The sequence below is a fragment of the Corylus avellana genome, chromosome 4 (assembly GCF_965113065.1).
Source record: "Corylus avellana chromosome 4, dhCorAvel1.hap1.2, whole genome shotgun sequence".
Lineage (NCBI taxonomy): Eukaryota > Viridiplantae > Streptophyta > Magnoliopsida > Fagales > Betulaceae > Corylus > Corylus avellana.
In genome coordinates this window covers 25,246,846-25,369,736 of record NC_142493.1, presented here as the reverse complement: position 1 = coordinate 25,369,736, position 122,891 = coordinate 25,246,846, and the positions used below count along the sequence as shown (strand labels likewise).

Here is a 122,891-nt window from a genome sequence, read left to right as displayed (position 1 = left end):
AGGAAGGCAATTCATGCTTGTTTCATTTAGTTCGTGCTTAAATACTTTGATACATAAGAGGGCATCAATGTGATTGGATTTTATTGGTCCGGTACCGGCATGGAGGACCGAGTTCGTGGAGCCGGAGGCGATATGGTTGGTTGGGCTCAGATACAAATTTTCGATAAATTCACTCAGTTTCTTTTCTCTTGGCTTCGTGGGTCTCTCTCTCAATATTCGGCCATAACTTCCTCGCATCCAGAAATGAGAAATTTAACAGAAACCCATTGAAATTATTAATAAACCCAGAATCAACACCTAAAATCAATAACGCCAACTGCTAGTAACCCACTAAAATCACAATCCAGAGAGTCCATAGGGGATACCTAACAGAGGTTATGGAAATCAAACGGATTTGGGTTGTGGGTCAGCCACCTCATCGCCAACGTATTGAATTTGATTTTTTTTCTCGAAAGGGTATTTTAGTAACTTAACATTTCCAAAACGACGTAGTATTGAATTTTTCATCCTATTGGATGGTACTGACTAACGGAGTAGTCAAATTGCAACTGGTTGGTAGTTTGAGAGGCTATTTTATCACTTTTTGAATATTAGGAGGCTAAAATGAAAATGACCAGTAGTTTAAGGAGCTAAATTATATTTTTCCCTATTATTTTTCTTCTTTTTGTTTTGAGTGATGTAGTGAGGAATTTATGTAAGTTTAAATGTGGGGGGACTCATTTGCATATGATGTCTCTCCTTATTTAGCCTTTCCAACTTACCACCTTTTATCTTAGTCATCTAACCATCACTATCCTAATTCAACCCACTTCATCTTTCAATGCAACCTTACACCTTTCCATGAGACATTATTATCATTTCTTATCCAAATTCGTTGCTTTTCCTTGGTCTTATAAAAAGTCACACATATCTTGTTAATTAAGTGTGAGAATACTCTAGAACCCTTTCTTAACACTTATCCCTAGGCATGTTTCCAAGCCTCTCAGTCCATCATATCTCACCAAAACCTTTTCCTATCTTGTGCAAGTGTGGTCCATCCCAAGTTTTTCAATTGTTACAATATTTCATAAATAAGAAGTATATTTTTCCCGTATAGTTTTGATCTTTCTTCTACTTTAGGTTGTAAGTCCTTGGGCTAGTGTAACTTTGTTGCACTACTTGAAAATCGGCTGTTCCTAAATTTTGGACACCGTATTTTTTTCACAACTCTCCCATAAACGTATTGAGGTAGTTCCATAAAAGCATAAGCCTTTACATTTTACACCCAAATATTTTTCTAATTTAAATAAGTTTCTTATGGAAATCAAACGTCCCTTAAGTCAATTGATGATAATATTCTACAATGTGAAATGCATTATCATATGATATGGGTATCAGCATATATAAGTAAGGCACCAAAACAACCAAAATAGTTAAAAAAAAAAAAACTTAAAATAAACCAAAACAATCAACCAGGGGGTCTTAAGTTAATTGATTGCATTACTACAATATATCAATTTGCTATTCAATTACTATAGTAGTTTTAATTCCTAAGAAACAATAAAAACAAAAAAAATTTAGAAAAAGAAAATTCAAACAACCAAGAAACACTAAAAAACTGAGAAAAAAATAATACACAAATTAAAGAAATGAAGTTTCAGTACTATTGTGCGAGATTCAAGGTTACAAAGTTATTGTCTGCATATTTTGGCCCCTTCGATACTAGCTAGTTATGCCATTGCCTACCACGTGATCAATATAAGTGCAGGAAGAACCATCGAGCCATCGACTATACATTTGTTGAACAATTGGACACAAACCATATGTCATGGGTAGATTACACCTTTATATATTGCACTTTTATTTAACGTAGTAGGGTCTAGTAACCATCGAATATGTCAATATAACAAAATAAAAGTCAAATATATAGCATTGTGGTCATGGGTACACTACAAAAAAAGGAGATTTTTTTACATGTTTACATTAACCAACTTTTGCCACATCACTAATTAGTGACGTGGCAAAAAGTGCCACGTCAATAAAGTTTTTATTGATGTGTTGAATTTGCCACGTCACAAATTAGTGACGTGGCAAATTCCACACGTCAATAAATAGCAACGTGTCAAACATTGTCACGTTGCTAAATTTAAATTCAATAAAAAAAATATATTTAAATTATGTCCATTAGTGACATGGTGAAGTATGCCACGTCACTCTTTATTGACGTGCCATTTTGACATGTCAATAATTTGTTGACGTGTTAAAATGATACTTCAACAAAAGGTGACGTGTAAAAATGACACATCAAAAATTTTTGACGTGCCATTTTGACATGTCACCTTTTATTGACGTGTCATTGTGACACATCAATATAGGGTTGACGTGTAACAATAACACGTCAAAAAAGGTGACGTGTCATTTTAACACGTCAAAAATTATTGACGTGTCAAAATGAAACATCAACCCGTTATTGACGTGCCATTATTTTACACGTCAATAATGGAATTTCAATTATAATTAATTAATTAATCATATTAATTATAATATATGTGTTTAAAAAAAATTAAGTAACAAAATTTAATTGGTGTATATATATATATAATTGTTGGTATATATGCAGGGACAGAGCCAGAAAATTTTATAGGAGGGGGTCAGCCAAAATTTTTTTTCAATTCATTAGAATTTTTTTATTAAAAAAAAATTATTTTGATTGTTTTTTATGAAATAAGGACTATCGTAAGGACCAAAAAAAGTGAGCATTTGAAAGTAAGCGCCCCCCCCCCCCCCCCCCCCCCCCAAAAAAAAAAGAAAACTTAATGGGTATGACCCAAAAGAATAGGGCCAAAAGTTTTTATTGAATATGGCCAAAAAATCTAAAAATATGGTCAATTTTTTTTTTTTGAGGGGGCACAAATAACTAAACTTAAAACTTTACTTTTTTTTTACTTAAATATTTTTTTTCCTTTTTTTTTTTTTTTGGGGGGGTGGGGCATAGCCTACCCCAGTCCCCCCTCCCTCCGTCTCTGTACATATGGTGCATTTTAGAAATCGTTCTAGTAATATTAATATAACCATAATAATTTTAAAAAATAAATTACATAATACATTTTTTTTATACGATCCGTAAACCCCACATAAACCCAATACGAAATTAACGAATTAGAGCATTTCCATTGGAAGAGCCAAATGCTACTTTTATCTAAAATGACTCTTCAAATATTTAAAAAAACCCTACATTGGATTAGTCAAAAGAAAATGTAAAATAGATATTTGATTAGAGCATTCTCAATGGAATAGCCAAATGTTACTTTTATCTAAAATAGCTCTTCAAATGTTTAAAAAACCCCTACATTGGATTAGCCAAAAGAAAATGTAAAATAGATATTTGATTGGAAGAGCTAAAAAAAAGGCTAAATGTAGCAACACTTTTTAAGGGAGCCATTTTATTTTTTATTGTTTCTCTCACATGTTTTCTCTTTTTCCCAAATTTTTTCCTACTTTTTCTCTGCATGTTCTCTTTTTTCCAAAACTTTTCCCATTTTTTCTCTCACATGTTCTCTTTTTCCCAAACTTTTCTCACTTTTAATAATATTTAAATGATATAGATAAAAATATAGTTAATCGAATGTGGATGCATTAAAAAATTCATTAGCTAAACTAGATAAAAGTGAGTTTTAATGAGCTATTTTGCATAAAAATTTGACTTATTTATTGAGAATGCTTTTAGGATTGATCTAGGAGTTTTACTCGTTTAATTAAATAAGGTATACATAACATATATATGTCTATTCATAAAAACAGCCGCCTTTGTCATTTTTCAACAAAAAACGTTGAAATTTTCATAAAAAATCTTGAAAAAAGCAGATACATGCGTTTCATCAGATAACTTTAAATGAGATATTAATTAATTAGAGCTTAGCGTACGTATATGCTTATCAAAAACGCACTTTGATGGCCTTTTCTTCTCCCCATCTTTTCCCAATCTGATTATTGCAGGACGGGTACTTCCACTAAGTGTTAGCGTAAAATAAGGAAGCTTAATCTCTATCTGATTCTGTCGATCGAATGCGACTGCCAACAGCCAATGCTGCTTTATTTTCCATTATGTCTGGTAACGTCTAGGGCAGGCTTGTGTATCTGTTCAACCAGATCATGCTACGTGTCTACTCTATCTTATTTTGAGACATGATCAATGCCAGAATATTATACCTCGATCGCTTCTAGAGTACTTTGTCGTATTGCCAGGCTAGCTGCAGCTTTTGTCGTATTGCCAATTTTTTCAATTTTAGTTGCTCTAATTTTCAGAAATTATTGTGATTGATTCTCAGAACCCATATTGAAGAGTACTTCCAGCGTTACGTACGACATGCCGTGTCCAAAGTAGCATTAGATCTATCTTCTTCTAACATGAAAGAGGTCGATGAATTTGGGTTTTGGACATCTCGGGACATATGTTGAATCCCAAAACTGATACAATTTTTACAAAAAAACACCTCCAAATTTTAAAAATAATACTAATTAATTACGTTACGTTCTCGAATTATCATTCTACAGTACTCACATGCATGTACTTACTAGTTTTTCATTTGAATATCCAAATTATCCCTACATTTTAGAAGGTAAGGTGATACTTGACCCCTTCAAATTACTTACTTAATTAGTTATAAGTTATATCCTCGGTTAGATTATATATGGCTTTAAAATAATTGCCAACCAATGACACGTTTATGCATATGCTATATTTTGACTTCAAATACCCAAACCCCTAAAAACTGTAAAAGACAAAAGATATAAAAATATATATAATAAAGAAAAATTATTAAAACTAAAAAGATTGGAAGGGGGAGGGGGAGGATGGCTGAATCATGCCGCCTGCAGGCTTCGATGGTCATATCAGCCACCACCTTCTCAACATTCCTCTTTTCTTTTATAATTTATTTATATTGTTTTCTTTATCTTTTGCAATGAAGTGCTAGTTTGAGAACATATATGCATCAAGTGTCACTTTTTAAAATGTAGGGATAACTAATTGGGTCCCCAAGGGATATCTCAATAAGCTGAGGACCACGTCTTATGAAGATGATGTCACTAGTTCGAATCCCCCCTCTCCCCTCTTGTGTGGATATGTCAAAAAAAAAAGAGATAATTAATTGGAAGTTGAATAGGAGAGAAAAGATTACAGATGAGATCCACAAACCTACCACTTCCAAACAATTAATTATTGGAAGAGGATGTGTGGCACTTATAAATCCAATTCTACTCTTTTTTTTGTTAGATTTTATGTTGGTGGTAGATCATGTGTCAAAAATATAAGTCTAGGTTTAGAGTTGGGGTTCAAAACAAAGTTAAAATTTTTTTTTGAAATGGAAATCTGAGGATTTCATTGATTAAAGATCACGAGCATAAAGCTCTTACAGCACAAAACATAAAGCTTTGCAAAAATCATAGCTACATGCTATAAGGTTACAAAGTCATTGATACAAACAAAAATTCTTACAATCAGGTGCTATCTATGACTTCAATCTTCCGCTAACTCATATACAAATACAGTTAAATAGCAGCTCCGAGCATACTAGATTTAAGGCATGGGTAGCCAAATTTTCTAACAATATTTATTTAAACTGGCCGTGAGAGACAACTCCTCACACCTAATTATTCAAGCCGTGAGAAATAACCCCTCACACCTAATTATTCATTATCACTCATAAGGGTAGATCTATAGATAAGAAACTTCTTATTCAAAATAAAAAATACAAACAACTAACAAGCAACCGTAGCGGCCGGGGAGAAGATGAACGACACAACACAATGGAAGGTGGACAGACGCATAGCAGAGAGGCCGAAGTTGCTAATCTGGTCAGAGAATACCTACAAAAATAGAGAGGGAAAAAAAAAAGGGGGAGGGGGAGGGGGAGGGGGATGGTAGGAGCAGGAAGTAGAAGGAGAAGGAGAGAAGAGGGAGCAGATCTACTCCCTCATCCTCTCAAAACTGTTTTATAAAACAAAGTTAAAATTGAAGAACAAAATACTCTGATTATAAATCCGTTTGATAGTCGTTAATTAGAATGTGTCCTTTAATAATTGAGATCCAAGCTAAGAGCTTCGCTCGCGGTCTCCATTACAAGATGTTTGAATAGAGGTCTTCTAGTGTCAACTTTTTATTTTATTTTATTTTTTTAATATTTATTTATTAAGAAACTAAAAATAAAGAAATGAGAGAAATATTAACGTCGATCAAGTCATAATTATAATTAACCCCTAGATATATATGAGAAAGTACGCTTGCTTTTGCTCACAAAAATTCTGGATCATATCACGGACTATAATCATTGATGATCAAGCTGATGGACAGAGTTCAAATTAAATGCACCAAATTAAGCAAACTTCTACCTTATTAACTTGTCTTCCTTTGGCACAGGCATAAGACCAAGATGTACTATTTGTGTTTGATAACCTTCGGGTTGAGGATGGAGTAAATTGGTGTGGGGCCTTAATTCTCAAGACTGGATTTTTAGTTTTTAGTTTCTTATTTATTTTTATTTTTATTTTTTTTTTAGTTTTTGTCTTTGAGCTACCTATAACCTAGATCTAGTATGCACGAATCAGATATGTTCCTTAAATGTAATTATATATGGGTTAGCGGAAGCTTGAAGTCATTTTTATGATTTTGTAATCTTCATAGCTTTTGGCTATGATTTTTCAAAGATGTATGCTTAATGATGAAAGAGCTTTATGCTCGTGAAATTTCATCAATGAAAGTTTCATATTTTTTTAAAAAAGAAAAATATATTAGAATTTTTGAAGAAGATGTGTAGGTGCAGCTATGATGAAGCTCTGAATTAATGAGGCACGTGTATCAATTCATACTGGTAGTTGGAATTGTATACACGGGGCATGCATTAATCATCGCAATGAATTAATGTGGGCAGAAAAGGAGAATCCAATAATGATGATTTTGATAAGAGTAAGTATAGTGGGGCAATTAACTAATTAATTAATTAATTAGATCCTTCTGTTTGTATCATATCATACGACGACACATGAGGACTGAGGTCCCTCTTTTTCCCAAGTTTTGAACCAAATTCATTGTCACGTACGTATGTCGACTCACATGTTGGCTTCTTTGGTGTTTCAAATTAACACGCAACTAGTTTTACGACGGCACTTCTCCATTTCCCACTTAGGATAGCGACCTTAATTGACGACGACATATAGCTATAGCTACTTTTCAAAATTTCAAAATATATTAGGCAACAGACTATATCAGTTTTAATTTAAACACTTCTAAAAATTAAATGCCTAGTAATTATTAATTAATAAGAATAACAACAACAAAATCCTAATGTTTTAAAAAGTGGTCACAGGCCTACAGTAAGGCAAAAGAAAAAGAATTTGGGACATTGCTAGATTATCGTACGTAATTGACAGTCCAAGGAAATAAACAACATTGTAACAGCAAAGTGGCAATTTCCTTTGTCGGTGGTCCAATAACTGATCTTCACATCTCTGTGAACTCGGGAGCCAAACTTTGATGTGATGACCCAATTGTAGCTTTCATTTGACCCAACATTCTTGATTATTTATTTTTTATACTGGTTTGAGTTAAATTCAATTTGGCCCATTGAATGATAGCAATGAGTGTGGTAGGGATTTTGTTCAGATCGATCTGTATGTTATCAGTGACAGTGAGCCGGATGGGGGTGGATACTGCCCATGCCTCCAAACTTTATTTTTATTTTTTTAATTATATATAATAAAATATAATTTTTTAACGTTTTTAATTTTTTTAAAAAATTATTTTTTTAAAAATTAATAATATGGACACGTGTCAATTTGTGATTGGTGCTAACGTGGCGTTTCATCAAATTTTGGACGAAATTTAGATGAAAATACTATCTCTATCTTTATGCAAACCAGAAGTATCTCCTGATTCTTGTGATAAAAAGTAAATATAGGGGGCAAAAAATAAAAAAAGTTAAACCACATGAGTAAATAAAGTATTTAGCCCTATTTTAAATTCTTTAATTAGGCTTTATTCTATCTTCTTGTATGGTTTATTTTCTTCTTTTATTTAGTCTAGATTTACTTGTTGATCTTCACTCCCAACCACTTTATAAATAAAAATCAGTGTAAGACTGTTCATGATATACTTCAACACTAAATGTAGCTCTAACCCTTCTTGAGTTCTTTCTCTGCTTTCGCTATCTTTCTCTCTCATATCTACGAAACCTAAAAAACCCAAGCTAAACTATATAATATTATTCAACGTGATCGATCACTGAGTTTTTCTTGTTTGTTTCGATTGATTTGTTTTCACCAATCGGATCTTAGATTTTTCATACATCCTAACAGAACTCTAGTCTACACTTTCTTTTGTTTTTGTTGGTTCCCCCGTCGGTGCTGCTACTCTACACAAACCATACTAAGGATCTTACCCAAACCAAATGGAAAAAGTAAAGACAACTAGGGAGTAATATTTAAAAGAATATATAGAGGATTTTATCCAATTATAAGCAGGCAAAGAGGTGGCAAAACTTTTTTTTCTCAAATTACCTGCCCCAGTCGCAACTTAAGCCAATAGTCCAACTTGTCGACTCTGTGGGATCCAAAGGCAATATTATAATTCTCATTGTGATTCTTGTGACTCGACAACCTACAGACACGATTAAAATATATACGCCATGTACGTGGCGAGAGAAGATACGCTCCGACCCATTATAAAAGGCCATCGAATTGCACCAGTTTTGCTTCATCCTAAACCCAAGAGCCCAAAATGTCTCCCAAATACTTGCTACTATTGTTGCTTGGGGTGGTGCTTCTCACCACTCACTCTCTTGCTGATCACCACAAACCTCCCCACAAACCACCACACCACCCTCCTACAGCGGAGGAGCTCTCCCAGGAAGAAACGGCATCAACCTTGGATGGCAAAGGCCACAAGGGACACAAGCCGCCACACCACCCTCCTGCACTCGACGAGTCTCTTGATGAGAAAAAGCCAGACCCGGAACACAAGCCACCGCATGGGCATTTCCCACGACACCCTCCAGCAGAGGAAGCTAAAGACTCGCACAAACCACCCCACCATGGTGGCCACAAGCCACCGCACAAACCTCCTACGGCCAACTGAGTGCTTAGGCTAAGTATGTATGTGTAATAATATAATAAGAGCTGCTATCGATCATAGATGATGTATCAGTTGTTGTTGCTGCTGCACTTGTACGTCTTGTAGCTTATGAGAGCATGGCATGCACTTAATTTGCTCCAGTTGTGTAGAACTTTCACTGTCACCGCTCTATTTTAATATGATATCTATGCTTATATTATGATTTGGCTTTCTTCTCCGCTGGTAGTAAAAGTTTATATATACTATGGAAACAGTATTTTAGGGCAAATATTCATAATGGTGTTGATTGATGACTGGCACCGAGAATAACATCGATCATCACTATAATATTTTACAAGAAGAACAAATTATATCAATTATATGAGATAAAATAGTTTATTAATTTGACCTTTAACAGAAAAATCATGACTCCAGTAAGATATAATTGTTAAAAGAGCAGAAAAAAGAAAAAGATAAAAAATGAGATATAAGATATGTACAATAGAAGAGTAATATTATACACACTCATATTTCCATACTTTTTTAGGGGATTTTTAAAATCAACATTGAATTTTAATCCAATAAATAAAGATTTAAGTTATTTTAAAAGGCACAATATAATGAGTATTTGTGTAGCATTACGCACAATATAATAGTACATATGAAATCAGCCGATCAACATACATGTTGTTGTCAACAACTGTCCACTCTAGAGTTATATGTTTCTCACTAAAGTAAGGACATATCTTTTAGCTTTCATAATTCTACAGGCCAAGAATCTTTTGAATGTCTCTTATATCACGCTTACAAAATTTTACCATGGGCCACTACAATCATCAGCACCACTAACAATATTGCCGCATCTTCCTTCCATCTTGAGGATTTTTTTATTGCTACATAAATACTATTATTTTGTTGATCTTTCATTTGATTCTCTTAACTTTTTCTTCTATAATTGTACTGCATATTTGACTCATGTCTATTAAAAATAAAAAGGCCGTTGGTTGCTCTGTATCATATAATATTGAACTCATGGACATAAATACCCTCCCTGCCAACGCTGTGTCTGGAAGACGGAATGTTAGTTGTAGACCATAAAGCACATGTACAATTAAAGGACCAATGATTTTAAAACACATGGGTAACACTGAAACAAGGGACTTCAGGCAGATAAAAAGGATATTCTGGGCGCTTGATTATTTATGCCATTGGATATTTGCATAAGTTCAAAAGGATATTCTGGGCCCTTCATTTAGACCATCAAACCCTATATATATATATATAGCACAATTCATTACTTTGGACGACGCTTTGCTCTTCCTATATATATAGGGAAGCATGTCATGATCGATGCATGCATATATGTCTCAAGTGATGAGAACTTGGGCTGGTATGGCTTAATTATCCTATGAAATCATTCATCTTACAACCACGTTTGCCTTCTCTCTTGAATCTGGAACATCAATTTTTTTAACTGGAGATGTTCAGTACTTTTGTGTACAGGATGTAAGCAGCATCCTTTCTTTCATGGACTCTGACATTCTTAACATTACTAGAAAATTCCAGTGAAAAGAAAAGTTTAGTCCAATGAAAAAGTCAGTTGAGCTAATCAACTTCTTCTTTTTCAATGTTTGTATTTTTTTTTTTCTATTTAATGCGGGAGATGGGGATTCGATGGTTGCCATTAATGTAAAACTCTGCCTGCTGGTTGCAAGTTTGCAACTATTGTTATAATTTAAGATAGTTTGCTAAGTCGTAGTTCAATCGACTGAGACCACACCTAATGAATTAGAGGTTGCTAGTTCGAATCCCCCTCTTCCCTTTTGTGCGGACATGTTAAAAAAAAAAAAATAGTTTGCTAAACCATTTCTAGTTAGTGGCAAATGTTGGTTGGGTATTCTTCTAAAAGACAAATTATTGGGGTGTCGGTTGAGTACTGTGGCCAACTACCGATGGTATTCTTTAGGCTTGGTTTGGCCAAACCTAATAGTCTTTAGGGGTAATCCAGCATCTCATTTGGAGTTTGGTGGTAGTTTGGTCACTATTTTTGGTGTTTCGGGGTGGTTTGACACTCCTCTCTCATCTTTTATTTTCTTTTTTCATGATTTCGTATTTTTAAATGATGTGATGGTGCTTGTGAGTAATGCGTAACATATTGAGAAAGTGTAAAAAAGAAGAAGTAGTAATATACTTAAGTGAACCTAAATTTATTAGCTTAACTTTTTGAGATAGAGTGATACTCAAATGTATATATATATATATTAATGTACTCTTAATTATGAACTCTATATACATTTATCTCTCTAACAATGCTGACTCAATCACATGTATACGTACGTGTCAAAATTTGAACAAGTGATTTGATAACTGTGCATACCTTAATAAGTAAATTAATATATTTTAAATTTAATAAAATATCAAGCCAGTACAGTATCTTTTCTTGGTATTTATTTTGAGAATGAGTTACGATAAAACACGAGGATCTCTTCTTTAATCTAACCACGGAAAAAAACAAATTGACAGATAATGCGACAGAGTCACAGAAACCATCGGAAAATGGTACATGTCGGTGCTTTTAGAATGAAGTGGCATTCTTTAACAACTACATGATCGGTGTGACTCTGTCCTCAACAGTTCACACTCATTTTTGAATGAGCAAGCTAGACGCTACGTTATCTTCCATATTTAATATGGCACCTTAAAGATCGATTGATACCTGCGACCCCACAGATTTTAACAAAAGTTTCAGGTTACAGACCACTGAGGCCAGCCGCCGACGGTGCTGGCCAGCACTAGTCAATTAAAATAGTAAAGGTTTCACTTTGTTTGCATCTTTCTTTTAATTAAGTAACCGGCCTATGTGGGAGATGGAGATCAAACACCATGTGGGAGAATATTCCACTTAGTTTATCGAAAGTAGCTGATCACTGTACATTTATCATGCCGACATATATTAGATTGAACGGCGCATAATGTCGGATCCATACTTCAAATATTGCATGTGGATTTAGCCAAGTTTATCCAAACTAGCTGACATATGACATGACGACATATAGATATAGAGATTGGGTTGAACATCGTCGCACAACGTCGGATCAGTACTACAAATTTGGTGTGTTTTGCTTAATTATACTTTCTAGTCCTACTGAGACGACTTGAGTGGACTGCGTACGTACATGTTACATGACCAATATGTGGAAAGATATGCACAGGAGGCCTAATTAGGATATAATAATAATTCAAGGGAAGATTTAATACTGAACAATTGATACTAGGAAAAGCCTGCTAGGTGCATGCATTGTCAAACTTTTGAACTCAATAGGGACCAAAATGGACCCCTCCTACACATACAAAATACTGAAGAAGAACACTTAATTGACTTTGAAGTGTGCCTACATCCTTTTACAATAAAAGCAAAATGCGTAATGACATATGACATGACGTAGTCTATTGTCTCTCATGCCTTATAGAAGGCCAAGAATTCTTGTTGATTTCAAACCATCGAGAGACCAAAACATGAGTAGCAAATACTTTCTAGTGTTGCTCCTTGGGGTGGTCATCTACGTTCACGTATGTTGTGTAATCGTTTCTAGTGTTTGTAGTTTGACCAGTATCTTATTATCGAGCATCGACATGTTGTGTACTCAATTTGTATGAATTTTTTATCACGTGCGACACATTTCAATATTGCTTAAATTTTATGGGTTTGATAAAAGAGTTTTGTTTTAAGGGTTTTTTTTTTTTTTTGTCGGAGAAAAGCGAAAAGAAGTTATTTGGTAATAAAAAGAAGGAAATTGATTTTTTTTGTTCAGAAAAATTAAAAATTAGTTTGAATTTGTTACCAAAAGTATAACTTAATTTATGTGTAGGGATTGGAGACAAAACATAAAGCCACATTTCCCTTTTCGCATAAAGCTGCAAACTATTCTTATTATTTAATATTTACACATATAACTATATATGATCACTTGTCTCAATGGTACGTAAAATCTCATTCCTCAAATAAAAATCTAACGACATTATATTCAGCTGTAAAATAAAAATAAAAAAGTGAAGAAATTAAAGGCATTATGGGTACGTTGGTCTGATAAAACTTTTTAGAGTATTCAAAATTAATTAAAGATAGGTTTTCTAACTAATTCTCAGCATTTTTTTTTAGAAAAAACGACTAGAATGAGTCCACATGTCATCTTCATCTCTCCCGTTTATTAAAAAAAAAAAAAAAAAAAACAGTCAACACACTACCAAAAAAAAAAACAAGTTAGTGGCACTTGGCTTAGTGTCGTTTCACCAAACTTAAGCAATAAAACGACGCCTCTGAACTAATTTGAACAATGAGGTAGCACTTTTTATGATTTTCAAACTAATTGCACAATTCTATGATTTTCAAACTAATTTCTAGCACTTTTTATAAAAAAAAAAAAAAATTGAGAATTAGTTCACGTGTCATTTCATTTATTGGCGTATATTCTAAAATGCCAAGAATTATTTGGCATCTCTCATCGTTGAAGAAATTTGTAGGCTTAATTCATCTCATAAAATCGGTTTTATAAGAGATGATTGTCCACTTCTTATAAATATACCTAAGGTTTGATCCACAAGCAATGTGAGATTATTTCTTAACACCCTCCCTCACGTGCAGGCCAATATTTTTTCCGATCCTTGTCACAGGGTAAGTGGGCTTCATTCATCTTGTGGTATGCTCTGATACCATGAAGAAATTTGTGGGCCTAACTCATCTTATCAAACCGGTTTTATAAGAGAGAGTTGCACACTCTGTATAAACATGTCCAAAGTCTTATCCACAAGCAATATGAGATTCAACAAACGTATGTAGATTTATGCCAAAAAATTAACGACGCCTTAAGCAAATGCCGATATATATACAATTTTTAGCGACTTTAATTATTATTATTATTATTATCTGTATCTGTGTAGTGATAGGCAGAGCAACCATGGGATAAAGTAAATGTCGTTGAATTTAAAATAAAGTGGCATTTTTTAATTTAATGGTTACGTCTTCATGATTGGGTACCATTGAGCCCAAAACCAAATATTTAACCACCACATGATCGGTAGGCCTCTATCTTCAACCGTTCACACTCATTTGTGAATGAGCAAGAGACTAATTTAAAGATTGATATATTTGTCTACCATTTTTTAAGCTGATTGGTGGACATAGTAGTCAATTAAAATAATGCCTGTTGGCAATTACTGACTTGTTTTCAACAATCGGATCTTAGATTTTTCATACATGCATCCTAACAGAACTCTAGTCTACACTTTCTTTTGTTTTTGTCTACACAAACCATGCATACTAAGGATATAAAGGATTTTATCCAATAACCAGGCCAAGAGGTGGTATAACCATTTTCTCAAATTACCTCCCCCACTCGCGACTTGAGCCAATAGTCCAACTTTTCAACTCTGTGGGATCCAAAGGCAATATTATAATTCTCATTAATTATGATTCGACAACCTGCGGACTCAATTAAAATAGACCATGTACGTGGCGAGAGAAGATAGGCTCCGGCCCATTATAAAAGGCCATCGAATTGCTCCAGTTTTGCTTCATCCTAAACCCAAGAGCCCAAAATGTCTCCCAAATACTTGCTACTATTGTTGCTTGGGGTGGTGCTTCTCACCACTCACTCTCTTGCTGATCACCACAAACCTCCCCACAAACCACCACACCACCCTCCTACAGCGGAGGAGCTCTCCCAGGAAGAAACGGCATCAACCTTGGATGGCAAAGGCAACAAGGGACACAAGCCGCCACACCACCCTCCTGCACTCGACGAGTCTCTTGATGAGAAAAAGCCATACCCAGAACACAAGCCACCGCATGGGCATTTCCCACGACACCCTCCAGCAGAGGAAGCTAAAGACTCGCACAAACCACCCCAGCATGGTGGCCACAAGCCACCGCACAAACCTCCTACGGCCAACTGAGTGCTTAGGCTAAGTATGTATGTGTAATAATATAATAAGAGCTGCTACTGATCATATATGATATATCAGTTGTTGCTGCTGCTGCACTTGTCTTGTAGCTTATGAGAGCATGGCATGCACTTAATTTGCTAGCTCCAGTTGTGTAGAACTTTCATTGTCATCGCTCTATATTAATGTGATATCTATGGTTTTATTATGATTTGGCTTTCTTCTCTGCTGGTAGTAAAAGTTTATATATACTATGGAAACAGTAGTTTAGGGCAAATATTCATAGTGGAGTTCATTGATGGTTGGCACCGAGAATAACATCGATCACTATATATAATATTTTACAAGAAAAGGAAATTATATCAATCATTTTACAAGAAAAATCCTGACTCCAAAAATATATAATTGTTAAAAGAGAGGAAAAAAAGAAAGAAAGAAAGAAGGAGATATAAAATACAATATAAGAGTAATATATACTACACAGTACACACTCCTATTTTCACACTCTTTTAGGGAATTTTTAAAATTTTTATTGAATTTTAATCCAAAGAATAAAAATTTATCACAAATTCAATTATGGTTTTAAAAAGTACTTAAAAAAGTATAAAAATGGATGTGGAGAAGTGAGTATTTGTGTAGCATTACGCACAATATAATAGTACTTACGAAATCAGCCGGTCAACACGGGTTCGATCAACAACGTACTGTGCATACTCGAGGGTTATATGTTTCTAGCTAAAGTAAGGACTTATTTTTTAGCTTTCATACTTCTACAAGCTAAGAATCTTTTGAGTGTTCGTTTATGGCACTTACAAATTTCTACCATGGGGGCCACTTCAATCAACACCACTAACAACATTGCCGCATCTTCCTTCCATGTTGAGGATTTTTTATTGCTACATAAATACTATTATTTTGTTGATCTTTCATTTGATTTTCTTAACTTTTTCTTTTAAAATTGTACTGCTTATTTTACTCATGTCTATTAAAAATAAAACTAAGTTAAGGAAATGAAGGGGAATTGAAATGGAGAAGATCCTTTTCTGTCTAGAACATGGAATGTTAGTTGCAGAAAATATTAAAGCACGTGTACAATTAAAGGACCACTGGTTTTAAAACACTTGGGTAACACTAAAATAAGGGAGTAGTTCAGGCAGATAAAAAGGATATTTTGGGCGCTTGATTTATGCCTTTGGATATTTGCACAAGTTCAAATTACCCTTTGCCTTACATATATATATATATATAGCACAATTCATTTGGACGACCTTTTGCTCTTCCTATATATATAGGGAAGCATGTCATGATGATGCATGCATATATGTCTCAAGTGATGTGAACTTGGGCTGGCATGGCTTATCCTATGAATTGTCATCTTACAACCTCGTTTGCCTTCTCTCTTGAATCTGGACCATCAATTTTTTTAACTGGAGATGTTCTGTACTTTTGTGTACAGCATGTAAGCAGCATCCTTTCTTTCATGGACTCTGACATTCTTAACATTACTAGAAAATTCCAGTGAAAAGAAAAGTTTAGTCCAATGAAAAAGTCAGTTGAGCTAATCAACTTCTTCATTTTCAATATGGTTGTATTTTTTTTTTCTTCTATTTAATGCGGAAGAGGGAGAATTCAATGGTTGTCATTAATGTAAAACTCTGCCTGCTGGTTGCAAGCTTGCAACCATTGTTATGAATTTAAGCTAGTTTGCTAAACTATTTCCAGTTAGTGGCAAATGGTCGTTGGGTATTCTTCTAAAAAAACAATAAAATTGTTCGTTGGCCGGGTATTCTTCTAAAAGACATATTATTGGGGTGTCGGATGAGCGTGGCCAACTACCCATGGTATTCATTAGGTTTGGCCAAGCCAAACCTAATAGTCTTAATTTAGGGGTAGTCCATCATCTCATTTGGAGTTTGAGAGTAGTTCGGTCACTATTTTTGGTGTTTCGAATTCGGGGGTGCATGGTTTGACACCCCAGTCTCTCTCTAATCTCTCATATTTTATTTTATTTTTTCAAAAAAAAATTTTTATTATAAATTTTTTTATGATTTCGCATTTTTTAAATGATATTTTTCGATGATTTCGTATTTTTAAATGATGTGGTGGTGCTTGTTGTGAGTGTACGTGTTGTGTTCCACATTGAACAAGTGTAAACAAAAAAAAGGTAATAATATACTTAAGTGAACCTAAACTTATTAGTTTTAAAAAAATGTAATTATATTCTTATTATTTACACATGAATATAACGTCTTGTAGTAAGTTCTGATACCATGAAAAAATTTGTGGGACTAGGTCATCTCTAGAGAGGGTTGCTCACTTCATATAAATATGCCAAATGTCTTATCTACAAACAATGTAAGATTATTCCTTAACACGCTTACGTAGATTTATACCCAAAAATTATCGGCATCTTAAGAAAATATGCCGATATATATAAATTTTTGGCGATTTTAATTATTATTATTATTATTATTTATTTATTTATTTTTTGTGTGTAGTGATAGGAACCATGGGATAAATTAAATGTCAGTGAATTTAAAATAAAGTGGCGTTTTTTAATTGGTCATATGCATCTTCATGATTTGGTGCCATTGAGGCCAAAACCAATTAATATTTAACCACCGCATGATCGGTGGGCCTCTATCTTCAACCGTTCACACTCATTTGTGAATGAGCAAGAGACTACTTTAAAGATTGATATATTTGTGTACCATTTTTTAAGCTGATTGGTGGGCATAGTAGTCAATTAAAATAATGCCAATTGGCAATTACTGTCTTGTTTGCATCTTTCTTTTAACCCCTTGTGATGCGGTGTACCGATATGATGCAGTACTAAAGTCACCGAAGTAAGTGGAAAAGGAGAAACATCATGTCCATGTGGGATTTCCGCAGAGTAAATCGATATGATGCAGAAAGTCACCGAAGTAAGTCGGAACGGAGAAACATCATGTCCATGTGGGATTTCCGCGGAGTAAATCGATATGATGCAGAAAGTCACCGAAGTAAGTCGGAACGGAGAAACATCATGTCCATGTGGGATTTCCGCGGAGTAAATCGATATGATGCAGAAAGTCACCGAAGTAAGTCGGAACGTAGAAACATCATGTCCATGTGGGATTTCCGCGGAGTAAATCGAAAGTAGCTGACATATGACATGACGACATATTTATATAGATTGATTGAACGGGGCCACACGTCAGACTTCAAATATTATTGCACGTGATGATAGCTTGATTGTCCATGAATCATAATAATGTAAGCTTTTCGCCACTTCGCCACCTACCTCAATAGGAGTTTCTTTTAATTTCCTACTCGATCTACTCAGTTTTGCTCATACTTCCAACTGAGACGCCTCGATGAAGATTGTGAACGTACATGTTAAATGAGAAATATGTGGACGCTCTTCATTTCTTTTAATTGCTTGGACCTTTTGGTGGGAATAATATATATGGATCCCTAATAATATTGAAGAAATAAGCTTTTAATAACTTTGTAATATATATCTGATTCTAATTGAGATTTCATGCTATTAGGACCCAAATGGCGAATGTGCGGGGAAGAGCTAAATTAGTTTATTTCTCATCACTCTAGCCTTCACCAGGAAGAACAGCCTTGGTGCATGCATATTGTCAAACTTTTGAACTCATTTGGATCCAAATGGACCCCTCCTACGCATAGAAAATACTGAAGAAGAACACTTATTTGACTTCGAAGTATGAATACACCCTTTCACAAACAATGCGAAATGCGTAATGACATATGACATGACGTAGTATATTTGGCTCTGATGCATTATAAAAGCCTAACAATTCTTCTTGTTTTCAAACCATCGAGAAAGCAAAAAATGAGTAGCAAATACTGTCTAGTGTTGCTCCATGGGGTGGTGCTTCTCAGCACTGCCTCACTAGCTGACCACCACGAGCTTTCCAAGCCCCATTCTCCTCCTAAACACAAACCTCCGACCCCACTTGATCACGGGGAGAAGCCATTTCCTGAACACAAACCGCCTCTCAAGGGTAAGGGAGACAAGCCTCCACCGGAGCACAAGCCACCGCATGAGCATCACCCCGGACGCCGTTTACTAGAGTCAGCTTCCTTTGAACAAAATTCAGCCAGTTTGGATGGTAAACATCCAAAGCCACCCCCAAAACACAAGCCACCAACATCCTCACTTGACAAAGAAGAGAAGCCGTTCCCAGAACTCAAGCCACCAACCAAGCCGTTTGACGAACCTCCCAAGCGTAAGGGAGAGAAGCCACCACCGGAGCACAAGCCACCCCATGATCATCACCCTGGACGCCGTTTACTGGAGTTGTCTTCTCTAGAACAACAAAATTCAGCAAGTTTGGATGGCAAACCTCAACCTCCCAAGGGAGAAAAGCCACCTCCGAAACACAAGCCACCAACTCTAGAAGATGATGCTCCTAAGCCTAAGGGTAAGGGAGAGAAGCCAACTCCAGAGCACAAGCCACCCCATAATCATCACCCGGGACACCCTTCAGTGGAGGATGGCAAGGACTCCCACAACACACCTAGGAAGTTGAAGGCTCCAACTGCGCCCGAAAAGAAGCCGCCAAGTCCGTCTCACAAGCCACCCCACAAACCTCCACCAGCGAACTGATCATGATCAGTGCATGCATGCATGTTTATATATTTGTAGAAATTAATAAGAGCTGCAGCATATGCTACCTTTCTTATGAGTCACTGTTTCTATACATGGAACAGTTACTATAGCTACAGACATGGTACTCATCTAGTCATCTATGTTCACCTACGTTGTGTACGTACTCGTTTTTAGTGTTTCAATGAATCGTTTTTCTATCACGTGCGATACATTTCTCTATTATTTTTTATTTTTTATTTTATTTTATTTTTCTAATCAATTATGGAAAAGCGGGTTACAGGGCTAATTGACCACTAAAGGGGTGGGCTCCCCAACAACAAAACTCAAAAGATAAATGCAGTACTGATGCAGTGTGACTTAGTGGGCTGCATCGAAGAACATTAATAATCAGCGGATAAATACTTCTAGATCTCGATTCTATCAATAAAAAATCTTCTTGACAAAAGCTAGATACTATCTAGGTTTTGAAGGAAAAAGAGGAATAAACTCAACTATGAGTAATTCTCATTAATAAAAATCAATAATCAACATAAATTGTTTTCTCTGGAGGTTATAAGCAGATATTTATAGCCTAAAACCCTAAACCTAATAAAATAACGAAATAAAGACTTCCAAAACCCTAACCCTAATAAAATAACAACATAAAGTTGGTTTTGAAAATAAAACAAACTGACAGCTACGCAATATGCATCATTCTCCTATTGTTGGAGAGAATTCGTCCTCGAATTCAGCTGGTTCTTTCCACGGTCCTTCAGATGCCCAATCAACTCATTCCACTCGCCGTTCTTCAAGATCAAGACAAGGTAACATCCCACAATAAGCGTGATGCTTCTCATCATTGAAGTACCTCGATATTTGTCGTGAAATCCCCACATGCCCCTTTGCTGTGTAGACTTGTCATGCTTCTCTTGTGCTTTTCTCTTCCCACAAGCCATGAGAATCCCCAAAGAAATCATAAAAACCCTTTCAATCTTTGACAGAAAAGTCTTCTCCATCATATAAATCTCATCACAATTTTGGTTAGAATAATTTGATAAAATAACATCTATCCCAATGAAATCAACATAGTCAATTGGCTCAACACTAAAATCGAAGACTTTATCTTCGAGGCTCTTATCAGGCACATGATATGTAGAATTGTCGTCAAAAAGTGCAAAACTATCCAAAAGATTTACTTCTTCCAAGGGTTCCTCTTCTTCATGAAAAATTGCAAAACTATCCGAAAGATTTACCTCTTCCAAGGATTCCTCTTCTTCATGAAAAATTGCGATACTTTCTGAAAGATTTACCTCTTCCACTTATTCCCCCAATTCTTCAAGCTTTTTAGGACTCTCGATGTCGTGCGGATGATTAGGAACATTTGACCCCAGCACCAAATCAAGTTGAGGTTGAACGTCCCGCAATGATGGTGCCGCTTTCGGTAATTTTGCTCGGACCATGTCAACAAATCTTCCCAACAGCTCCTTTATCGGCTCCGGTACCATTCCCTTGATGCCGCTTTCCATGTCTCGTCAACTCCTGCTTGGCTACAAATGATTGACCATCCCCTTGTGAAGGTTTTGGCTTCGCCCATGGGCTATGTAGCAACGTTAATCTGGTTTTACCTAACATGAAGCTGTACGTGTTCTTTGTTTTATCATAGATAACAGCTTTATCATCTTGCCACGGCTTGCCCAATGACAGGTGACAAGTCTCCATGTCGACCATATCACACCATACAGTATCTCTATATTTAGCTCTAATGGAAAAGGACACTAGACAACATTTAGAAACCGTTATCTTGTTTCCTTTTGTGAGCCACTCCAATTGATAGAGAGTAGAATGTCTCTTGGTCTCAAGCCCCAACTTGCGAACTGCTTCCTCCGAGACTATATTCTCATGACTCCTTCGATCAATGATAAGTTTGGCCCCCTTGCCTCCCGTGGTGCATATAGTTTGAAATGGTCGGCACGTATGTTTAATGTATCGGGACACCGAACGACACTTGATCTTTGCCCCCTCCTGAGGCACTAACTCCGCCATCTTCCTAGGTACTTCTTTTTGTGAATTTTTTTTGCCACCATGAACTCTTTGGTTTGCAAGCAACCTTGAAATTTCGGTTTATCGAGTTTGAATCTACTCACCTGCTGATTGGCTTTAGCTTGCGCAAGGTGCTGAAGTCCTTGTGTTCGGTGCGCCGTTAACAAGTTTCTAAATCCATTCCCATTGTGACGACACCAGTCGGATACTGGGGTAGTGAGGTCTTCAATTTGATCCCTCATAGCCCTGAGTCAATCCTCCTTGTATTGCCACCACTTATCATTAAGATTTGCCTTCCACCTCTGCGAATCGCGGTCTTGGTTGGCGACGACAACCGTTCAGTCAAACGATTGCCGTTTGCTCCCTACGTGTTGTCTTCGTAGGCACGTGCACTTCATTTATGTCTGCAAAGCGGTTGCTTCTCCCCATTCATGGAAAGTAACTGAGCTTTGATACCAACTGATGTAGCGTGACTTAATGGGCTGCAGCGAAGAACATCAATAACTAGCAGATAAATACTTCTAGACCTTGATTTTATTAATGATCTAAGAAATATTATTGACAAAAGCTAGATACTTTCTAGGTTTTGAAGAAAAAAGAGGAATAAACGCAACTATGAGTAATTCACATTAATAAAAATCAATAATCAACATAATCTGTTTTCTTTGGAGGCTATAAGCATATATTTATAGCCTAAAACCCTACACTTAATAAAATATGACATAAATACCCCTAAAACCCTAAACCTAATAAAATAATGAAATAAAGACTCCCAAAACCCTAACCCTAATAAAATAACAATATAAAATCAGTTTAGAAAATAAAATAAACTGACAGCTACGCAATCTGCATCAAGTACAAATTCAGAATGATACATCTCTATATTTGCAATATCGGTAACATGATCAATTTTTTTGTAGTACTGAGGATTTTATGAAAGAAATACAAATTTTAATGATTATTGGAACACAGAAAATAATGTTTATTGGCTACTTACTGTTGTGGATTTATCTGACTATATGGACATATCAAAAGGGAGAAAAATGAAAATTGCATTGTACAAAATTTCTTGATGTGCATTAATTGGAACGATGGTGGTCATTACAATAGAGTTTTCATATAAAATGGAGAGGATCCTATTCTAGAATCTGTCAGCCAAAAATAAAAATTATACTTGCAATTGATCTTTTTTTTTTTTATTGTTTTTTTTTTACTTTTTAATAATATTGCTTGTAAAACAAAGTTGTCCCATAACAATCAAGATTATTATCCGAAGAATGATATATATATATAAAATGAATTTTGCTTTGACGATCAAAAGAAGATATAACTTTGGAGGTTGACATATATAGTAGAACCAAATTTTGAAGAATATAAAAATCTTCTTTTTTATAATTTATATTTTATAAAAAAAAATGTTTTTTTTAAAAAAAAAAACATTTGATGAGTGTTTGGTGGGCTTAGCAAATTTTTATCCTAAAATAATAAGCCAAATGTAAATATTATTTACTAAAATTTATTATAGGATTAAGAAAAATAACTTTTGACTTGCATGCATGTGTCATGCCTCGTGAAGGGGGACGGGGCTAAAATAACCACATTTTAGCTCTTTAATTTGCATATGTTAGGCTCTTAGTTTTGTTATTATTTGATATTTTGTTTCTTTTTTGTGTTTCATGTCTTTTTATAGGTTTTTTAAGAAAATGAACCATTTTTGAAAATTTCAACTTAAAGGGCATTTTTGGAAAAATTTGGAGGTTGAGATCGAGCACATGAAGATTAGGCTTGGGCACATGTAGGCATGCGCTCGAGCGCACATACGCCTAGGCTCGAGCGCAGTAGTGCTCGAGCACCAGAGAACGCGCACACAAGATGAAGACTCGAGCGCATCAGCGCTCGAGCGCACACGGGCAAGGATCGCGCGCAGGCTTGAGCTCGAGCGCACCAGACCTGGGATCAAGCGCCCTCATGCACTAGAGAATCAAAATATGCGGCCAAAACTCCTTTTTATCCTCAAAATAGGTTTTCAATGTCCTACTTGTACTAGGAAATAACTCTTCGATTTTATTAGGCTTTCTAGGGCTTCTATGTCTTTCTTAAGCCTATAAATAAACCTCTAAGCCTCTAGGAAAAAGTGTTGAGAAGCAGACACAAGCTCGGGAACTAGATTGAAGGCTAGATCTAGAAGAGTTTGGGTTTTTCTTCTTTCACCCTTTTATTTTTGTTATGTAGTTAGTCTTTTAACTAGGGCTAGTTTGAAGTCCTAATCATCTTTATTTAGGATTACAATATTGACGCCTTTGCTACAATTATTTTTTGGGTATTTAATTTGATTAATTCATGTTTACTTGAATTCTTCATATGTGTGTGTCTGATTACCATATAGGTATGTTTGGATTTATGTTATTTAAGTTAATTTGGATGACCGAGTCTTGGGCTTAATAAAGTGACAAAAGAACCCCATCATAGGTTCTTCGGTTAATCAACATGGGGAACTGGGAGTAGATACCATGCCCTAGGCCTGTGTGATTGCCGATTTCCATAGATTTATACTTCCTTAGAGAACAATTTAGTAGGTACCATGCTAAGCTCTTTGGGGAAGAAAAGAACTAGAGTAGATACCATGCCTAGTTCGTTGCTTAGAAAAATCAATAACTTAAGGAGTAGATACTATGCCCTTAGGTTGACAAACATTGGATATCTAGATATAACTAGAATATTGACATATTGTTAATTTTATTTGAGTATGGTTAGCGGTGGATTTCAAAATCCTACTGCTTTTTAGGTTAGTTAATCTTTTGTTTTTATTTCATTAATTCAATTAAATATTTTACATCTATTTAATTCAATTAATTAGTTAGGAAATTACATTCTAAGCATAATTTATCAATCCTCGTAGGAACGATCTCGTATTTGCCTGCTATACTATTGTTTGATTTTGTGCACTTGCGAGTAAAACGTACCAAATATTGTCTATTAATTTAGGCAGTTTTGAACTGGTATTTTTTTTTTCTATTTTTTCTTCTTTTTCTAATCACTGGTACTTAAATACAATGAGGAATTAAGCTTAGAATTGTGTCAAATTCTCCAATTAAATGTTTAAATTCTAACAACCAATATTCTCAATATTTAATAACCAAAATATCCAAATTATAAGACTACTTAGATTAGGAATTGAGCTTAGAGTACCAACCTCAAAAAGTGAGGCCTGAGTTAAGTTATTTTGCACTTTGTTGATTAACATCATATTCCTATATGTGATGACGCAATCCATGACCAAACTTCAATGAACTAATATTAAATTCATTGTCATCAACTCCTCAAAGTCTTTTAGGAGAATTTTCAAAAATTGGGATATCAGAAGTTGGCGATGATGCATCACCAACATTGACATTTGAACTTTGTGCATTTTTTCTTTTGAAAAAGTCAAGTATTGTATTTGACTTTCCCATCATCTACAAATAAAATTTACATGATCATTTTGGAGTCTTTAGAAAATAAAGAAAAAATATGCGTAAGTTAACAATGAACAAACTCACAGGAATAATATAATCATCAAATAGACTCTATGTTAAACATTAGAGTTTAGCCCTATAATTATTATTCTCTTCTTATTCCATTAATCTAGCAACTTACCCACAATTTATAATATTCATATTCACATACAATAATCAATATAATTCTAATATGACATTTTAGAACCTAAACCCCATAGGCATCAATTTCCATTGAACTCATAAAAGTCTAGGGTTAATTAACACTTTAAATGTAATTAACTCATCCAATTAGCAATCTTAGTGTTCACATACCAAAAGCCCTAATTTAATTCATACTATACAAATTAGGGTTTATGTCCATATTAAGAAAAATAGTGAAATTGAAGCTTTCAACTCATTAATCTAACAACCCGGAGCTTAAATCATGCATAGAAATCCAATGGGTAAAACAAATTCCCCAAACCATTATAATTTCAAACTTGAAATTCAATGGGTAGAACAAAAACTCAAAGAGAAACTAGAGATTTCAACAATATAACAAATTCCCCAATATCCCACGCATGAACCCTAATTTTCGGATTCAACCCAAAGTCTTACAAATCCTCACAATTTCTAGCTTCTAATCCTACAAGTATAACGAAATTTACAACAAAATTGTAAGGATTTTAACTATGTCTGGAATCCTCCTTCTTCTTCTTCCTTCACGGCCAGCAAGCAGCAGCTCTCTCTCTCTCTCTCTCTCTCTCTCTCTCTTTCTCAATCCGCAACTCTCTCTCTCTCTTTCTCTCTCATGTGTGTCAGTGTGTTGGTAGGGAATAGAAGAGATTCAAGAGAAGAAAGTGAAAGTGAAAGGGAGTCTGAGAGAGAAAGAGAGAGAGAGAGAGAGAGAGGCTATGGTCAATCAAAAGGAAGAGAGAGAGAGAGAGAGAGAGAGAGGCTATGGGCTAGGGAGTGCAATGTCCAAAGGAAAAAAGATTTTTTTTTTTTTTTTTTTTTTGGGGGTTGCCACGGCACCCCCAAAGCCTAACGTGGCTCCGCCACTGTGGTTGGTGAAGGAGTACGGAAATCTTTGCGACTGGTATATGCATCTTCTCTGAAACTCACCAACAGAGACTATAAATGTTCACATGCTCGGCAACATCATCACCGCCAACCTGGAAAATGTCGAATAGATGCTTAAAACCTGGTTCGACAACTACCCGAAGGGGAAACCATTTTCTGTCATTCTCGACGATCTTCTCGGCCGCGGAATTTTCAACGTCGATGGCGAGTCATGGAGGTTTCAGTGGAAAATAGCAAGCTTGGAGCTTGGTTCCATCTCGGTTCGGTCCTACACGTATGAGATTGTCACCTCCGAGATCCAATCCAGGCTAATCACTCTCTTACAATCTGTCGCCAGAAAAGAGGATGGAGATTTAGACTTACAAGACGTGTTTCGCCGCTTCTCCTTCGACAACATTTGCAAATTCTTGTTCGGGTTAGACCCAAGTTGTCTCCAGCTGTCGCTTCCCATGTCTAGTTTCGCACTTGCCTTCGACCTCGCGTCTGTTAAGGAATGATCCTACCTTACCTGTGGAGAAGATCTTGGACATGTTTATAAGGGAATAGGCAACCTTCCCTTGTAGAACCGGTTTTATGAGATGAGTTAAGCCCACAAATTTTTTATGGTGTCAAAGCCTGCCATAAGATAAATGAGGCCCACACTACTTACCCCGTGACAAGGATCGGAAAAAATACTGGCCTGCACATGAGGGAGGGTGTTGAAGAATGATCCTACATTGCCTGTGGAGAAGATCTCAGACATGTTTATAAGGAAATAGGCAACTCTCTCTTATAGAACCGGTTTTATGAGATGAGTTAGGCCTACGAATTTCTTCAGAAATTATCGGCGGAGTGAGCCATGGCGGCCTCACCGATTATCTGGAAGATCAAACGGCTACTAAATTTGGGCTCGGAAAGGAAGCTAAAGGAAGCAATCAAAACAGTGCATACTTTTCCGTCCAAAACGACTTCCTCTCAAGATTCATGGCTTCCATCAAGGACGAAAAATATCTCTGCGACATTGTTGTAAGCTTCGTATTGGCTGGACGTGACATGGTGGCCTTCGCCTTGACAAGCTTTTTCTATTTGTTATCGCAGCATCTGGCCGTTGAGGTTGAGATTCAGGTCGAGTTGGAGCGGGTCCTCGGGTGGACTTCCGAGGTGGCGAGCTTTGACCAAATGCGCCAAATGCACTACTTGAACGCTGCAATTTTTGAGAGTATGAGGCTTTTTCCACCAATTCAATCTGATTCCAAGTTTTGCCAGGAGGATTATATGTTGCCAGACGGTACATGTTGATGACAGTCTTCCGAGGAGTGACATTGCACAAAGTTTGAGGAGTCGTTGGCCTGCAAAAGAGGAAAAGTAGGATAAGAGCTGCCGGTGTGTGCCGGCGGTGGATAGCTCCGATGCCTAAGTCAATAGTTGATTTGAGAGAGAGAGCAAGTAAACAAGAGAGTTTAAGAGAGATTTGTGATTACAAAATAATTGATTGGAGCTTCCCTTTTATTGACATCAAATAGTAGTTGTGTCCAATGATTCTCGGCCCCACTTTCCCGAGGATCCATTGCGCCATGCTGAAGTGGATCGTGGGTTGTGGGTTACTCTACGATCATGAGATCGTGGAGTGTGTTAGTGGGTGGCTCGGCCACGCTTGCCTTGGATGTGGGCTCCAAATTTCTTCTCGGGCACATGTGGCCCGAATTGACGCTGACAGCTGGACCACGTTCTGGTAAACATGGGGCTTTGCTTTGGACACTGGGAATATCCCACGTTCATTAGTTGAACGTGGGGTTCCTTCACTTTTCGAAGGATCATTTTACCCTCGGTGGAAGGACTATTGTATCCTCGGTGAGCTGGCTTTGTCTCGGTCTGGCCAACTTCTAATGGGCTTGTATATTGGACAGGGCCTAGAGGTATGTTGGGCTTGAAGTGGCCGATACATTACCCAACAGTACTTTTGTACTCAAAGGCACCAGCGTTACATACCATCCCTACGCAATGGGTCGGATGGAGCGGGTCTGGGACCCGGTTGTCTAGAATTGATGGGTGTTGTTCAACATTATCTGACGGGGACCTGATAATTGCACGACGGGTTTCCACTAAGTGTTGGGGCATAAAGTAAGGAAGCTTGATCTCTATCTGATCCTGTCGAATGCGACTGCCAAAAGCCATTGATGCTTTATTTTCCATTATGTCTAGTAATGTCTAGGGCAGGCTTGCGTTGGCCTGTTCAACCAGATCATACCACGTGTCTACTATATCTTATTTTGAGACATAATCAATGCCAGATTATACCTCGATCACTTCTAACTAGCTAGCTGCAGCTTTGTTGTATTGCCAATCTTTTCAACTTTAGTTGCTCTAATTTTCAGAAATTATTATGATTGATTCTCAGAGCCCATATTGGAGACTTCCAGCGTTTCGTACGACGTGTCGTGTCCAAATTTGCATTACATTATCTATATCTAACTATCTTCTTCTAACGTTAAAGAGATGAGTTTGGGTTTTGGACATCTCGGATTCGCGGGGCATATATATATTGAATCCCAAAACTGATACAATTTTTACAAAAAACACCTCCAAATTTTAAATAGTCACACTTAATTACATTCTCGAATTATCATTCAATTCTATTAACTTCTAGTATCCGTACACTCACGTGTATTTACTATTTTTTTTTTTAATATCCAAATTGTCCCTACATTTTAAAAGGTGATCATACATGATACATGTCAATTTTTTTTAAAAATAAAAATAAAAAATTATTTACTTATTAAGAAACTAAAAATAAAGAAATGAGAGAAATATTAACTAATTCAGCTCATAACCCCTAGATATATATGAGCAAGTATATACGCTTGCTCACAAAAATTCTGGATCATATACCAGACTAATAGACTATAATCACTGATGATCTAGCTGATGGTCGAACTGAGTTCAAATGTACCAAATTAAGGAACCTCTACGTTATATTATTAACTTGTGTTCCTTTGCCACAGGCATATATAAGACCAAGATGTAAAATTTGTGTTGGATAAAGCAATAATATTAGAATTTCCGAAGAAGATGTGTAGGTGTAGATATGATAAAGCTCTGAATTAATGAAGCACGTGTATCAATTCATACTGGTAGTTGGTTGTATACAATGAATTGTGGGCAGAAAAGGAGAATCCAATTATTATTATTATTTGATGAGAAAAAGCCACCAACCGCACTCGACGAGTCTCTTGATGAGAAAAAGCCATACCCAGAACACAAGCCACCGCATGGGCATTTCCCACGACACCCTCCAGCAGAGGAAGCTAACGACTGGGCGAAACCACTCCACCCCAGCTGGCCACCGCCCAATTAAACCTCCTACGGCCAACTGAGTACTTAGGCTAAGTATGTATGTTTAATAATATAATAATAGCTGCAACTGATATATGATGTATCAGTTGCTGCTGCTGCTGCACTTGTCTTGTAGTTTATGAGAGCATGGAATGCACTTAATTTGTTCCAGTTGTGGAGAACTTTCATTGTCACCGCTCTATATTAATATGATTTCTATGCTTATATTGTGATTTGGCTTTCTTCTCTTCTGGTAGTAAAAGTTTATATATACTTTGGAAACAGTATTTTAGGGCAAATATTCTTAGTGGTGTTGAATGATGGCACACCGAGAATTACATCGATCACTATAATATTTTACAAGAAGAACAAATTATATCAATTATATGTGATAAAATGGTTTATTAATTTGACCTTTAACAGAAAAATCATGACTCCAGTAAGATATAATTGTTAAAAGAGCAGAAAAAAGAAAAAGATAAAAAATGAGATATAAGATACAAAGAAGAGTAATACTATACACACTCCTATTTTCACACTTTTTTAAGAGATTTTTAAAATCATCATTGAATTTTAATCCAATGAACAAAGATTTATTACAAATTTAATGATGGTTTTAAAAAGTACCAAAAAAGTGTGAAAATAGACGTAGAGAAGTAAGTATTTGTGTAGCATTATGCACAATATAATAGTACATAAGAAGTCAGCCGATCAACACGTTCAACAACTGTGCATACTCAAGGGTTATATGTTTCTCGCTAAAGTAATTGGGCGCTTGATTTATGCCATTGGATACTTGCACAAGTTCGAATTACCCTTTGCCTTATATATATATAGCACAATTCATTTGGACGACGCTTTGCTCTTCCTATATATATAGGGAAGCATGTCATGATGCATGGATATATGTCTCAAGTGATGAGAACTTGGGCTGGCATGGCTTATCCTATGAATTGTCATCTTACAACCCCATTTGCCTTCTCTCTTGAATCTGGATCATCAATTTTTTTAACTGGAGATGTTCAGTACTTTTGTGTACAGGATGTAAGCAGCATCCTTTCTTTCATGGACTCTGACATTCTTAACATTACTAGAAAATTCCAGTGAAAAGAAAAGTTTAGTCCAATGAAAAAGTCAGTTGATCAACTGAGCTAATCAACTTCTTCTTTTTCAATGGTTGTATTTTTTTTTTTTTCCTTCAATTCTATTTAATGCGGGAGAGGGAGAATTCAATGGTTGTCATTAATGTAAAACTCTGCCTAGCTGGTTGCAACTTGCAAGTTTGCAACTATTGTTATGAATTTAAGCTAGTTTGCTAAACTATTTCCAGTTAGTGGCAAATGTTCGTTGGGTATTCTCCTAAAAGACATATTATTGGGATGTCGGGTGAGTGTGGCCAACTACCCATAGTATTCATTAGGTTTGGTTTGGCCAAACCTAGCTAATAGTCTTTAGGGGTACGTAGTCCAGCATCTCATTTGGAGTTTAAGAGTAGTTCGGTCACTATTTTTGGTGTTTCGAATTCGGGGTGGTTTAACACCCCAGTCTCTCTCTCTCATCTTTTATTTTTTATTTTTTATTTTTTATTTTATTATTATTATTATTATTATTATTTTATGATTTCGTATTTTTTAAATGATCATTTATTCTTTTTCGATGATTTTATATTTTTAAATAATATGGTGGTGCTTGTTGTGAGTGTACGTAAGTGTTAGGCCCGTATTGAAAAAGTGAAAAAAATAATAATAATAATAATAAAAAAATAAAAAAGAGAAGGTAATAATATACTTAAGTAAACCTAAACGTATTAGTTTTGAAAAAGGTAATAATATTCTTATTATTTACACATATAACTATCACTTGTCTCAATCGTACGTAAAATCCCATTCCTCGAATAAGAATCTAACGACATTAATTATATTCAGCTGTAAAATAAAAATAAAAAAGAAAAGAATTTAAAGGCATTATGGGTCGGTCTGATAAAACTTTTTAGAGTATTCAAAATTAAAGATAGGTTTTCTAACTAATTCTCAGCATTTTTTATTTTAGAAAAAAACGACTAGAATGAGTCCACATGTCATCGTCATCTCTCGCCATTTATTAAAAAAAAAAAAAAATTGTCAAAATTACACTACCAAAAAAAAAAAAAAAAAAAAGGGAGGGTGGGGGGGGGGAGGGGGGTTAGTGACGCTTGGCTTAGTGTCGTTTGACCAAACTTAAGCAATAAAACGACGCCTCTGAACTAATTTGAACAATGAGGTAGCTTTTTTTTTTTTTTTTTTTTTTTAATGATTTTCAAACTAATTTGTAGCACTTTTTATAATAACATTGAGAATTAATTCACGAGCGTTGAAGAAATTAGTAGGCCTAATTCATCTCATAAAATCAGTTCTATAAGAAAGGGTTGACCACTCTTTATAAATATGCCTAAAGTCTAATGCACAAGCAATATGAGATTATTCTTAAATATTCTCCCTCACGTGCAGGCCCGTATTTTTCCTGATCCTTGTTATAGGATAAGTAGTGTAAGCCCCATTCATCTTGTGGTAGGCTTTGATACCATGAAAAAATTTGTGGACCTAACTCATTTTATAAAACCAGATCTATAAGAGTGTTGCTCACTCCGTATAAATATGCCCAAAGTCTTATCTACAAGCAATGTAAGATTATTCCTTAACACGCATACGTAGATTTATGCCGAAAAATTATCGGCATCTTAAGAAAATATGCCAATATATATACAATTTTTGGCGGCTTTAATTATTATTATTATTTTAAATGTCGGAGAATTTAAAATAAAGTGGCGTTTTTTTAATGACCACATGCATCTCCATGATTTGGTGCCATTGAGCCCAAAACCAAATATTTAACCACCACAAGATCGGTGGGCCTCTATCTTCAACGGTTCACACTCATTTGTGAATGAGCAAGAGACTACTTTAAAGATTGATATATTTGTCTACCATTTTTTAAGCTGATTGGTGCATAGTAGTCAATTAAAATAATGACAATTGGCAATTACTGACTTGTTTGCATCTTTCTTTTAACCCCTTGTGATGCGGTGTGCCGACATGATGCAGTAAAGTCACCGAAGTAAGTGGGAACGGAGAAACATGAAGCATGTCCTTGTGGGATTTCCGCGGAGTAAATCGAAAGTAGCTGACATATGACATGACGACATATTTATATAGATTGATTGAACGAGGCCACACGTCAGACTTAAAATATTATTGCACGTGATGATAGCTTGATTGTCCATGAATCATAATAATGTAAGCTTTTCGCCACTTCGCCACCTATCTCAATAGGAATTTCTTTTAATTTCCTACTCGATCTACTCAGTTTTGCTCATACTTCCAACTGAGACGCCTCGATGAAGATTGTGTACGTACATGTTAAATGAGCAATATGTGGACGCTCTTCATTTCTTATAATTGCTTGGACCTTTTGGTGGGAATAATATATATGGATCCCTAATAATTTTGAAGAAATAAGCTTTTAATAACTTTATAATATATATATCTGATTCTAATTGAGATTTCATGCTATTAGGACCCAAATGGCGAATGTGCGGGGAAGAGCTAAATTAGTTTATTTCTCATCACTCTAGCCTTCACCAGGAAGAACAGCCTTGGTGCATGCATATTGTCAAACTTTTGAACTCATTTGGATCCAAATGGACCCCTCCTACACATAGAAAATACTGAAGAAGAACACTTATTTGACTTCGAAGTGTGTATACACCCTTTCACAAAAAATGCGAAATGCGTAATGACATATGACATGACGTAGTATATTTGGCTCTGATGCATTATAAAAGCCTAACAATTCTTCTTGTTTTCAAACCATCGAGAAAGCAAAAAATGAGTAGCAAATACTGTCTAGTGTTGCTCCTTGGGGTGGTGCTTCTCAGCACTGCCTCACTAGCTGACCGCCACGAGCCTTCCAAGCCCCATTCTCCTCCTAAACACAAACCTCCGACCCCACTTGATCACGGGGAGAAGCCATTTCCTGAACACAAACCGCCTCTCAAGGGTAAGGGAGACAAGCCACCACCGGAGCACAAGCCACCGCATGAGCATCATCCTGGACGCCATTTACTGGAGTCGTCTTCCCTTGAACAGAATTCGCCCAGTTTGGATGGCAAACGTCCAAAGCCACCCCCGAAACACAAGCCACCAACATCCACACTTGACAAAGAAGAGAAGCCGTTCCCAGAACACAAGCCACCAACCAAGCCGTTTGACGAACCTCCCAAGCGTAAGGGAGAGAAGCCACCATCGGAGCACAAGCCACCCCACGATCATCACCCTGGACGCCGTTTACTGGAGTTGTCTTCCCTTGAACAACAAAATTCAGCAAGTTTGGATGGCAAACCTCAACCTCCCAAGGGAGAAAAGCCACCTCCGAAACACAAGCCACCAATTCCAGAAGATGAAGCTCCTAAGCCTAAGGGTAAGGGAGAGAAGCCACCTCCAGAGCACAAGCCACCCCATAATCATCACCCGGGACACCCTTCAGTGGAGGATGGCAAGGACTCCCACAACACACCTCGGAAGTTGAAGGCTCCAACCGCGCCCGAAAAGAAGCCGCCAAGTCCGTCTCACAAGCCACCCCACAAACCTCCACCAGCGAACTGATCATGATCAGTGCATGCATGCATGTTTATATATTTGTAGAAATTAATAAGAGCTGCAGCATATGCTACCTTTATTATGAGTCACTGTTTCTATACATGGAACAGTTACTATAGCTACAACATGGTACTCATCTATGTAGACTATGTTCACCTACGTTGTGTACGTACTCGTTTTTAGTATTTCAATGAATCCTTTTTCTATCACGTGCGATGCATTTCTCTATTATTATTTATTATTATTATTATTATTATTATTTTCTAATCAATTAACGATAAACAAGACTAATTGACCACATAAGAGAACATGCGGGAAAAAAAGTATGAAAAGATTTATGAAAAGAGAAAACAGGTGAGAGAAACAATAAAAAATAAAATGGCTCACTTCAAAAGTGTTGCTACATTTAGCTTTTTTTTTTTTTTTTTTTTTAACTCTTCCAATCAAATATCTATTTTACATTTTCTTTTGGCTAATTCAATATTGTAATGTGTTTTTTAAACATTTGAATAGGTATTTTAGATAAAAGTAACATTTAGCTCTTTTATTGGAAATGATCTTAATGTTGTGGATTTATCTAACTATATAGACATATCCAAAGGGAGAAAAATGGAAATTGCATTCTACAAAATTTCTTGATGTGCATTAATTGGAACGATGATGGTAATTAAGAATACAACGCAACAGAGTTTTCATATAAAATGCAGAGGATCCTATTCTAAAATTTGTCAGCCAAGAATAAAAATCATACTTGCAATTGATTTTTTATTTTATAACATTGCTTGTAATACAAAGTTGTCCCTCCGAAGAATGGTATATAATGAGTTTTGCTTTGACGATCAAAAGAAGATATAACTTTGGAGGTTGACATATATAGTAGAACCAAATTTTGAAGAATATAAAAATATTCTTTTTTATAATTTATATTTTTTTAAAAAAAACATTTGATGGGTGTTTGGCAGCAAATTTTTATCCTAACATAACAAACCAAATGTAAATATTATTTACTCAAATTTATTATAGGATTAAGAAAAATAACTTTTGACTTGCAGGCATGTGTCATGCCTCGTGAAGAGGGGGTGGGGGGTTGTTGTTTCTTCATGGTGATCAGGAAGAGGAAACTGTCTTCAAATGGGCGGTTACCTTACCTAGTAAAGGCATGCAAACAAAGCAACACAAAAAAGAAGATCATCTCAAATATTTTTGCATGATATCTTCATATAGGTGGGTGAAATGGTAGATGTGCTTCACATTCATTAATTAAGATACATATATAGCCCGTGATGATCACTACTTTCTTATGATCATAATCCGTGAACATTTCACAGTCGTTTAAACCTTAATTATATTACTTTTTTATTGACCATATATCTTTTGATATGTCTGCTGCCAATAAAGGCATCAAACCAGTATAAAAAGGTGTCCATTCTTCTTATTTTTCGCCATCAAAAATGTCTTCAGCATGCTTACCACTCTACTTGTTCCTTGGCTTGGTTGTTCTCACCACTCCAGCTCTTGCTCATTACTTCAAACCACCTATTCCTATTTACAAGCCTCCTCCTATTTACAAGCTTCCTCCATTTGAGAAGCCTCCTCCTATTTGCGAGCCTTCTCCATTTGAGAAGCCACCACCGGTGTATAAGCAGCCTCCATCGGAGTTCAAGCCTCCTCCACTTGAGAAGCCACCACCGAAGTTCACGCATCCTCCATTTGAGAAGCCACCACCGGTGTACAAGCAGCCTCCATTTGAGAAGCCACCACCGGAGTTCAAGCCTCCTCCAATTGAGAAGCCACCTCCGGTGAACAACCAGCCTCCACTTGAGAAGCCACCACCGGAGTTCAAGCCTCCTCCAATTGAGAAGCCACCTCCGGTGTACAACCAGCCTCCACTTGAGAAGCCACCACCAGAGTTCAAGCCTCCTCCACTTGAGAAGCCACCACCGAAGTTCACGCCTCCTCCACTTGAGAAGCCACCACCAGTGTACAAGCAGCCTCCATTTGAGAAGCCACCACCGGAGTTCAAGCCTCCTCCAATTGAGAAGCAACCTCCGGTGTATAACCAGCCTCCACTTGAGAAGCCACCACCGGAGTTCAAGCCTCCTTCAATTGAGAAGCCACCTCCGGTGTACAACCAGCCTCCACTTGAGAAGCCACCACCGGAGTTCAAGCCTCCTCCGCTTGAGAAGCCACCACCGAAGTTCACGCCTTCTCCACTTGAGAAGCCACCTCGAGTAGTGAAGAAGCCTTTCCCTAAACACAAGCCACGAACCCCATTTTACAAACCTCCGCCACTTCCTAAGCACAAGTCACCACCACCTTATGGACACTGCCCTCCGGTGGAGAACGTCGAAATCCCGTTCTCACATTCCAAAGCTCGGCTTCCACCCATCCCACACCCCAGGCCGCACTAGGCCGCACTGCAATCGCCCACCCCCACCACCATTCCATTTAAACTGATCAGTTTATATGCGTGCTAGAAATAAGAGCAGTTGAATTGCCAACTCATACTGTGCATCCAAAAAATCATGTACCATTTGCTATATAATTGAGAAAAAATAAAATAAAATAAAATAAAAAAGAAGCTCATGATATTATCCACCTGACAATAGTTAGTGTCCCATGATATATATATAGATCATGTATTTCTTTTAATATGCATATGCTTTCTGGCTTTATTTATATATATATATATATACTGCACTAAGTTAAATAAATTTCAGTGTTTTCTCGGCATATGAAAATTTTGGTAGACACAGACGAGGCATAGGCCAAGTAAATACCGTTTATCGATCTGAGCATGATTGCATGCAAGAGACATTCATTTTGGTTAGCAATGCAAGTGTTTTTCTTTCTTCATATTTATGCATTCCGCAACGGAAAAAATAGAGCCCACTAAATTCGAAAACCCCACTTTTCTAAGGAGTGAGGGGGGTAATAAATGGGGCATTTTAGTTTATAAGACCAAAAGTCCTCGTACGATGCGTTTAATATACAAATTTAATTATTTGAAGGCTATGATGAGAAAACTTGACTTTGCAGAAAGGTGGATTAAATTGGCAATGATGTGTGTTAGAACTATCTTTTATTCCGTTTTGGTTAATGGCAACCTTATGAACTTATTTTACCATCTCGGGGTATTAGACAAGAAAATCCCATTTCCCATATTTTTTTCATAATTTGTGCTAAAGGTCTTTAGTTCCCTACTTAGAAAAGCTGAGCTGGATACTCGTATTACAGGCTTGGCTGTGACTAGGGGAGGTATTAATGTGACCCTCTTTTCTTTAGTAATGATTGCATGTTATTTTATAAAGCAAATCTTTTTAAATGGATGCGGCTCCAAGAGATTTTGCAGATTTATGAACAAGCTTCAGGTTAAAAGCTTAATAGAGAAAATACTTCAATTTTCTTTAGTCAAAACACTAGAGTTGAAGCTAAAGAACATATTTTATATGTGGGGAGTGAGTTCCACACTACATTATGAAAAGTATTTTGGGTTGTCAGCTCTTATTAGAAAATCTCAATCGAGTTAGGTCTTTCTCAGCTTTGCAAAAAAAAATTGGGCTAAGATTAATGGATGGAATGAAAAGTTTCTATAATTACAGGCTGGTAAGGATGTGCTTTTGAAAGTTGTGATTCATGCCATTCCTACTTAGAGCACTAGCAGCAGACTCTCTATAACTCATTCTCTTTCCTATGTTTAGGAAAAATTTCAAAAAAATTATAAAAAAAAATTCACATCAGAAGCCTTAAATATATAAAAAAAAAATGATTTTCAATGCATTGGGAAACATTGTAAATGCCCAATGCATTATTAAATTATAAAAAAATGATTCTCTCTCCTCTCTCCTTCACATGTCCCAACAAATCTCTCTTCTTTCTCACTAGTTGTAACAATAAAAAGACATAGTATTTAATTCATATAGAAAAAAATAAAGAAATCTATTGTGAAGTGTTTTCTTATAGGAAATCAAAAAATAGTTTTATTCTCTAAATTGAGGAAAAATGGTTGGGAAGCTACTGCTCTCAACTATTTTTTCAGCACTAGCATTTCCCATATTTTTATGTTATGGGCTTCTTAACATTACGAGAGACAAAGAGGAATGAGAGGATGCGGTAGAATATGCCATGGTCCAGGTAGGTACTCACCTCAGTGTAGACCTACAAGTCCAAATTGCAAAACAAAGCTAAGAGTAGAGGTTGGTTAATAGTTGCGCGATTGTACGTGAATGTTTGAAATTTCAACTTCAATCAAAATTTGTCAATAAATGCAATTGCATTTGGACCTAAAACATTGGTGGCTAGCTTGATAAATAATATCCATCACAATTAAGCAAAAAATTATAGGGCAAAGCTCATCAGCACAGCAACTTCGACTTAATCTTCAGTTGTAATATTTGAATTCAAATTAATGTATTCAGTCGGCAGCATATATATATATATATATATGTGTGTGTGCGCGCGCGCATTTGACAAATACACTTGATTATGATTAGAAAAAGAAAAAAAAAAAACAAAAAACAAACTTGATTACATTGATAGGGTTGATGGGAAATAGGGCTGGAATACTATGATTAATCTATAGGGCTACAGGAGCCACAACTCACAAGGTGTATAGTGAAAGTCAATGACCTTTTGGCAATTTTTGTACATGTCTAAAAAAAAGCCAATATGTCTAGCATATTCTAATACATTTCTCTACGAGTTTGACAGTTAATCATCATTAAAAAGATGTGATAGCAAAAATTCTCCACAAATTTGTTAATATGGTCATGTTTTATAGAAGAGGAAGAAGGGTCAGATTATCTTTATGTACATGAACACCGAAGGCCTTAATTAGAAATTATTTATTAACTTTTACTATATTAAAGCTTTGAAAAAAAAATTATTGTACAATTATTAATTATGGGCATTAAACGACCATTTAAGTCACCTACGGATTGAACTGCCGTGGCCGTGGGTGTCAAAAGATTTTTTCTAAGGAGCTAGTATGATTCATTATTGTGACAAGTACCATTGAGTCGTAAATTTGAAGTTGGAGTAGTATTGGTGCAATCGGCAATGTTTGATCAAAAATGGAGCTAGCGGTGGAACTGATGGAGGTTTGGTTTTTTTGGCGAACCGGATTTTGAGTTTTTTTTTGAGATTTTTTTATAGTAAATGTTATTTTGGCTAACCTAATGAGCGTCTCCAGCAATAATATGTACTCTTTTCTATTTTACCTATTAATTTTTCATACAAATTCTAATTAATAGATTATCTATTCTCTTATGTACTTTCTTTTAAATATTATATTTTATTCTTTCTTTTATTAAATTTTTGGTAATGTACCTCTTGGAGAGAAAAAATGGAGAGAAGGGAGAGAAAAAAATATTAAATAAGGAGTAGTACCAAATGTATTTTAGCTAACCTTCAACTAATTTAGCGAAAGTGAAAAGAAAACAATTTACCATTTGTGCATCCACCACCGGTGTACATGCCTCCTCCACTTGAAAAGTTACCAACCTGGCCCATTTTACAAACCTCCGCCACTTCCTAAGCACAAGCTGCCACCAACTCATGGACACCCTCTGGTGGAAAATATCGAAATCCCAATATTCAAGCCCCGATTTCTTCCAGTAAGGAAGCCAATCTTCCCACACCCCGGGCCGCACCCGCCCCGATGACCTCCTATAAGGAAGCCAATCTTCCAACACCCTAAGAGGCTAATCTTCCCACCACCACTAGTACCATTCCGTCCACACTGATATATGAAAATGATAAATTATATGCGTGCTAAAAATAAGGGCAGTTGATCATGAGTTGCAAACTCATTCTATGCATCCAGAAAATCATCTACCATATGCTATATTCAGGAGAAAAAAAAAAAAAAAAAAGCACATTATATTATCCCTTCCCTACCTCATAATAGTTTGTACCTTGATTGTGGCCCATGAGCATTTATATTAATATATATCCTAGTTTCTGTAATGTAAAGGAGTGTCTGCCTCCAGCAGTACTGTTGTTCTATAATATATATTTCTTTCTTTTAATATGTATATGCTTTTTTTGATTGCTATTCGGCGCTAAGCTCAAGAAATTTCTGTGTTGCTTAATTTTTCGCACATGAAAATTCTGGTTGACAGACAATTCACAGGCCAAGTAAATACCGTTTATCGATCTGTGGTAAAATAAATTTATTAGGTGTTACGACGTCGTAGGGAGTGCTAACACAACCAAGTACATGCAGAACTAGGTAAGACAATTATTGTATTGGCCTGACTGGTCGGAAAATGATTTTATTTATCCAAAAGAAATTAATTTATAAAATAAATAAATGGCCAGTTGGCCACTATTTGGTTGAACTTGTTGGGCCGGATTAAAAGCCTCAATACAAATTCAATACCGTTTCTGATGGGATTTGGGTTTGTGCGCCGCTCTGTAGTGGCCCAATCCAAACAAATCTGTATTGTGTTAGAATTGCTGCATGGCTCCAGTTTCTTTGAAGTTGGGTATTCACTAATTCGAGTGTGAGTGATGTGGAGTTGGTGAACTATATATATTGGTCAAATATTCACCAAACTAGTTTTAAGGCGCCCTGTATTTAACTATTTCTGATTATGTGATAGTGAGATTACAATTAACTATAATATAATTTATCACTAACACACTTTATATTCTATGGACCCACAAATATAATCCGAATAACTATATTCTAAACTCATCAAATTATAATTGACCTCATCCCTTGCGTCATTCTGCAAATTCAAAAAGACAAGGTTTATTTAATTCGGTAATATTTGAACGTCAATGCATGATACAGATAAATCAACTAATAAACAACGGGTTCAAGCAGTTTGATACATGTACGTGTTCTGTCGGTGTCAAGCATCACTTTTCTGGCTTCTTCTTCTCTGAATATGTATTTCATCTTCCATGGTTGAGTGACAAACTTGTTCTATTGTTTCTTTTAAAAGATAACCTTGTTCTATACAAGAACTAAGCTTTATATATACAATTTTATAAAGTTCTAAATTGATTAGTCTTTTTTGTAAATGGTATCAGAGCAATTTAATTAGTAATATCATATAGTACTGAATGGTCTAAGTAAGGACGTCAAAAAGTTAAGAAAAATAGATTATAACACCTCAGCAGCCCCACATTAAGAAGACATTAATCATGGATTAACATACACATAAAGCAAATTTTTCTCTACCCCAAGCAACATCTCGAAGAAGCACATCTTGCCTATTTCATTTGCACAAATACCATAATCAATACTATCGTTTGAAGCAAAGGTTTTCAAAGGGTTCACAAAGAGCCTGATTTGTCGCCTTAAATTCGTAGATGTCTATCCTTATAATTAATATTTTCGTATATTATTGAAATGGGTTCTGCATTTGTCAATAATGATGAGACCCTAGGACGAGCCCATGTTCCCACCATCCCTAAAACATTCAGCTATTTAATTAATCTCTTTTAATTATTGTTAGGGGTGTAGACACATCAAAGTCTCCATCTACGTGAGAAATCAAGAAACACGTATGCGTAATTAAAAGACAAATTTTTCTAGTATGAGACAAGAAAGTGCAAAATCTTCGAAATGGACACGTTTACGTAATGGTCCATGCTCAAATCCTAACCAAGTTAAGCAGTATATTATATGATCATTAAATTACCACCGACTCTTTTGATTACCCTTAATCATGCATCCATATCATGATAAGGTCCACGTGCATGTTGACATTTAATAAGAAATTAGGCGGTTTAACTTTGAAAAAAAAGAAAAAAGTTATTCGATTCCTAATTATGCATTTCAAAGAGCCCACATATATATATATATATATATATATATAATATATCATCCTTAAACTATCACCTAATTGATAATGTTTCTCTCAAATTATCAAAACATTATCAATATCTCCTCCCCCAATAACAAAACTACCTTTAGTAAAATAAACACAAAAAATACTAAAACTTCTAGGAAAAAAAAAAAAACTAATATATATAATCCAAGGGGTGGTCAAATTTAAACTTTTTTTAAAAAAAAAAATCCGTTTTATAAGAAAAAAATTAAAAAATATATATAATATAATTTTTTAATAAAAATTTCCTTTTAAAAAAAAAAATTTGTTTAGATTTTTTTTTTTAAAAAAAAAAAAAAAAAAAAAAAATCGTTTTTAAAATTAAAATTTTTGTTTTTGTTTTCTTGAATTTCTAAAGGTATTTTTATCTTATTAAGAAATATATTGGAAAATTTTTATATTTTTGCTTGTCTTGGGTGACATTATCACAATTGAAAATTTGAAAAAATATTGTTAATTGAATGATAGTTTGAGGGTGTAGGTAGACATTTCTCAAATTAAAAATATCTCATTGTAACTTTTTGTCTTGCCCTCTATATATTTTCATTGAGCCGCCTTCACGTAGCCAAAAGGAATAGTTAAAGATAATGTCACCTCCACTCAAATATCCCCATTTCCTCAAATTTCCAAGTTTTCAACCGACAGGGACCCAAAACGGACCCCACTGTTACCTAAAATTTAAGAAATTATGCATCTTCCCAAATTACGTGTGGAAAGAAAGGCACGACTTTGACACCCTACACCACCGACGAAGGCGCCAAAACCATTATAAAATGGTGCCCGTTTCACTTGTTTTGAATCATCATCAGGATCATTGCCAAAGATCAATATGTCTAACACACACTTCCTACTGTTGTTTCTTGCCGTGGCTGCTCTCACGGCCACCACCTCCAATGCCGATTACCAAAAGCCACCAACTCCGGTTTACAATCCACCCGTTCCCATTCACAAGCCACCAACTCCGGTTTACAATCCACCCGCTCCCATTCACAAGCCACCAACTCCTCCTGCTTACAAACCTCCTCCGGTGAGCAAGCCACCCACAGAACACAAGCCACCAACTGCTCCTGTTTACAAACCCCCTCCGGTGAGCAAGCCGCCCACAGAACACAAGCCACCAACTGCTCCTGTTTACAAACCCCCTCCGGTGAGCAAGCCACCCACAGAACACAAGCCACCAACCCCTGTTTATCAGCCACCTAAAGTAGGGCATCCAACTCTACCGCCCAAAACAGGAGAATATCCACCACCAGAACACAAACCGCCAACACCACCAAAGCACCTGCCATCCCCGCCTTATGGCCACCCTCCCCCGGAGAAAGGTCAAGATCCTCACAAGCCACCAACCCCGGTGTACAAGCCTCAACCACCAACACCACCAAAGCACCTGCCATCGCCGCCTTATGGCCACCCTCCCCCGGAGAAAGGTCAAGATCCTCACAAGCCACCCCGGAAGGTTTTCCCTCCACCACCATACGGGAAGCCACCTACCACAAATTAATGCCTAGTTTGCACCGCAAGCCTTCGACGCATAACCAATAGAAATAAGAGCTGATGATCGCTACTCAGTATGCAAGCTTCCTTGTATCAAGCATTAATTACTAGTAATAAGGTTTTCTCAGGTCATTAGTTGTTGCAGGCCAGGTTGTTCTGCTTGTAACTGTCTGATGAGCACATCCGAATTTTCTAATTTAAAGCATGCAGTGAGTGCCATCGTCAGTATTTTATGGCTATCCATAATCTATGTTTCTTTTCACCAATGCGTTTGTGTTTTTTCACATAATAGTACCTTCTAATTAAGCTCAATTAAGAAAATTGGTTTTGTTTTTGCTGCATGGAGATTTGGTTGGTGGACAGAAAAAATAGACACGTCACATTTAATTAGTAATGAAATGATGACATATATATATATATATATATACATAACTATTTATCTTCCTCTATCCTGTTTGCCAAATCTCAAAAAGATTAACTAAGGCAAAAAACATGAACTAGGTTAGTTAATACTAAGAAACTATGATAATTAAATGATTAAATTAACAGTTTTTTTTATCAATTAAAACTTTTAAAATAAATGATAATTTAAATAAAATGATTTAAGAGTAAGATATGCTCAAAACCGGGCCAGAATATCGCTTAAAAATTTCAGGATATTTTATTGGTTGTGAAACTTGACAATCTGCGCCATGTGACTAATTTGTTGTCAATTTTAAAGCAAAATTAATAAGTGATTGTTCTACTTCTAGTGAGCCTCTAGTGTTAGTGTTATCAAATGATCACTGTGAACCAGATTGCGTGAACACCGAGGAACATCGATGTTATAGCTCAAGACTTGCTAAATGGACAAATTGAATAATAAATGAAAATCTAGAAAACTTGTCCTCGATCAGGATAGTGATGATGATGATGATGATGAACTAGTAATAAGGGTGCGATTCAAAATAGTGAATGCCTCTCCATTAATGTGGCTTTCAAGTTTGAAACCAACATGGATCGAGGAGACGTACATGCATTTTACAAGAAAATTGCAACACAATCTCAAAGATTTTATTGTCATGGTCCCCTCCTGTTTTTTTTTTCAATGCTTCAACTTTAGTAATCATTATGTTAACTGTTAAGGGATCGCATGGGATCCAACCTATATCTCCTATCGTTCCAAACAGCAAATGATGCACCTCAGTCGACAGTCGAAACCTAACTTCCATGTCATTGGCTAGGAGTTGAAAGCTGAATGAAGTTGAGTAATATATATTACTTTCCACAACTATTTTACATGGGACGTGATGTGATAAATGGGCATAAATAATAGCATTAATTTATTAATTTAGGTTGCAAAAGCATCAATTAGAAAAGAAGTAAGAAGAAGAAAAAAAAAATTGAAAAATTAAAGGTAAATGAAGGAGAAAAAACAAATGGTTGCCACTGCATTAACCTCAGAAAAACATGGCATGACTACAACAATGATATTAAAACCAACAACAAAGACAATGAAAAAAAGAAAAATGTGACAGAAGATCAACTCGACACGTCACTGAGATTTTTCACTTTTAAGTTTTTAATTTTCGATTTTTTTACCAGAATAGAGTATTACTTTCTCGTTTGTGAATGATTTTAGGAGTATGAAAATTGAGTCTTTCTATGACACTACTACGTGCGGGTTTTGTTCTTTATAATTGGAATAAATGTAAAATTGATCTTGATAATTGGCCTAAATTATAAATAACTCTATGTGGTATAAAAAAATAATTTATAAGCACTCAAAATAAATCAAAATAATAATTTATTTCCTAAAATCAATAAGATATTTAGTAGCCCAATAAAGTCAATTTCCAAAACATATTCTAACAACTAACAGTGTATAGTAGCTAATCATTCAAATGAGGAAGCTAGTTGGCAACAATCAAAGGGTAAAAGTTATTTCGCAGAGGAGGTGGCGTTGGATGCTAGTATAGTTGATAGTACTGAAGAAAAGAAGATTTTAGAAGATGAGAGATTTTAGAACCGACACACACCAACCAGAATCGTGTGATGAACAATAATGGAAATTAACTGTACTTGCAAAGATAGAGCTGACAGAAAACCTATTAAATAAAAACAAATGCAGGAGAGATATTAACATAACATTTAATGACCTGCATGATCATTACTACAGATACAGAATATGCAACGATTACTTTAGTGCTCATGAAGTCCTTCTCTGTGCAAAATTGCGAAATATCAATTAAATCAATTAAAGTAGGTGGTTGTCAATAGCTGCTAAAATATCGGTGATCGACGCTATCCTAAACGACAACAACCTGATAATGACAAGGACAAAGCAAAGCTCCAACACCACAACATTTATGTCATAATCTTCAGTTGTCATATTTAGATGTATTTCTCTTCACACACACACACACATATATATATATATGCATTTTTTTTTTCCTCATTATATATACATTAACTGCATGTATGCATTTCTCCCTGGAATTTGTCTCCGCATTGTATAGATTGAAGTTACCTAGCTAATTCAAGGAATAACCTTTTTTTTTCTTTAAAACTTTTCTACGCCATCTTTTGCTTTTTTTTACTTTAACCAAGCAGCCCCGGCCAATGTTTAAACTCAGCTTCTAAATTCCCTGATGGGAAATAGGGCTGAAATACTATAATTAATCTATAGTGGGGGAGTGATCAGAAAACATTCCTGGCGCAAAAAAGTAAAAATAATTACGCTGGAATAGCCTGGTGTAGGTTATAACTTATACGCAATGTTATTATTTTGCCGACACTGGCCGGATTCCTAACCCTTATCATGTGCCAAGAATCAAACGTCAGGAACCTTTTTTACTAGTGTTTAATGGCTGCTTAATTCCACGCATTTATAGTGAAAGTGGCTATTTATTTATTTATTTTTTAGTGCAATAGTCCCCTACTCTCTCTTCATCATGCATAGTGCCTTAATATGGTCAACTTACATGTCAAAATTTGTTCTCCGAGTAAAGTTTCCAACAGCTGCTTCCACTAATTACCTCCTTTAATTTGCGACTTTAGATGTTTGGAATACCATGCATCTGATCAATTCTTGTGCTCCATCGATCGGCTCCACCGCTCCATTCTCCATCTAACATTGTACCAATTAATACTTTCATCTTTACAATGGTACCTATCACATTAATGAATCATACCAAATCAAAAAAAAAAAAAAAAAATTGGACCATCTTTTGACACACACGTCTACTGCTAATAAAGGCATCAAACCTAGGGCCAGCTTAACCCAATCATCAGTGCAACTTAGGCCGTCGTCTAAGCTAGGCTACTGCCAAATTATATAAATTTGTGTCTCGACTCTCTCTTGATCTCTCTTTTCGGTTTCATATATTTATTATTGTTGTGCACGGTAATAACAATAATAATTATACAAAAAAATAAAAAATAAAATAAAAGAAGACAAAAATTAGCTACAAATTGGTTTAATAAATTGTCAAATCTATTAGCATGTGAGAATCATTTATTCATTAAGTGTACAATTTGTTGGATCTAGGGAATAGGATCATCTCTAGTCCATAATGGACCAGTGAATATCTAGTTCATGGCTGAAATTTCTTCTTAGAAATTCTAAAGCTACAAATAGGACACATGTCCCACTACAAATTTTTTTTTTTTTTTTAAAAAAAAAACGATATTTTAAATTAAAAAAAAATAGAAAAATAAGGGATGGCTGGCCACCCCATCTTGGCCATAAGAGGGTGGCTGAACCACCCAATTTTAGCTGGGGGTGGCTTGAGAGCCATCCCAATGGCCGGCCAGGGGTGGCCGGACCACCACATGACCCTTAGTCCGACCACCCCCAAGAGCCAAATGATTTTTTTTTTTTCTTTTCTTTTAGTTTCGGCCACCCCCTAAGCTCCATGGGGGTGCCCAAGCCACCCTCAGTACCCACTGGGGTGGTTTCGGCCACCCCCTTGGGCACCAAGAGCCACCCCCATCCGACCAGATGGGGGTGGTCTAGCCACCCCCATGGCCAAAGGGGGTGGCCGAGCCACCCCTAAATGGCCAAGAGCCACCCTCTATTTTTTTTATTTTTTTTTATTTTTAAATACATTCTTTTTTAATTTAAAAAAAAAATTAAGTATGTGCAACATGTCAACATTTGATTGATCCATGTGAATTTCTGCTAAGTCAACTAACGGACAACTGACAGAGGATTAATTTGGTCTATTATCAAAACCACAGGGACCTCATGTGATAAAAATCAAACCCCTAGGGGAGAAAAAATAAAGCAACAAAACCCCATGGGTATTTAGTATTTAACCCTTTTTTTTTATTAATGGGACAGATGTCCTATTTATGGCCTTAGGATCTCTTTAAGAGATCATGACCATTAATTGAATATTCTTCAGTCCAAAATAGACTGGAAGGGATCCTATTCCTTAGATCTAAACATGTAATCATTCCATTTCTAAGTGTACAATTGAAGTTCATAGAGAATAGACTTTCCATGAAAGTTAATAATTAAGGTCCCCAACATCATAAATTTTTCAACGTATAAAAATTCTTGGAATGTTCACTTATTTACTTTTCCATTTTCACATTCGTAAAAATCCAACATGCATAACTTTCTACAATGTGGAACCATCAATTTCAATTAAATTGTTACTAGAACATGAAAAATCATTGTCTCCAATGCGCTCTAACGTTAATCTCAATTAAATGCCGAAAAGAATATGGAAAACCTTCAAAATACATAAATTTCGATTGTTTGCATTTTGCAAAACATATATAATTAAATATAGAGATAACTCTCAGTACAAAAAAAACAAAAAAAACAAAAACAACGTCGTAGATAACTCTTCAATGTCCCCAAAAATAAAAAAAAAATAAAAAAAATAAAAAACAACAACAACAACAACGTAGATAAGTACTCTTCAACGTCCTACATTTTTTGACATCATGTTCCATTATGTTACAAATCACTCTTTATAAATTTCAATTTTCTCTTTATTTTTTTCTTCAAGTCTAATTCTTTCAAGCAGTTCTTAAAATCCTATTTAAGATCAACAATGTCAAAAGAAAGATAAAATGATTACCACATTATCAATTGAAAGTGAGATGTTATAAAAACTTGGATATAGAAATTTAGAGCATTTGCATCCGGCTTAGCAAATATTTAATAAAAGAACACTTTTTTTTGTTTTTTGTTTTTTTCTATTTTAACTATTTACTTACACTATTTAATTTAAAATATTATTTATTTATCCATTTTCACTATTCCCACATAAGCGAGAATCAAATTAATTTTTTTTATTAATATAAAGTATGCATTGTAATTAGCTACCGTACTTAGCAAATCCTTAACTACTTTTGCTAACAAGATGTTGAGTTTTTTTTTTTTTTTTTTTTAAATAATTTTTTGCTCAAAATAAACTTTTAGCTATTTTGACCAGCAATTGAGCCCAATATAAGTGCTCTTATATTGGGACGTGGCTGTGAAAGTGGGTTCAAATAGAATGGGCGTAGGTGTTATTGTCAGGGACTTTATGGGGCAGGTGTGCAGCCTCATGCCAATTCTTAGAGGGTTGTCCAGATCCCACGGTTGGGGAGGCTATGGGAGCTCGATGTGCTTTGAAGTTTTGTCGTGATTTGGGCTTACAAAATATTTATCTGGAGGGGGATTCAAAAATTGTAGTCCAAGCAATTAATAGGGGATCCCCATGGTGCAGTTATGGCCAAATTCATGAAGATATCCAAACTATTTTGCTAGGCTTCAGAAGCTGGAAAGTGGACCATGTAAAAAGAGAAGCTAATGAAGCGGTGCACGGTTGGCAAAGGTAGCTAAGAGTGGTGGTGTCTCTAGAATTTGGATGGATGAAATCCCAGAATTTATCCATGATATTGTTATTTTAGAGCAATCTACTCTTATTGTTTAGAGTCCTATGCTCTTTGATGTTTTAGAGTCTTTGACTCTATATGTCTATTTGTTTTTTCAGAATTATTTGAATAAGATTAGTCTTCATTCAAATTTTTTTTTTTTTTTAAATATATATAAGTGCTCTTAATTACCCATCGCGCTCAAAATTTATTGAGCAGGCCCTCATCAAACCAGTATAAAAAGGTGTCCAGTCTAGTTATTTTTCGCCATAAAAAAATGTTTTCTGCATATTTGCCACTCTATAATAGTCTTGAAGAATGATTGCTAATTTCTATAGATATCATTTCACCAATCAGGAATTAATCAAACTTCGAACAAAAAAAAAAAAGTTTAGGGAAAACTTCACTTTGCCCCCTGAACTTTCATCCATTTTGACAAATCCTCCTTGAACTTTCAAAATACTCACTTTGGACCTTTGAACTTTGATTTGCTCTCACTTAGGACCCCTCTGTTAGTTTTCAACGTTAAACTCAAACAGTTTGTATTTTTATGCCCATTATACCCTCACATAGTTCACTTGAAATTTCGAAAATACCCAAAACTACAGAACCCACTCCAGCCCAAAACGACACCGTTTTGGGCATCTAATTTTTTTTTTTTTTTTTTTTTTTTTTTAAAAAAAAGGCAAATAAAAACAAATAAAAAAAATCGAGGTGGCTAGAGCCATCACCATGGCAAAGGGGTGGTCTGGTCATCCCAAAAAAAAAAAAGACAAAATGGGTTTTGGGGGTGGCCGGACCACCCCCAAGGGCCTGGGGTGGTTTCGGCCACACCCATACTGGCCGAAGGGGGTGGCCTAGGCCCTTGGGGGTGGTTCGGCCACCCCCAAAAGCCCAAAAACCCATTCCCCCTTCTTTTTTTTTTTTGGCCTTTTGGGGGTGGCCGGACCATCCCCTTGGCCATTGAGGTGGTTCAACCACCCCCTTGGCCAAAAATGGGGTGGTCCTGCCACCCCATTTTGGCCAAGGGGTAGCTGGAGCCACCCTGATTTTTCTTTTTTTTTAAAAAAAATTAATATTTTGCCTTTTTTTAAATAATAATAATAATAATAATTTTAATGCCAAAAACGGTGTTGTTTTAGGCTGGGGTGGGTGCTGTAATTTTGGGGCCCAAAACGGTGTAGTTTCCGATTGAGGGTATAATGGGCATAAAAATTCATTCCGTTTGAGTTTAACGTTGAAAACTAACAGATAGGTCCAAAGTGATAGAAATTAAAAGTTTAGGGGTCCAAAGTGAGAGTTTTAAAAGTTTAGGAGGGCTTGTCGAAATAAGTGAAAGTTTATGGGGCCAAAGTGAAGTTTCCCCAAAAATTTATATAATGTAACTATTAAAGCAAAGTGCATTTGGAATTATAAAATGTGTTTTCGTAAACTGTCTGTTTTCAAATAATCAAAAGTGACGTACTGATAGTGGTCTTTTAAGTACGTTACTTTTCCTATATATGATTGTTCTTTGAATATATTAATTGTATCAATTATACTAAGGTTAAGATTTTGGAGAACAATAATTCTATTAATTAGTCTCAATCAAGTTGGAAATGAACTCATGTCAAGGTTGGTTTAACAAATCTGCAAATAGATTCTCATGTTTTTGCTACCATTCTAATAATTAAGCCAGCCCAAATGATGAGTGGATGAATGATTATTATATATATAGCAATTTCAAAATATGAAGACTCGTTAGGACAACTAAATAAATTAATATATGCTAGGCATGAAAAAATAAATTACAAGTTATGTTTTTTAATGTTTTAAACGATAATTAGTGAGGTTAGGATAATGGTAGAGGAAGCCTCATTTTTGTTTATTTTGAATCTCTCTTATATTTGTTTGGAATTCCTTTATATTTGATCTTTTGAAGCAACCAATTTGCATATTAATTACCCTAAAAAAATGCCAATCTGCCTTTTTTCTTTTGGCCGGATACCTTATAACGAGTTTAACAGTTATTCTGATGATTAAAGCTACTATAAAACGATGTGATAGAGAAAATTCTCCACAAATTTGCCAATATATATGTTGATGCATACCGAATGAGTCCCATGCGGCATTTCAATTTCCCCTGGTCCCCTACTCTCTTTTCCATGCATAATGCCTTTAAATGGTCCAAGCACATGCCAAAATTTGTCCTTTGAGTAAAGTTTCCAATATTGGCTACTTTCTTTCTTTTTTTCCGCTTTCCTCCTTCGACTTTAAAGGGAAACCATTCATTTGATCAATCCTTGTACTTTTCTAAGGAGCAAACCTCCATCGGATCAAACAATATTATTGGCACCAATTTTCCAACATTACGGCTCAATGAAACCAAGCAATACCTAACTCATTAATGAATCGTACTAGGAGGAGATGTGAAGTGTGAACCTCTTACTTTGGTTTCTTCTACTGTGTGGAACAAAATGAGCCATCTTTTGACACGTATACAGCGTATTAAGGCATCAAACCAGTATAAAAAGGTGTCCATTCTTGCTATTTTGAATTGCGCCATCAAAAAATGTCTTCTGCAATATACTTGCCACTCTACTTGCTCCTTGGCCTGGTGGCTCTCGCCACCTCAGCTCTTGCTGATTACTACAAGCCTCCCAAACATGAGCATAAGCCACCTGCTCCCATTTACAAGTCCCCTCCACTCGTGAAGCCACCACCGGTGTACAGCCGTCCTCCATTTAAGTATCCACCACCAGTGCACAAGCCTCCTCCACTTAAGAAGCCACCAACTTACAAACCTCCTATAGTGGTACGACCACCGCCTTATAAAAAGAAGCCACCAGTACCACCTTATGGACACTACCCAGGACACCCTCCGGTGGAAAATGTCAAAATCCCATACAAGCCGGTGAAGCCACCACGAAAGGTGTTTCCTCCGCCGCCGCCGCCACCATATAAGAATCCACCGATATCCCCCAGAAAGAAGCCCCCACACTACAAGCCACCCTACTACAAGCCGCCCTACAAGCCCCCACCACCTGTCCATCCAAACTGATCAATTTATATGAAAATGATAAAATTAATTATATATATGCGTGCTATAAATAAGAGCAGTTGAGTTGCCAACTCATACTGTGCATCCAGAAAATCATATGCCATTAGCTTAATTAAGTGAGACAAGCTCTAGCTATTGGCCCATGAGCATATCCTAGTTTCTCTAATGTAAAGAAGCGACTGCCTCCAGCAGCTAGCAGCCTCATTCTATAATATATATAGTTCTTCCTTTTATTATGTGTATGCTTAATTTCTGGTTTGCAATACAGCGCTAATTAAGCTCAAGAAATTACTGTGGTTTCTCCGCGTGTATATGAAAATTTTGGTTCACAGACACGACCAATAATTAAGTACCGTTTTAGTGCATTTTCATCTAACTCTCTAAATTTACGTACTTTATGTTTTGGTATCCAATAAATACTTTGACTTAAAAGGTATTTTTATTGAGAAAAAATAATTATAGGATAACAAATGAAGCAGAAAAAATAACATAATAAAAAATAACAACTAGTCACACAAGACACCAAAATTTAAGTGGTTCTGCTTAACAAGCCTATATTCACTGGCAAAGCCGATCGAAGAGAAACTCACTAACAAAATGTGGAGTACAAATACTAGTATAAATAAACCACTCAAACCCAAAATCCCCAATACAACCAATTAAGCTCACACTCACACAGTAGTCACATAAAAGAGAATTTATTACAAAAGAGAAAAATCTCTTATGTCCCTAAAGATGGCCGGCTGCGATGGAAGCTGCTGCCCTCTAACAAATTAACCCAATATGACAAGTCTTCAATACATATTGCTAAGTGGGTTAAGGCCATGAACAGTAGCGGAGCCAAGACTTTGGTTTAGAGGGGGCAATTTTTTATTTTTTTATTTTTTTTTTTCTTTTTGTGAATGAAAAAAAAAATGAACAAATTTGACTCGTGCTCGATCCATACGAGCTCATTTAGAATTAGTTTCAGTTAGCTACAAATATATATTTCATACAATTAAACTATATAACAAAACTTATATATATAGTCATAAATAATTAATTTAAAAACATTATATAAATAATTATATGAATATATATACTCATAAATATAAAAGCTTAATCAATGATAAATTTTGATTGCATACCAACAATTAATTTAAATTGTTGAAAGCTTGAAGTTGAAAGAGATATTGTAAGAAAAGAAATCAAATTGTGAATTGTTGAATGGCTTATTCTCTGAAGAATGAAACTTTAACAAAAGTCACAAAACACAAGTAGTCAAAAAATTACTATTTTGCAACAACAAAGAAAAACGGTGTTTGTTTGTTAAGAGTGTAGCTCCATACAGTCTACGCCGTACGTTTAATTTAAACCCTCGTAATTCACGTCAAGCTTTAGTTTTTGTAAAAGTGGCGCGTTAGTTCAGAAACAACGAGCGTTCATTTTTTGTTAAATGAGGCGCTTTGCATTAATTAAAAGTTAGTTTTGATAAACAAAAGATAGATTTAAACAGTGCATTTTTCCAAATAATAAGAGTTAAAAAAGGATCACGCCGGTGTGAGTTGTGCCCTGTTCTCTTGGAAAATATTTGCCCCCCATTAGCGGGGAGGGTAGGCAACCAAGAGATCCAAAGGAATTCTACCCTGAGTAAGTGGAACTATTGGGGGGTGAGGGGGGCAACCCCTGTCCATGAAATAAAATAAAGGCAAGACATGGCTGCTGGAGAAAAGCCACAAAGTTGCAACCATGGAATAAAAGGGGCCCACCAAGTCATTTTCCAACAATTTATTCATGGAGATCAAAAGTAATCTACACGCATGCGTTTTGATATCCTGTACGGCAGTACATTTTTTTCTTTCTAATTAAAAAGGTTGGAAAAGAAAATTAATTATGGCTATTCTACCTGGGAATGAACATAGTAGTACCAACTTGTGGGGGACTGCTCAAAAGGGACCTAGACAGTGAAAACTGTAGGCGCACCCTCAAGACCAGCCGAGCAATAGCTTAACCACCCGCCCCACCAAGGCATCAATGGGAACCAATGTGATTTATACTAATTAGGCATGTAGATTCTCCATTGCGAAGATTCGAACCCACACCCTAGTACTTACTTAATCACTTGAAAATTTTCTTAGGCCATTGCCACCACCCTTGATGATACGGCAGTATGTTTGGTGCTCTGAAAATATGTTTTTGGTAACTTGGAAGTAAGTGAACTGATGGTGAAGAAATTGTGTTATTGTACTGGCATGATAATTTACATTAACGAATTAAGCTGATTTACATGTATCAGGCATGTTATTTAATTAATTAATGAGGTAATTAAGCCTAATTGATTTGATTAACGATGAAAAATATCTCCCGAGGGATCGACTATACCATAAGCTAGCTAGCCCCATTCAAGAGGAACGATGGCCACCTTTCAACCCATATAATACTATATGCATCCAGAAAATCATGTACCATTAGTTTTAGTGAGAAAGGCTTATGACATTATCCACGTGACAAAAGTTGGTACCACTACAAAATAATAATAATAATTAGCATAGACTTTTTGTCAACACTAAAAAGTTCAAATGTCGCAGTTATTGGTCTTTAGTGGCAACATGTTGGACGCTAATGATCATGTCGATGCAGATAATTTAATGATGATTATCATTAGTGTCGACATTGGGGTCGGCCTTAATAATTACATTTCAACGGTGATCATAAATGTTGTTTTCCATAATTTTTTTTTTTGTTTTTCCTTTATAAATCATTTGGATTTAAACTACATCTATGAGAATAAAAATTCAACATGTTCCAATTTATAAGGACTAAATTAACTTAATGAATTTCTAAATTTATTTGATATATGGGTTTATGCTATTGAGTAAATTAAGAAATATGGTTCAAAACAATCTAAGCACTATTTGCAACCTTACCAAAACCATTTTTTTTTGTTATTTTGATGAGCCAATATGGTGAAAAAGTCTTAAAACCTTCATTTTCAGCCTCACCAATTTGACCCCAAAAAATAGTGAGTGAACAGTATTCACTATAAATGGTGAGTACTATTCACTCACCAAATTAATAAAAAATTTGTTTTTCTTTCCCTATTTTTCTTTTCTATTTCTCTCTCCTCATTTAATAGTTAAAGAAATAATAAACAAATGTTTGAAAAAAAAAATAATTAAATGAAATAGTGAAAATAGATCGTTAAAATAGTGAGGCTGTTGGAAATGTTCTAAAAAGGTGAATAGTTAAAATAGAAAAAAGCGTACTTTTTGTTATTTTTGTGAATAAAATTTGATGAAGCTGTTAATAATACTTACAAACGTTTTACATTTTTGCTAGCTAATTAGTCCCGCCCCGGCCCCCCCCCCCCCCCCCCCAATGCGCGCGTGCACATAGTGCGAGTTGAACCTTAGAGTAACAGCAGCTCCCTTATAACCAATTTTCAAGTTGAACCTTAAACAATTTTTGATATTCTGTTCCCTAAACTTATGGTACATGTTAGTTTGCGATTTCATAAGAATCATCTGTGTTTTTAAAAGATATCGCAAAAGGTAAGCGTTTGACATTACGATTTAAAAAGTACTTAATCTAAAATAGGAAAAAAAATTCTACGACTTCTATAAGAAGGTTAGGGAATGCTTATTTGAAAAAGCGTGAATTTAAACCAAAATCACGATTTCATATAACAAATATTTGATTAAAAATTATTTTTTAACATGTTTTACGAAATGCCTTTACGATTTTAAAATTAACGATTTCAAAAACGCAATTTTTACAATCACACATATTGAAACCGCAATTTCAAACGAACCCTTAGGAAAAATGTCAAAAAAGTCACCCACTACAAAGTCCCTAAGGGTCCGTTTGGCAGTGCATTTTAAAAAAAATAATCTGCGTTTTTAAACCAAATCGCAATTTTAGAGTGTTTGGGATTGCGATTTTAAAAACGCAAATTTTAAATCGTGGAAAAATCCGTGATTTCTATAAGCTGACTATAAGGGGTGCTTATTTGAAAAAATGTGAATTTAAACCAAAATTACGATTTCGCTTAAAATAATATTTGGCGCAATATTTACTTATTTGGCCATGCTGCAATTATATGCTAATATTATCCAAACACCCAATTGATAAAAATAAAAATAATAATATATATATATATATATATATATATATATATATATTTCTTAACATGTTTTACCAAACGCTTATGCGATTTTAAAAAGTAACGATTTTAAAAACACAATTTTTAAAAACATGATTTTTAAAACTGCACTTATTGAAATCGCACTCCTACCATAAATCTGCGATAAACATTAGGATCGCTATGCAACCAAATGTACTGGGTTTAACTATACCAACCCGAAGCTTTAGTATAGTCATAAAATTATTTTCCTCTCACACTTCTCCATACGACTTCTTTACTTTCCTTTTCCTTCCAACAATAATCCACGATCGTCATCTTGCTTCTATGTCGCCTTTTTGAGTGCCTTGTCGAAAGAGCACTAGCAAATTAACGAAATCACAAACGAAAACGAGAGATAGATAGTCGTAGACAGACGAAATCGCAGACGGACAAAATCACAAACAAAAACAAAATCGCAGACTGACAAAAATAGAGAAGAAAAGGACGAAATCGAAGAAGAAAATCATCCAATTATGGATCTGGATCTGCTTCATTCAGAACCCCATTAAAGAACCATAAAAGACTTTCTGGAGAAGTTGAAGACGGACAAAAAGAAAAAGAAAAGTGACGAGAGAGAAAGAAAGTACATTTTTTTATTTATTTTTGTCACATTGGAATCATTTGGCTTTGGAGACTTGATGCAAAATAATACTTTGAACCCACTAATTAATTCTATAAGTCATTTTTGTACTATTTTTGTGTCACTCTATAAATAAAATAGTTTTTAAAATTATCATTTGATAAAACTTTAATAATAATCGATCACAAAATTAATAATGATTTTAAAAATCATATTATTTTTAGAGTGATACAAAAATAACTTGTAGCATTAATCCACCCAACTTGCTTTGTTACCATGATCATCCATGTTCATGTGGAGATGTGTTGAATTTGTTCTGATTTTTGAAAATGAAGAAAGTCCCTAAAAAATATTGTCAAACAGTCAAACAATTTTTTAAAATTCTGGCTCTGCTAGCTACTCGTAACCATTTGAGAAGGGAAGAAAGTAAGTAACGCGGGAATTAGCACTATTTGGTTTTTAACCCAGACGGTGAAGTTTGCTTATGGGTGGCACGGCCATCGATCAAACCAACTGATTATGATGGTTTTTTTTTTATTAAGGAAGGGGTTACCTAAGGAGATATTTCACATTCTTGATCCGAATAAAATAGAGAATAAGAGAGCAGTTAAAAATACTTTCAAACACAAAGTTAAAAGAGGCTCATTAAGCACAAATTTTTTTGTAGTGTACACAACTTGCACTATAAAAATGCACTACAAATAAACCAAATAACAACATAAATAGAAAAAAACAACAATAGAAAAAACAACAATCCAATCTAAAGATGTGCTGCTGTAGGAATTTCACCTGAGACAGCGTCACAGCAGAAGACAAGAGACCTCCCTTAACTACAGCAGCAAAACGTAGCAGCACAGCCAGCACGAAACTAGACCGAATCTGAGCATAAAAATAAAAATAAAAAGACAACAACAAAATAAAAAAATAAAAAATACATATAAACAGCCGCATCGGTGGACGGCAGGACAGCTGACAGCAGCGGGGACAGAATAGGGTCTACAGACTCAAGGGGTGTGTTTGCGAATGAAACGGTACTGATTCAGGACCTCCCTCAATCCCAAAAAAAAAAAAAAAAAAATTCACCTTAAAATTAATCCCAATATTTCTACTTTTTATACCACATCAATTATTTTTATTATTATTATTTAAATAAAAAAAATCACTACAAAAATTTTTTTTACATTTTTTTATATAAAATATATTTTTTTACTTTTCTCCACAAAATATTTTCACTAAAACCAATTAAACACTTATTCCTTAAAAAAAGATTACAGTACCATTATAAGGCGATCGACAAACAGGGCCAAGTAGACCACTGCATTTCGCCCTTGCCAGAGAAAACTCGACTAATGCAATCATTGAATATAGTGCCAAGCACACACTTCGCTAGCAAAAAGTTGAAGTAGACTCTGCTTTTATTATTATTTTCATGTTATTCAATGGACATAAAAAAATCATGTGAACAGTATATTTTATATAGCTTAGCTTTATTTTATTAGTTGTTACGTAGCCTTAATCATAAAACTGTCCATGTAAGGAGGAACAGAGCCTTTGCAATCTGCAAAACTCGGAAGAACAACGGTAACTCTAAGAACGTATGCAAAAGATAAGGCATGCTCTAAAACCCTTGATCAACAGCAAACCACAAAAGTAAATTGTCTTTCAGTTCTACAAAATGGCAGCCTTAATATCAAATTTTGCACTAGATGGCTCATGGCTATACACACATAGAGCTTGCATATATGGAGCAATCCACCTACATTTGTGAAAGGCATTTTTCAAGGAAACATAGAATTCAAAAGGAGAAAATATAAACATTCACAACCACAGGTTCCTGACACCGGCGACAGATCAATCATACACAACAAGTTTCTTGTACTCTTCACCAGAGATTGCTAATCTCATCACAGCCTCAGGATTTACGATCCCACCTTCCTCCAAGAACAAAGTCAACAAATTCTTGGAAAACCCACTCACAAGCGCCACCCCACTCTGACTCACAGGCACTGGAGTCGACGGGGAGTGCCTAAGGTTCCAAAACACAATTTCCGGCACCCTGTTGTATCCTTTCTTCCGGAACTTTCTCTGTATCACTTCATAATCTGTTTTCCATGAATTCTCCCTACCATGCCCATAATCATAACAATGAGACGCCTGATCAAATTCCATATCACTGAAAACAAATACCCTCTTGATCAGTTGGTCTTCTGTCAACTTGCCCTCAACTGCAACATTCAAGATTTGATCAAAAACTTTCTGAAAGTCTGTGTTACCACCCCACTCCATCATTCTTATGAATTCAGTCTTGGCAAGAAGAGTATCTCCTTTAATCAAGTGAAGCTGAGGATTTGCACTAAACGTGATCACTTTCCCCTTCCACGGCTCTTCACTGAGCTCCGAAACTAAAAGCCCCAGCGCCACGCACACCTCCATCGGAATTCCATTCATACTCCCAGAAACATCACAAACCGCAATGCAATTCTTAAGCTTCCCTTTCTTGGCAACATCACCAACCATTCTTTCCCACTGAAGCTCCGCCACCTTCCCACCATCCCCATCATTCAGGGACTGGATAATCTCGTGGGGAAGCAATGCCCCAGCAGCAATCTTCGCCTTCCCACTCTTCACCTTCTCAAGATATTCCCCAAACCTCTCCTTATCGTGCTTCGTAAACAGCCCCTTGTAAGTCTTCATTGCCACCGAAGCAACCCTGTTATACGGCAAGGCATTCCACTCATTGGCGCTCATGTAGACCTCCGGCAACTGCAATGCCTTATGCAATGGACCAAGAACTTGTTTCCGCAATCTATCTCTAACCCTGTACACATAATGCGCCTCTTCGATTTCCTCATACTCTTTCTCACCCTCTATCGGGAAAACCCGCCTTGCAATCCCTTCGCAGATCAACAATGACCTGTCGTACGACGAATCGATGGTCGGGCACCATTTCCCAGCAAGACTAATTTTACCAACCTCCCCACTACCCAAAAACGCCAAGTCCAATTTCAAAAGCTCCGCAAACACATCGCAAACACAATCGAAGAGAAACCGATAATCCGAATCGTTGTTATACCAATACAAAGCCTTTGTAGCCTTGGAAACCCTGGCCTTCTCCTTATCACCTACCCCACTGCTCCGGCTCTCCTCCAATATACCCTCCTCCTCCTCCTCCTCCTCCTCTGTCTCTGAAACAACCCCATCCTCTGTCTCTGAAACAACCCCACTGTATCCCTCACTTCCTCTCTTAAATTTCCAGGAATTCGCCTTCCTCTTCTGGGAAAACATTTTCATTCCCCTCCTTTCCTTCCAGGCTTGCTTTGCGAGTTTGCGGACCTCGGGTCCTTCAAGGAGCCTATAAAGAATCTCGGGCAAGTCCTTCAGGTACCCGAAATCGGCGAGAGCCCTGATGTTGAGAGCGAGGGTTTTGGGGTGGGCTTTGTGGAGCCAAAGGGCGGAGTTGTAGAACCCTTGTTTATCAGACTTTCCAGTGCCTCTCACACCCCTCAGATTGAATATAAGTTTCAGGGTGGTCAGTGCATCGTGGGCCCACGCCAGTTGGAGCCGTCGGATCAGATCCTCCGTAGGGGTATCGGGCACCACTTGGAAGAAGAAGTCCAGGCAGGCGTTTCCGGTGGACAAAAACGTCGGGGAGAGGTTTTCCGTCAGACCCATAGGCGGTCTTCCAGCGTGCGTTTTGTGGGCATCATCGCAGGTCGGTGGGTTGCATGTGTGGATTTGGAAGGCTATGGCGGCAATTTCGGTGGCGGAGTCGGCGATGTTTCGTGCGGCTGGTGGGCCTATGAGACGTCCAGCAGATGCCATTTGTTTTAGGTTTGCGCTGTGGAGGTTCCGCAGACTCTCATTATAAAACTGAAGAGTATCGCGGGAGTCTAATTCCCTGTGGTTAGGCATATGGGTATTCACACGTTTCCTCAAACTGCTAATTAACACGTTTGGTTTTTTTCTTCAGATTGATTTTTCGTTGTACGTGGCGAGTGGTTATTGGCGAGTGTTACTTCGTCTCTTGGAGTTGGTTATACGCGACAGGATCTCATTTTCTTGTTGGACACGTTTATACGTTCGTAAATGACGTGCCACGTGATATGAATAGAATTTTCAATTTCTTTTTGTCAAAAAGAATAAAAAAAAGGTAAAGCTATTACTTCACCAATAAGTTATAACCAATACCATAATAATCTATTAATTAATTTAATTTAAATGCCATTGTAGGATTTGGGGCGTTCTTTCAATTTTGGCGTTCATTAAATGGATCTACCATTCATGCTTTGAAATCAAATTAAGATTTCAGCCTTACATGCAATTAAAATAAAGAAATAAATATCTTTTGCTTGTTTCATAGTAAAAAATTTCTCATTTATTTTGGTACAAACCATTTTTTGGATGTAAAACATTTTTCATAAAAACTATTGACACTATTATGTGTTGTGGGTTTTTTTTTTTTTTTCCTAATTGAATAAGGAAAATGGTTATAGGGAATGATCCTTATCACTCTTGATTCGAAAGGATGAGAGAATTGGGGAACCAAATATCCAAAAAAAGGTGGATTCCTTAACAACATACCCAAAATGAAATAAAACAATGTAGAAAAACATACAAAGGTTAAGAAATTGGTCAACCAAGTGACTCGATCCTCTTAAAAGGTCGCACGAGGCAGTTACAGAAGAAAAATGGGCACAAATTAAAGCAAATTTATCTGAACCCCCACATAGAAACAACAACAGCCAATAGCCACCCAAAAGTAACTGAAATGATAAATGCATTGTCCAAGTCCGAATCTAGGACTAAAGAGAAGAGAGGCACCAACATAAAGATCAGATCAGAAGTCTCCACCACCATATATGAACAAAATACAGGAAAACATACATTACAAAAAACATGGTGTTTTTTGACGTGACAAACAGTAACACACTTTTGCTACGTCGATAACTCTTGACATGGCTACAGTGACACGTCAATAAAAACTTTATTGACGTGGCGCATTTCCGCATGTCAATAATTATTGACGTGCCATTATTTCACAAGTCAAAAATTAATTAATTAATAATATTAATTATTTGTACCTATATTAAGTAACAAAATTTAATTGGTATATGTATAATGGGTATATCTCATCATATATTAAGAGATATATTTAAACCCATTAAAATTTTATAAGACTAGTTAATGCTCTTGTCTCTTATATGCAATGCTTTCACTGTATATAGTTATTATATATATATGCTTTATATTCTTTCATTTATAGTTATTAATTAATAGTAGGTAACAAAATATATATGGTTATTAATTAATAATAAAAATTATGCAATGCTTTTATTATATATATATATGTGTGTGTGCGCGCGCGCGCGCACGCGCGCATGCGCTCTTAATTTGTATTCTTTAATTTATTTGGAAATAATTAATATTAGGTAACAAAATATATATGATTATTAATTAATAATAAAAATTATGTAATGTTTTAATTATATGATGACTTTCTTGACGTGTCACATGTGGCACGTCAAGAATTCTTGACGTGCCACATGTGACACGTCAATAATTTATTGACATATCTACGGTATACACATCAAGAAACCTCATCGAGAAGGCGCGAGACCAGCTGAACCCCTTTTTCTGTCCTTTTCCCTCCTCTTTTTCTGTCTCCTCCTACATGCGCCCACAGCCTTCCTTTTCAAATAAGTAGTCATTTTTTTGCTTTCTTTTTCTTTTCCTCTTCTAGATGAGATCTCTTCCTTATTTTCTTTCCTTTCTCCTTCTCCTTTCAACTAATTTCTTCTCCCAAATTCCTTCTTTCTACCTGTCTTTCGGTTCTCACTTTTATATATATACATTCTTTTTCTTCTTCTTCTTCTCACGCCCACCTCCCTTGTTTGTAGCTTAAACAAAATAAAAGAAAAGAAGAGAAGGAACTTGTGAGAGAAGAGGAGAAAAGGTGAAAAGAAGAAAGAGAAATAGAGAGAGAAGGGAAGGGGTCTAAATATTTGGGAATTTTAAGGTATAAATGCTTGAATTTGAGTTATTTTAGATCTATTAGTCTCTTATATAGAAGTTTTTTTTTTTTTTTTTGTTCTTGTTAAATTTGCTAACCCACTTTTAGATTTGTTCTTCCACATTATTTGGGGGTTTAAAGTATTTTAGGAATTTCTACCTGAGGTTTTGAGGTCAGAGTACTTGTGTAGTGAATTCATGATTAGATTTTGGGAATTTTCCTTCAATAGTTAGATATATATATGGGTGTTCAACATTTTTAGGGATTTATATGGGTTTTAAGTTGCAACTGGATTTTTGATGATAAACATGATTTTTGATGATAATTGAAAAAAAAAAAACCTTATGGAAATTTTTTTTAAAGAAAAAAATTATGATTTTTTTTTAATATTTTTTTAAAACTAACACGTCAATAATTTTTTTTACGTGCCACTTTTTGACAAGTCAATAAATTATTGACATGGTGAAACTGTCATGTCAAAAAAAAAAAAAAAAAAAAAACTAGGTGCTAATTTCTGACACGTCAGTAATTTTTGACGTGTCAAAATTGGCACGTCAAAAAATTGAAATTTTTGACACCCGCCTTATTAACCTTTGACACACGTCAAAAAAGGTTTCTGACGTGTCAATATGCGTGACACGTTAGAAACAATTAGTTAACAAAAACCTTTTTTTTTTTTTTGTAGTGATAGATTGAGTTTGGGATTATGATTTTGCAAGAATAATATGCGTTTTTAAAATATATCGCAAAACTTAAGGCGTTTGACATTGAAATTTAAAAATTAAGCAATTAATTTAAAATAGGAAGAAAAAAAAAATGCGAGTTCTATAAGCAGGTTAGGAGGTGCTATTTGAAAAATCGCGAATTTAAACCAAAATCACTATTTCACATAACAAATATTTGATTAAAAAAAAAAAAAAAACTTTTTTAACATATTTTACCAAATGCCTTTGCGATTTTTAAAAATAATAATTTCAAAAATGCAATTTTTAAAATAACGATTATTGAAACCACAATCTCAAACGGACCCATAAACCCAAAACAAAATAGAACAAAATTACTAAAAATACAATAAATAAATAAATAATACTAAATACTAAATACAAAATAACAACAAAAACGACTGAAGAACATCAACAGCGGCCGAAACACCGGAGGGAGAACGTATTGACCGGAGCATGAGAAAGACACTCCGGCAAGTGAATCTCACGCACCGACACAAGAGATTCACACGCCAGCTCGTGGTGGTTAGAAGGGAACGTGGCGGGCGGCGTTGGGGTGCTGTGGGCATTGAATAAATATAATAGTTACCAAGAAAATAAGTGTGGTGGGTAAGGGTGTAAACGAGCCGAGCTTGAACGAGCTTCCCTTGTTTGGGCTTGGCTAGTTTAAATTTTACTCGAGCTCGAGCTCAAGCCGAGCCGAGCCGAGCCTAAGGACTAGCCAAAAAATCGAGCTTGAGCTCTTATATTTAATTTAATTTATTAATTTATTTTTTTATTATAAATTTAAACTTCAAGTATTCTTAAACGGCTCAAGAAGCGAGCTTGCATATGAGCATTTGCTTAGTCTGGCTAGCGGACTATAGAGCCCGAATCAATACAGCAAGACATTTGGTTTCGAAGAGAGATAATATGCATCATTTTATAATAAAATGATGCTATTAGAAAAAAAAAAAAAAAAATCAATTTTTAATATTAATATGAGGAATTATGTGAATAACTATCAATTTGAGCTTTATATGAGCTGCTGACGAGTTTAGCTGAGTTGAACCGAGCTAGCTTCGTTTAATATTCAAGCCAGGATTTATGTTCACAAAACGCTTCATTTAATATTTGAGTCGAGTATAAGTCGAGCTTATGCGAGCCGAGCCCGAGCTTACTCGCGAGCGGCTTGTCTTTTTTATCCAAAAATAAAGAAGTATCGGAGAGTTTTCGGCATCAACCGAAAACCATCTAACCTTGCTTTTATTTTGCAAGAACCTCATTGCTGAACAAGAAGTCCCTTCACAACTTAGCCATGAAAAAAATCGTTGAGGTAGCAAATTCTTGAACATAAATACGCACCAACAGAACTCAAACATATTATTAAGAATAGCGTCTTCCCTAGCTTCCATTAGAATTTCCTCCATTAGAACATATTTTTAAAGTCTATATATATATATATATATATAGTGGAAGGCATTAACTTAGAAGATTTCGTTAGAGAACTTGATCCCGAGGCAAAGAAAGATAATCAACATAAAAGAAAATGCCATGAGCGAATCGGCCTGCAAAAGCTGCAGCTGACTCAATCTATGTATCAATCATACACAGCAAGTTTATTCTATTCTTCACCAGAGAATGCTAATTCCATCACATCCTCAGGATTCGTAATCGCACCATCCAAGAACATATTCAACATATTCTTTGAAAACCCACTCACAAGTGCCACCCCACTCTGCCTCTCAACCACCAGAATTGCATGTAGACGGATGCCTAAGGTTCCAAAAAACAATCTCCGACACCCTCTTGTATCCTTTCTCCCAGAACCTCCTCTGAATAACTTCATAATTTGTTTCCCATATGTTCAAATTGTGCCCATACCTGGCGTAATAACGACGCTGCCCAAACTGGGCCAGACCAGACACATTATCAAAATCCATATCATTGAAAACAAACACGTACCCTCTTGATCATTTGGTCTTCGGTCAGCTTGCCCTCAACCACAACTTGCAAGATTTGATCAAAAACCTTTTCAAAGTGTTGGAATATTTTATATTTTTTAAATTAGGTTTATTAATATTTTCCTTAATAAGTTATTTTTCTTTATGTTAGAATATTATTCTCTGTTATTATATTTCTTTGTAAGGTTTATTTTCTTCCTTAATTAGCTTAGATCTACTTTAGGGTTTCTTGACCACTACTCATTGTCTCTCTATAAATAGAGAGTTATGTAATATTGTTTGATACAGTGAATATACAAGATATAGCCCATACATCTCTCTTCGCTTCCGCTCTCTTCTCTTTGTAGCCCATACGTCTCTCTCCGCTTCTGCTCTCTTTTCTTTCTCTTTCATATTTTAGTATTTTATATTCTATATATATTTCAACATGGTATCAAAGTCACGTTTCTGTTTGTGGCTTTCAATAAAAGTCTTATGACATTGGTGTTTTCTAGCATTAATTCTCTTATGATGAACTTCCAATTTTGTTGTGATCCACGACTTTATTCATTGGCGAATCTTGGCACAATGCGGTTTGGCCATTTATAGGATTTTTTTTTTTTTTTTTAACAGCTAGTTTCCATTGTCCGGCCTCATTTACAATTGCAGCTTGGCCCTTCACCTGATTCTTTTAACAGCTTGTCTCCATTCTCCAATATTTCTTCGGCCGTCACTTTCAGCCTTTCTCGTCTTTCTTGTTGGCGAACCCTAGCACAATGTGGTTTAGCCCTTCACAGGATTAACGGCTAATTTTCATTCTCCGACCATCATTGTTAGTTGCAGTTTGGCCCTTAACCAGATTTTTTTAGTGGCTTGTCTCCGCTCTCCAGTATTTCTTCAACCATCTCTTTTAGCCTTTCTCGTTGGCACTGTCTGGATCCAACCATCAACTTTGAATGACTTTAATTTATTATCTTTTCCAAACTTAAGCTTACACCTTGAGTTTGAGGTAGGATGTTGGAATATTTTATATTTTCTAAATTAGGTTTATTAATATTTTTCTTAATAAGTTATTTCTCTTTATGTTAGAATATTATTCTCCGTTATTATATTTCCTTGTAAAGTTTATTTTCTTCCTTAATTAACTTAGATCTGCTTTAGAGTTTTTTGATCACTACTCATTGTCTCTCTATAAAAAGAGAGTTATGTAATATTGTTTGATATAGTGAATATACAGGATGTAGCCCATACGTCTTTCTCCGCTTCCACTCTCTTTTCTTTTTCTTTCATATTTTAGTATTTTATATTCTATATATATTTCAACACAATGCTTCCACTGCATCATCCTTATGACTTGAGTCTTGGCAAGAAGAGTATCTCCTTTAATAAAGTGAAGCTCTGGATTTGTACTAAACATGATCACTTTCCCCTTCCAAGGCTCTTCACTGAGCTCCGAAACTAAAAGCCCCAGCGCCACCTCCATCAGAGTTCCATCCATACTCGAGAAAACATCACAAACAGCAATGCAATTCTTGAGCTTCCCTTTCTTGGCAACATCACCTACCATTCTTTCCCACTGAAGCTCCACCACCTTCCCACCATCCCCATCATTCAGGGACTAGATAATCTGGTGGAGAAGCAATGCCCCAGCGGCAATCTTTGCCGTCCTACTCTCAATGGCTTTCTTAAGATATTCCTCAAACCTCTCCTTGTCGTGCTTCGTAAATAGCTCCTTGTAAGTATTCATGGCTACCGAAGGAACCCTCTTATACGGCAACGCGCTCCACTCATTGGTGTTCATGTAGACCTCTCGCAGCTCCAATACCTTATGCAATGGACCAAGAACTTGTTTCCGCCACCTATCTCTAACCTTGTCCACATAATACACCTCCTCGATTTCCTCATACTCTTTCTCACACTCTCTCGGGAAAATCCGCCTTGCAATCCCTTCGCAGATCAACAACGACTAATCGTACGACGAATCAATCGTCGGACACTATTTCCCAGCAAAACTAATCTTACCAACCTCCCCACGACTCAAAAAAGCCAAATCCAATTTCGAAAGCTCTGCGAACACATCGCAAACAGAATAAAAAAGGAACCGGTAATCAGATTCGTTGTTATACCTATCCAAAGCCTTAGCAGCCTTAGAAATCTCCCTCTCTTTCCTCAATTCCCTAGCTTTCTCCTTATCCACACACTCCAATATCCTCTGCTTGTCATCCTCCGAAGTAACCATCCTCTTCCCCATACTACCTTCTCTCTTAAATTTATCAGAATTCTTTTTCCCGGAAAACATTCACCTTCTGCAGAGTGAAATTCTTTTCGCCGTTTTCCTCTTCAATGAGGCTACCTTTGCGGGTACTCGGACATTGGGGCCTTCAAGAAGCCGATAGAGAATCTCGGGCAAGTCTTTGAGATACCCAAAATCGGCAAGTGCCTTGACATTGAGAGCCAGGGTTTTAGGGTGGGTTTTGTAGAGCAAAAAAGCAGTGGTGTAAAACCCTTCTTTATCGAACTTCCCGATGCCTCTCACACCCCTCAGATTGAAAATCAGTTTCAGGGTGGTCAGGGAGTTGTGGGCCCAGGCCAGTTGGAGCCGTTGGATCAGATCCTGCGACTGGGTATCCGGCACCACGTGAAAGAAGAAGTCCAGGCAGGGGTTTCCGGTCGAGAAAAACGCCGGGGAGAAGTTCTCCGTCAGACCCATCGGTGGTTTCCCCTCAAAGGTGGGGTTGTGGATGGTATAGTGGGTTCCATGGGCATAACCATCGGTGAGATGGAAATCGTGGAGTCGGGAGACTATGAGCCTACAGCAGCGTTTTGTGCGGAAGAGCGATCTCCAACGGCTGGTGGGCCTAGGAGCCATCCAGCAGAGGCCATTGTTGCATTGGGTTTAAGGTTTTGTTGTTTCCTCAACATCTCTATTATTTGTGGGGAATTTATATCCTGTGGTTTATGTAAACATCCTATAGCTTACACTATTGGCTTTTCTCGGAGAATTTTTTTTTTGTGCTACGTGGCAGGTATATGCGCTTCGTGTTTATGGTTGGGTAATTTTCTTTGCCACGTGGCAGGTAAATGTGCTTTGTGTTTATGGGTTGGGTTGCAGGCGATTTCATCTCTATTTCTTGATGGTCACTGGGCAAGGTTACTGGTTAATTGCCGGTGCCGGTGGGCAATCAAAAATTGAAGTGAGATATCGCGGAAATATTTTTTGTTATATTCTATAAAGAATTACTATTACTTCCGACTTCCGACTTCCGAGTCTCTGACAGTATATTCGAAATATACATACAAATACGGATGCATTTGGAAAGATTTTAACAAAATCCAACAAATTCTTTTTTAGGGTTAAATTCACTTTACTATCATTAAATTGTAGGGTTTTTCAATTCAAACTCTAATATTTAAAAATTGGCAATCTACCCCTAATGTTTCAAAAACTTTCAATTCAGACTTTCTGTTACTAATTTTCGTCAAATTAGACGAAAATCTATAAAAATACGTAATTATCTTCAATTTTTTTTTTTTTTTTTTTTTTAAATTTCTGTTCAATTAGACGAAAATTAGTAATTAAGGGTTTGAATTGAAATTTTTTGAAATATTAGAAGAGTACATTATCAATTTTTAAACATTAAAATTCGAATTAAAAAACCTCTTAAACTTCGGAGATAAAGTAAATTTAACCATCTTTTTTAAGTTTATACGAAATTCAAGGGCCTAATTAATTAGCAAATCATAAATGTTGGCCAACCAGTCTGTTATTCAATTCGTGTGCAACAAGGAAAGTCACGATAATGTCGAAAATATCCTTGGCTTTCCTAAGTATCATAACCCTCTAATTCTCTACTAAGTTCGTATCAAACCAAAGGAGAAATAATATTCTATTTGACACGATAATTTTACATTAATTCATTTGGGGGTGTTCAAACTTCAAATAGATAAAAATTAAGGCCCTCTATCTTGCGATCTGTGATGGTGGCAAGAAGCCCATAACTGGTATGCATAATCTTGGGGCCTTGTACTAGTCGTAGGCTTCTTCCTATAAAAGCCCAAAAACTGAGACGAATTTTTTCTTTGGAATTCATCAGAATCTTTCATTCAAACAATTCAAGAGAACAATCCGTTAATAGCCCATTATTTTCAACTTTTACTACATTTGAAAGCCCACCCGTTTCGTGGGCCTCGAACTGAAGCCCAATTTCCCCGCATCTACTACATCCCAAGAGCTTCCTTGATCACTAGCCTTCGGGTTTTAACTGGTGCCTTGAAAAATTTTGGGCTTATATAAAACATTCTGATTTAATGTAAAATGGCAGATAAACTGCCCAATTAGTGTCAAATCATTCTATCACATCTAGTATTAATGTTATTCCTTGTATAAAATCTCTTCATGATTTGGGTTCCCATCTTATCTGAATCAGATTGTGACAATGGGCCCACAGGCACACCCTTTTTCCTCACTGGAGGGAGAATATTCTGCTTGATCCAATGGTACTTATTATAGGTATTGAGAACAGCCAAAACAGCCAAACAGCCAAGGAGGAAGAAAAGAAAAGAACAAAAAAAAAAAAAAAAAAACAAATGGGCCGGTTTGTTTAGCATGTATTTGTTCTCCATCTCATGAAAGAGGAGATTCATATTTAAGGGGTTAGAGCTCTCTTTTTTTTTTTTTTTTTTTCTGTTTTTTATTATTATTATTTTTTAAAAAAAGGGTTATAGCTTATTTCATCATTTTGCTACAAATTAATTTTTTTTTAAAAAAATTACATCAGCCTTCCTCAAGATTTAAAAAATATGTCAAGTTACAATTTTCTCCTCCCTGTCTCCTTTCTCTCTCTCCATTCTCCCTCTCTTTCCCTAACTTTATTATAGATCGATCAAGGCGTGTGTATCAATGTTCCTCGAGGTGCTTTTTAACGGTGCGTGGCTAGCGTGTGTGTCAATGGTCCTCGGGGTGCTTTTTAGCAGCGCGTGCTTGGCCGGCAGTGGGGAGTAGAATACGTGAGAATGTGTTGGGTCTTTGTTATTGTATTTTCGTTATTTTTAAATAAAAAATATATTATCTCTAGATCTACTTTTAGTAGCAATCTATAGTGTGAAGTTTTATTCGTTTTTCTTATGTTTTGCTTTCACAAATTCTTAAGAATAATGGAATTGGTTTCCAGTCGGTATTTTGTTTTTTTTTTTTATGATTCATTTTGTGGGAGCAAACCATAGACCAATGACGGAGGAGTTATTAGGCATAAAAAATAATTGTCACTATGGTAAAGGTAGCAAAAGAGATCGCGATTGATAGAGCATTAGTAGCGAAGACAAAAAAAGCCAAGGAATCAAGGACATGACAGCGAATAAAGACGTAACTCGCCGAAATTTGTTATAGGTCTGAAACTAATTGAGACAGAGACTTTTTATATATATTGTCTTATAATAGCTTGAAAGACTATTGTATATGTCATAAATCATGTTTGAATTGTGAAAATTTCAAATTATATCTTGGAATTATAAGGAGCATTTTGCCTCATTTTATTGTATATCAATGAAGAGATAATTCGTTCAAAAAAAAATGCTACTTTTTTTTTTAAATTACGAATATTACGGAATCCTAAGGTTTATTATCTCTAGCGGCTAGAGATATAAAACAAGGATAACCATTCTAGGAGGAGAGAAAAACTTATTTAATTCCCTTCTTCTGTCAAACTCTTTTTTACTTTGAAAAAACACAGTAATTAGTCTAGTGACACACATGTTACTGTAGTGGTTACTATTTGTCTTCTCTCTAGATTTGTTTTCTGCAGCAATTTACGAGGTAATTTTTTTTTTTTTTCATGCTATTTGGGGATTCGAATACCTTTAGACTCTTAAGGTTTTATTTACGTTTTTCTCCTTGGTTCTTTTTTCGAAGCAAATAACTAATAGATGGTAGATAAATTATTAGACAAATGGAAAAATTTATCATTGATGGTAGAGGAAACGAATCAGATTACGATTGGGAATGCATTTTGTAGTCAAAATAGAAAAGAGAGGTAGTCATTGTCTAGTTATTAAAGTTTTGATGGATTGGGCCATAGAATGGATGTAATTTGCCAGAATATGCTATGGATCTGGAAACCAATTGGGACAGTGATGTTCAAAGACTTTTGGCAAGTAATTAGCAGTTATTATTGCGCGAAATATGATCTTGAAATTAATGTAACACTCTTTTAATTAAGGGAATTACAAAATACTCTCTCTCCCTCAAGTTACACTAATTAAAAGATTTACTTAGAATTGAATATGTTCTCTCCAAAGGTGACCAAGTTCAATTAACCATTAATGGGTAATTAAATTAATCTCAATAATCAAAGCTAGACCAGCATCAATTAAATTATGATCACTAAAAAAAAAGTAAATAAGTTGCCATCAATTTACACAAGAACATTAATTGATGGTTTGAATATATATATCTTTCAGGTGATAAGCTAGTTAGAAATTTGAATAAAATGCTAGCTAGGACTTTGACCTTGAACTTTATTCAGCACATTAAAGAATCACGTGACAAAATTGGAGGGTGAGATCATTTTTTTTTGGTAAGTAGAGAGGGTCGTTGGATCATTCTATTAAAACAATCAACATCCAGATTACCAAGTCACTGAACATATGTGCCTCTATGATGGGTGCAGCCCGCCCTAGCTCTTTGTCTTTGTCTATAGTCTCATTATTATGGACAAACATGTGTGACAAAATCTCCATGTAATTTTATCATCTTCAATGCTACCTTTACAAATGTCAATAATATTTTTGACTTTTATTAGATTTGAATTAAGCACCCATTAAGAGTACTTTAATTTTCAACGTACGTGCCTAATATATATCTCAAGCACCTAATGCCTTATCTCTTTAGCCACATAACATAATCTCATGCTAAAAAATATATTTGAGCAAATTGATCTGTGATGATTAAATTCTTTCATTCTCTCAAGAAAAAAATAATAATTCTTTCAATTTATTCGTATATCTAGTAATAATTAGTACGAGAAGTACTTTTGAATAGATGCTACATACTCTGAAGACTTTCATCATTTTATGTGTATATATGACACAATTGATCATTTTCTTTACACTTATTTTATTGGGCGAATTATTTGTACAACAAGCACCAACAAAAGTTACTAAATAATAAAATAAAAAATAAATAAATAGATAAGTGGTAATACTGTAAGTATATATATATATATAAGGTAAAGAAAAATTCGAAAATAAAATGGGATTATTAATTAATTGTAGTTTTTTATAATAAAAACACCCACGTGAAGATAATTAAGTCATAGATAGCAATTGTTATAGTCTAACCAATTTCATACAAAGGAAGGTTCTTATGGGTTGAAATTAGACCACAATAGTATCAAAACTATTAAAGTATGTGGATCGTTTTTGAACTAATAGTTCATCCTTTGATTTACTCTCTAGCTACTTTTGTCGCCTTCCCTTCCTAACTCCTTATCACAAATACTGTTTTAATTGTTAATTTGCAAAATTAAGTTTTATATTTATTTTCCGTTCTTCTTTTTTTTTTTCTTTTTTTTTTTTCCCTTTAAAGCTTTTTGATACTCTCTCTTTTAAGGGAAAAAAAAAGGAAGAAGAAGAGATTTATATACTTTTTTTCATGCGGATATCTCATGCATATATGGTTAAGGGGTAAGATATGATATGACGTGACAAGTCTCTGTAAAATGAGAGAAAAGTAGGTATAAGCACTTCTCATTTCTTTGTCAGCTCTCGGGCATGAGCGTGCTTGTGTTAACTCAACCATATTAGTTGACTTTAAGTCATTTCTATTAATCAAGACTTGTGATTCTGGCCCACATGATGATACTACAAGATGCCATATCAATTCAACTTTACAAAAAAAAAAAAAAAAAAAAAAAAGATACAGATTTTAATGATCTCAAAGCATGTAACAATGAAATCTATCTAAGAGAGGGAAAAAAAAAATGAAAAATGAAAAATTAAAAGAAGAACACAAGGGAATTCAAGAGTAGTAATTAGTAGAAGGATTATGCTAAGGGGTGGGGGAAATGATGTTGGTTTAATTAATTACCAAGGGCTAGCACTTCCCGATGAACTCAAAAGTTGTTCCAAGTAGTCTGGGCCTAAATCCTCCAAAACGACCACACTCTCTATCCTTAAATCCCTCTCATTGGTTTTCTTGCTTAATATATTTTTCCTTCTCATCGAGTGCTTTCTCTTGAGAGCCACCACCGGCGAACACCCATCTTCGGAACCGTAATTCATGTCCCTCAGCGATTCCCGGACTCTTTCAACCGGAAAATTGAGTATAGCAGAGGAACCGCGCATGGAAAAGGCGGCTTGGTCGTAGGCCAAGGCTGCCGCCTCGGCACTATCAAATGTTCCTAACCATACCCTTATGCCGTGCCTAGTGGAATCCCTTATCTCCGCCGCGAACTTCCCCCACGGACGCCTCCGGACCCCCCTGTACGACTTCTCCTTCTCGGGATTTGCCTCCGCTGCTGAGCTCACCTCTTCTTCCTTAACCCGTTTCGCGCACCTTTCCGATGTGATCTCTTGGTTCGCCTTCGAAATTAGGCCCAAAAGAAGCATTTCTTCCGAGTCATTTTCGTTGAAAGGAAGGAAACTTTGCTGGTCGAAATTTAGGCCATCCCAGGAGAAAGATTCCGGTGACCCAAAGGAAGATTCCGATGAGAAATCGGAATTTGGGGAGTGGAAGATTGTGGAATCCATTCAAGAGAATTATCGTGTTTTTGGGTTTGAATTATGTGCGACTACGAGTCTCACTATTTCAGAGTAGGCCACATTTGTGTTTAGCTAGAAATTCGAAGCATCAACCCACTCCTATATATACCCGGTGGCAGAGTTAAAAGGTAAAAAGGGTAAAGAAATAGGGGCAGACCGGCAGAGTGGGTAAACAAGTTGCCATTTGTTTTCTTATTTTTATATGCTTCTTTATCTGATTAGAATTTAATAAGTTAAAATTATAATTTGCTTGGTGTGCACACAACATGGATTAATTGGACACATGGGTCAATGCAATGGAAGCATGGCGGCTGGGTCAAGAGAGCAAGTTGCAGTGACGTCAGCATGTGATCTCAATTTTTGTCGTGAAATGAGATGGTGTGGACCCTTGTACACGTGTAATTCACGTGAGGGATGTTGATTTCTTGTTCAAATCATGCGAACGGCAGGCCCGGTCGTTGGGTGTATTTATTGATAAATACGAGCTTGTTTCAACATCATAATTTTAGCAACATCGATAACATTTTTAGCCGTGTGTTGGTGTTGAAATTTCTTCCTTTTCAGCATAAGATAGGATGACATGGCATCTAATTTCTTTGCAACATCCATTACAATTTTTTTTTTCTATTTTAAAAAAACTTAATGAATTCTCATTCTTGAAAAATCAAAGTGAAAAGATTTGTAATTCCCTCTCAATAATATCACAGAAACAGCTAAGGGTTTCACCTACCCAAATTATGAGCTGCCATATTTACCAAACGATTCACGTGTTGACAACTCTAGCTTGGTATAGACCGTAGGCTGTAGCACCATCCGGATATCCTCAATTATGTGTCCAAACTTGCTCCAATTCCTTTTGGAAGAATTTACCCCTTTCACAATAACTTGTGCATATCCCCTTCCAGAATAATACACGACAAACCCAACTCTTTGCAAAAATTTAGTGCATGAAACAATACCAATGCTTCACTTGTTGTTGGATCTATACATCCATTCCGTGGAACTGTGCGAGCCGCAACAAAACGTCCATCAGAGTCCCGTATCACCATTCCCATACCAAATCAATCCAAAGACCGATCCATCTCAACGTCCTAGTTTACTTTAAAACAACCCACAACAAGTTTTATCCAATGTGTACTAGGCGCCAATCGTTCCTGCCCAGCAATTTGATTAGTCAAAAGATTTGCTTGTATGAAATCATCAAGCGCCTAAGTTGTTACCCATACCAGTTCATTCAGGTCAGTGAACATTTCTCCATGAATCACCCCATTCCACCTCATCCAAATACTCTTAGCCTGTCGAGCAAACATAGTAAACATTTCCTTCGCGCCACCCTTCTCATATATCTCTTCCACTAACCATAAAAAATCCACACCTGAATAATTGCACTTATGAACATCCATTACAATTTTAACATGAATTCAAGGGGTGAATTTTTTTTAGTAAATAAATAATTTTACCTCTCAAAAATTAATTTGTAATGTTGAGAGATTGTTTCATAATAGGTTACTTTTACGAGTGTATGTGCTTCTTGCTCTACTAATAACCGTAGAATTATAAAGGAGGAACTCCTACAAAAATATAATAGAAAGTGATAAGTTATTGATTGATATGTACAAAGGGAATGCTATCCTCTTGGTCCTAGCTAGGTGGATAATATTTTCTTAAAAAAAAAAAAAAAATTGTACTTAATTATTTCTTTTACTTATTTTTTTTTAAAAAAATTAATATTCACCCAAAAGCAGAAAGATACATGACACCAAAAAAATACCTAACATTTTATTGTAATAATACATAAAATAGTTCTATTAGTAATAATGTCAGACTTCTATAGAGTGCAGTAGTGCACCACGAAGAAGTATAGTGTAATACTATTAATTGAGACTATGCATATTCTATAGAGACTATACAGTGGAATGCAATGATGAAATACAGTAAAATACAATACAATATAATACAACATAAAACTTTACTCATTCATTCTAAAAAACAAAAATATGGTATAAGACAATATAATATAGTACAATACAATAAAAGCAATGTAGTCCAGGCCAGACGACGGACCTAGAAGTTAATTTTAGGGAGACTAGACTATAATAATAAAAAAATAAAATAAAAAAATTGTGGGGTCAAAATAAAAATATAGGACCTAAAATGTGTGTGTGTGTTTTTTTTTTTAACAAATTTAAAAGCTAAAAAATGCATTTTTAACAAAACAAAATTGCTAGAAGTAGGCTTAAGGGGGCCATGTTCTACACCAACCCCTCCGCCCACCAGCTTTGTCACTGAATACAATAGAGATATAGTATAAAAGTGCATTAACATTTCCCTCACACTCAAAAATGAAAATTCAAAAAACTGATGGCGGGCGGTGGGATTGGTGTAGGCCATGGCCCCCTTTAGCAATTTTATACTATATCTCTATTGCATTTACAAACATCTTATCTCTATTGCATTCTAGTTTTGTTTTATTGATGAGTACCAATTCATTAAAAAAAAAAAATGAAAATACATATATGAAGTTAAGTTGAATTTGGAAAGAGGAGCTCAAGAGCATGAAACATCCAAGTAGATACATCTTAGACTCTTAGTAATCAAGCTAGCAAACTGATTGAAAGAAGTAACAAAAGAAATATATATATATATAGAGAAGTATCTAATTGTAGGTGTAACCAAATCCAACTTTATAAAGAAATATACTAATTAGATAAAGTACTTATAAATAAATAAAAAAAATGCACTACCTGTGTTATACATAAATTATATAAAATAAAAATAAAAAACGATATATATTGATTAATATGTGTAAGAATACAATTAAAGAATATCCCTATTACTAATATGGAAAAAAAAAATGCAAAATCATGGTATAAAAATATTTTTAGAGCTCATTTGTGATATGCAAAAATAACAAATAAGTTCCTACTGGATATTATGCCGGCATATCAAATCCAATTATATAATAACATGTGTCATATATAATAAAAATATATAGACATACAAATTATAAATATATAAAAACAAAAAATAAAAATAAAAATTTGGAAGAGGGGGTGGCGAACAAACGGGGTGTGGCCGAACCACCCCTTGGCCATTCAGGAATGGTTCAGCCACCTCCATCTAAGAATCTTTATAATACCCTGATAAATAATTAGCGTTAAGAGTGCTCTAATTACAATCTAAAATGTTTGGAGTTGGGAGGAGTATTATTTTGTACTTCTGATTTTTTTTTCCCTTTAAGTCAAAGGTCATTATTTTCTTGTATGACCCTACCACATGTTGTCGTTCGAATAGGTGGTGTGTGATTTGTTCATGAATCACGTTCAGCGGCTCTAGCAAGAGATGTCCCGCTAACCCTTCCTTTATTACAGATCAGGTAGCATTAAAATGTAAACTATCCATGTAATGTGAGGAGAATGGTGCTGCCATACCGTTGCCAACATAAGTTCTCCAATAAATTAAGTTGCTAACACATCAATGTTTAAACTTAATTTAGGTAATTGGGATGATTGAGTGCCTCGCAGTTTGATATAATTCTTTTACAGTCGTAGAAATAACACTACTAGGCTAATATGGGCCTAGGTTGGTTAAGGCGTATCAAACTAAATAATGTAATAGATGTATAACTTTATGTTCTACTACAAAGTAATTCTATAAATCACCCCAACATGCATCTCTCTCTCATCTCCCAATCCTCTCCACAACCAAAAAATACTTTTGGTATTGGAGAATATGCCACATAAGAATGGGGGACAGAAGGATAGAATAAGGGAGTGATTTATAAACTTCTCTACTACAAGACAATATTCTTCAATTCATGTTTTAGAGAGATTCGATCCGTCATAGATGGAGCTTACCAAAGATAAGTTTCTAACTTAGATTTTTGTTCGTAATATAACACGTGCCTCGTTGAAACATATGGTTATCTATCTCCATCTTTTTCTTTTTCTTTTTTTTCTTTTTCTTTTTTTTTTTTTTTTTTTTTTTTTGTTTTTTTGCATGAAAGCGGGATTCATGTGAAATGATTAAGTAAAATCATATATAGCTGCGAATCGACGTAATCTTGCACCCGCAAACAAAACCCAAATGAAAATGACATTTAATTTGAATTCCCCCATGCGTTGGCGAATTTTCTTCGGGAATTGCATAAAATCATTATCCCAAACATACAAGCTTTCAATCAGAAAAAGAAATTGACGTTGAATGGTCCAGATACAGGCCCCCTTCCAAGCTCACCAAATGTTTCAAAGTCATCAAAACTAGGAGATTTTGTTCAACTTTGAAAGTCCTCCAAAAAGAATGGATCCTATTGCTTGATTAAGAGTAACCACTCCTCCTCTCCACCACCCTCCCCCCCCCACGAGTCCATCACCGAGAGGTAGCATCTTTGAAAATCAGTGGTCTCAAATGGATGGAGCTTCCGTGAAAGCACCCAATTCATTATATAAGACAAAACAAACTTCACCTTAAGTTAGCATTGTTTGTCGCATTACAATCGACATACAACATTAAACTTAATTACTTTTTAGCCCATAGTATTTGTTTAATGCAGAACTACACAGCTAGTGATAGATATTCATATTAGAGCTGCCCATTTCTCTTGAAAGAAGACGATCGACGTCGGTGCAAGTAACCTTATTATTATTAGGTTTGACAATTCGCCATGTCTGTGTAATCGATCATGTCAAATTAATTGGCAGTATTTGGCTGGCATTAGCATTTCTGTGGTTACCTTACCTCCTGTTTTTTTTTTTCTTCTTCTTTTTTTTAATGAAACTTTTCAAATTTGACAACCGTGTGACCAAAAGATCAGAAATGAGACATGACTAAACCCATTATATAAATGCAATAATCCCCACCTTCTACTTGAAATGCAAAGAACAGAAATGGAGAAAATGGACAAACAAATACCTTGTTTATTTAAAACAAATGAAGATGGAGACAGAAACGAAACTTCGAGGTGATTTCTGCTTCGAAATTAACATTAAAATTTTGTTTTTGTTTTAAACACGTGATTATATAGCTTAATGCCCCACTGCTACCGGCACAAAAGGGGTCTAAAACCCAGATAAGATAGTAAAGTCCAAAAATAGGAAGGAATGCATTAATATAGATTATATAATATAATATGATATGAGTAAGTCGTTAGGTGAGACATGAATAAGATGGTTGTAGATTCATGGTACATGGTCCATTCACGGATATTTCGCATTTTTATTTTTAATATGGTAATTATGACAAATGACGATGCCTGATCCCGTGCTCTTTTGTGAGTACCAACCCAGTCTAATGGTCAAATTGGTCATCATTCCCCAGCCGCCGTGATGCGCCTTCTGGTTACTTCACTACAATTACATTACAATGTCCCTTCCTTTGTGTTGCTGTCGGATTATTACGTGCAACACTTTTTCTTTTGTTTTGCTTTATTTCTGTCCAATAGTATCCAAAAGTGCTCTGGTCCCTGGACCACCTATTTATTTTCAGTGAAATTTGTGTAAAATCCTCTTAAAATGTCTCGAACAACAGCATGCTTCTCCTTCCTTTTTAAAATGGGTTTGGCACTTGGGATTTGGCTTTGCTTTTTCAGCGGTTGAAATTTAATTTCAGTTTTTCAAAACTATAGTGTATATATTATAATTTTTTTTGCGGAAACTAAATCTAATCTTTGACGCTTGGCTTTTCTTGAGTCACCTCTCGTGTCACATCTATTTGAAAAAGCAGGATTCATAATTAAAATTAAGGAAAAGTATATATATTTTCTCAAATTCACACTTATTAATATGTTCATCTCCTAAATTACAAAAGAAAAAAAAAATTGAAAAATTGAAAAATGACGAAAGTTATTATCAATAAAAAAGAAAATAAAAGTGGTGACAAGCTCATTGCAACTGCTGTTGTGAGTCAAATGGGTGTTCTTGTCTTTTTGGCAGACAAAAGGGGAACATTGCAAATTTTTTATAGTTTAAAAGTGTTAAAGTATTGATTAAGTGATTAAATTTACCTCTTCATATTAGATTAAGCTTTTGAGATAATATGGTATCAAAGCCAAAGGTTAAAAGGGAGTTTGAACCTACACGTGAGGGAAAATGTTAAATTATTGATTAAGTGATTAAATTTATCTCTTGCTATTAGTTTAAACTTTCGGGATAACTGGTAATTTAACAGGAATGACATTACAATTGTTTTTTTTAAAAAAAAAAAAAAAAAAAAATTAAAAAATTAAAAAATGTAGGAGGGAGAGACCAGCTATAGCTATTCTACCTAGACGTGACCATAGTAGCATATGTTCGCTAGAAGCTTGCACAAGGGGGCCTAGACAGTGAGAACCGCAAACATTCTCTCACGTCTGAGAAGCCTTAGCTTGACCAAGTTCCATCAAGACATCAGTGGAACTCAAAATAACTAATACTAATAGGATTAAAGATTCTTATTTTGAGAGTCAAACTCTCTTCCTAGTACATTTCTAGCCACTGAAAATTTTCTTGAACCACCACCACCGAAGGACATTACAAGTTAGAATATTAGTTTGAGGGGTATGTATACCCTACTTTTCCCTAAAATGAATATGTTCATCTAAATGGTGAAGGTATGTCAAGAAGGAGTTTGATTATTACCTCTAATTAGCTTGTAACCAGCGCATAAATTCTTTATTATAATTTAATTTTAAAATTTAAACATATCATTTTTCATTATAAGTTAAAAAGAAATATATATCACCCCTTTAAATAAAAAAATTAAATCTTTGTTTTTATAAGTATATATAATTTATTTTATTTTTTATTTTTTTATATGTTGGCACATTAAGGGGAAAAGAGAAATTTGAACTTGTAATCTCCAATTTATTAGGTGTGATCCCAGCTAATTAAGCTGCCTCTTGAGGACATTGAACTATTTTTCGAAACTGTTAAATGCATAAATTTTAATTTTTGGACAAAAACTAAATATTACTTATTCCAATTGAAATAGAGAGATTTTTTTTTTTTTTTTTTTTTTTCCGCAAGTCAAGGAGGAGTTTGATCATTATCTCTAATTTGTCATTAATCAAGGCGGTGGGAAGGGAGAAACTGTTGAAGGCGCATTCTAGAAGGTTTTTGGGTTCATCCAAATTGTTTATCAATAGGCCTATATAGGCCAAGGCCATGCAGTAAACTTTGGACTCCTGTTTTGACGTCTTGTCCACATGTGTAGTTCGGTGATAGAGAAAGTGAGAAATAATAATAATAAATTTAAGGAGTAACTTCATAAAAGCTTGAATTATCTAGTAAGTTGACAAATGTTTTAAATTTTAAAATCTCTTAATTTGAACTTTTGAATTTTTAATTACAGTCAATTTGAACTCATTCGTTAGATTTTAAACATAAAAATGAAATAATGACGTTTATACCTCTGATTTTTTTATAAAATTTCAAATTTATCTTTAATTTTAAATTTTTAAAAATAAGTAAAAACCAAAATTAAAGATATTTTGATTTTTTTTTTTTTTGTATTTTCATTAGAAGTTAATTACTAAATCTAACGGAAGGGTTTAAATTAACTACAATTGAAAATTCAATAATTCAAATTAAGAGATTTTGATGTTTAGAAAAACTTATCAAATCGTATGGTAATTTAAGAGTGTAAAGTGAAGTTAGTCCTAAATTTAATATATATTCAAAACCTTAGAAGCTCGATATATGGAGCTGATTGATCTGGACGAAGTTAATGAGCATCTAAATAGAAAATACGTTGATCACAACTCGCAAGCCAGAGCCAGAGGGACAGAGGTGGACGTGTTGGCTTCTCAATTTTTGTTTAAAAGTTCAATTATTTGGTACGTTTCGAATTTGTATGAAGTGTTCCCCCAAAAGTTAATGTCTTGCCCTCATTGGCTATTGAATGAGTCAAATTATATTATATCAATCACTCACACTTACAATATCTTTTGAACGACATAGTCAAATATTTTTATATTCACACATGTATACTTAACAATTTTTTGTCCGTACTTGCACCACTCTACTATATCAAACACCACTATCAGCATTGATACCATGTGTTAGAAAAATTGATATTATAAACAAAATGTTTGTGAGTTCATAATATAATATGTTGAGATACCATTCAATATAAAAGCTTAAAATTATGAGTTTGAGTCCAACTATATTATATTGGCCTACCTCTATGCATGTCTTTGTTTTTTGTTTTTTGTTTTTTTTTTTTTCCAATAATATCATACATATACATATATATTGCAATAAAAGGGGAAAGGGAAAGGGATTAAGGACCGTAATATGGCTCTAATACAATAATTTTTTTTTTTTTATCTAAAAAAAACTATATCTTCGCTCACAAAAATCTAACAAATAAATGTATCATATCTTTGCTCACAAAAATCTAACAAATAAATGTATCATATATATATATATATATATATATATATATATATATATATATATATATATCTCAAAAATGCCAAAATCATATATATAGTGACCATAATTATATGTGCCTTATTTTATTAATAGGGAATATAAGCTTTTAAATGGGGGAGTTGTAAGTGACCAGTCAAGCATCTCCCATGGTCGAAGTTGAAAGTTTGAAACTTGATTTGCATAAAATTCAGTTGGAGCTAGCGCCACCCCAAATCTGGCATAACTCAATAATTGCTTGCCGCATGAAAAATGAGTGAATTGCACATGTCCCACCCTTTATGAGGCCTAGATGCATGCATCATCTAGAAACTTATTAATTATAAAAACATGCATAGGACAAAACCTCGTATTTTTTATTTTTTTTTAATAAATAGTCCATCTGAATAGAAATAAATAAATAAAAATAACTTTGTTACGAAGGGTCCATTTAGAATTGTAATTTTAGTAAGTGCGATTTTAAAAATAGCATTTTTAAAAATAGTGTTTTTGAAATCACTACTTTTTAAAATCGCAAAAGCGTTTGGTAAAACATGTTAAAAAGTAATTTTTTATTAAATATTTGTTATGCGAATTCATATTTTGGTTTAAATTCGCACTTTTTCAAATAAGCACCCCTAGCCTCTTTATTGAATCGTAGATTTTTTTCTTATTTTAAATTCAGTGCTTTTTAAATCGCAATGTCAAACGCCTTACATTTTGTGATATCTTTTAAAAATGCAGATTATTCTTACAAAATCGCAATTTCAAACACACCATAAAATTTTCTGTTTGGAGGTGTCAAAACATAGAAGAAATGACAAATAAATTTATTATTAGAAGAAAAAAAATGATTTATATGCATGAATGATCTGTTTGTATGTTTGCTGCTGTCAGTGGTTACCTACGCAAAATGTAAAATATATGATGCTTGTCTATCTGCTATTTGCTTAAAAATAGTTACTGTTGAAATCTTGTACTTGGTTTCTTGTTACGGATAAGGATAACTATTTTTATTTTTATTAAGAGAAATATTATAAATACTAATTTTTTATTAAAAGATAGGTACCAAGCCAGTGTAAAGCTGATTAATTAGAGAGGATTAAAATAATTAATTAAAAAAATTGTTACGGGTATTAATTAATTGGAACAGGATTCTCTCTGGTCTATTTTGGACTGGAGAATATCCAGTTAATGGTCAAAATCTCTTTAAGAAATCTTGAGGCCATAATATAAGACATCAGTCCCATTAATAATATATATATATATATATAATTAAAGGGTGGCTGGCCACCATTGAGGGTGGTTGGACCACCCTAGTTGGATTGGGGGTGGCTTCGGTCACCCAATGGCCCTTGAAGGTGGTCCGGCCACCCCCAAGGGCCAAATGATATATATATATATATATATATATATATATATAGTTTGGGTTTAGGGGGTGGTCCGGCCAAGATGGGGTGGACCACCCTAGTTGGATTGGGAGTGGCTTCGGTCACCCAATGGCCCTTGAAGGTGGTCCGGCCACCCCCAAGGGCCAAATGATATATATATATATATATATATATATATATATATATATATAGTTTGGGTTTAGGGGGTGGTCCGGCCAAGATGGGGTGGCCGGGCTCCCTTAATTTTTTTTTTTATTAATTTATTTATTGTTTTTTTTTTATCTGAATTTTTTTTTTTTTTTTTTTTTTTGTAGTGGGACATGTGTCCTATTTGTGGTTGTAGGATTTCTAAGAAGAAATTTCAACCATAAACTAGATATTCTCCGGTTCATTATGGACTGGAGAGGATCCTATTCCCAATTAATCGCTCCACATTAATTTGATACACATCTCTTGACAAAAAATTTGAAGCCCATAAATATTTCTCTTTTGTTATTAAGCTTCCTAAAATTTCAACAGTTTAAGAGATTGGAATTGCGAGTTGGACATGCTAAATTCAATTGAATTAGACTTGAACATGCTGCTACGTGAGTTGGATATAATATCCGTGTGGAAAATCTAAACAATGTCAGGTGGTTGCTTCAATGGTTTTTGTTGTAGTTTTCCTATTAACTTCAATGAGAGTACGACGCATAATTTGGAAAACAGGGGAAAGTTTAATATGTTTAATTTTCATTATCTGATCTCATATCCTAAGCACTTGTTCACTAATTCTCCGATTTAGAACATGAGGTTTTGGATTAAAACCCATTATGCGTGGTAAATTGTGGGATTTGTGGCTATTATATAGTATTTGACTTTAAACAGAGCAGTAAAAAAAAAAACGGCATAAAGTTATTTTTCTTGCCAATAACTCAATTTTGAAAACAAAAATTGAGCCTATGAGGATTAAAATTGAGTACTATTCGGCAAAGACCGAGGCCACGAAATGGTATTACGGAAGGTAATGCTCTGAAGATAATTTATACTTTTCAAACTAAAGACCAACTGTGACAAAGATACGGTACGTTGATTGAAGATTTGTTGATTGAGGTAGCACACATGTCGGCAAATAAGGGTACGGAAAAAATTTGGACCGAAAACTATCCTGATTTTCTTCGTAACGTTGTACACGCTAAAAGTTGTATGCATTCGGAATAAATGTTAAAAAGAAAAGAAAGAAAGAAGCTGCTGTTAAACATATAATAATTGAATATTAAGGAAGAATATACGTTGGCATATCCATTTTTTGTTTTTTACTTCTCTTTGCCATGAAAAGTGAGATTCGATTTTACCAGAAACAAGAAATACACTGAATTGACACTGAAAATAAAGATTCAGGAGAGAATGAACAAGAACAAGAACAAGAACAAGAATAAAAGTGACAAGGAACATATGGTTAAAAAATTAAAATGGGTTCATCCTTTTTCTCTATTTGCGGATGTAATTGGTACATGAATCTGTATAATTCATCAAACCAAGACTATCAAATCCATTAAAAAGGTTGTAAAAGGTGACAAAAGTTATGGATTATGGTGGATACCCTGAAATTCAAATCTGTAAGATATTAATGGAGAGTGCTTTTCAATGAAGTCAAGGAATAGTGACGAAATAATTAGTTGTTAGGCGATATGGGTCCCCGCCATGAATTTCAGTCTCAAATGTAACAATCTTAATTACTTGTTTATTCACCTGATGAACACTTCTGAGTTCACATTATAAACATGTCGAGGACATGATTCATTACCTTAAAACTCTAGTGTCTCTGTCTCATATAGATGATGAAGCCTTTGGCTACAACTATGGCCAGGCTCAATGTACCTACGATTCACTACTGATAAGTGTTTGGCTTATCTGATAAGAACTCTGAACTCATCCAAACAAAGTCCTTTTCCTCGGAATAAAAAAATGTGTACAATTTTGCAATGCTAGTGACAATAAGTTAAATTAACTAATTATTCGCAGCCTTGTAGTGCCAAATCCTAGTATCTAGCGCATAATTACAAAGATTTGGAGCCACCACTCATAGAATAGGCTTAGTTGATCACCTATTAGGATTCCATATCTCTTTTTATTTTCGGTATATATGTAATATTGAAGCAATTCTTCTGACGACTGGACTGGCAATGAGCCACTATTATACAAAGAAATATTAGACATGCAGTTATTATAATTATTATCATGTAGTGGGCTTGTGTCATTATTCCTATGTCATGGGCAATTATTCCCCCGTTAATGGTTTATCTAAAGTGGAACTTATGGTAGGTTTTATATCCAACATGTAATGTAACAAATCTGCAAATCATGTTTATAAGATGTTATTCTCGAAGAACAGTTAAAAAAAAAAAAAAAAAAAAATCATATGATCATCTAATAAAACCCATATCATTAATCACAAATGAATTGAAACCTTCCTACTAAAATTTTGGATATAGTATTAGTCCACCAAAAGCACAATTGTAATCAAAATAATTTTTGTGGTCTAGTGATATCTTTTCTCATATAAAGTAACAGTTTTTAGTTTCATACATGGTATCGTAGGGATATTTAAATGAAAATGACAGCAGGCTACCTTGAATTTTGTAAAAGGGGGGAAGACTATACACTATAGAGTACACTGTGTAACCTGTCATTCCTATTTCCGACCATTGTCTGTAAAGCACGAGGTTTGTGGGCCTAAGTTCATGATGAGCCTTTTAAACCAATCGTAGCCCAAAAAGAAGTGCTTGAATTAGGCAATTTTAATATCACCAACCTAAGTGCTTTATTATTATTATTATTATTATTATTTTTGTGCGTGTGTGAATACACCTAAGTGTTACTTAATTAGGGATAAATGTAAAGGTTTGGAGTTTTGACAAACAACACAAATTTCTTACAAATTATTTGTAAAATTTGTGGGAAATTCTTATAAATCAGTCTTTAAAGGTAACATATGTCTTTTAAGCTAGTAAAAAAGCACGTGATATATATGTTTTTCGCATGCAATTAACATATGTCACTTTTAAAAGTATAATGCTACAGGCACTCACCTTAGGTGGCTCCTACTCTTACTATTAGATCAAAATTTAATAATAATTTATCTCAAATTCAATGGCGAGAATGGGTGCCACTCAATGGTATATGAGAATGGAAGTGTGTATAGCATTAGTGCATTACTCCTTTTTAAAAATTGGTTTGTAAGAAACATTTACAAACCAAGTTATAAAAACGACATGTGTTGTTCACGCCATTAAAAAGCATGTGAGTAGTACAAGCTATTGAAAAAGGATATGCTTTTCACATGCAAAGAATATGTCACATTGTCACTTTTAAAAGCTGGTTTGTGAAAAAATTTTGTCCTTTAAGAAATAGTTCCTCGACTATTAAATGACTTATATTTAAAAAAGTGTTTGGAATACAGTATTAAATGACTTACAAAGTTCAAGCAGTCGTGGGAGTGCATGGATGTTTTTCCGAGGAGCCCACCACCATTGCTAAAGGCAAGGTTGGAACCAAGATTTTTTGAGTTAGAGTTTAAGGGGTAAAGTCCACTTAATCCTTTTAAACTGCCACTTCAATGATAATTTACCTCACAAACTATCAATTACAACAATTTATCCTCCAAATTACTAAAACAATGACAATGTACCCCACAATGCTAGCAAAATGATGAAATTACCCCTATAGAATTTTCAATAAGACAAATACCCTTAAAATTTTGAAAAAAAAAAATAATAATTTTTAGTATTTTTGTTTTTATTTTAGTAAGGGTTATTTCGTCATTTTTTAAAAATTGGGGGTACATTGTCATTGTTTTAGTAGTTTGGAGAGTAAATTATTGTAATTGATAGTTTGGGGGGGTAGATTATCATTGGAGTGGTAGTTTGATGAGGTTAAGTAGACTTTACCCGAGTTTAAACTTATGTAAATATATAGATACATAAAGTCCATCTATATGTACGTGTGTGCAACACGTTTATGTAAAGAGTATTATTAGAAGTCGTCCTTATGTCTCTCTTGTGTCCCTTCAAAATTGATGTGACTTTAAAATCACCATTTGATTTGTGATAGATCACTATTATATTTTGATCAAATGATAATTTTAAAAGTCACATCAATTTTAGAGAGACAAGTCTAAAACTTAAACTTAATTTTATACTATGTCTGAACTTTAAAGTCATAACTGCAGATAAAAGTTATATGTCTATAAAATCATATTTTATTTTTATTTTTTTTTTAAAAAAATCTTCACTTAACTCCTTCCTAAACTTTTACCACTTTTGCAACTACCTCTAAAGTTCAAAAACCCTCCAATTTAGTATATCAAACTTTAAAAAGTTTGTAATGTAATCCCTCGTATTGGAGCTTTAAGTTAAATCATATGATAAATGGGCGAAATGACCTTTATATATTATTTTTCATTAATCATCATTAGGTTATGTTTTTCTATGTAAATAAATTGAAGAATTAGTTAATCTAACTTGAACTTTAGACTGAGTACTTGGAAGAAAAGGGTGAAGGTAAGGTTGAAGACATTGTCAGGTGTACTAGCAGCAGAAGCTTCCAATGCTTAAGTTAGTTGAGAGAACTCTTAAAAATAGAAAAGTAGGAAAAAGGGAAGGAGATGGAGAGCAAAATAGTTGTCTAGCGAGAGAATGTGAATGTACCTGAATTGTCTTCTCTCTTTCTTTATACAAAGCATCGTTTTCTTGCATTTAGGTTTTTCAAGTGTCGTTCATCGATGAGGTGCGAACAAATGGGGATACCAAAATTGGGTTCCACCTTTGGACATGTCGCAACCATTGCCTAACCCTCTACTGAGAATATCGAAGCGGTTAGATGATGTGTCAGGGTTGTGATTCCTTAAGGGTGTCAAAAATTACTGAAAAACCAGAACCGAAACCGGAAAACCGAAAACTGGGGAACCGGGGACCCGGTTCCGATACTCGGTTTTTACTAGGAAACCAAGAACCGGATTTTCATTTTATTTAATAATATTTATATATTATTATGCTAAGCTGAAATCTTCAGACAGTCAGTTTGAAGAGTAGGAAAAATAGAAAACAAAGAAATATATTGTTTGAATATTTATATACATATATATTTATTGTTGGTAGTTTACATTTATTGTTGTAATATTTATATACATATATATTTATTGTTGGTAGTTTATATTTATTGTTGTAATATTTATATATATTGTTACTTTAGTTTATAATATTAACATCTAAACAAGATTTGATGGAATTCTGATGTTGGGTTTATTGGGTTGATTGTAGTAGTTGTTCATTTTCTGATGTTGGGGTCTTAAGCATCTGGAAATTTGGTCAATTGGGTCACTTATTTGATGCCTTTCTTTGCATAAAGTTTGGTTCTTACAATTTTTTAGGCTCACAATGAAATATACTGTTTGAATATATATAAAGTATTTATTGTTAGTAGTTTATATTTATTGTTGTAATAATTATTTGGAACAATTACAACAAAGCTCCTTTAATTTAGACAAAAAGACTAATAGATTTTTTTTTAAAAAAAGAGCCAACTTACGAAAAAAAAAAAAAAAAAAAAAAAAAAAAAAAAGGCTTATTGTAGGCCCAATACCTAAAATAAACCCAAAAAACAATTTTATTAAAAAACCGGTTACGGACCGGGTAAAACCGAAATCGGCTAGTCTGGTTCCGATTTCTCAAAACCGAGAACTGGGGTACCCCGGTTCTGGTTCCAGGTTTTGGCCAAAAACCGAGAAACCGGACTGGGTTGACACCCCTATGATTCCTAGCTTCGACAATAAGTCGGCATTAACGGGTCCAATTGGCCCATCAAGGATATTAGGTGAGGTTATGGGCCGAGAGTCCAAATGGGTGGATATTGGGTACACAAAAAAATACAAGTACTTTAACAAAATAGATTAAGAGCCGGTTTGAGATTGCATTTGAAGGGCTTAAAAGTGTTTTTAAGACTTAAAAAGTCCGTTTAAAGAAAAAAATACCCGTTTGATAAAAAAATTAAAAGCGCTTTTAAGGGTCTAAAAAACCTAAAAATTGTAAAAATGTACTTTTGCTTAAAAACTCTTTTTTTTGACTTAAAAGCTCTATTTCTCAAACGCAATTTCAAATAGACTCTAATATAAGCTTATTTTGGTTTGATTTAGTGTAGTTGACGTATAAGCATGCAAATCTTAGTATGATATTAGGTTTTAACTTGACGATGAATTTGTTGTAATGTATATGTTGCACACTAATTGAACAAAATTATATATATATATATATTTTGGGGGACATTCTCCTATATTTCTTTATAAACAAAAACTTCACACCAATAAAATTCACCTTCTTTCTATGGTAAACATTTACGTGTGAATTTCAATTGACTAGGGCCTATTCCACCGCAGCCTCAGAGAGGTTGATCTCTTCCGGGCTAATTCGAAGTTTCTAGAGACACCTTGTCCATAATTCATTTCTAATTTAGACCACACGTGTGGAACCTTCCACTTGTGCGAACATGCCACAACTGTCCAATGCATCCATACAATTGACATCTTTCCCTTTTGTTTTGTTTAATGTAAGTTACAATTGACATCTTTTCACTCTTTGCACGACAACCTAACCTTCCTCAAAAGTCACATTTTACTATTAAGTCATATAATATATTTACATGGAATTAATAGAAAACTACAGTCAAAGGGGAATGAAAAATAATATATAAAAGTTGTAGGGTCAAAAAGCCATCATTGTGGAGATAATCAAACTTGGAAAAGTAATTGAAGTTCCTCTTTATTATCATAAAAAAAAATTATTTTTTCGCTTTTTTGTTGGACACGAAAATGGTTTTGGATTTGAGATTCAATAAGCATTGACATGTAACGCCTAGATGCAAAGGTTCACTAATAATCTTTAATATGTTATGGAATTGAAAAATGTTAAATATTATCCTCACGTTTTATTGAACTGATGCGTCGGTGCTTATCAAATTTTGAATTTTGTTTTTAATAAGAACTTAAGAGTATTGTTATATTAGCCCAATAAAATGAGGCAAGACAAAGATGTAGTATGTAACATTACTTACAAAAACAAAACAGGTAATTGCTCGTTTGGTTTACAATTTCAAAAAGTGTTATTTGAAAACACGATTTAAAAAAAGAAAAAGAAAAAAAGTTAGTGTTATAACAAAATTCACAGTTTGGCCTTTAATATTGTATTTTAGCTTTCAAAATCTGTTTTTAAAAAGCACAAATTTCCTGCTATTTGAAAATACATTTTTCTATGTTTTCAAATTGTGATTTTTTAAAGGAGAATGCTAAGTGTTCTCTTAATCCTATGTCGATTTTATTTTCTAAAATAGCAAAAAAAAAAAATGACCCTTATTTTTTTTACCTAGTTTTTAGAAAATAATATTCACCTAGGACCAGAAAAACTTTAGGAGAACACATACTATTTTCCTAAATAGGGAAATGGTATGTGTTTTTCGTGTTCTAAGTGGTGGATATTATTTTTTAAAATTCAAGTGAGATAAATAAGGTCGAGTTTCTTTTTTATTTTTGTGTTTTGTGTTTTGTGTTTTTTTTTTTTTTAATTTATTTTTAAATAATATCCAACTATGACCATGAAAACACCAACATCTCCCTAAATTTTAGGCCATTACTTTTTTCTGCTAAACCCTAAATTACGTTTGCCATTACACCAGTCCTGTACAGTCATCATGTTCTAGGGCATTCCACACTCATCTTTTTTCTTATGTATTCAAACTTGAATAGAGTTAATAGATAGCTAGATAGATACCCCATTGACCGAATCATTGACACGATATTGATGTCTTGTCCAGGTAGTGACGTAGGGTGTGACCTATACTATACTATAATTCCTTGGCGCATGTTGTTTCCAGTTTTCTGCCATGCCCCTTTATCCAAATGTTTGCATTATTGTTCTTTGATTTCTCTTTAAAAAAAATTGGAGAAAACAAGAAAAAGTGCTTACGATTTCATCTTACATAGATTGAAGTCGCAGGAATAAGATGATTGGTTAAAGAAGAGAAAGCTAATTAAATTAGTGGAAGAAGAAGAAGGAGATAACAAATTCCTCTATGACTTTGACAGTAATTGTGTTCACACTTCAGGAGGTATTCAAATTTGGCATCGAATTTTGTTCAGATAAGTACAGGACGTGCATTAAAAATGGCCTTTGGCCCCAGATAGCGGACAAATACTACTACGTGACACTTATTAAAGGACGCCAGTCGCCATGGGCCTTGGCCCTTCAAACAGCGTGAGGTTTTCCCATGCGTGGGCATTAGCTTTGGTCCGGTCAAGTTGTACAAATATTACCCTTTGACTTTGGCACCCATTGGCTTTAAGCCCAAACTGGCAACTGGCAACTGGCAACTGGCGAAGCCTCTTGCTCCGTCCAAGGTTAATTTATTAATTATCTGTTTGTATGTACCCGTACGTATAAATGTAATCAGTGGGCCAACCCTCCTTTCATCGTATGTGTTCTTTTTAACTTACTTTAAATTTAGTAGTCAACCCCTCCCTCTCTTCATGCACTTTAATGAACATCAGCCCCCCACCAACCTCCAAAGAACATGTCATGAACAAAGGGTTTTTTATTTTGTTTTTTATTAATCAGCATAATTAAGCAATCAAATAACATTAACACAACAACACATATTTCATTTAATTTCCTGAGGCATGAACATCTTCTTTCTTGAGCGACCAAACTTTCATGATCTCCAAAGATGGGCCGATCGAGAGTGAGCCCAGCCTGTCATTTCGAGTCCTAGTTAGCAAAATTAGGCTTCAACGTACATTCTCATGATCCAACTCTTAAGTCATTTCGAGCCCTAGTTAGCAAAATTCGGCTAGATGTCTTGTTGCAACAAGGAAATGGTTTTTTGGGTGAGAATAGTGATCATGTTGTTTTCTCCAAACTTGAAAAGAGGGTCAATTATATCCTAATAAGTAATTTTACTATTAATTATTCTGATTCTGATGATAATGAGATTTGCTACTTAAAGTTACACTTTTATGATCTCTTTGTGATATTGGTTTCAAGATGTGTGCATCCCACGGTACAATAAGTGTAAAAGTAGTGTTATAGATACAATAACTTTTACTAAAAATGTTATTTACAAATTGATATGATAGCTCATAATTAGTCAAATAATTATAAAGTCAGCATAAAATTACTACTGTCAAACTTTTACTAGTGCAACAAAATTTATATATTATTCTCAAACGTACAAAAAAAAGTAGAATCCGAATACATTTAAAGAAAAAAAAAAAGAAAATGCCTATCGGGTAAAAACAGATTCACCAGTTTTTTTGAATTTGATCAAGGATTTAGTCGAAGTATCGAATTTTTGCACTACCACGGAGAACCTTCCCAGAAAGACATTCGCGCGAAGTCAATCCACGTTCTGGAGGACTCACACGTACACAATCAGACCCACCTATAAAATAGACTCAAATCTCATCAATTTGAAATAAAGCAAAAAGGTTACGTTCAATATTAATTAAGAGAAAAAGGGAAAAAGAAAAAGACAAAGAAAAAGAAAGAAGCCCAGCATGGAGGAGCCCCACAAGGGAAAGGACAATCAGAAGCACGAGGCGGAAGAGAAGGCTAGGGAAGAAGTCCGGTACCGGGGAGTCCGGCGGAGGCCGTGGGGGAAGTTTGCGGCCGAGATTCGAGACCCGTCCAGGCATGGTGCTCGTCGGTGGCTTGGGACGTTCGATACAGCTGAAGACGCAGCAAGGGCATATGATCGCGCTGCATTTAACCTAAGGGGTCACCTTGCAATTCTTAACTTCCCTAATGAGTATTATCCACAAGTCATGGGCTCTCCTCCTCATCCTCCTCAATTTTCATCATTTTCAAGGTCTACTACTTCTTCTTCAGCTCCTGGTGGAAGTTCCGAAAGGGGATCAAGTTCATCTTCTGGACAAGAAAGGCAAGTTTTCGAGTTTGAGTACTTGGATGACAAGGTGCTGGAGGACCTTCTTGAATCAGAAGAGGAGAAGAGGAAGCGAACGCAAGGTTGAGGAGAAGGTAAAGAATGAATCAAGGTTAAATTTGAGCCCTTTCTCTATTGCTTTTGTTCTTAAAAAATGCTATTTAACAGGCTGCTATACAACTTGTTTGGAATAACGTGACAGTAAAATCAGCCATTAATTTTTTTTTCTTTATACAAGTCTTCTTTGATTCAAAAGGCTGGTTTTTACTACTACGTTATTTGAATTGTATGAAAATTGTATAACATATTACTAAATATATATATATAGCATTCTGATATTTTGATTAATAGTTTTGAATTTTTTTTAGTGTAATACGGAGAAAAAGCATAAGGGTTTGACTCTTTGGAGGAACTGATCTAAATGTTATAATTAACTCCGATATTGGTATTGATTGTCTGATATTTTTATACAAGTATAGTTTATGTTTGTTTTGTTGATTATTTAGCTCACAGGGAGTGTTGAATATGAAAAGGAGGACATTAAACTTGTTGAAGGAACATTCTTGCGTAGAATGGAGTTTTTACCGAGAGGAAATTTTGTAGATGATGATGATCATGAAAGAAACAACAATAAAAGAGCCACATTAATTAATTTAATTCTTCTAAATCCAATATTCAGTGACAATCTAGCTCTCACTGGAGTTCAGACAAAGCGAACAAATATTTGGATCATTGAGTTATTTGGTGGAGAAATCTAGCTAGAATGCAGCAACGCTAGCTAACAAACTTGATTGAAGCAACAGTATGAAGATTAGAAGATTAGAACGCATCTTACCAAAAAGCCATTCAATTTATTCAGTTGATGGTGATTGTTCAAATGAACCAATCAGCGAGAATAAAGGTTAAGAATCTTTAATGCTAATGTGATATTAGTGATAGTGAAAGTTGATCAAGAACGTGATCTCCAAATATACTTTCAAGATAACACGCACAGTTAATCATAAAGAAAATTCGAAAAGATATAGAAATCGTGGTGATCATGGGACCAAAAGTAATATCTTCTTCATATATATACTCTGAATCTTCTTCATTAATCTTTCTAGGCAAATTACAGTAAGAACAAGTATATATGGTGAAGACCATAATGGTACTTGATGCCTATCATGAGAAGAAGAACTCCTTTGTTTTTTTTCTCCCAAAAAAGATTGCAACTTGGGGAAAGGGAAAATTCAGAAAGAGTGATGTGAATGTAGAAATCTGTACAAATTGGGGTATTGCCCTTGATATCTTGTATTGATAGATTGTGTTTGCATTATTGATAGCTTTTGGTATCGTTAGACAGATTTGATTAATTGATAGTTTTGGTTGTATTATTGACAGATTTGGTTGTATTGTTGTTTCCTTGGTGATGATCCAGCTCTAATATTGCTGAAGTGTCGTGTGAGCTTGTTTTGTGTTAGTGAAGTTTCATTCATTAAAAAAAAAAAAAAACTTAGGACCCTATCAGGAAAAATGAAAAATGCAAAAACTAATAATTAATGTCGAGAGCCATATATTATTTCCCTTTTAAAATTTTATGGCCTATGCTCCATAAAACTTAATCAATAAATAAGTAGGAAAATTTTCTAAATTGATACTAAACTAAAAATAACCCGCATGAATTGATTATGGAAACCCTAAATACCTTAAACTAAAACTATAAGGGATACCTCGAATATAGCAATTAAGTTTTTAATATTCTTCAATTCCAAAACCAATTCTCCACAGGTCGAATATATAACTTGAGGTTTCCTGTTGAATCTTGAATTGATTCACAAAAGAAATCAAATGTTTATTTAAGATAAACTAAGGTTTCTCCCAGATCACTAGCTATGATCAACTTAGTGCACATTTAATTGAATTTCAATAAATTCAAGCTGCTTAGTCTTTAGATTTGTGAGTAACTTGATATTTAACAAATTTCTCCTCCAATACCCTAGCAAGAAAGAAAAAAAAAATTAGGCATATTGGGACTTTGGATTTAGAATACCATAAATATGTTTGGTCAATGGATTCTTCAAAGTTTTCTCAGAGACTATAATGTTTTCTTTTTTGACATATATCTTTCTGAATTTTTTGTAAAATGTTTTTTGTTTTTTATGGACCCTATGAATCAATTTGTCAATAAATGTTTACCTTTGAACTTGATAAAGTTTCTTTTACACGGTTCATGTTAAATTAGGATTCACACTTCATATCATGATCGTAAGGAATACTAAATTAAATGATTGATCATTAGATTATAGTAATGTTATATTGATGTAATATTCAACTCCAATATACCTCCTTTTCGTCACACTAATATTACAGTGACATCTTCAGATGAGCATCTCTTACAGATTACTTTTGTATGGCATTTGAGCACATCCATTTTGGTTCTAAACTAAGTTTTGGCTTCGTTGGACAGATTCCTTGCAGGCCAAAGTCTATTACAGATTATTTTAAAAGACTTCTTCAAGCGTTTGAATTCAAATTCCTCAAGTTGTGTATTTCCTCCTAGATTTTATGCGACTTAATTAAAGGGGAGAAAAACTTTTGGAAAGTGTAGCATTTCTCGTTATGATATATCTCACGATCCATCTTCTTCGCTTGCACTTTATAAAGCTTATGGAATTTTGCAGCTGATCAAGATGTATGCCAATACGCTGAAATATAGATGTAGTAGGTTTAGGTTAACAGATGGAGCCCAAAATATTTCGATTGCTTTCTCCACTTTCGAGGATCCTTTCTAAAGCTGTGGCCGAGTCAAGAATCAAGATTGGATTTTATTTTGGTCTTTAGATTTTGGATTATGTAGTTTTCTGCTTTTTGTAACTAACTGTGTTGTTTGTTTGTACTTTTCTTCCTCATCAATAAAAAATAATAAATGGAGCCCATGGTTTTCTAACCACACTCGACTTCTTCACGAGAATTAATTCCTGAACATCTTGAGAGTTGTGCAATAATTCCATTGAGAAACTATACCTTATGCAATCAAATGAAAGTATGAAAGAAAAGAAAAAGATACATGTACAACACAAAACAGATGTGATTATGAGACTTGGCTGCTGATTGGTTGATGTTTCATCCCGAAACCTGAGATTAAGCAGATAAGAGAAAATAGGCGGCCGGCAGGTTGGTTTTTTTACTGTGATTTACTTTGTTGGAACATTTCCAAGCAGCCCCTAAAGCAGATAAAGTTTCGGAACAATTCAACCTGTTCAACAAGCATACGTCAACGTTTTACTAGTAGAGAGTTGTAACAGTTATATGCCAAGCTTTAAAGCTTCAAAATAGAAGAACTGTAATTGATGATCTGTTTTCGATTGCATCTATAGATAGTCATTGCAGCCAATTAGGCAACATGAAACAATACCACTTGAACAAAATTTTCTTTGTAAAGTGTACTTCACAGCTTTAGAAATGATAGTGCTTAGTGGGATTAAAAAGCTATAATTTACAAGTAAAAAGCTAGCTCACAGTTTGTTCAATAAGAAGTTTTTTTTTTTTTCTTGGAAGTGAGAGAATTTTTGTCCAAAAAAAAAAAGAACGCACATCAAATTGTATGGCAAGGAGTGAAAGGACAGCGAAGAAATTTGTAGCACAAACATTTAGAGACTGATAAATCTCCACTTTCATTGAGGCCAAACTCAAGCATAAAAGAGAGGGAAAAAAAGAAAAGAAGAAGAAGTTTGCCACTACTATTCATAACAAGAACAAGCGTTGATCATCATCCTTTCTTGTTCTTTTTCTCTTCGTCTTCAAGAAGCTCCTCAAGCAACTTATCATCAAAGTACTCAAACTCGAAAACTTGTTTTCCATGCTCTCTTCTAGCACTCTCCACATTCCTACACCTTGAGGAGGAAGAAGAAGAAGAAGAGGAAGATGATGAAGGAGCGGAAGAACCACCACGACGATCACTTACCATAGGGTACTCATGTGGAAAGTTGAGAATGGCTAAAGAGCCCCTCATGGCGTAAGCGGCTCGGTCATATGCTCTAGCAGCCTCCTCCGCCGAATTAAAAGTCCCAAGCCACACACGTGCGCCATGCCTAGTCGAGTCTCGAATCTCGGCTGCAAACTTCCCCCACGGCCTCCTCCGTACGCCGCGGTATTTGACCTGATCACCTCCTTCCTTCTCCTCGATGCCCTTCTCCTCCTCATCCATGTTTGCATGGCTACTAGTGTTTTAGGACATGGCCATTTTATATGGGTCAGGGGGATTCTCAAAATTTAGCCACGTGGCAGAACCAGTGACATGATTGATGTTTTATTGTTCGCACGTGTTCAACAGAAGCTTCTGTAAAGACCAGTTTGAGTCCAGTGTATCTGGATGGTCAAGCCGATGGCGGCTTTACCCTATAACCCCTTCTTTCACTTTCGTCTTCTTTTCCTACTTTTTTGTTCATATGCCGCCACAGAAACGCATAATTTATTTGCTTGATAAAGAGGGGTTGAAAAAGGGACTTCATCATCTAATGTTCTATAGGCTTAATGCTACACGTGCATAAATTGGTGGTCAATTGACGGTGGATTTTATGGTTAATCTTTTGTTTAGTTGTATCCAACGGTGTACATATGCATGATGTCAAGTCATGCATTAAAGTTTTTAAAATGACGTAATACTATATATACTATGTGACAATATATGTACCATTAGATCTATAAAATTTAGTTCTTCTCCATTTCACTAAATCTTTGTTATCATTTTTTTTTTTCTAATTAAAACTTTTATTGAATTTTTTTTTTTTAAAAAATTTAATTTGATGTGTTTTTAATTGTTAATTAGGTTATCCTCCATTCTTTATATTATATATGTACGTGTAAGTAGTATATATAGTCGAAGGAAGGTGATTATATTGGTGGTCCAAGATCGATGTACCATTTGATGATATTAAATCGATTAAGGGTCAGTGCAGAAAAAAGTAAGCATTTTAAATTTTGTGGATTCCATCATCCAGAAGCAGAATTTGATTCGGGAGGGTGTAAGCGTCGGAATTTTTGATGATGTTATAGGGACGGATGATCAAGGGGACAAAACCCTTGGCTAACCTTAATTAATTATATAATTAAAAGCATCTTATAACACTAACAAAAAATTAACTTTAAGATTTTACTCGTCAAAAGAATATATGATTTTTTCTAGGTAGTCTGTTGTATATGCTTAATTATAGGTTTATCGAGTATAATGCTTCCCTTTTTCACATTTAAATGGAATAATTAAATGACTGTTATACAAATGGAATGACGTGATGATAGTTAAAAATCAATTCTTTATTTTTTATTTTTTCTTTACGTACAAGTGATGACTCAAGACTGTATAGCAGTCATATAACAGTCAATTAAATAGCATTCAATGTAAAAGGTAGCCAATTTGATTCGTCAACCAAGATTAGTCTCACAAAAAAAAAAAAAAATTGAAAGATCGTGTTTTAAAAGTATTCGGATTTGATCAAGAGAAGTCAAATAAAAATTACATATACTAATTATAGATTTATCAAGTATAATGCTTCCATTGTTCATATTTACATGGAATAATTATATGATTGTTATACAAATGGAATGACGTGATAGTGAAAATCCAGTTTTTAATTTTTATTATTATTTTTTTTTTATGTACAAGTGTTGACCCATGACTATATAACAGTTAATTAAATAGCATTGCTAATGTGAAAGGTAGCCAATTTGATTCGTCAACTTAGATTAGCTAGTCTCAAAAAAAAAACAAAAAAGTTGAAAAAAAGTTAAAAATATTCAGTTTTGAAAGAGAAGTCAAATGAAAATTGCATATAATAATTATATCCATATTCAACGATCGAACAAGATCCTAGGCAAAAAAAGATAAAAGATAAAAGAAGAAGATAAAACAAAGGACCAGAAGGGAAGATGGTGCTCAAAGATTTGATAATTTCAAAAGTGGTGAGTACTTGACGATCTAATTTATAACTCCGTTCACTGAGACAGCATTTGCCTTTATTCTTGGCCAAAAGTTCAATGTCGTTCTTTTCATCTATACTCGATTATCATTTTTTGCTACTTTTTAGTGTTTTTTTTTTTTGGTTTTTTTTTTAGTATATACGTGTGAGTTTGAGTTTGAGTTTGAATGATTAAGCTCAATATGTACGTAGCAATCATAAAAATAGGGCCATTCATATAATAGAAATGAGTCCAAACCAGTAGGATTAAGTTTTTGAATTAAAGGGTGCACGTATAAACGAGCCGAGCTTGAGCGAGTTTCCTTTATTCGGACTCAACTTGTTTAAATTTTATTCGAGCTCGAGCCGAACTCAAGGACGAGCCAATTACTTGAGCTCGAGCTCATAATAAGTCAAGCTGAGCTAACTCGCGCGAGCTGGCTCTTATATTTAATTTTTTTATGGGGAAATTACAGTTTACCCCCCCAAAGTTGTCACCGATTTACAATTTCGCCTCCAAAGTTTCAATTTTTGCAACCCACCCCCTTAAAGTTTTAATTTTTTTTCAATTCAGCCATTCCGTCAGTCAAAACCACTTTGACTGACGGAACAGTGATCACGTGCGACGCACGTGATCACTTAAGGTGTTTTAGTACCGAAAATGCCCCCCGAATATTATTTTCCACATTCTGCTGTCAACCACCTCCGAATCTCTTCCATTACAAATCTCCCATGCTTCTCCCTCCATGTTCTGGTGCACTGCAAGCTCTTTAGAGATTCAACAGTAGATTCTCTCAATCTCTGCGCCACTTTCGTTGCTACTGTCTTCAAATTTTGTTAGTGTATCATTTCCTTCACAAATTCGTCCAATATTTTCGGATTCTGTCTGCTTTTCTATCAGATATTGTTTTTCTTAAGATTTGAAGCATACCCATCTGGTTTCTTAATAATTTATGTCACGGGTTGCCTCTACACTGTTGTTGCCCCTCTCCCTCGCCGTTGCCTCCAAAAGGAAGAAGATTGATCTTTCCTTGGCCAAATGGCCCAAATCTCACAAAATTGTTGGGATTTTGGCTAGATTCAATCCCGAAACACCTTGGAAACGACAATGGAACTACCAAATTGAAACAATTGAAACAATTAAATCCAAGAACTGAAGTCCTTACATTTCACGCATAAACAACCGTAATTCAAAAAAATTCTCAAATTTATCACAACCTAGTACAATGTGAATGATCGAACATATGATTCTAACATCTATTAAGATAAATCAACCATCAATTCCGATAAATTAATCTTCTCTGTCGTTGCAGGAGAGGGATCAATCTTTTCTGTCGTTGCCGGAGAATGACCTTTGCCGAAGAATCCAAGAATCATTCGTTCAAATGAACAGGGGAACATAGAAACAAAAACACCTTCTTCCCAAGACTTGCTTTGCCTCTTCCTGCAAGACCCTTCTCACTCATTCTTGTTTCTTGTTGACCAATAGCAGATCGATCGGTTTGGCATGGAGAAGAAAAGGTAGGCGGAGAAGAGAAGGTAGGGATGGGGGCATTTTGGGAAAACCACAACCAATAGTGATCACGTGACTTGCACGTGATCACTGTTCCGTCAGTCAAAGCCGCTTTGACTGACGGAATGACTGAATTGAAAAAAATTGAAACTTTAAGGGGGTGGATTGCAAAAATTGAAACTTTGGAGGCGAAATTGCAAATCGGTGACAACTTTGGGGGGATAAACTGTAATTTTTTCTTTTTTTATATATATAATTAAATTTAAACTTCAAGTACTCTTAAACGGCTCAAGAAGCCAGCTTGCATATGAACATTTCCTTAGTTTGGCTAGTCGAGTATGGAGCTTTAGTCACTACAACAAGACACTTGGTTTCGAAGAGAAATGATGTGCATCATTTTATAGATAAGCAAACTTAGGGATTGGTGCTTTCTTAGTAATGTAGGACAAGTTAATAGGTTGTATTCAGACTGTAGTGAAACAATGCCCCCTACAAAAAAAAAAAAAAAAAAATTGTTTCAACGTCTCTCTCAATCTCCCTCACCAGTCACAACGCATCTTCCACCACCAGCTCTCATTTCCCACTCTCTCACTCTCGTTCACCAGACAGGTAGTGATCCAAAGTGTTTGGGTCTGTTTGATTCTTCAATAGTTTCTGCTTGATTCTTCTTCCTTTCATTTGGGTTTGCTCTAATTGAATCTGGGTCTTTTTAATGATTGCTCTCTCTCTCTCTCTCTCTCTCTCTCATCATGACTAAGTGGAGAAAGTTTGTTTTTGTTTGGGTGAAGAAGACGAGCAACAAAGAATCAGAATGGAAAGATAGGGAGAGAGAGAGAGAGAGAGAATTAATGTTAAAAAAAAAAAAGTCGAGCTTCTACAAGCCGATCTCGAATTCGCTCGCGAACACCCCTAGGGGCACCACAAGAAATTTGGCCTTTAACAATTAAATTATCAGTGACCACATTTTGTATTTGTCGCTAATTTCACACCAAAAAAAAAAAAAAACTATTGGCAACAACGTCAAGTTTGTAACTGATATCTCGTCTATTAGCAATGACATTTAGCGACCATAACAGTTGTCACAATTAATATCCATATCAATGACGACAAATACGAGTGTTGCCAATATTTTAGCAACATCTCTTCACCAATAGTAATGTCCGGGTGGAAAAAATATTAGAGACGACAAGTGACAATAGCTATGTTGTCGCTAAGAGGTTTCTAAAATCAGTTTATAAATATATGAAAGCCATAACGACTTGTGTGTAATAATATTAGTGACGATCATCAACGCTAATAGTTTTTTAAAATCAATAAATAAATATATGAAATCAGATTTTCGACGATTGGTGTCACTAATGTATCAGAGGCAGCACTTATATTGTCGCTAATAGGTTTCGGAAATCATATAAGTTATGTAATAGGGTTTAATGTCTTTTTGGAAATGGGCTCTAATGACCAACTTTCTTGCTTCTTATCCGTACGCAAATGAGCAGAATCAGCTAAAAGTTTGGGGGAAACTTAGGGTTTAAAAGATTTTGTGAAGAACGTAGGGTTCAAAAGTGTTAGGGCGATCTGTGAGAGAAGAGGGAAATCAAGAAAAGGTAAATGAATTTAGGGTTAATTTTTTGTTTAGATAATTTTTCAACTCGATGTGACGTTGACATAATTTTAAATACACATATGGTGTTTGTGATGTTTATTAATCATGGTATATGAAACACTAGTCAGATTGTGATAGGACTTGACGTGGCATACCATTAAATTATTAGACAGAATATAAACGAAAGAACCAATTACATTTATCAAACATCTACGGATTTCATCTATGATACTTTCTAAATAGAGAGGTTTGTTTGATTTTGTGTCAAACCACATGTCCTAATAAAGAGTTCAATCCTACATAATAAGTCAATGGTGATATTGTGCATCTAGCAAGGTGGATAATGGTTGTCCCTTTCAAAATTAAAGTAAGAATGATGCATGCATAGATAAAAATCAATCCATGATGTGGAATCCTTGTAGTTGAAGCAAGATATAGTGCATCTCACGAATTATCTTCGAAAATTATTATAATAAAACAATTCAATCGTAGTATATATAGCTAATGTAGTGTTAGACTCACGTGAGAGGAAAAGAAATCTTCATAATAACAAATAATTGATATGATATCATTGGGTTCAAACTTATAAGTTTAAGGTTTGGGGTTAAGTGATATCCTAATTAAGATGCTATATCAAAACTCACTTGAAGCTTTCCCATGAGCATGCCTACAACATATTTTGTTTTACAATAAAAAAAATAAAAATAAAAAGTCAAAATAAACGCAGAATGAGTAGCACAAAAATTTACATAATTTGGCATGGAGCTATATTTGCAAAGCAATATTAGATGAACTAAATGTAGACAATGTCAAAAATTAAAATTAAAAAAAAAAAAGAAAAAAAAAAAAAAGAAAAGAAAACCCTACATTTCTCCCCTTGAACTTACATCTTATTTGCAAATATTTCCTTCAAATTCTAAAAAGTGACAATTAACTCCATTAAACTTCGCATTCAAATTATCTCATCCGGTTCCCAAGAGGTAGCTCAATCGGCTAGGATCACGCCTAATGAAACGGAGGTCACTAGTTCGAATCCCCCTCCCCCTTTTGTGCGACATGTCAAAAAAAAAATTATCTCATCCGTTAGCATTCAACGGAAGATTCCTCACGTGACTAGGCCGGTGGTGAATTTTTTTTTTTTTTTTCCTTTCTGTTTAGCTTTTAATTTGTTTTTATCTTAGGGGCACAATTGTATATATGCGGGACATAATGGTCACTTTTAGTCAAAATTGGTCAAATGGAGAACATTTCATCTAATTTAACCGAAAAGGAAAAATATCAACAGAGGGAATAACCTGAAGAAGCTGCATAGCCATTAGCCAGTGAGGCAGTGAGAATGCCCAATCACCGTTCAAGAAAGGGCGGACTCAGCAACCAACAATAGCGTCGTGCAAACTAAATGGGCTTTACATTTGAACTTTTTAGGCTCTCTCTTTAAGCCTCATTAAATGATCCAAATTGGGCTCGCCCTTTACGCAAAAGTGCTCCATAGATAGCCCATACAAAATTCAATGTCTAAATATTAGTGTATTTAATATTTGGACAGAATAACGAAAGATCTTTGGTTTTTTTTTTTAATTTTTTTGTTTATTATTATTATTATTTTTTTTTTTATGTCGGAAAACCTCTCCAAGGCACAGTCTTTCGAACCTACCCCTACAAAATAAACCCCGATCTTGTGTACCGCACCCTTGAAATTTTTTTTACATGAAACTAGTTAAATCGCTGGTTTTTCACCATGTAGTGTGGCCCTAAAGGATTGTTTACAGTGTTGAACCTTTAACTTTGAAGGAATGATATTTCAAGACCAAGCTCCACCACTTAAGCCAATCCCTTAGTGTGAAAAACAGGATCTGAATCCCTGGAATTCCAGGGGAATTCACAGAACTACAGATTTGTCAACACGCAAGTGTCGACAGTGTCGGCTCTGCTTTTATTATCTTTTCGGATTATTGTACGTACAGACTTTTCTGCAAGATATATGATCATCAGCCCTTTGCTTGACGAAAAAGGTTTCTGATTAGTGATTGGGCACCCATTACTTGAATTTATCATAATCTTAAACCAAACAGACAAATATAACAACGATCTTCTGCTAGATTTGTGTGGGGGCATTTGGATGATTTTTGTTCAAGATTTTCAAACTGGAGTGGCGAGGGAGACACAGAAGATGTGAACGATAAGGCAAGAGTACTCACTGAATCTACTTTCTAAATGCCAAACTAAAATGGGCTTTACATTTGACCTTTTAAGGCCCTCTTAAGCCCGTTAAATGATTCAAGTTGGGCTCCCCCTTTACGCAAAAGTGCTCCATAGATGGCCCATATAAAATCCAATGATCCATTTTGGGTTGATATTTTACATTACAACGAAAGTTCTATTGTGTATTTAAATATTTGGGCAGAATAACAAAAGATCCTTGCCGTGGTGTGAACAAAACATAACAGAGAGTCAGAGATGCTCGGTTTTGTCAACGTTTGACTGTGTTGACTAGTATGAAACTTGTATGGACGGCTTTCTGAAACACGTGATAGCACGTGCCCTTGCCCACGTTAAGCTTCGGTGGTAACTGGAACATAACATTGCTAGAAAATCTACAGAGGGAAACTTGTGAGGGTCTCTTTCTTTTTTCTTATACTGGTGCACTCACATGATTACCCTCCCCCAAAGGAAGGACCCACGTGATATGGGTTGCACAGGATTGACCGCACATGCCATGTAAAAATGTCATTTTCTTCACTAGTTTATATTGCATTCAAACCAGAATATATCTAATACGATTTTTTTTTTTTTTTTTTTTTTGACATGCGTGCATAAGAGGAAGAAGAGAGATTCGAACTAGTGACCTTTGTTTCATGAGGCGTGGTCCCGAGTCGATTGAGCTACCTCTTAAGAACTCGAATACGATATTAAAAGTTAAAGAGATAAAACTATTTATTGTAATGAATTTCCTTAAATACTTTCTTCATCATATGCATATGCATCTTGGTGGCACAACGTATTTGAAAATGGTGAGATAACCTTGTGTTTTCTCCCATTTTTACATTAATAATTAACAACTAGATTGAACTCAATTGTAGTCAATTGACAAACACGTTAAAATTCTCCTTTAAAAATTAATGTTATTAAGGATTTTTCAGATTTTCTGACGTCTCAAACTCTTCCCCCCATTGAAACCGCCAATCAACAGCTGTTGCCGATCTTCACCCATGTGCCTCTCACTGAATTAATTAATCTTAATTATTTTGTCTTTATTTAAACAATACTGTTTATCCAATTTGCACTCATATTAAATTTCCACACTTCACCTGTTGTCGAATTTACTATATATACGTATATTGTAAGTTGCACCCATTTGATTCCTTTTATCACATTCGCTGATAAATATACATACGACGTCGAGTCACCACTAGTTAACTAAAAGGTGTCATGAAATAAGAGGTTATATTATTATTGCAAACCCAGTATAGTAGAAGCATAGCATCTCCGGCGGCGGCTATTTTAGTCACTTAAAATACAATTTGTTTTAGTTTAGCTATTTTCACAATGAACTAGCAGACTATCTATTTTATTTAAATATTATGCACTTAACTAATAAAGTGCATACCTCAAAAAGTCACAACTAATAAACAACGTACATTTGTTTAAATCAAAATACTTGTATCTTTCCCATTCACTTGTTCATTTGAAATTAATTGTATTTTTACAACTTAACTTGACTTTTGCTAAAAACAAAGGTTAAAAAAAAAAAAAAAAAAACTGGTGAAATCATATTAACACCAAAAGTCACATAACTAATTAATAAAGTGCATAGCTCAAAAAGTCACAACTAATAAACAATGTACATTACTTGTTTCATTCCTTAAAAAGTTTTTTTTCTCTCTAGGTCTCTCTTCGGGTGCCTAGAGGAGAAGCATTTTTTTTCTCAGATCCATCTTGGGATTGTGAGGGCATTGCAATTTTTTGGAGAATTGGTTTATTCTCAAGTTTTGACAACTCGAGTTTGATCCTCGGAAGCAAGGATGGTGGACTTTCTGACTTCGAAGTGGGGTAGCTTTACTCTGACGGAAGAGGAGGATACGGTGGAGGAGGTACCAGAGGAGGAAATCGGCGACATTTCTGACAAGGGCAGGAACTGCTTGGTGGGCAGACTAATGTCAGAACGAAGTGTAGGGAAAGAAACAATCAGATCCAAGCTGGTGAAGGGTTGGAGACCGACAGGCCACCTGGTTTTTCGGATTCTGGGCAGGAACACATTTTTAATTGAGTTTGAACACTCATGGGATAAGATTCGGGTTTTAGAAGGGCGTCCCTGGATTTTTGAGGGCATTCTATTTTCTGTATTGGAGTTCGACGGCATGACTCCACCAACCCAGCTACAATTTAACAGGGCCTCTTTCTGGGTTAGGATGTATGATCTGCCTTTGGGTTGCATGGGAAAAGCAATGGGAGAGAGATTAGGCTCTCTGTTGGGGGAGGTGGAAGAGGTTGACACAAACGAGTATGGAGTTGGGTGGGGGGAATATCTAAGAGTTCGTGTGAAGCTAAATCTGCAGAGGCCTCTGCTTAGAGGCAGAAAGATCAAAATTAACGATAAGACGCATTTGATCGTATTCCAATACGAAAAGATCCCGATGTTTTGCTTCACATGCGGAATTATTTGCCATGATGAAACTGGTTGCCCAAAACGAAACTCCAGGAAGAGTTCGGTCGTTGAGCAGAAACAGGAATACGGACCTTGGATGCGTGTGCCATCTCCGAAACGAGTCTGGGAGTCTGATCGTCACCGGAAGGAAAAGTGGTCAAACCCACAAGACAGCAATAGGGAAGGGAACAGCCGAGGGTTCCGGCGAACGGAGGAGCAAACCCCAAACGAGAAAGGAAACCTTTCAGCTGGGGATTCTCAGAGCGTGAATTTGGGGGACGGTTCGCGTGAATTTCGGGAGGAGCTTATGGCATTCAATGCCAGGCAAGAAACAAGGAATGAAACGGTCATTAACAAAGGCAACGAAAATTCCAGTCAACCTTCTGTTATGGAAGGCCTTAATGATTTTGGAAGGAGGAGAGCAGAAAGTTTGGGGGCTGCAGATCTTTCTGGAAAAGGAATAAATAAGGAGGAGAGAGTTAAGAAGAAGCCAATAACTGATGATTCCCCGCCAGCTCGCTGCCCACCCGTTATGGGCATAAGTGAGGGATTTGTTCCTGATTTTCAGGAAGTTGGGGACACGTTAAGGCCAGCAGTGAACGTTGTGGGGATTGATGAAGTCACATGCAAATTGGCACGTGGAATGTCAGTCCACGTGGAGGGTCAAGCTCAGAAGGGTGTGATGAAGTGGAAAAAAAGGGCAAGGATGGGTAATAAGCCAAAAGTAACGGAAGAGGAAAAGACTGAAACACGAGTTCGCAAGAAGGGTGGGGAGTGGACTCCTGGCTTAGAAGATTCACGCAGAAAGAAAGGAAAGTGGGGAGATGGGACTGAAGAGATTGCAAAAACGACAGTGGCTGTGGAACAGCCCTGCCGGGAACCATGAATATGATTAGCTGGAACTGCCGAGGGCTTGGGAACCTCCGGACAGTTCGAGACCTTCGCCGGCTGGTGAGGGAAAAGAAACCCAAACTGGTTTTCTTAATGGAGACCAAACTACAAGCACATCGGTTGGAATCGATCAAAGTCCAACTAGGATTTCAAAGTGTGTTTGTAGTTGACAGTGTTGGAAGAAGTGGTGGGTTGGCGCTCTTTTGGTCGAACGAGATTTCGGTGGAAATTCAAAATTTTAGCAGACGTCACATTAATGCTGTAGTGAAGACGGAGGTAAATGAACAAAACTGGAAATTAACATGTTTCTATGGCCACCCTGAGGTTAGTAAGCGGCCTGAGTCATGGAATCTACTGCGTCTCCTTCGAAATTTTGATCCCGTACCCTGGCTCTGCTTAGGAGATTTTAACGAAATAGTTGATCTCTCTGAAAAATGGGGTAAATGTAGAAAGGCCCAAAGGCAGATGGAAGACTTCAGATATGCTATTGAATCATGTCAGTTGGTGGATTTAGGTTTCTTTGGACCTAAATTTACCTGGAACAATAAGAGAGAGGGAGGAGAATTTATAAAGGAGCGCCTGGATCGGGTAATGGCTAACGTTCAATGGCAAGATCGCTTCCCTGTCAGGCGAATTGAGATTTTACCTACCTGTATCTCTGACCATTCCCTTGTGTATATCCAGTTCCAAAAGCGGATCCACAGAAGAAGGAAAAATGCAGCAAATTTTCGTTATGCGGTGGCGTGGAACCAAAGAGAAGTAAAACAAGTGGTCAAAAAAATTTGGAGGGTCAAGCAACCAGGTCATAATGGGTGGGGCCACGTAGTGGGGAATTTAAAGCAAAGTAAAAGCTCCTTTCTCCTTTGGAAGAGAGTCAACAAAGACCCCACTGAAGGTGAAGTTATTCGAATTCTGGAAAGGGTGAAGTCCTTACAAGCTGACAAAGGAAACTGGAATGTGCAAGAAATAAACAACCAACAAATGAAAGCACAGGAATTAATGGCGCAAATGGATTTCAAATGGCGTCAGAGGGCAAAAGAGACGTGGTTGGCCCATGGAGATAAAAACTCAAAATATTTTCATGCATGCGCTTCACAGAGAAGAAGGGTGAATCAGATTAATTCAATTATGGACCAACATGGAGTTTACAGGGAAGACCCATCAGAGGTGGAAGGTGCTTTTGTGGAATATTTTCAGGAACTCCTTTCCTCATCAGATACCAAAGAGATTGATGAATGTACACAAGTCATATCTGCCAGGATTTCGGAGGAGATGAATGGGAGGCTGATCCGTGAGGTTACAATGGATGAGGTCACTCTAGCTCTGCATCAAATGGCCCCATTAAAATCACCCGGTCCAGACGGCTTTCCTGCTGCTTTCTACCAGGACCATTGGGATTCAGTGGGTGAGGAGGTAACTCTTGCTATCAAGAATTTTTTTAATTCTGGTACTATAGATCCTGAAATCAATTATACCCATATTGCTTTGGTTCCCAAAAAGACTCACCCTTTGGGTGTGTCGGATTTCAGACCCATCAGTCTTTGTAACGTGGTTTATAAGATTCTTTCAAAAGTCATGGCAAATCGTCTTAAAATTTTACTACCAAATATTATCTCTGGCAATCAATCGGCTTTCATTCCGGGTCGGTTAATTTCAGATAATATTTTGGCAGCTTATGAAACTCTACACACTATGCACTCTCGTATGTGTGGAAGAGTGGGGTATATGGCGGTGAAGCTCGATATGAGCAAAGCATATGACCGCGTAGAATGGGTTTTTCTTGAAAAGGTGATGAAGAGAATGGGCTTTGCAAACAAATGGGTTGATCTTGTGATGAAATGTGTTTCCACTGTGTCTTACTCTGTTATTGTGAATGGTTCAGCCGTAGGTTTTTTTAAGCCTACCCGGGGTATCCGACAGGGAGACCCAATATCCCCATATCTTTTTTTACTTTGTGCAGAGGTTCTAAGCGCAAAACTCACACATGAGGCATTGACTGGGAGGCTGAAGGGGGTCCCTACTTCATTCAAAGGTTTGAGATTAAATCATCTGTTTTTTACTGACGACAGTTTGCTTTTCTGCAAAGCTACTGAACAGGAGTGGAATTACCTCAAAGGGGTGTTGGAGGCTTATGAGCAAGCGTCGGGCCAAAAACTAAACAATGACAAGACATCAATCTTTTTTAGCCGAAACACAAGCCAAACTGACCGGGAGCGTATTTTGGCGGTTGTCGGTGTCCCAGCAACGCAGAGGTTTGATACTTATTTAGGTTTGCCGGCGTTGGTGGGCAAATCCCGAATTGACGAATTCAAAAATTTGACGGACCGGGTGAAGCGGCGGGTTGCTGATTGGAAGACCAAATTACTTTCCCATGCAGGGAAAGAGGTCCTTTTAAAAGCGGTGGTACAAGCTATTCCCACCTATAGCATGAGTATTTTTCTCATTCCCAAAGAATTGTGCAAGGATATTAACCAACTGATGTAGAAGTTTTGGTGGGGTCATAAGGAGAATGACAGGAAAATCCACTAGATGAGCTGGGAAAAAATGGGAAGGGCTAAGGATATAGGAGGGTTGGGATTTCGGGATTTGATTGGTTTTAACAAAGCTCTCCTTGCTAAACAAGGTTGGCGACTCATGCAATTCCCCGACAGCCTATCCGCCAGAATTATTAAAGCAAAGTACTACCAGCAGGGATCTTTTCTTTCGGCAAAATTGGGTAACCGTCCCTCTTTTGCTTGGAGGAGCATTTTATCAGGAAGAGACTTATTAGAAGAAGGTATTGTCTGGCGCATTGGCAATGGTAGAACAGCCCGAATAAAAAGTGATAAATGGATTCCCACGCCCAGTACCTACAAACCATGGTCTTCCAATCACATCTTTGACTCTGAAGCTGTGGTGGCTGATCTCTTGGAGGGGAACCCGGTGCGATGGAATAAACACCTTATCTCTCAAAACTTTTCCGCAGAAGAGGCGGAAGTAATCTGCAACATCCCTTTAAGCAGATATAATCGGGAAGACAAAATTATTTGGCGTGCGACACCTTCCGGTGAATTCTCGGTTAGAAGCGCTTACCACTTGGAAATAGAACGAAATGAAAGGAGGAGGGGGGAGTGCTCGTCTGGTGGTTCAGGTCAAGCAACCTGGAAAAAGATATGGAAGCTGAAGATCCCAAACTCCACCAAAATGTTTCTGTGGAGGGCCTGTAATAATATTCTGCCCACAAAGTCCAATCTTAAGAAGCGGAAAGTTTTGTCGGAGGATCAATGCATGTTTTGCTGCAGGAGCCCAGAAAATACGGCCCATATTTTGTGGGATTGTGTTTCGTCCCAGGATGTCTAGAGTGGGAGCAGCAGAAAATTACAAAAAACGGTGGTTGGGGGTGCATGTTTTATGAATATTATGGAGGAAATGGTGAATCTGCTGCTAGAGGAGGATTTGGAATTATTTGCAATGATAGCCAAGGGAATTTGGAAGAGACGAAACGAAGTGCTCCATGGGGGACCCTTTACCCATCCTGACGAAGTAGTTGCAAAAGCCAAGGCCTCTCTTCAACTTTTCCACAACGCAAACGCCAAGGCTCCAGAAGCAACTGCTATCTCCTTGGTTGGGAGGCAGAAATGGGAACCTCCACCTCTTGGTATTTTTATGGTGAACTGGGATGTAGCTATAGCCTCGAAGGAGAAGCGGATGGGAGTAGGTGTATTGATTCGTGATGAGAAGGGTTTTGTGATTGCAGGCCTCATCAAGCCCATATTGGCAGAATACGAACCGGTCACAGCAGAGGCTTTTGCTGCACTCTATGCAGTGGAATTCTGTAGAGAGGTTGGAATTCACGACATTCTCTTGGAAGGGGACTCTCTAATGGTAGTGAAGGCCATAAATGATCCAAATCCAAACTGGCTACGGTATGGGCAGCTCATAGATGACACCCGTTTGGCTCTGGGGTCCCTCCATAGATGGACCGTTCGCCATGTCAAACGAGAAGCCAATTCAGCGGCTCATGAAATGGCCCAGAACGCTTTAAAGATCTCAACTGACCAAGTGTGGCTTGAAGAACCCCCCCAGTGTATTTTTGACATTGTTATTTTAGAGCAATTAGCTCTATCTATGTAGGGCTTTGTCCCGTATCTCAGTTTTTTCTGAATAAAGATTGTTTTCTCTCAAAAAAAATAAACAATGTACATTTATTTAAATCAAAATACTTGTATCTTTCCCCTTCACTTGTTCATTTGAAATTAATTGTATTTTTACAACTTAACTTGACTTTTTGCTAAAAACAAAGGTTAACCAAAAAAAAAAAAAAAACTTGTGAAATCATGTTAACACCAAAAATCACTTGACTAATAAAGTGCATGCCTCAAAAAAGTCACAAATAATAAACAACATTTATTTAAATCAAAATGCTTTAACAAGAAACAAATTCATAGAATAATATTCTACGTGTCTCTAATCATTCAATTGCATAGACTATATGAGGGTTTGAACCTTAGCAATTGTTTTGATTTATACATCAAAGTTAGGGAGTTTCTAAAGTGAAAGAAAATCTACGGGTTGGAAATGTATTAGAATACTCATAGTTGTGATGACAGGATTTTTTATTCTTATTCCGATAGTGTGACAAGTGAGAGCCAATAAAATTGTGATACATATTCGATTTAAGTTAATGTTTACTAACATAACCTGTTAAGTTAATGGACATAATTGACTGTAGAGTGTAAGTTTTTTTTTTTTTTTTTTTTTTTTTAATTTTTATTGTATACCTTAAGGACCTCTAAATTCATTTTGATGCTACATGGAGCAAACTAATATGTCATATAACTACATTACCTAATGAAATTTTCCTATAATATCCTTATTCCTTTAAAAACTAAAATAAAGAATTAATAAAATACAAAGCTAAAAAATTAATTTTTTTGAAAAATCATTTTTAGTTTTTTTTATTAAGAATGACATGTGTCACGATTTTTATTGGAGTTGACGTGATATTTAACAGAATTCGACTCAAGAGACTAAATTATTTTTTGGCATATCCTAGGAACCTCTTATTTCATGTTCATACTACATAAAGCGACTTGTAATTTAGGCCAACTACATGGTTTGATTTTGCATTTATCTATATTTTTTTATACTACACGAATGATTTGTAATTTACGCCAACTATATTGACTAATTTTTTATTTATTCCAAAAAAACTGTTTTTTTTTTTATTTAAAAAATATTTTTGTTTATTTGTTTATTTTATTGATTTTTTTTTTTTTTTTTTAGCTTTTTAAAGAATAGGGATATTGTAGGAATATAAAAAAAAAAAAAATGTAGATTTTTTGAAACACTTTGGTAGTTTGATGGGTTACTTTATTACCTTTTGAACATTGTGGGGATCTATCACAAACGACTGTTAGTTTGAGAAGCTTTTTTATATTTTTACCTTTTTTTTTTAAAGCATTTTTGTGTAGGTGATTTTATATAACATACAATTAGTGGTGGGCACAAGTCGGATCAGGTCGGGTATTGGGCATTTCTGATACCCGACCTGCATGGTGCGGGTATTGAAAATTATACCCGAGACCCAGCTATATCAAACGGTATCCGTTGAGTCTCGGGTTTTGCAGGGAGGGGCAAAACAGGGCGGGTGGTGCGGGTTTGGGTAGTGCCAAGTTCCAAAAACAGCATACAAACCTAGCCCACAAGAGAAATTTACACCAACACTGAAACACCCAACAAACAAAGGCACTAATCTCTTTCTTAAATCTTCTGTCTCTGTCAAAAAAGGCAATGTCATACTAATACCTGAAATGGTATAGCAGCCGTGGAGGTGGAGCGGCCTAGCAAAGAGAGAAAGGCGCAAATGCTGACGGGAGAGAGGGAGAGAGAGAGAAAGAGAGGTGCATATGAGAGAGCGAGAGGGAGAAGAGGTGCAAACGAGAGAGAGAGAGAGAGAGAGAGAGAGAGGAAGGCGCAGAATTGCAGATAAGAGAGAAAGAGAGAGAGGCGCAGGAGATAGAGTTAGGAATTAGGGTTAGGTTTTCTTTTTATGTTCATCTGGGGCGGGGCGGGGCGGGGTGGTGTGGGTACCCGCATAAACGAAAATTGCACAACCGCAATCTGACCCACCCCGCACGGGTTGGCAAAAATTTAACCTGATTTTGCAATTTTAACCCTAAATTCCGGTCTATGCGGGGCGGGTAGTGCAGGTTTGGGCAGGTTTTGCCCACCACTACATACAGTTACTAGTGATCATCCTTTTCACTTTTTTATTTGAAACTAATTCCAATCTTACAACTTAACTTGACTTTTGCTAAAGTTCAGAGAACATTGTGGGGATCTATCACAAACGACTGTTAGTTTGAGAAGCTTTTTTATATTTTTACCTATTTTTTTTAAAGCATTTTTGTGTAGGTGATTTTATATAACATACAATTAGTGGTGGGCACAAGTCGGATCAGGTCGGGTATTGGGTATTTCTGATACCCGACCTGCATGGTGCGGGTATTGAAAATTATACCCGAGACCCAGCTATATCAAACGGTATCCGTTGAGTCTCGGGTTTTGCAGGGAGGGGCAAAACAGGGCGGGTGGTGCGAGTTTGGGTAGTGCCAAGTTCCAAAAACAGCATACAAACCTAGCCCACAAGAGAAATTTACACCAACACTGAAACACCCAACAAACAAAGGCACTAATCTCTTTCTTAAATCTTCTGTCTCTGTCAAAAAAGGCAATGTCATACTAATACCTGAAATGGTATAGCAGCCGTGGAGGTGGAGCGGCCTAGCAAAGAGAGAAAGGCGCAAATGCTGATGGGAGAGAGGGAGAGAGAGAGAAAGAGAGGTGCATATGAGAGAGCGAGAGGGAGAAGAGGTGCAAACGAGAGAGAGAGAGAGAGAGAGAGAGAGGAAGGCGCAGAATTGCAGATAAGAGAGAAAGAGAGAGAGGCGCAGGAGATAGAGTTAGGAATTAGGGTTAGGTTTTCTTTTTATGTTCATCTGGGGCGGGGCGGGGCGGGGTGGTGTGGGTACCCGCATAAACGAAAATTGCACAACCGCAATCTGACCCACCCCGCACGGGTTGGCAAAAATTTAACCTGATTTTGCAATTTTAACCCTAAATTCCGGTCTATGCGGGGCGGGTAGTGCAGGTTTGGGCAGGTTTTGCCCACCACTACATACAGTTACTAGTGATCATCCTTTTCACTTTTTTATTTGAAACTAATTCCAATCTTACAACTTAACTTGACTTTTGTTAAAGTTCAGAGGTTAACAATATTATTTTTTGAAACCTTGTGACCCTATACAAAAGATCAAATAGAAAAAAGTATAATTAACTAAGAAAGTTCGTACCTCTAAGAGTCACAAATACTAAACAATACTTATTCATTTATAAATAGAGAGACTATGTTGTATCCTTGTAAATGAATAGTATTACGTTTAAATTCTTTTTTCAATATATGGTATGTCTATTAGTCTTTTCGAATCAATATTTTCTTTTAAAAAAATTTGAATGGATGTTTTTATATAATGTATAATGACTAGTGGATCAACCCCTTCACTTGTTCATTTGAAACTAATTGCATTTTTATAACTTAACTTAACTTTTGCTAAAAATCATAGGTTAAAAAAAAAAAAAAAAGATTGTAACCCTATCAAAAGAGTAACTAAAAAAATGCTAACACCAAAAGTCACTTAACTAAGAAAGTGCATACCTCAAAAAGTAACAACTACTAAACAACATTTATTTAAATCCAAATACTTTAACAAGAAACAAAGTCATAGAATAATATTGCACATGTCTCTAATCATTCAATTGCATAGAATATATAAGGGTTTGAAACCTTAGTTGTTGCTTTGATTTATACATCAAAGTTAGGAAATTTTTAAAGTGAAAGAAAATCTATGGCTTAGAAATGTATTAGAATACTCACAGTTGTTATGATGAAATTTTGTATTCTTATTCCAATAGTGTGACAAGTCAGAGCAAATAAAATTGTGACACATGTTCGATTTAAGTTAGTGTCAACTAATGTAATTTGTTAAGTTAGTGGACATAATTGACTGTAGGGAGTAAATTATTTTTTTGGCATACCTTTGCAAATAAGATAAACCACATGGAGCTAGTTGCAAATAAGATAAACCATATGGATTGATTATGCATAAAATTTCATTAGGCAATGTTATATGACATAGCATTTTGCTTGTTTAAGCATTAAATTAATACAATTAATTTTCATCCATAATAGAGTTGATTTATTCTATTTGCTTCAAATGTACATTTATGAAATTATTAATTTATTTTATATATATAACACTTTTTCAACTTTATATTATTTCTAAGATATCAATATAAGGTTTATTCTGGATTGTTTATTTTTATTTACCATAAAGTATTCAACATTGTTTCCTTGACGTAAATCTTAGCCTTTTTTTATTATATATTTGTTGTCCATTTCTTTAAAATTGTAGAGGATTTTTATTCACAGAAACCTGATAAAAATATACTTAATTCTCAATAGTAACATGCCACATTTTTAATATGTGGCATTTTTCAAGCGTTTCGATGCATAAAAATGACCCAAATTGTGTAATTTAATAATCTATAATTTCTTTAAAATTGTAGGAGATTTTAATCCTTTTTTTTTTTTTTTTTGAGGTGGAATTTCCTGATTTCATTATTCAAATAAAACTTGCTCAGTGCTTGCAATATAACTAATACAATCGGGAATGATATCTCCACAAAGTTGTTCCTCTCGACAAGTTAATGTTGTTTTTGCCAAAGTGTGAGCAACTTCATTCTCCATTCTTTTCACATGACGTACCTTCCAGTATTGGACCCTTTGAAGAAGTGTTTTTTGGCATCTTGGATTAGATGTCCATATCTATTTCTGCATCAACCCTCCTTGTTGAAAGCATTACAACCTCCATGGAATCTCCTTCTATATTGACCTTTGGATAGCCCAAAAGCCCACACAACTCCATCGTTTTCCATGTCTCCATTGCCTCTTCCGTGGAGGGATCCAAAATATAGGGCCTGGATGCATGAATTGTTACTACTATTTGCCCAGCAGAGTGTAGTGACCCATATAATTAACTAAGCTTAGGTAGCTTAGTTAGAAGATTAAATTGGGTTTTAGGTCACTATGATCAGCTGGAAGGGTATTTTGAAAATTTTAGACTTTCTAACTGGATGTACGCATAGGGACCACCCTAACATACACTGTAAATAGTACGCGAACGTACACTACAAATAGTACGCGGACGTACGCATGGAGACCACCCGGACGTACGCTGACTTTTAGATAACCACTGGTTAATGCCTGGACGTACGATGCAACCTTTTGACCATCAGGTAAATAGCACCGTATGTACGCCCCTATAATACTATACATACGCTGCTTTTCAGAATAGCCCTGCAACGCTCACAGCTTTTCTCACCTATAAATAACCCATCCCCCACGCGTCCCTTGAGCCCATTTTCGCTCTCAGGCTCTCTGAAACCCCACCTGTGTGAGTTTTCTTGTGAATTTTGTGAGTTTTATGGAGAAGAATAGGTGATTCTTAGAGGTTTTGGCTTCAAGGAGGTAACCTTCTGAGCCTTACTTGTTCCTTAGTTGTTATGCTCTTTAAATGCTTTTCATAGTTAGCTTAGTTAATAGTTTTAAGCTTCTAGTTGTGTTGTTTCTCTTTAACCTTTATTTAAGTTAGTTTAGCATTTCGCCTTTTCCGAACAGATTTTCTTGTGCATGGAGGTATCATTTTGAGATAGGAGGTCATAGAAACCCTTTTGGTAACTTTAGAACCCGTTTGGGAGGATATAAGGACGTTTGGAACAAATGCCGTTCTACCTGAACCTTCTGAGCGAACGTACGGCCACGAGCCCGAACGTATGGCCAGAAGTGTTTCAGAGAACGCCATTTTGGCTAGTTGTTTGATGGCCTCTATTTTCATGTTCTAGGTTCGTTTTAGTTAGACTTAGGACTAATAGAAGGATCTATACAACCCAGGTGAGTTTTTACTCACATAATGCTCGCCATTTATTTTCCCGCATTGCACGACTATTTTGTGTACCAAAACATGCATATTTACAACTCTCACGATATACACTTTGTTGCACATGAACTCTATTTTTTTATGAAAATGTGCTACTTAACAAGATAATGACATTGAGACTTATAAAAACATGCATGTTAAATACGGACAAGATTAATTGTATCATATGACATGGTACACCGGTACATACGGGATAACGGCCATGGGCTTACTATACATGTTAACTTTATGGTCAAATGTGTGTGTGATAAATGTGCCTTGGATCCAATGGTTGTTTCGTGACCGGCATAGCCTTAACGGGCGGTCACTACATGACGTACATCATTAGAAGCATGCGCCACCTGAGGTTAGACTCGGTCGGGCTGCTAGTGTTATGGACTATAGCATACAAAGGTCGGGGCACTGACATTATATTACAGGTCCCTCGGGACAATGCTAATCCTGCTGAGAATATGTAATATTTTGGGTAGACCATACTATTTAGTTATCACTGTTACTTATGATTATATGCATGTATTATATTTATATTGCATCCATGGATAATTGTCATACCAAAAAAATGTTGCATCATTTAGCAAATGGAGTTTATTACTAAAACGACATGGGTATTACGTGTATTAACTCTTATTAAGTCTTTGGACTTACCCCTTTATTTTTCTCTATCTATTATGTATAAATTACGCGGTTTAGCTAGTATAGAGGAGGATGCCTACGGACCGGACTTGGGTGGTTGCTCAGGACTTGATTAGAGTCGTTTTTGAAGACATGGATCCGGTGTGGCTGAAGTTCATGTGGAATGATGGAGGAACCACACAAATAGACATGATCAGGATTATTATCTTCTTGGCATTACTCAAGATTAGGCGTTAATCTTAGTATCTTATTTTTAGATATTAATATTTTAGGATGTAATATTTTGATGATCTGTCTTTGACCAGCACATTTGATGATCTATTTATATCATGATGCTTTACCTTTACTTTGGTGATTATACGTGTGGAATTTAGTTGTTGCTTTCTGTAGTTTGAAGTCTTCCGCTGTATTCTCTCGTCTATGAGAGGTTAAGATCCTTGAGTCTTGTCCCGAGAGGGATGTAGGCTGAGAGACAAACTATGAAATCAATTACCAATTAATTGATTTTCACTGTGCGTTACAATTGGTATCAGAGCCTTATGCTCTGAAGACTACAGGATAGGAGGAAAGAAAGCCCAGGCAATGATCACACTAGAGTATAGGATAGTTAGTTGTTAGGACTTAACTCCTAGGTTGGTCACTTGGTTCTAGCCGAGTCAGTTCTAACTTTGCTCTTCGTTGCAGAGGATGCCGCCGCGAAAGATCCTAGCAACAGGACCTAACGCGCTAGAGATTGGGAACCCCGAAGACGATGTTCACCCAGAGCATGTGGACATTCTAGTCTACGAGGCAGTGCCCCCAAAAAGAGACTTGATGATGGACGCGATTAGACAACTAGTGTCAACCTTGAATCAAGATAGGGCGGCGAGGCAGCCAACGTCAGGATTAGGTTATTTTTTGAAGGACTTTTGTAGTCATAACCCGGATAGCTTTGACGGGACTGGTGATCATATTAGTGCGAAAAACTAACTGAATGACATTGCAGTGACCCAAATAATTAACCAATCTAAGGTAGCTTAGTTAGAGTGTTAAATTGGGTTTTGGGTCACTAGGAACGGCTAGAAGGGCATTTTGAAAATTTCAGAATTTTTGACCAGATGTATGCATGAGGACCACCCAGACGATAAATGATTTTGATATTATATTATGTGAATCAAGCATGTGATATATATATATATAGTTTTATGTTTTTAATTTGTATTTTTCATTATCTTGTTATAACCTAGTATCCCATAATATGATATGTGGGGTTTGATACGTATGAAATTCGAAGGAAAATATTTGAGGTTTTGATAAGTATGTATTAGCAAAATTCTAGACTGGATTTACAAAACAACTATGAAGTTTTTAGAAAATAAACACTTTTACGAAAGCTCTATGTAAGATAGTTATTTAGTAAATTCTAGATAGAGATTTTCAAGAGAAAGAGTGGGGCTCACACATCACACACGTATGGTCAGTATATTTTATACTTATTAGGTAGTGGACACACATTCTCATTGTAAAATTGTAGTAATTTTACAGATGTTAGTGACATGAAGTTAGATGACGACCTTTCTGCTACCTAGGCTTTTGGTTCATGAGGCTTGGAAGACACCTCTTACCTTTTGAAAGACTGACTCATGTTAAGCCTATTTAAATTATGAGAATAAATATCCTTGATGCATCTCTTGATTTGATGTTAAGACAATATTAGTCTTACGTTATTGTAATGACATTATGGATAATTTTATACTATGTTATTCCAGATAAAAGCTATGGTATTATGTCATACAACCAATTGGGATAAGCTGAAAATTAGGATTTAAAAAAAAAAAAAAAAAAAAAAAGATTTTGACTTTTTTTTTATAGATAAAAACTATTATTATTATTTTCACGCAACCCAAATCAGCATTGTATAAATTAGCATCAAATCATTGTTCGATACAAGTCAACAAACGCAGACCAAGACATGGTTGTTTGAATTAGACTTGAAAAATTGATTGTCAAATGTGAATTAATTAATTAGAAGGGGCATGCATGTTGATGTATGTTAACCACCATCAGAGAACCGAGAGATGTGGGAAAACCCGATATTTTGACTAACGTGCAATTTTTAAAGTAAAATAGTGAGAAATAAGAAACAAATAAATACTACCTATTTCCTTGTAGCTCATACAATGTATCAAAACAAACGTGACACATGTTATATTTCTCCTTATACAGCGACAACTAATTAATGCCCAGCTCTTCCAGAAACCATGATCGGTGAAATTGAGGAATAAAACGACTGGGAGTCGAAGACTTGCAGTTCTCTGTTAGACAAGGCTGCGTTTAATTGATAACTTTTTTTAATAAAAAGAGTTTTGAATTATATTTTTCTAAAGATATCCCATGTTGTGTAAGAGCATTCCCAGCAGCTACCCGATCATATTCCCTAAATTTAAGGATCCAAACTACTTTTTGCTTCCCTATATCAATTTACTCCCCAATAGCTTCCCTAAATACTTCCCTATATCATTAAAATATTATATTTTTATTTTACTTTTTTTTATATTTTATTCCTTTAATTTATACTTTCTCTCTCCTTCATATTTTCTTCTTCTTTCTTTCCGATGCAGCGCAGCACAGCAGCAACCCACCCATTTCTTCTTCTTGTGATTTCTTCCTTTTCTTCTCCTCCCAACAAGGAAGCTAATGTCCTCACTCCTGTCCTGTGATCCTCTTGCACCCAACCACCTCAAATTTCTTCAATTTCCAACACCCCCTCGCGATCGCTATCAACCCCATGTCGTCCAAGTCCGCCGAGTTCTTTATCGACAGCGACTCCAGCCCCTCGCACAACGTGACCCCATCCAACTGCGACCCAATCGGCGCTCACATGCCTTGACGCCTTGTGTCTTTGATTTGATTTCTGGGTTTCTTTGGTTTGATTTGATTTATGGGTCTGAAATCTCTGGTCTGAAATCCTTGAAATCTCTGATTCGGTCTGAAATATCTCGTTTGATCGATCTGGGTTTCTGGTTTGATCGTTTGGTGGTGCGAGAGAGAGAAAGAGAGGTGAGAGAGAGACGTCTGGTTTGATTCTGGTTTGGTGGTGCGAGAGAGAGAAAGAGAGGTGAGAGAGACGTGAGACGGGAGGAGAGAGGAGAGAGAATATTTTTTTTCTAATTTAATAAGCATGTGGATCGCTACAGTTGAACCCAAAACATGGGGTTCAACTGTAGCAGTTGATGGTTTAAGGAACTATATAGGGAATCTGCTGTGAGACGTTTTTTGCAATTTTTTAGACATATTCCCTAAATTTAGGGAACAAACTCCTTTATAGGGAGTCTGCTGGGAATCCTCTAACA

The 122,891-nt window shown here is 35.6% G+C and overlaps 8 protein-coding genes and 2 pseudogenes across 8 annotated transcripts; 6 read left to right on the top strand and 4 right to left on the bottom strand.

Annotated features, from left to right (window-relative positions):
• The first annotated feature begins 14,664 nt into the window (after positions 1–14,664).
• On the top strand, positions 14,665–19,849 carry LOC132178283 (uncharacterized). The gene is made up of 4 exons (XM_088515673.1): positions 14,665–15,028; positions 16,482–16,543; positions 17,918–18,105; positions 18,799–19,849. The coding sequence occupies exons 1-4, from the start codon at positions 14,681–14,683 to the stop codon at positions 19,644–19,646; spliced, it is 1,446 nt and encodes a 481-aa protein (XP_088371799.1). The 5' UTR covers positions 14,665–14,680; the 3' UTR covers positions 19,647–19,849.
• A 1,861-nt stretch (positions 19,850–21,710) lies between these two features.
• LOC132178281 (cytochrome P450 94C1-like) lies at positions 21,711–28,246 on the top strand (annotated as a pseudogene).
• Positions 28,247–33,397: 5,151 nt separating this feature from the next.
• LOC132179508 (uncharacterized) lies at positions 33,398–34,382 on the top strand. The gene has a single exon (XM_059592245.2). It carries the CDS (start codon positions 33,403–33,405, stop codon positions 34,177–34,179), a length of 777 nt encoding a protein of 258 aa, XP_059448228.2. The 5' UTR covers positions 33,398–33,402; the 3' UTR covers positions 34,180–34,382.
• A 1,242-nt stretch (positions 34,383–35,624) lies between these two features.
• Positions 35,625–43,777, top strand: LOC132178280 (uncharacterized). Its single transcript, XM_059590723.2, has 2 exons — positions 35,625–36,577; positions 42,789–43,777. Exons 1-2 carry the CDS (start codon positions 35,625–35,627, stop codon positions 43,516–43,518), a joined length of 1,683 nt encoding a protein of 560 aa, XP_059446706.2. The 3' UTR covers positions 43,519–43,777.
• A 15,018-nt stretch (positions 43,778–58,795) lies between these two features.
• On the bottom strand, positions 58,796–61,000 carry LOC132178687 (uncharacterized). The gene has a single exon (XM_059591189.2). It carries the CDS (start codon positions 60,969–60,971, stop codon positions 59,001–59,003), a length of 1,971 nt encoding a protein of 656 aa, XP_059447172.2. The 5' UTR covers positions 60,972–61,000; the 3' UTR covers positions 58,796–59,000.
• Positions 61,001–65,460: 4,460 nt separating this feature from the next.
• On the bottom strand, positions 65,461–68,752 carry LOC132178277 (uncharacterized; annotated as a pseudogene).
• Positions 68,753–73,599: 4,847 nt separating this feature from the next.
• ERF1 (ethylene response factor 1) lies at positions 73,600–74,619 on the bottom strand. Its single transcript, XM_059592046.2, has one exon. It carries the CDS (start codon positions 74,546–74,548, stop codon positions 73,883–73,885), a length of 666 nt encoding a protein of 221 aa, XP_059448029.1. The 5' UTR covers positions 74,549–74,619; the 3' UTR covers positions 73,600–73,882.
• A 19,299-nt stretch (positions 74,620–93,918) lies between these two features.
• Positions 93,919–96,792, top strand: TDR1 (Integrase-type DNA-binding superfamily protein). Its single transcript, XM_059592507.2, has 2 exons — positions 93,919–94,399; positions 96,751–96,792. Exon 1 carries the CDS (start codon positions 93,919–93,921, stop codon positions 94,390–94,392), a length of 474 nt encoding a protein of 157 aa, XP_059448490.2. The 3' UTR covers positions 94,393–94,399; positions 96,751–96,792.
• A 1,102-nt stretch (positions 96,793–97,894) lies between these two features.
• LOC132179562 (Integrase-type DNA-binding superfamily protein) lies at positions 97,895–98,490 on the bottom strand. The gene has a single exon (XM_059592302.2). It carries the CDS (start codon positions 98,488–98,490, stop codon positions 98,053–98,055), a length of 438 nt encoding a protein of 145 aa, XP_059448285.2. The 3' UTR covers positions 97,895–98,052.
• A 13,807-nt stretch (positions 98,491–112,297) lies between these two features.
• On the top strand, positions 112,298–113,002 carry LOC148586509 (uncharacterized). Its single transcript, XM_088515672.1, has one exon. It carries the CDS (start codon positions 112,298–112,300, stop codon positions 113,000–113,002), a length of 705 nt encoding a protein of 234 aa, XP_088371798.1.
• The last annotated feature ends 9,889 nt before the right edge of the window (positions 113,003–122,891 follow it).

Coding starts and splice junctions, on each gene's coding strand:
- LOC132178687 (XM_059591189.2), bottom strand. CDS start 60,971: ATGGCATCTGCTGGACGTCTCATAGGCCCACCAGCCGCACGAAACATC.
- LOC132179508 (XM_059592245.2), top strand. CDS start 33,403: ATGAGTAGCAAATACTGTCTAGTGTTGCTCCTTGGGGTGGTGCTTCTC.
- LOC132178283 (XM_088515673.1), top strand. CDS start 14,681: ATGTCTCCCAAATACTTGCTACTATTGTTGCTTGGGGTGGTGCTTCTC. Junction 15,029..16,481: donor CACCGCACAAACCTCCTACG/GCCAACTGAGTG, acceptor TTTTGTGTACAG/CATGTAAGCAGCATCCTTTC. Junction 18,106..18,798: donor TGATGCAGAAAGTCACCGAA/GTAAGTCGGAAC, acceptor GACATGACGTAG/TATATTTGGCTCTGATGCAT.
- LOC132179562 (XM_059592302.2), bottom strand. CDS start 98,490: ATGGATGAGGAGGAGAAGGGCATCGAGGAGAAGGAAGGAGGTGATCAG.
- LOC148586509 (XM_088515672.1), top strand. CDS start 112,298: ATGGTGAATCTGCTGCTAGAGGAGGATTTGGAATTATTTGCAATGATA.
- TDR1 (XM_059592507.2), top strand. CDS start 93,919: ATGGAGGAGCCCCACAAGGGAAAGGACAATCAGAAGCACGAGGCGGAA.
- ERF1 (XM_059592046.2), bottom strand. CDS start 74,548: ATGGATTCCACAATCTTCCACTCCCCAAATTCCGATTTCTCATCGGAA.
- LOC132178280 (XM_059590723.2), top strand. CDS start 35,625: ATGTCTTCAGCATGCTTACCACTCTACTTGTTCCTTGGCTTGGTTGTT. Junction 36,578..42,788: donor CCCATCCCACACCCCAGGCC/GCACTAGGCCGC, acceptor AAAACCATTATA/AAATGGTGCCCGTTTCACTT.